Source organism: Ammospiza caudacuta, chromosome 3, assembly GCF_027887145.1.
Source record: "Ammospiza caudacuta isolate bAmmCau1 chromosome 3, bAmmCau1.pri, whole genome shotgun sequence".
Taxonomy (NCBI): domain Eukaryota; kingdom Metazoa; phylum Chordata; class Aves; order Passeriformes; family Passerellidae; genus Ammospiza; species Ammospiza caudacuta.
The window spans coordinates 62,765,545-62,909,723 of record NC_080595.1 but is presented as its reverse complement, the minus strand read 5'-3'; the positions used below and the strand labels follow the sequence as shown (position 1 = coordinate 62,909,723).

Below are 144,179 nucleotides of genomic sequence, written 5' to 3'. Positions count from 1 at the left end.
GCACTTTCTCCCCTACCTCCAGCTGTAAAGGGACCATTAACCTCAGCTGGCTCACAGATAATGAAATAACTGCTTTTGTCAAAGGAGACCTTAATACACATAAACAGGTATCAGTTAACAAAAGCTGAACATATAATTTTTTCTGGAGCTGGGAATCTTCACTGTTGACAAAATTACCAGGCTTGATGTTGTCTTGACCAGCACACATAGCCTATTTTTGACCCTCTATCATTGCTCTGTAGATCTTCTATAGACTGTGTCCAAGTTTTTCAGTGTTTTTCTCAATAATTCTACTATGATTGATTCTTTCATGATTTTTTCTTCCTTTCTTTACCATGCTTACTCTGTCCTTTTAATTTGCCATCTTTTCCTTCCTAATTTTCCTAATTCTCAAAGGAAGACAGTGCTACTAGGGCCACATTTCTCTCATCAGTTCTGACTATGGCAACTCTTGCTTTCATTCCAGGCTCTCCCATCAAACTGCTCAAACATTTCTGTTTCCTTCCCAGATTTTAGACATTGAATGAAACGAGTCCCACTGGTTATCATTCCACAGTTCACCCCTAACGTTTTTATTGATAAATATCCCAGATATCTCATGTTAATGTTTGCAGACTGGGTCCCACAGCCTTCATCTCCCACGTGGATGCAGTCAAGGGACCATGGAAAGGACATGGAGAAATGAGGAGCTACCCAAGGCACAGCTCTTTAGCAGCTTCCTAGCATCCTGACTTCCCTGGCTGACTTCCCATCTCAATTCCATTCTCCTTTTTTTCTGGAAAGTGGGATTCTGGCAAAGGCTGCAGTATGCTGGAATCTGTTGCAATATGGAGCCTGTGGACTGTTGTGATATGCTTTTTCCTATTTCTCTTACATTCCAGGCATGTACATGTCCTGGTAAAAGGAGAAGAGGAGCTCAAGTACTGCATGGGGCTCTGTCATCAAACAAGTGGCCTGCATGGGCTGTGAGTTCTCCTTAAATGTTTCCTCCAGCCCTGGCCTTGCTCTTGCAGTTAGGAAAGCAAAGGCTCAGACAGGAACACCTATTTTATCCAGTTACACCTTTTTATTATAAAGGATTGATAAGCATGTATCTTTCACAAGTTAGAGGAAAATAACTAAGAATTAAGCTGCAGACACAAAATGGCATTTATTTTGTATGTTCCACAAAATGATAAAAAACTCTATTGACTCACTGATGCTGCTTCACCTGCATGACCCACAGAAGAGCCTTAAGGAAAAAAAAAGAGCAGAAAGAAGGGAATAGTGGAAATGCATTTGATCAGATCTGTACTTTTTTTGGTAATTTTAGACATAGCTGCAAATAGGTACAAAGCAGCTTTTAGTGCTGTACCTCATGCTATCTGACCAAGACACTAATTTTACAGAATCCTAAAAAAATCAATAGTAAAACTTTCAGACTGTGCTAGACAGGATGGCTATCTGCCCACAAATCTCATTTTGCAGTTGTCCAGCTGCTGGGAATGAGAAGATCACCAAACAAAACAGTTTCTGTCAGGTTTAAATACTTCCCTTAGCTGTATTTGTGGAGCTAAAAGAATGGAACCAGTTAGCATAGTGGGAAAGGGAAGAACTTCTTTTTTCCAGGATGGCAAAAAAGGTAAGGTATCTTTCAGACACAACGGCCAGAGGAGTTGCTGCCTCTGGGAGCTAAACCCATCATTAGAAATCACACTCTTCATGCACATTTCACTGGAAACTGTGATTATGCCCTACATATCTAAACACAGCATTTTTCCTATGCTGAAAGGAAGCTGTGAATTACACTGAAAAAATTTTAAAAAAGAAAACTACTAATAAGAAATAGAATAAAGAACAGACAATAACCTGTAGTTTATTTTACTTCTTTCTTCTGTCACATGGAGAGCAAAAACAAGATTATTTTCTGAACACTGCAAATAATGCCAAAATATGCACTCCTAATGCAGTGACCTGTTTTTATTAAGAAATATGAGTGTTAGCTAGGGTGAAATAGGAAGAGTAAATGTCCTCTCACTCCCAGCTAAATCAGTCAGGCATTTAGGATCTTTTGGTGTACCTGAAAAGAGAAAAGCCAATGTTAGGGTAGGGTGAATTACTCAGAAAATGCCATTTCTGGAGGGAGGAAGGAAGGAAGGAAGGAAGGAAGGAAGGGAGGAAGCCCTGAGGAGACAAGCCCTAAGGACACTTAAACATAAAGGTGGAGGAAGGCTGTGAAACCTTGACTCCACTTACTTTAGGGAACTTGTTACACAAAATAAGCTATACACCCAGAAGAACAAAATGTTATTTGGACAAGGTCTGGGTATAAACAGATTATTTCTGAAGCTCAACAAGGAACATATTTGACTGAACTCTCCTTGCGAGGGCCCTTTGGCACTAAACTCAGTGTTATTAAAACTTAGGGGGAAATAACTTATAATAGCTTATTTAGAGATGCAGAAGATGGTTAGTAACAATCAAAAGGCTGTTTGAAGAGACTTGGAAATAATACAAGACTGAAGGCAAGGTCACTGAACCACAGATCTCAGCAATTGCATCAGGTGATCCTTTTCTTAAGTGCTTTGTTTCAAGCCTGGTTGGGTTCAGGACTAACACAAGTGTTGGTCATTCCCTATCAGGCGATTTAAATAAGGGACAACCATTTACACAGATTACATGTATTTGATTTCTATCTCTGTCACAGTTTGACATGTGTTTGGCATGCATTTTGAAGTATGTGTCATCAACATTATGATGTGTTGATAACACACGCTGAAATGCTGTGAGAGAAAGAAACTTCCTGGGGAGTAACTACCCACAAATAGTCCTTTGGCAATTTCTCAGGGGTATGAGGTGCAATAGAGGACACTGGACTAGTCTTGTATCAATTTTTTAGTTCACATCTGCTTTTCTAACAGAGAGAAATATCATTTTAGGCAGTAAAGATTAGTATCTCAGGTAAATATTTAATGATAAGAAAGTTGCTTTCCTCCAGTCTGTATCTCTGGATGTGTCTCGCAATAGCTCTGTAATACTTAGTTACACAAATGAGCAACTGATGAAACACCATGACTCAGAGGTGGACATATCCCACTGTATTTTGGGTTGCCTGACTTGCTTTTACTTTGAGGGGTTTTTCTTCAGCTTTCTGCAAACTCCAAATTTCTGTTCCCAGAAAGGACCTTGCAATCTGATAAGTACGAGCGATTTGTTCCAGCACTGATCAGGCTAAATGCATGCATGTTTTGTTGTTTATGTTTCAACAATGGAGGCTTTGTGGTAGGGCATGGCTCCCTGCCAGCCAGGAAAGAAAGGACAGAGCGAGCTCGGCGCAGCCGTGTGGGTGAATGCCGCGTCCAGCCGCGCTTCCCGGGCACTCCCTGTGCCAGGCATCCGTACCTTCTGCACCACTGCATCCATAAATGTCACCTACTGCTGCCCTGCAAGGGCAAGTCCTGGGGTTTTAACGAAGTGGGATAGGAGGAAACTGCATTGACTTCCTCATAGCAAAATTTTTGTTTAAGGAATTACAGGTGATGTCTGGGAAGTTGACTGACACTGCCATTGTCACCACTGCTTCCAGTTGCTCTGCACTCCTTCAGAGGTGGACAACAGGCTTCAAAACTGAGGGACTACATTTACAGACAAAGTTGGGGGAGATTAGTCCTGAAGACACTTCTGTGACCATTCTTCACAGATAATTTTTAGCAGGTGTTTGCAAGAGAAAAATACTTTCCTTCTTGGAGGAGAAGAATGGCTTCAGCCATGTAAACTCAGGGTGGGTTCTTTCTTTCTCTCCTTCTTTCTCTCCTTCTTTCTTTCGATTTACTGGGGGGAGATAGAAAAAGATAACTGATCCCAAAGTTCCTTTGTAACATTTTGAGACTGAAACATAAAAATATCAAAAGTCAAATCTTTTAGACTGAAACCCCAAAAAGCAATTGCACTGAGATACAGCCCATTAAGTCTGTTCTTCACCTCTCTATTTGGTGTCCATTTTCTAACTTGCCTCAACCCTGGTGTACTCTTGCCCTTCTCCAAGGTGCATAATTACATAAGGATCTTCCTGAGCCTTGGGGTGTAGGTCCTGCTGCTACTGTGCAGTGCCCACCTCAAAGTATTCAAGTGCCATCTCAACAGCAATTTGAGTTTTATCCCTCTCTACTGTGCTGGAATTCAGAGCAGCACTTCTCAGCTTGGATGCTTAGATGCTTTGACCTAGATTCAAGGTAATGATTATAAATGGCTGATTCCTACCTGTATATTCTTGATACAGCACCATCCTCCAGCTTTAATAACCCCTTTCATGGCTGTATCATGTTGGTATCTCATGGCCACGAGCAGCGAGTGCACCAAGGTCTTGGTTAATGTAACATGCAGTGAAAATGTATTGTCAGCTTTAAATGTCCATAGCTGCATACTAGGAGGGACATTTAGGTACTGAGGAATGACTGTTCTGTCAGTGCTTTGGGGGTGAGATATCTTAAAATAGACACAAGTATCTTAAAATACCATATGGTATCTTACAGTGTTATGCTCTACTGTATTAAGATTCCTTCACCTGAGAATGAGCATTTTTCTTTTCTTTATTTGCATTTCCTTTTCCAATCTGATGATTTCACCATTTCCCTTTCTTTTTTCCTCTTTGTATTTCCTCTATCCTTGTGTACCTGTGGTAAAAGACAATGAGGAGGTGCCCTTCCAAAATCTCCTTACCAGAACCAAGAGCAACAGCAAAGCTAAAGATTAACAAGCAGCAGATGCAGAGAAGAAGGCAGATGGAGAATGAATGTAGCAGAAAGCAAATCCAAAAGATCTCTTCAGAGATTGTTAACATACAGAAACCTATTAAACTTTCATGGAAAACCCCAAAAAGAAATAACAGCAACAAAACAAAAAAAAAAAAAAAAAAAAACAACCAAAAAACCCAAATGCACATTAAAAAAAAACCAACAACAACAAAAGAACACATAACATCAAAAAAAACCCAAAATAAAACAAAAAGCCCATTAATAAAATGTCTGTGCCAAGGAAATAAGGACTCTGGGTTAGCTATGCAAAAGCTGTGTGGTCCATTCAGGTTTCCAGTATTTCACTTAAGATATGGAATTAATTAGCAGTTGTACTCATTAGAAAATGCAAGTAGAACTTGTGCCTAAACCCCCATGCTGCTAATCATCAACAATTCGTAGTGAACTCCCCTATTTTCTGATGCGGAATTGTGCACTGAAGATCAAATCAAACACTGGTTGAGAATGTGAAACTTAAGTAGCTCCAACATGTACTAAAGAGGCTCTCTTGCCTCGCAACCCATCATCTTTGCTACAACGAGGCAGAAATTTAAAATTGTACTATGACATACGTTGCATCATCTGGGGGGGTGACAGGGGTGCTGCAATCTAGCACAAATGATGAGCAGGGGACTCCTTTGGCTTTGAAGTCTGTCAGTGGTGTCACACCTTTACTCCTGCTCCAATCCTTCTGGTTTAGTAATTTGTCATGAGAGATCAGAGTTAAAGACATCTTTGCATGAAAATCTGCATGGACTTCATCTGAGTGAGAAGTGTAAAACTGATTATCACTTCACAGTCTTTGAAGATGGGTGGGCTCTATTGTTTTGCTTTTTTTGTCCCTTTATGACCATTATGCGTGTGTCATAGATTTGAAAATACAGTCAGACTGAAGCTGACTGAGTAAAAAATAATTTTGACATAAATGGGAATGTTTTTTCCCTTGAATCAGTGCCACAGGATTGGCCTGACATCTGGATCTGTGGGATTCCAGATAGCACACTTATGTATCCTGCCTTCTTGACAGCTATTTATACCATTTTCTCTTTCTGAAGGATCAGTGGTTTTATTTAGTGGGGTATGGGACTGGATACTGCAAGATGAGCATAACTCAAAGGATATCAAAAAGAAACCAACCCAAACCACAAATGAAAGAACCTGGATTCAAAAGCAGTCTCCATATCATCCAAACCAGTCACAAGTCCAAAGCTTCTCTGGGATATTCTGAAACAATGTACCTTTCTGTGGAAAAATTTTATATCCTTCTTGACCAAAGCCTATCATTCCTAGGCTTCAAATTATAAACTCAGAGAGCTGAAAAGTTTTCTTACTCTGAATTCAAAGGGAATATAACATTACACAGATTTCAGCTTCTGTTCTGACAGTGCCTTAAGAAACATTTTTAGGATTAAATATTACATAAGAAAACAATCCCTGTACCTGTCAGTCTAACACCATCCATGAGTGACATGCAGCTGACTTCTTTCCCAGTGGGAAGCAAATAGCCTATTTATTTAGAGATCTGTTATATGACTCAGTCAATAACTCCTCTGTCTTGTTCCCTTGACTATTCATTACTTCTAATTAGAAATAAAAGGCTGGAAGATCAAACCGGCTCTGCTCAGTTTATTGATTACAAAATTTAAGATAATAATCAATAAAGACATAAATTCCTTTCATTTCTGGAGACCTAAGGCACTTCATTGCTCCTAAGGGCTGCTGCTCTTTATAGCTGTTCCATGCTCCAGAGTCAGAGAACTCTATTCCAAAATGCTAAATATCCTCCACTTCCTATTACTGGGAGTAATCAAAGGTTGGAGTAGCCCAAGTGATGGTAAAATCAGTGTGCCATGTGTAGCAAGGACAGCAAAGCAGCACCTGACAGCATCTCCTGACTCACTGTGGTGCAGAGAGGACTTTTCCCAGTGAGGACTGGGATCCCCTCCTGGTCCCTGCACACAGGCTGGCTGAGGGAGCAGCAGGGTCACATCTGTGTCCTCTCTGGGGCACTGGGATGTTTTGGGCAGCTCACTCCAGGGCTCAGATTTGTCATTGGCTGACATTTGAGTGGTGCTGGCAGAACATTCTCCACTTTTGCCTCCCAGCCAAGCTACTGGTCTCAGTTCAGTGAAAGTTTGACATAAATAAAAGAAGCAATCCAGGACCCTGACCCACACTGACAGTGTTTAGTCTAAGTGTGAGAGAATGGGTGTTCTTCTGAAAATATCCAGAGAATTCAGAGAAAGTAGGGCTGGATTATTGAAGGCCCCGATAAAGACTATGTGAAAGACAAGTGTGAAAAATACACAGCATGGGTATGTCAATCTCTTAATTCAAACAAAATGTTCAGCCAGATTCATGTAATACTGACAAGTCAGGAATTTAGGTGGGAAGAGGAAGTGCATCTATGAGTATGTCCCTTGTAAATAATTTATCCAGCTAAAAATAACATTAATGATGATGTTGTTTTGTCTTGAAAGCCTGACTATCAGGAGATTTCAACTTCAAGTAATCCAGAAATAGTATATTCAGAACCAGGAGTGATGGAAGAAGAGTTCTACACATGAAGCCTTATGTATTACTGGATTAGACTTTGTTTAAATCAGAGAAATGAAATTTTACACATTTTAAGTAAGTTGTCTTAGCTTTTGACGTTAGCCACCTGAAACATTAGAAAGGACATCAGTTGCGTGGTCCATGGAGGTGACCATAATCAACAAATGTCTATTGGTATTGTAATGGCTGTCTTTGGTGGCTGAAAACATATTTCTAAATAGTGTTTTATTAAAAACATGAAGCCCTTCTACTCTCAGTATAGACACTGCCCTTGACAGGAAATTATACCTTTTCAGACAGCAGGTCTGCTGTGCAAGAAGCACATATATATTCTGGTGAGTAACTATAACAGCAAGTAGGACAAAAAAAGCCTTAAGCCAGAAATAAATTGTCAGGGCAACAAATTAGTCTGCTTTGGGTTTGAGGCTTGAACACAGAGCAATGCAGATGGACATCCCCAGTTTTTTTTTTACCAGGACCACTTTAGCCGGAGTATGGAGTCTAAAACCAAGGAGCTGCAAGCTAGAAGATACAAATCATAGATTAACAAAAATGTAGGCTTTAACTACCAAGCCTTCTTCTTTCATCATAAATTCCTCCCTAGAGATAAAATTTTACAAATCTTGACAGAGCAAGCGATATTGAAATAGGGTAGTCTAGTTTGATGCATATTTGTTAAAAAGGAAACCCCACAGCGTTTTCCATATTGACTACTCCTTCGTTGTAAGAAACCGGAAAAGAAGGGACTAAACTACGTCTGCTTATATGAGCATGACTTTAATCACCTTATTCCTAGATCTATGCAAAATCTGAAGTATCTGCAGAAGCTCATATAATTTCAAGCAATCTTGTCCTGTTTGTCAGACAGCTTTCAATGATGTCATGAAAGCATGTATGGGAAAACACATTTGCCCGTTTTTATTCTTCTGCAAAATACATTCACTCGCAAGAGCAAGAGGTTTCAGGGGAAAAATATGCTGCTACTTCTGCCCTCTCTCCTCTGGCACAGACATGAGTTGGGCTACATGCACCTGTACTCCCTGTTTGGCACCTTTGCCAAATACACTTGCTGACCTACTGTTGTCATAATAGTGCAAGAGTTCTATTGTCATTACATCGCAAGGGTTCCATATTGCCAGAGTTTTGTACCTCCTTGATGTTTCTTGTAGGCATCCCCTCTAGGCACTGACTCTTCTTTGTCCTTGCCATAGCCAAGTGACTCCAGTTCCCACCAATCCACTCTTTTATAACACTCTTCTGATTGGCTACAGGCGTGACCTGTTAAAATCAGGCCTGCTCCCAATTGGCTCAGTTGCAACTCTAGGGGTTAAGGTTACATTCTATACTACCTTTATTTACTTATGTTCTATCCCCTACAACCTACTGCTGCAAGACTACCTGGATGGCATGACGGAAATGGTGACATCACCCCTCCCTGCTTTCTATTCAAACTGACCAGATGCCATAACACAGAGCATTTAGATAGCCACTGTGTATGGGGGCTGGCAAAGAGGGAACATGAAATAAAGAGTCCTTTAAAAAGCCACCAAACAGACCTGCTCTTTTCCTTCATCTCTCAAAGAGGAACCAGTGCCGTTCACCTGCCCAAACATTTTCTGGTGGTGGTGGGAGCTTGGCTGGTTGATTTTCTCTACACGGAGAGAAGAAGGATTCCTATGTATGTGCTGCCCAGGGTGGGTCTGTGGAGGCACTGGTAGCAGATCAGAACTAAAGGGGAGCACTCTCAGATGTCCCAGAACCTTCCTGTTGCCAAGGCCTTGAGGTCATCAATCCCTTCAGTGTGCACAGGACACATGCACACCTGTCACCCTGGTGATGGGACAGCTTGCTAGCCACCCTCACATCCCTCAGCTACATCAACCCTCCCTGTCTTGGGCAGGGAGGGAAAGAGGAGATGGAAGCCAGACACCTGTGGGTGAATGACCTTCAGGGACCATGTAGGTGGTCCTGCAGCCCTCAGCAAAGGCTCTGCCTGAGGGGCCACCCAGCTGGCAGAACATACACATTGTTGTTTCAAATGACCGGTTTTCTGAGACGGTTTATGGTGTCTGATTTTTGAACATTTACATGAAAAGACAAGGGAAGGGAAGAAAAACAAGGCAAAACATTTCAATGTCAAGGCTTTTTGATAACACAGATGACACAAGGCCTTGCTGAGCGTTAAGCTCAGGATAAAGAAAATTATTGGTTGCTTGAGTTTTCCTGCTAGAAGGACCAGAACCCTGCAGTGCACAGGGAGCCCTCCCCTACCTGCTGGCTTGGCAGGAGAGGGAACAACATACATACACTTCTCAAAAGGCTCTTAATTAAAAAAAAAAAAAATAAATGGATTGTATATTTCATCCACATGACACCAACACATTCGTATGTGTCATATTACATGACACATACTTGGAATATTTACATGACTGATGAGCATAATTATAAACCAGGCTTTGACAGGAAAATATATTTCAAGGGTTAGATTTTTTTGACATAGAGTTCTTCTGTGCTAGAGATAATTAGTGCTGCCTGCTTTCCCCTTGTTCACAGTAGAATTTTCCCCCATATACAGAGATTAGTCAGAGCTTATAAAAATCCTGTTCAGTTAAATCTATCCAGTAAAGAATGGTAGACCACATGTCAAATAGGAGGCGAAGAGAAAATCAAAATAAAAGCTGATTCTTTTAAATAATCACTTGAAAATCAAGTCTGCATTTTGTTCTCAGTATGAAATAGTACATAATGAATATTGATTTTGATGAATACTTTTACTATTTTTGCTAGACTAGGAGCTGTATTAAATGTTTACCTCTGAATAGGGATGAGCAAACCAGCTTGGTAAAAAATGTGTTTGCTGCTCCGAGCACTCTCTGAATCCCTTCTCATTTAGAGGATGAACCCTGACTGCATCCAGCCCTAGAGTCTGAACTACAGCATCCATGGGATCTTCTGGTTTAGTCCTCAGATAAACTTAGATCCATACCTCTTCTTGCATGGCGGCCTTTCCACTAGGAGCGCGCTATGCTACAAGAAAGCTACAGCCACTGTCTGTCATCTTCAGGGAGTGATAAGTGTGTAAATATCTTTTTAGAGATTGAGATGGGATAGTTCCAGCTTCAACTGCAGTAGTGATGGAGGCATCCCTCCTTCAGCATTATTTCTCTCTATTGCAGTGTTGTGCAGTGCCTCAAAGACAGAAGAGTTCAAATATCTCATCCCATCATTACTTTTTCAATCACTCCCAAATTATTGCAGTAGATTTTCTGGCTTGTTTCCTTCTGTGCAGACTAGAGGGGCCTGCTTGGGGTTGTTCTGCAAAACCCAAAGAAACTGTGACAGGAGACAGGTGTGTGTCAGGAACATTTCTGCCAGTCCAGCTGGGAGTAGTTGCTGCTAGCAGAAACTCTGGCAGAAATCAGCAGCAAGATGGGAAATCCAGTGGGAAGGAAAAAAATATGTTCTTTCTTAGTAATTTTAAATAAAGTTGACTTTATGTATATTTAACTTTTATGAGTATGAGCACCAGTTTAATTTGCCTGCAACACCATTAAAACACGTAGTTAATACTTATTAAACCATCCATCTCTCTTTATGGTGGTACATCATCGTGTGTCATGGAGCAGTACCCTTTACTCTGCCAAAACAGTTTATATTAATCTATATTATACTCACAGGAAGATATTTGGGAATATATTTGGGGTTTTTAAAATCAGACTTGATTCTTCATACTTTACAAACTTTACTTGTAATTTGAACATGAGGAATGCCTTCCTTATAACATGCTGAGGCCATTTTAATTTTTTTTAAATGAACACCCAGCAGTATTTGCTCACAGCAGAAGTGTCTCATTAACATTTTATATATTTATAGCTATTTTCAAAGTCTATGACAGGATCTTCTTCCAGCTACATGCTATGCAATGTCTCCTCAAAGGAAAAACCAAGGTCTACTACTGAAGTTGGCATCGGCCCAGACTGATCTTTCTCTTTTCCCTGATGCACAACAGTTCCAACTTTATGAAATTCACTGGTGGATCTCATTATATCTATGAGTAGGACAACCAAGTAAATGAAGCCAGGCCCAACCTGCAAACAAGCAAAGTAATTCAGGTTCACTCTTCTCCATGTAGGGCTCATCCCCAGCCCAAATGCAAGTCTCCAAGCTCTTCCTGCTTCAGAGGGGAGCAAATGAACACGTCACCATGTACACATTTCTCTAAGCACCTCCTGACTCTTCAAGGCAAACTGAAATAAAATCCTGCCTTGGGTCAACAATAACCACAGTAATTTTTAATCTTTCAGGATTGCTTCTGCTTTTAAAGCAAACTGTAACATAACAGGGAATTGTGCTATCACAGGACAATTGGGGTGGAAGGGGCCACAGGAGGTCTTTGGCCCATGCTCTGAGAAACCTGCCCCCCTGCGTGACTATCCTCATGGTGAAAGCTGTTTCCAGCATATGTCCATTTTCTCTCAAGCTTCTTAAACCTCATCACTCAGGTTATCTCCAGCTTAAGCAGAAGATTCATGCTCCTGTATGCCTTCAGCATTTCTACAAAATCCAAATCAAGGACATGGCAGGAATATTCTATTGTTATTTTTTCTTCTGATATGCACCAAGGTGCAGCATGGCAGGTGGAGGCTGGATCATGCCCAGTTCTTTCTCCAGCACAGATAAGGAATAAGGTTGATGAGGTTGGGTGCCTCAGTACATGTGCACTCACCCTTTGGACTCTTTGGAGTCCACCAGTGTAGATGTAGGTCCTGAAAAGCCAGAGAGCTGAGAAAAGTCTGTGTTGGTGCCTGAGTGGGAGAGATATTTCAGAACAATGCTGCATCCAAAAGGAAAGCCAGTAGGTCCACTTCTGGAAAGATACCAAGTCCATTCACCAGGCACATATTGTTTCTTTCCTGGGGACTGACAGTAAAATGTTGGTAGACACAAGCCTCATATATTGTCAACTTGTCCTTGTCAGGTGAGAAAATAAATTAAGTAAGCAGAGTAAATCTGACTTGGCCCAGGCACAGGGCTTAACAGTCTTGGCAAACATACAGCAAGCAGTGGTGGCATAAAGGATAGAAGAACTGTAGACCTAAATCACTTCTGAAGTAAGACACCTAATTCATCAGCAACGTGAGCCATTACTCCAGGAGAAGGGAAGAGCACCATCTGCTGAATGACAAAGGCAGTTATTGCTTTTCCAACTCCTTCATGGGATCATTGGAAAAGACTGCTGAGACCACTGAGATCCACCACTAACCCAGCACTGCCAAGCCCACCACTAAACCATGTCCCCAAATGCCACATCCATTCTTCTTTTAAATACCACCAGGAATGGTGACTCAACCTTCCTGGACAGCGTTTCCCAATGCCTGACAACACTTTCAAGACATCTTTCCTTATATCCAATCAAAACCTCCCCCAGTGCAATTTGACACCATTTCCTCTTGTCCTGTCACTTGTCACCTGGGAGAGGAGATTGACCCACACCACATTGCATCCTTATTTCAGGCATTTGTAGAGAATGAGAGGATCTCCCCTGAGGCTCCTTTTCTCCAAGCTAAACAACCCCAGCTCCCTCAGTGACTCCTCATCAGACTTGTCCTCCAGAATTTTTACCAGCCCCACTGCCCTTCTTTGGACTTGCTCCAGCACCTGTCTTGTATGGAGGGGCACAAAACTGGACACTTTCAGTAGAGGTTGCTCATTCACAGACAAACCAGCAGGCACTGGAGACTGTATGGGGAAGTTACTTAATCTGTAATAACAATTGGCTGTATTATATCAGAGAGAAGAAAGGATTATATCCCTCTCAAATCTTTAAGACATTCCTAGAACTCTGACACTCTCAGTAGCCATAATGTCTTCCCTCTGCTGTCTTTTACCAAAATCACAGACTATTCTGTGTTGGAAGTGACCCAGAAGGATTATCAAGTCTAACTCTTAAGTGGACTCCATACAGGGGTCCAACCTGGTGTTATTAACACCATGTTCTAACCAACTGGGCTAATCTCTAGCTAAGCTAACTCATGAAACTTTTAAAATATTTTAAAATAAGAAAAGGCCAAAAGGGGATTTAGTTAAAGATTAATCAATAATACTATTAATGTAATAGATTGTGAGTCAGCCAAGAAATCACTCATCTGGGTTGACCTTTCCTACTATTGTAGTAGTGTGTTCTTCCACCTATCATCAGTCCTTTGCTCTCCACTCAAAAATGCTCTTAGAATAAAATAAGCCTCAGATTTATATTTCTAGACTTTTTTTTTGATCATGAGTTTAAGTTATTTCATAGTTTGGCTTTTTAAAGCACTTGCTAAATTTGCTTGTAATATGAAGCTACAGTAATCCACCATCCTCCCACACTGCAGTCTGTTCTAGCCTACACCACATAAAGGCTCCTTTGCTGTCACGGGGTGGGAACTGTGCACTGAAGCACCTAAAATAGATTCAAGAGGAAAAGAAGAGCTACACAGAAAAATGGGAAGACACTCTGAGTGTTCTGTTCTGTACACAGCACAAACTACATGTTCACATCACCATGTCTTTTGAAAAAATCGTCTTTTTTCAAGGAAATTCAGGATAATCTCACCATTTTAATTCAATTTTTGAAAGACATAACCTTTTTAAAGATTAACTTCTAAACTCACGTCAGCTCAACAAGCATGGCATTACTAGCTCTGGAAAGAGGAATAACAAATTTTGAACCAGAGATGCAGCCATTGTATTTTAAAAAATTCTGGCCTGCATGTGTTAATTGCACAGTGGAAAGGATCTCCACAACACAACCATTGCTAAAGGCAGCATAATCACATTAAAAGCCCCACCTGCATGCTTCCTTAGCTTCTGGTACCTCACTAAACATTTTAGCAAAATTATATTGTGACATCTGATTCACTCGCACCATGATCCAAATGGAATCAATAGATGACAAGGTAACATAATTTTTCTTCTTTTACTTGGGAGCAATTTTTAAACTACACTAAAGACTTGCCAAGGAGATGGTTTTGTTAGACTTGCAAATATAAGACAGACCAGGAATGAACAGTAGGATTGTATCAGTGTTCTGCCTTTCAGAAATATAATTCATGCAATTTTGTAAGAAGTACAGAAGCTCTCAGTTTAAGCTTTATAGGCAAGTCAGGAACAAAGCCTGGTCAGCTGGTCAGTTCAATGATGTATTGTAAATTAATTTCCAGTTTTAAAAAGACTGACACAAGAAAAAAATCATTATTAAAAAAATCATAATAAAAATCATTAATTAAAAAAAACCATAAGGTTATCAGTGATTATGGTTTGTTTTCAACAAAGTATTCCAATTTTAATTTGTCTAACAAGTACACAATATTTTTAAAATTATACCAAAACCTCATTTTGAAAGGCGGAAAAATTTGGAGAATCATTTCTGTTCTTTCTGTTGAAATCAACGCAGTGCAACATTCTTCCAAGAAATGATTGACTTCTGATAGAGGAGCAACCTTCTTCAGAGGCATCTGACTGCTATTGCCTCTGATCTCCTTGCTCATGTCCTGCTGGCTAAGATGCGTTTCTCACACACAGCAATTCTACTGTCAATGCACTGAGTGTTAGGGACAGTCTTTGTGTGGACTCAACGCAGTGATACACACAATCCTTACCTGCAAACTGCTGCCAATGGCTCTGGTGTCACGTTTTTCTCTATATTGGACTGACACAATCTCTGCAGCATGGCACTTTGTCTGCAGGATCTCTGGACACAGCAAACGCCTGCAGCTGTGGCTGCCTCTGAGCACTTGTGCCATCTGGTGTAGCTGGCTCCCAGCTTAGCACACACCATTTTATTTTTCAAAGTCTGAAGTATCAAGTCAGGCTTCTGAATTCCTTGAAAGGAAATTGAGTGATTCTTATGGACTATGATCTGCAGAAGCCATGATGCAGATGTAGACACCTATTCTGACACCTTCTATAAAACTGATGAACTGCATTAGACCAGCAGTTCTCCAAGTATCTAATGTGACAGTTCAGTGTTTTTCAGTAATAACATGTGGAGGCAGAAGAATGCCTCCAAGTCACTTTGCATTTAACCATTTCCTTAACCACACTGAACTCTTGCTGGTGTTACTGGTGATATTTGTGGCTAGAAATGATGCCCAGCTCACAATGTGGGACTTGGCAAGTAGCTCAGTTCCATCTCAGAGAAAGTAATGGCCCATGGCCTTGATGGTTTCACTGAGAGGACAGGGACAAATGCTTGTGGTATTTTGGTTTCCCCAGCATGGATGGGAAAAGAGGGTGATAAACTTTGTCCTGTTGAAGCTGTCCTTTCTTGATAGGTATCTGCACCAATTTTCTTCACTAATGGAAAGCTAAGCAGACCTCTTCCCAGAAAACTCAGCTGCATGTGTATCTTCCAGATACCTGCAAGGTGCTCACGTGCTCTCCATCCTCACAGGAAACTTGAGGTGAGTAGAAATCCTGACTCTGTGGTTTGACAGAGGTAGCAATCCCAGCACAGGGAGAACTGAAACACCCTGGTCTACAAAGGGAGAATAGAAAAGAACTCAACAAATTTAAGATAATTTCTAGAAAAACAGAGCAAAGTGCAATTTAATAAGTGAAAAATTGTACACAAGAAAGCAATTGCCCAAGTACAGAGTAGGGGACAATAGTTAGCAGCTGCCCTGCAGAAAACACTTAATCACAGTGTGAGAGCAAGTTGAAAAATAAAAATCATCCTGAGGAAAAAAAAGAAACCTCATCCCAGAATGTAAAAAGGGAGTATCTGTTACCTATAGTAATACATAATTCCTTTGCTTTCCTCAGTACTGGTGAGACCTGACTGTAGAACCAATCCCAGTTTTGGTACTTAGGGGAAGCAACTGATCAGTGAAAGAAAGTCAGCCAAAAAGCACCATTCAGGAATTACCAACAGTCTAGAAAGCACAAGCAACAAAGAAAGTTGAAAGCCATGCAAATTGTTTGTCCTAGATAGTAAAAGAAGCAGAAATGATCTGACACAAGTCATGCTAAGAAAAATGCAGTAATTTGCTCACAACACACACTACAGAGAAGGCAAGTAGCAAACTGTCTCAAGGAGACAAAAGATCAACATCAAAACATCAAAGGAGAATGGTGAAGCTCTGAAATTTATATGTTAATATTTCTCACTCATATCTATGCTGTGTACCCTTATTTACAGGCACAGAAGGTCTCTGTTGAAATTTCTTCTGCAAGATTACTTCCCATCCATTCCACTGGCAGGTGCGCTGAAAGATTGATCATGAAGCTAAAGCGAATGGTCATCTATTTCTGAGGAGTTAGTGCTGCCCTTCACTATGTTACAGAGTGAAGCTTCATCACAGCAAAAAAAACCTTACAGGAAGATGTTTTTCTTACTGTGCACTGCCAGTGCAGATTTTATTAAATGTGCATCCAAAGACCAAGCAGACACAGACACATATGGCACCTAACTGCTAATGTTGCCACTCTTCTTAAAGGCGATTGCCAAAAATAAGTCAGTGAAGCGAATAAATTGGTTACTGAGTAAAGAAAATTAACACCTTTGGAGCCAAAGTCTGGAAAATGAGGGAATGCCTTCACTATTATATCTCTGTGGAAGAGACAGAAATTAATCCATGTGGGCAGAAGTGTATACTAGGTGAGAAAAGGCATACTAAGAGCATCTATTACCCTCCATTACCACTAAGAGGGTGGTAATTGATAGGTACAACAGATACTTTGCTTTAGCATCCTCCCCTTGTGACATGGCCAGTTTAAAATTAAAAAAAAATACAGAAATATGCATTTCAAAATGAGATTGTGTGCAACTGAAGTTGGTAGTTCAGTTATCCAGGAACTTGACATTAATCTGTTTCTAGTGCAGTATTGAGATCTATCTTTTATTGTTCATGAAACAATTCATTATGGGTGAGCTGGATGCTGGCATTCAGTGTAACAAGTATTCAGTGTAGAATACTTGCTCTAAAGTACTGATTTCTTCTTCTTGTGTTCCATCAAGTGTAAAACTCAAGCTGTTTTTTTAGAACAAAAGTCTTAAATTAACTAAATTGAAGGATTTGCTCCTTTAAATATCCATTGACATGAGTGAGTCTTTTGCACCTTCCATAGTATGGCCCTCAGCAGGTCTTCGCTTTCCTTCCTGCCAATCTCTCTAACTAAGGTGTTGAATCCTAAAATATGGATCCAAAAATCTATTGTAGAACAGATTTTGAACAGCAGCTCTTTCATACAAACCATTAACAGACAGGGGTGCTTGAATGGCAATCTTCACCCAGCAGCGGGAGCATCAAAGCTGCAACAGAACTTGTGACCTCTGAAGAAGTCATCACTGAATGATTAAACAAACATTTCCCCTCTCCTTCTATATTGGGAGCATTACCTCCTGATGGAATAATGATCCTAATTGTGATAGCAGCTGTGACAGTTACAGAAAATGGAGGTCACAATGCATCATTGCTAATTCTGCTGCAGTGTCTGTACTCTCAGTTGGAGGTTTCCCTTCATTTCAGAAGCTGAGCATCACCCATTGAATAATTACAGCTTTACTACTATTCCCTACACAGTGAAATGATTTAAACTGAAATCCCTGTGATCATTGTTTCATTTCAGGCTTCTGAACAAATGGCATCTGAAAGGACTAGGCAAAAATCCTGGTTACCAAAGGTAACATTTGAATGAAACAAAATGTCATTGCATATACAGAGGAGTTCATTCAGATTGTCTGCTAACTACATTTTAAATAATGTTCTCAGAGCACTTAGAGTCAAGCTGCTTTTTGAAAACTCCCTTTGCTATTCTATCAATTGAATTTTTCATCTTGGAAATGAGTCAGATTTCTACTTATCTGGAAATAATGTGGCAGAGGTCAACATACTTGAATTAATGTATAAAATTTCCACTTATTGCCTCTGACCTCTGAAGTCCTTTTCAGCTCCTTTTGGTGCACCTGCCCAATCAGATTATTTTCAGTCACTGAGTTTTTGTCCAAGTATCAGCCTGGCTGGATCTGGGCTGTCCCTGCAGGTGTCTCTGTGAGCTTCTGGGAAGGGTGAGGCTACTTGTTTTTTTCACAGATGCACAGACTAGTGCAGAACATGTTCCTTTGGCTCATGCAGTCTAGTGTAAGAGATTTTCGACCCCACTCTTCACTGCCAAGATTTCTGCTGAGAAATGCATGCTTCCTCTCTTTCATTCTCTGTGAGCATCACTATTTTTGGAAACACAGCTCTGGAGAAGAAGCTCAGATCTCCATGCTGTGTGCTGCAGCCCACATAAAATAGTGTCGTTGTTGGGGGAAGGAAATGTCTGCCTCCAGAGCACATCATTTTGACCTGTCATTTAATTTGATACATTCTCAGCCAAAGAGCACTGGGCCTGAAAAATCTGGGAAATCTTGAAGACTGTAGGATAATAAAATTAATTAGACACTTAGACATTAATGTGTACTTCAGCTAAATCTCTCTGTTCTTGACTCCTCTCTCTCTTGCCGCTACACTTGTTTGGTTGTCCATCAATACATAAGATCTGATTATGGGATCGTTGTTCACACACCCAGCAACACAGATTTACTTGTGTCACATATGGGGACTTTTCTCTTAAGCAGGACAAAAAATGCCCCAATGAACCCTCAGTAGACTGGAGCTCAAAAGTGCAGCTCACACTAATGTGACCCACACGTCCCTCTCCTTGCCTGCAAGATGCCTGTGAGTGGCATCCTTGCTACACTGAAAGTAGCCCCAAATCCTAACTGTACTTGAAGCAGATGATGCCAGGAAATTTTTTTGTATGTAGAAAATTACAATCCAAGAGTCAGAAAAGGTTTTGTAAAATGTGAGAAGGCTCATGGTGAGAAGGCATGGTGCAATCAGAAAGAGGGACAGGAGATATTTCAGCTGATGCCAAGGGATGAAAACATGGTTTGTTTGGGCAGAAAATATTGTCTGCAGAGTGGGGAAGACAGGCACCCTTGCTTGAAGAATCATCACAGCTGTGTGCCACGTAGATAGATATATCTGATGCTCTTCTTGGATCTGCCTCTAGGTTTTGGCCTTTTGGCAAGATGGAGCCCACTGGGAAAAGAAAGTAGCCAACAGCTGAGGAGGAGGGAAAGGGAGATGGGAATGAGGAGTGTTTTTTTCACTATTTCCCCACTGCTGGTTTTGAGCTGTGCAAATGAATTTATCATTAAGCTAGTGGTCCCCCACAGAAGTCTCTGGCCTTATCTATAGCAGAAATGTGTGTTGCAGATTTCAGGGGTCTCTGGCTGAGCAACAATTGTTTCACAGACATAAAGAGGAGAACAGGCTGAAATACCTAAAGCTAAATGCACTGACATTTCTGTGAAGTGTGGTCTTGGAGTTATTGGCCAGTCAAAATAAAAAGGCTTAAAAATGTCACTAAATCCATGCAGAAAAGCAAAACAGGATGTGTGTTGGGCATTTGCATTGCATAGAAAAGGCCTAGATTCTCTTATCACAAGACTGATTGTATCTCTAATTTAAATCAGAAAAACACTGAATCATAAAATAACTTAATTTGGAAGTAATTTGTTCCTAATTTCCACTCGGGGAAAGGCTATCTTTAAAGCTAGAGTAGATATCTCAGTGTTGCATCCATTTGAGTTTCAGTACCTCTGAGGATGCCCAGCTTCACTGGCATCTGTCCCAGGGACTGACCAAACTTGCTGTGAAACTTCTTTCTTCCTATGTTCAACCATAATTTTTCTTGTTGCAGCTTGTGTTGGTTGTCTCCTGTCTTTCCAGTGTGCACCTCTAAGAGGAGTATGGCTGTGGGGCTCCCAACACTGCCCATCAGGTGGCTGGTTGAAGGGCACAGCTCCCTCAAAGCCATCTCTTCTCCTGGCTGAACAAGCCCATCTCTCTCAGCCTCTCCTCCTATGTCTCCTGTTCATGTTTTCCTGACCCAAACCAAAACCATATATTCCTATTCCAAACCAAGAACATGTGCCAAGCTCATGTGAGAGAGCATCTCTCTGTGGTGTGAGCAATATCAAGAAGGTACTAAACATATGAACAAAGGCAGAACAGAAAGAGAAGAATGGCTTCAGTGTATTCATCCTTGTTAAGGACCCTGATCACTGCCACTACTCCCCTGCAGCAATAGAGAACCCTTCAGTAGGGTCAAGCCTGATTTTTAAATTGCTACTCACCTTATTTTATGCTATATGTTGGCAATTCATATGTGAACTTATACTTTTCCTCCACATTTTGGTTAAGTAAATTATAATTTTAATCCTAATTTAATTCTGAAATACCTTTACCAAGAGTAACACTCCATTTACCAAATAACAAACACAACCGTCTAAGAATAGTCCTTATTAAATGTACAGGTACTTCAAGCAGCTGCAGGACCACAGTCTGTAGGACAGTTTTGTCTCTGTGCAAAAAGGAAACTAATGGATTTGTTTCACATCAATACCTTACTAATGGCCATATCCACAGTCTACTGAAACCAAAAGCCTGAGGGTTGCTGGGTGTGGCAGTCTCTGTGGTGGATTGGGCCTCCAGCTGCTGAAGTCTAAGTAATCTGTTGGAAGAGAGAACATCTGAGCCCTCTGAAAGCTGCTTTGATCGAGTCTTTTAATAATCAAACCATCAATACCATCACTTCCTACTTTCTACTTGACATCTGCACTTCTCATCACCATGACAACATACCAATGTGACCTATCGAGGACCCTGCTAAAAATTTAGAGCAAAGGATTTTACCAGCTTGCTAGTGCTGATCTAAACCTTTCTAAACAAAGGGAACAGCAAGGCTTCTGTTTGCTAAACTAAAGTGCAAACACACAGGGTTTCCAGGGATCCTGGTAACCAGAAGTCTGCAACATTTTCAGAAAAAAATATTAATCAATATGAACTATTCTCCTGTTCAGTGTAGAACATCAGAGAGTGATGATGTTTCTTTTTCTTTCACTCTTTAAAATCACTGCTTTTAGTATTTGAGATTGAGGAGTTTGGTATAAAAAATATTATGAAACTACTGCATTTTGGAAAATATCCATAATTTTAAAAGACAAGCTTGAAGTAAAATTATTAATGTATTTTAAATATTATTTAAGTAAAATTATGCAATATATAAAGAATGTTAAGTAGATTCTTTTTTCCCCTGAATCCCTGTGTGCTATGTAGTATAATTTAAGAAAAATATTCTGTTTATTTATCTATTTATTTATATAATAAACAGGATCAATTCCAAACAAGGAGACTGATTTCATGGATGCATTAACTGCCTGCTGAAATGTATACGACCTTCAAAACTTTGATCACTACAACTTTCCAAGCATCAGCCATTCCTGGGTTTTGACACTCCCTCTAACAATCTCCTTGGATTCCTGCCTGGGGAATCAAAGCCCCACAAATCCCCTTTCCCTCCTTGCTCCTGCTGTGGCCCCTGCTGGGGTTTGTATAATCACTCTGTCACATCTGGTGAGCAAGAGCAATTGCACAGCTGGGATCCTGTCCTATTTTTTGCCTTAATCACTTATTAGAAGTCTCACCTGAGACAGGAAGAACAAGATTATTCTCTTTGTTGTTTACATCATGTTAGAGCCACATCTTCCATGTAGTTGCAGATAACAGTTGTGAGATACGCTGCAGTTTACCAGAGAGCTCCTCAAGCCTTCTGGCTTGAACTGCACCATTTTGCATGGAGAGAGGAATTGCAAATATCACTCACTAGTTATTTTACATCTTCCTTTCTGTATTATATTGAACTAGACTTTAGATATTCAATCACCCCACTGAATTCAATCAGGACTTTAATGGCCTAGAGAGAGACATGACTAAAAATTAGATATTGCAATGTCCTGTTGTCCAAGAATATTGTAGGTGCCAACTTCCACCTGAGTTCTTATATAGAGCTGCCCTTAAAAGCATGGTATTGCTGCTTTCCTAAAGGCCCCGTGAGGGCCATGTGAATCTGAATGTTGGATCAGACATGAAAGCCTCAAAAACTTCAGGGAAAGTTAGACCTAAAACATTCTTTCAACATCCTTGAATTATCAGCCTTTGCAATACCAAGTTATGGAAAACCTCAGAAGGATGGGAAAAGTCTTAACATTCAATCTGGCACTTCACAGAATCCCAGTAAAATTTAGGGTGGAGGTCTCCTAGTCCAGCCTCCTACACTAAGTTTATCTAGTTGTCATGCAACTGCAATACCTGCACTGAGAACAAGATCCTAAGGCAAAATTATCCCATGCAGTGAAGCCTGGAGGTTTCCCAGTGGCTTCCCTACTCACATGGACCAGATATCCTGTTCAGCTGTGTGGGCTCAGAGCTGAAGCATCAAACAGATGCTTGGATGGTCTGTCATCCTAGCATCAGCAATGCTGCTCAAAGGCCCCACCTGGGGAGTCTGCATGAATCCTATTTGCTATGTTACTCTACTGCCTTTGAAAACCAAGCCTACACAGGCCCTAAAAAGACCTCTGCCTGGACTCGCTTGCAAATCTCCTTGAAATCAGTCTTAAAGTATTAAACTTAGGTCAAAGGTTGGACTTGATGATCTTGCAGGTCTTTTCCAACCTTAGATGGACTTGATGATCTTGCAGGTCTTTTCCAACCTTAGACTCTATGGTTCTATAATAGTGAGTAAAAAAATGTATTTCTATTGAAGATAAATGGGGAAATAGTTGGGCTATCCAACCTTATATTTTCAGCTGCTGTTTAGTAAAGAAACACCAAAAATGAAGTTGCAAGTGTTCATCTACACTTTGTTGTGGTTCCTATTTTTCTCTCATTTTTATTTTGTATGGTATCCTCAAATAATATTGTAACATCAGTGCTGAGATTTCAACATGTCTGGATTCACATAGTATAGTAGTCAATATACAGAGATTTTTGGTTTCTTAAATCTGGACCTAGTGCTGGGCTCAAATCCCACTTCTGTTCAGATGGACCTTTCTGCAGACATTAACCCTGTGTGCACAGGAGTGGAACACCTTCTCACAGGTGGATGCAGGGTGAGAATGGCAGGCACAGCTTTTCCATGCCTGTCTCAGTGGCTGCCATGCTTTCCTGTGGGTAGAGCGAGGTATGCCAGCAACTAGATTTAAAGCCATGATTCCCTTAAAATGGCATTTTTGAGAGAGACAGGGTACCTGGTACAAACAGAGGAGAAAAGTGCGTAGAAATGAGTAATGTCACAGTCTGGCTGCAAACAGCAAGGAACTCTGCCTGATATTAGGAAGCAGCTCAGTTCTGTAGGAGTCAAGTGCACTGTACTTCTTTAAGAGCCTATGAAGAAGAGAAGATTCAAGGGAGGTACTCTGGCTGTCTGCCACTGTTTGATCTGAGAAGACAGAGTACATGAGAAATTCCTGCTACATATCAGTAAAACATTTTTTGGAATGAGGGTGGTCCAATACTAGAACAGGACCCAGGGACATTGGAGAACCTCCATCCTTGGATGACCTGACTGGACACAACCCTTGGAAAAGGTAATCTGACTAGACAAGTGGATGATCTAGACAAGGTCAGGCTTTATTTTCTTTGAATATGTTCAGTGGAATCAATTAGAAAAATTTTAATTTCTGAACTTCTATGCAGTACTCCTGCAGATAATAGTGAAATGTTGATCCAGACTTTTTGAAGGTTGAAACAATTAAATTAGATTCCAAGTCTGGATTTCCAAGATGAGATTTCGAGCCTCAATAATTCCAAAATATGAGTTTATCGTAGTTTTCAATGGCTTTTTGACTGAGGAATTTGTGGAGGTAATTTCCATACAGATACACTAAATTTGTTGTTGGAACATTAGTACATTATGGATGAACTCCTGGTTATACTCCAATGCCCATTGCCATTTACATGCAGAGGTGTAGGATTTTGCCTCTTTTGCATGCCACTTTTAAGTTCTTATTGGAAGCCTACAGAAAATAAATTATACTGAACATGACTAAACAGTCACACTTTTGAAGTCTGCCCATTGTTCATATGGGCATGATGCAAAAATCTGATACAGAAGTAGACATCAGTTCAGAGGAGGCTGATATTAATTTCTCCCACAGACTGTACCACGAAGGAACCTTTGCCCCTGAAAGCTTGTGGTTCCTGGTGGTCTCTCTTCAAGCTTATGAGCTGTGCCTGAGCTGATGCAGACACACAAAGCTTTATGTTCTCATCTGTTCCCATTCTAAATTAATGAAGCCTTAATTATACCAGCAGAGGAACTGAAACTATTTTTGAACAAATTAAAATACTCCATCATGTGCTTTGTGCTTTTTTCTAAGCAATTGGGGTTTTTTTCCCTCCTCATTAATGCTTTTCACTGACGATGCTAATGACTCACTCAGCAACAATGCCATTGCTTTTAGTTAATCAGTGAGTTAGCAGCCACTGCCGGTGTCAAAAGGAAACCAACCTCCCCGTCTCCCATTGAGAACAATTCACACTGTGAATGTTAAACAGTGGAAACATCCAAAAAAAGTGTGTTGTAAGGTAGCTTTTAACAGATACTTTTCTGTTGCAACCATCAAGCCAAACGCATCCCGAACTATTAATATTTGTTCTCAGTAAGAATAAATTCTTCTGCATTTTCTTCTCATCTGTGGAGGGAAACATTTATATAAATAGAAAGGAATCAACCCCTCTTTAAAATGGAAATAAAATGTTTTAAGTTGAATAATTTCTCTAAAAATTATTTAACACAAGCAAGGAAGCAGGCAACAGTATAAACTTTTGAAGTATTATTGATATTGTCAAACTTTGACAGCTGGAACTAGGGATAGAGAACTTCACAGAATCACAGAATCAAAGAATTACTATGTTGGAGGAGACCTTTAAGATCAAGTCTAACCCATGCCCTACCCAACTAAACCATGGTACCAAGTGTCACATCCAATCTTTTTTTAAACACATCCAGGGATAGTGACTCCACCACCTCTCCAGGCAGAACATTCCAGTATTTTGTCACTTTTTCCATAAAAAAATTTTTCCTAATATCCAACCTATATTTCCCTTGGCACAGCTTAAGGCTGTGTCTTCTCATTCTGTCAGTTGCTGCCTGGTGAAAGAGCCCAACCCCACCTGACCACAGCCGCCTTTCAGGAGGTTGTAGAGAGTGGTAAGGGCACCCCTGAGTCTCCTTTTCTCCAGGCTGAACATCCCCAGGTCCCTCAGTCGTTCCTCACAGGGCTTGTGTTCCCAGCCCCTCTCCAGCCTCGTTGCCTCCTCTGGACACACTCCAGTGTCTCAGCGTCCTTCCCAAACTGAGGGGCCAGACCTGGACACAGCACTCGAGGTGTGGCCTCACCAGTGCCGAGTACAGGGAAGAATGACCTCTCTGCTCCTGCTGGCCACACTGTTCCTGACATAGGCCAGGAGCCCTTGGCCTTCTTGGCCCCCAGGGCACACTGCTGGCTCATGTCCAGCTGCTGTCACCAGCACCCCCAGGTCCCTTTCTGCCTGGGCACTGTCCAGCCACACTGTCCCCAAACTATGACATTGCAGGGGGTGTTTGTGGCCAAAATGCAGGACTCAGCACTTGGATTTATTAAACTTTGTCTTATTGGACTCTGCCCATCCATCCAGCCATTCCAGGTCTCTCTGTACAGTCCTCCTACCCTCCAACAGATCAACACACGCTCCCAGCTTAGTGTCATCTGCAAATTTATTGATGAAAGACCCAGTCCCCTCATCAATGTCGTCAATAAAAATATTGAACAGAGCTGGCCCCAGCACAGACCCTGAGGACACCCCTGGTGACTGGCCCCAGCTGGATGCAGCACCATTCACCACCACCCTCTGGGCCTGGCCATGCAGCCAGTTCCTGACCCAACACAGAGTGCTCCTGTCCCAGCCGTGGGCTGCCAGCTTTTCCTGCAGTGTGCTGCGAGAGAAAGGGTCAAAGGCATTGCTGAAGTCCAGTTGCACAGCATCAACAGCCTTTCCTGCATCCACCATGCAGATCACCTGGTCATAAAAGGGGACCAGGTTGGTCAAACACAACCTACCCCTCCTAAACCCACGCTGGTTGGGTCTGATACCCTGGCCATCCTGTAAGTGCTGTGTGATGACACTCAATATAAACTGCTCCATAACCTTACCAGGTACTGAAGTGAAGCTAACAGGCCTGTAATTACCGGGATCCTCCTTCCCACCCTTTTTGTGAATGGGTGTCACACTGGCCAGCTTCCAGCCATCTGGAACCTCACCAGTGAGCCAGGACTGCTGGTAAATGATGGAGAGCGGCTTTACCAGCTCATCTGCCAGCTCCCTCATCATCCTGGGGTGAATCCCATCTGGTGCCATAAATTTTTGAACATCCAAGCAGCTCAGCAGCTCTGGCTGCCTCCTTCTGGATAACATTCTGCTCCCTGGCACAATCTACTTGATACTCTCAGGTTTTTATTATGGTTTTGGTACCATTTGTACAATAATTTATCATTAGATAAGATGAGAAGAATACTGGTTTCAGATTACAAAAATCATGTGTAACACTGGCAGAATATGGTGAGGACAATTGGCAGTACTGACCCCTTGTCTCACAATCAAGGCAGGCAGAAAATATGAAGAAAAACCATGAATCATGAAGTGGACTGAATTTTACCATTTGGTTCTTTTGTTATTGCTTTTACAGGTAGAATGGCAAGAAATCATTGATAACTCCCATTCAATGATGAGAACACAGAGACACCCTGCATCAGGGAGAAAATGAAATTAGGTGCTAGCCATAATGCTGCCCTTGTGTCCCCCAAGATGTGTGCTGTGCCCTTCAAGGGAAAGGATTAGATGGCGGGGAAGGAAGAGGGGTGTTTGGGATGTTCAGGGCAGGAATCATGGTCTTTGCAACCCCAGACCTCAGAGGTGCCTGAGGAAGGACTCCAAGTTGCTGTTCCTCTGGAAGGAGGGCATAAACACAGTCTGTGAAACGTGCCCATATGTAGTTACACTCACAATACACAAAAAGAGCTTTTGCTCTTCTAAGAAAGACAAGGACAAGAATTTCAGACAAGTGCATTTCCAGTGTGCTCACAAAGCTCACCAGGTATAAATGCTGACTGGTGGTGTTTTCCTTTTCTTGTGTTTTCTGAGTCATTTAAAATTGAATCCTAGAATTAGAAAAAGTGTTTATAGCTTGAAAAGTCAACCTTGCATCTTATATCAGGTTGGATTAATTTCAGTCTCTTCTACTTTGCCCCTATGAATTTGCCATTCTGAGTATCGAGTACTGCTCATTAGTGGTTGCCTATTTCAGATTTTATTTTAGATTTGACCCTACATTGCTGTAATTTGGACTCTTTGTGCTGGACTACTCACATGTGTCTTCTTCCATTAAAATCCCCTTCTCTGACCCCAGGCTGAGGCAGCTAGACAAATTGCCCATGAGTAAGGACTATACTGGAGGGTACAGAAACTTTTGAAGATGTTTTTAATTCCAATCATTGTCTCCTACCAGAGCCAGTGGAAAGACTCCCATGAACCAGAGATAACAGACAACTAATGTTCACCAGTAAAGAAGGCAATTTACAACTGATCTCAAGGGTACTGAGTAAACAAATATATTTGCAGTTATTGTTTGTAAGACAACCCTTTTTATTATTCAGTTCTGTCTGAACTTCCACAGAAAATCTTTTTCACAGCTAGCCTTTGTTCATACTGAAACTTGCAAAACAAAAAAATAAAGCAACCAAGTGGATTGTTGACAGAGCATTCACTTGAACAAGCAGAGCCTTTTGACTGGTCTTTAAAAATACATATATGCTCCTTGGGACAAAGAAAGTCTTATACATTATTGGGTACCTTTAGAATAGTCAAAAGTATCTATTTAGAAAGAAGAGCTATTACTAGGATTGTGTGGGACACATCTATCATCAATTCCTTTTTCTTTATTGAGATGCAGTATCTATGGGAGCATTTGGGCCAGAAAGCTTTTTCTCCTTAACATGTATCATGTTTCCACAGTCACACTTTCAAAGCTGCTTGCCTTTGCTGGACCTTATAAGCAAATAGGTGGAATTCCACCCCTCCGTAGCTTTGCATGAAATGATTGCATGCTCCAGCTCAAACAGGAACCATCAGAGCATTTGTCATCATCTCCCAAGCAGACATAAAAGCCTTATAGCTTTCCTCCACCATCAGACTGTGTTGCAGTTGGTCAGTCAGGCAACCTCTCCCTCTTTCTCACTCAAGGCACAAGCTGTGAGTATTAGAACAATAACATAAAAGGTTTCTTCTTGACTTTGGCTTCTGGAGATATGACTGCTGATGAATATGCTGATGAATTCGCTGCTAATTAACTCACTAGGTAGCGGCTTGTTACATAACTTGCTCTATTTGTGATCAAAATTATTTAAGGATAAAAATAAGGCTGTTCTTTTTTATAATTTTTTTAAAGCTGGATTGGCAGCAGTGCTGCTGTTGTTCTACTTCTCCATGTCAAAAGCCAAACAAAGGGCCCCGCTGAGAAAATGTTTAATCACAGAGCACGTTGTTTGGTGAAATGATCTTACCAGGCAGGTTTAGGAGGGGCTGATCTTGATGGGGGAAAATGCACAGAAACCACTACTAAAGAATGAGTCCTGTGCAAACAAATGTGTTCAAATAAACTATTCAATGTGCTCTCAAGCTCTCAATCTAGTAACCATTGATTAGTCCCAGGACACTTGATGTGTTTTTAATGGTCCATTAGTTAAGGGCTGGTGAGAGGAAGGGCTCATGGGGAAGCATGGCAAAGAGCAGGGAGGTACTGAGATCCAGAGGGCCAGGAGACCCAAACCAGGCTCTTTTGGAATTCTTCAGGAAGGACAAGGAATGAGGGTGGGTCAGGTGTATAAATGCAAGGGTTTAGGTCCACATGTGAACTGCAGAGAGTACTGTCCCTCTCCACTCTTTGTAACAAACATCTTTAATTACACCAAAACAAATATTTCCCTCTCAGATGAAAACAACCTAAACAAGTTGACAATTCATTCAAATAAAACAAAATATGTTGTGCACAATTAAACTCCTTTCAAGTTTGTTTTTAATTTTGGTTCCTTTCTATATCAAAAACTGTTGCTTTGAATGAAACAACAAACCACTGTAGTCCAACAGCATTAACATTAAACACTTTGACATTTTCGTACCCATATTTTGTTTTTGTTTTCATGTGCTCCTTTTTTATGTTGAGGGATTTTACATGTCTATGTTGTGAGGAGAGCAAGTACAGGCAGAACTGACCTATACATATATATATATATATATATATATATATATATACATTTATTTTCTGACGTACTAGTGTGCTATAGCACTGTGGACCATATAAAATTGTATATGTGTGATGTACAAATAGATTTAGAGGAATCACACAAAAATTCATTAATCATTACTGCACAGGACCCTATAAACCCCACTTTCAGCAGCAAATTCTTAAATTACAGATTATGTTTTATAGATTTATTATTACATGCATTTGGGTATTAAATAGTGCATATTAAATATGCAATTAATGAATTTTTAAAATACAAACATAAAATGATTAAACAGGATTTCAGTTCTATTAAGTTCATTATTTTTTTCCCCAGTCTGACAGAAGCCTACATTAAAAACCCTGACTTTGGCCCATCTGTTGGTAGAGGATAAAAAAGCCCATCCAGAAATGTCCAGAAATTTCTCTTGCCCTCCAATAACTTTTCCATAATCTGCCTTCCACAGCTTTTCTATTGACAAGGGAAGTGTTTACAGAAATGGGAAATGTGCAGTGGCAGTGTAGCAGAAAAGGTAAAGCCGCATGGCATTTGTCAGAGCAAAAGGCGAATGTTCCCTGTTTGTATGAGGAAGATGTAAGGTGTGCTGGGCAATGTGCCTGTGGTCTCAGACCAGTCTGAAGTGTGGCAGCTCACAGGGATGTGGCTAGACATGCCCACAATATTTGCTGAATTGCAGATTTGTCCCTCCCTGCTCTGCTACTTGTGACATGCTTGGGCTGCAAGGAACAGCAATGTGGGCCACCAGCACCAATCTTGGCTCTTCTTGGGCCTCTCATCCCAGTTCTCCTGGAGCCATCTCACCATGCTTGTCTTACCTGGGGAGACAGGTGGGCACTGCCTGTCCCTCACTGCCTGCGCCACTCAGAGACAAGGTCCTGCCCACTAACAGCCCGTTCAGCCCAAGAAACCCTTCAGGAGACCAGCCAGTGTTCAGGTGACAACAGACTATCCCAGAGAATCTCTCTGTTGGGTTTGCTCTACTCACCTTGCTCTCCTGACCCCCAGCCACCACAGGAAAACTCTCTGGTGAGCAAGAAAACACAGCAGTACATCTCATCTTCCTTTCTGTTTTGTTTTAAACCACACTGACAAAGAACTACCTTCTGCTTTCCTTTTCATTTCCTTGCAATTCTAAGTCCTAATCAAAGCACTCATGAATCCCCCACTGTGCTATCACAGTGCTTATGAGTTGGAAAAATTGTAATAGTCTTTCCCTAGCTGAGAAGTAATGAAGGAACATCTCTGATCTTTATTGCTAAAATAAACCCAAGAAAAGAAACTGATGAGTATAAAATCTTGCATGTCATATACTTCTTTACCTTAATGTGGGATTTGCATTTGTGTCACAATTTGACTGCTGTTCAACACATGTGTCTGACTTTTCTCCTTTCTGGAGGAAAGTGCTGTGAGAACTGTGCTGTTTGAATAAACTCCAGGTTTTCATTTGCAACTTTTGTGAGGTTTTAAAAAAATTTACTGTAATCCACAAATTTACGATTCTGCGTGTTACTGAATACTTGCAACATTTCTACTTTGCTAAAACCAATTTCACATGGTTTTGAAGCAGTATGACATCAAGATTCTTTTATGTCCCTAGCACTACTGGATATAAAGGCTAACACCCAAGACTGGATGAGTGATCTTGGGAATGTATAAAATGAAAACATGACTAAATTGACATCTATAATTTGCTGGGGGTTTATAGGACAAGGATATAACACCTTGAAAGAGCATGCTTTCTGAAATGGAGCATGTACCAAATTTCATTCTTCAAAAATATTCTTAGTGAGGCAAAATCCATTTCCCCTGAAAATCAGGCTTTTTATTGAAGTGCCAGAATTATCATTATGATGAAGGTTTCTATGCCAGCATAAATACCTGGATTTAGTTCCCCCTCTTCTGGAAGCTATAAAAGATCATTCTAAATTTCAATTCATTGACTTGGTTTCAAGACTCCTAGCTAAAAGCGTGAACAGCAGATGACTATTTCATAGCATTCTCAGTAAGACAAGCAAAGCTTTTGCAAGGTGCTGTGCAGACATCTCAAGGAAAGGGAAATGTCAGAATCTGCATATTTCTACATCTTTGAAGGTCTTGGGTTTTCAAGCACCTAATGCTACAGTATAGCTATGCCTAAAAGCCCTGCTGAGGGGAATTAAAGTTCTGCTTTGCAAGTTACAGAGAACAGATGCAATAAGAAAGAGAATTTCTGTCCCAGGGAACTATAGAACTCATACATGATGAGACACAATGGACAAATACACTAAATATGTAGGGAATTTGGCCAATGTAAAATGATCATTTAGTATGAGCATGAGTTGCAGTTGAAAGATAGTTTAATATCTCACTTGTAAACTGAGGGGAATACTAAAGCTGAGCATAATATTTCCATGTGACTACTGGGACTTCTAAAGCATCAGTCTGTTATCTGTCTTCCCTCATACACTCCTGAACCTTCACAAAATATTTGTATGACACCACTCAAAACTTTTTCCCCTCCACTACCTGCTGATATGAGCAGCTGCCATTTTGGAAGTTGCAACTTTGGCAAGACTCTACAGTACTCTGCAAATGAACTCTTCCTCTGAATGTTCAGAAAAGTAATGGAAATGTCTTTGTTATGAAAGGGAGAGGAGGAAAGGGGGAGGAGGAGAGCTGGTAGACTAGAAAGTTTCTCTGCACTAGAGTTTCTGACAACAAATTCATTTTGTAAACAAATGGTAACAGTGAGATGACAGAGTCTGGGGAAATCAAGTCTCAGCTCTTCATGTGATCACAAGTGATGCTCTTCAAGTCACTGTAGTCTTGCATATCTGCATGTGGGAAAACATGATGTCTACCTGTGAAAGGGGTAAGAGGAAGAAAAAGGGGGAAAAGAAGGGAAAAGGGGAAGTGTCTTAATCCCACCTTTCACTTGAAAGGGTAATTGTTAGGCTTTTTTTTTTTCCCCAGGGCTCAGCTAGGAAATACTTGCCCAGCAAAAATGCTGGTTTGAGAAACAGGGACAGTGCAATCTAAGGCATGATCCCTGCTACCTCTTAAGCTCAGGTGGAGAAATCCTCCCCTGAATTGCTTCTTCACCATGAGGAAACAAGACAGACCACTATTATCCATGAAAAAAATCCATGTTATTGTGTTGACAGAATAGTAGATATACATGTTGTCCAGTCACGACTTGCTTGGCAGCAGCCAGAGCCATCACACTGTCCCCTCAGCCTGACACTCTACAGAGGGATGTCAGTCACAGTCTGCTCACATTCCCAGTTCATATCTGCCTCCTTGTTCATCCTACTCACTGGACTCCTAGTAGTAACACAGAAGTGCTGTTCACAGAAAAAGCAGCTCAATACAGAGCCGAGAAAATTATGAGTGTCCAATTTTTGCTTATTTGTAGCTGTGCTGCTGCTTTACCAGTTTATAAACAATGAGATTAAAGAAGCTAAAAAGCACCTTGGCACAGCACGTGGAAGGACAAGGACAGTGGAAGGACAAGGACAACAACCTTGCTGCAAGGTGGAAGAGCCTAACAAGGGGCATTATATATCATCCACTACATGAGCTATGGAATTGCACCATTCTAACACACTGGCCTGGCTGAGCAAAACAAGCTCTGCTATAAACAAGCTCTCACTCGTGTTCTGGACAAATTCTTTCTGGAGGGGTTTGACTAAGTTAATGCAGGGATAAATTTAATTGTTCAGCTGTAGAGAGGTTGTCAACAGTCTTCCCATTAAATATTGTCATTAATTTTTTTGTGTTCTCTCTGTCACCTGGCTGCAGGATGAAAAGCTCAAGAATGAGGGAGCCATCATGCATCTCCTCTGGCTGAGTGGGGTTTCTTGTCATGGCCCGAGGCTGGAGAGGGTGGGACATGTCCTGGAGGTGATAAATAGGATTGTGGACAGTGATTTCACACAGAAATGTCACTCACTTTGATGAACAAGGGGTGTGTGAAAAATACATAAAGAAATATGATCCTGTCCTTTGAACGCTTAGGTCTCTATCTGAAACTTTTTCTACTCTTCTTCCTCAGAGGAAAACAAAACCCACCTCCATCTTAATGGTCATTTTAGATTTTGACCTACCTGAATTGTGGTAGATTCGGTGTGGGCACTGTTGGAATTTTGATGCCTAATATTCCAACAGGGCACTTAAGCATGATTTCAGAAACAACAGACAACAGAAAATTTTCTCTAGCAGGCAGAACCAGGGTGGCAGCTGACAGTGGCAGTGGGGACAGCACAGGAGCACAAGTTTGAGAGCCTCTGCAGAAGCTAAAGAGGACAGTATCAGGCTCAAGGGGAAGGATGCACTTAGCAGTTACTACATGATTTTTCCTGTTATTTTCCTATGGCCATCTCATGGCCTGAATTACTGCTATGTACATAAATATTTTACAGTCTCCATGATCCAATCAGGATGTGAGGAAGCATCATTTGCCAAGTTTTAATAGTGAATTCCAAAGCTTTGCTTAAGATCATTTGGGAAGACTGTGTCAGAGAAGGAGAACAAACCTGCAGCTCCTTCCCATACCTCAGCCATGAGCCTTGGTTGTCAGCATTTTATACTTTATTTTCTCAGATACTACCTCTCTGTAGTGTTTCATCCTAATGCTTTTTTAATGCTGTCCTACTTTTCTGTCTTTTAGTTTGTCTAATTTCAGGGAAAAATATAGACAACTGATGCCAAGGAAAACTATAAATCACTTTATATAATTCGTAACACTGCTGAAAAATGTTTGGGATTTATGTCACTGCGAATGAAATGTGCCATTTGCAAACTGCCTTTTATAATTTATTAAGCATGCTGAAATGCTTGCTAAAACAAGCTTTGTTAGCGTGGCATCTACTCGAGTAGAAGAAATATTTTGCTGACAGATCATAGAAATTGGATTTTTATTGTCCCCTATCGACTTCAAAGGGTTTTCTTTTCTCTGACAGGGTTGACACAGGATGCTACTTCAGAAGCATTGCATATGCTCTAGGGGACCATCTCTGTTTTTTATTCATACAACAACCCATCCTGCATTTTCCTTGAGTTAGCTGAATACAGTATGTTCCAACACCTTAATCTGGAAAAAATAGGTTTATATAGAAACACAGGTTAAGTGTTTAAGGCTGATGTAATGCACACTTGGAAAACTTTCAATCAATCATTTCTGCCACATAACCTACTTTGGACCCTCACTCAGTAGCTGCTGAGCAACCCCAGCAGGTAAACCTGGTGACTGAGCTGTGTGTGCCAGTCTGAGAAGGGCAAATCCCAGATCCAGATCCCAGTGAAGAGATGACAGGATTTCCCTGGGCTTCACTGAAGCTTGACAGAGGACCCAAAGGAACAGACATCTGATCAGTCTCTTCATTTCAAGACTTTCTTCCATGAGCCCAAACGTTGGGGAGGTGCCTGGAGCAAGGACTGTCCTAGGGGCTGTACTGGTATTTTGGGATACAACATTAGAAAAGCCTCCTATGCAGGACAGCTCGGACACTCTGCATACAGTTTCCAATGTAAGGCCCAGACCAAGAATGTTCATAAATAAATGTGTTTCACAGCTTGCAGTGCTGCAGCTTCTGCTTGCACACTGGCTGGAAATGTGCTCAAGCCAACATCTTCTCCAGTGTTAATTCCACACACTGGGAGAAAAAGAGTATAATTACAGCACTCTGTTATTTTCATTTTGGTGAAGAGCGCTCATTTTGAAAAGAAGAAAGAGGTGGCCCAAACTGCCTCTGAGAGAGGCGGGAGCACCATCAATGTACTCAATAAAACTCTTTGCAGGCTGGAGGTTGGACTGCTGCCACAGCTCATGTGATGGCGCATCTCTCAGAAAACTATGGAAAATAAGATTAAATAGTGACATTCCTTTCCAGGTGGCTAATATCCTGTTCGTAGCTACTCACATATTATAGTGACTGAGAGAGGAAAAAAACCAAAGAAAGAAATAATTTCTATTAAAGTTCCATGCCAAATATGGGTCATTGCATTTTTCCAGAATTCTCAAGGGATTTTTATATTTTTTCTGAAAATAATGAAGAGAAATTATAGCTAATGAATCTATTATTTTCTTGATTGTTACAATTTCTCTTGTCCTCTTCTAAAGACAGAAAGTGTCAAGTCTTCACCACAGGGTTACTACTATTTGCAATATGTGTACTCAGCTCTTGGCTGATTCCCATCCTCACAGGGGTGAGCAGCTCAGAGCTGGGGGAGGTTGAATCCTGGGGAAGATGTGGTTTCTGGCCACTGAGGTTCTGCAGAGGAAATCTGTGATGACAGCAATGAGAGTGGGAGCCTGGAAAAGTGAAAGAAATGGGATAATGCCAGCATGGAGGCTGCAGAGAACCACGAGACTGCATTGCAGTGGCTCATGCATGATAGGGCCACCCTCCATGGGCTGCTCTGGAATCTCTCCAGCTGCTCACTGGGTGAGAGAGGAGAAAGCTCAGGGGTGCAGGATCCGAATGCAGGGCAGCCTGGGGGACAGGCATGGAAAGGTTCCACATGTCCCTGCCCTGCAGAGCTCTCCCCAGATGTGCTTGCTCAGTTGTGCCGCACATCTGGGGCAGAGCTTCTCGCAAACACTGGAGCACAGGAATTCTTCTCTGATATGTAGCAATGCTGTGGGGAACCACGGAAGTCCTCTGGCCTTGATTTTGTGAATATTTTCCTACAGAAAGTGCCAAGTGAAAAAATAAAGATAGGAAAATCCCCAAGGAAATCTCAGAGGGAATCTGAAAGACTTGCTAGAGTGCAGGGGTGACAGACTTGTTATCTGTCAAGGGTTATCGTCTTATTAAAGCAAACGCCTAAATCCACTTTAAAATGGAGCTGTTGAGGGGGAAAAAGAATAAAGGAAGAGAGAGAAAAAAAAAAACTTGACCTAAATTATAAATAACAACATGAATCACAATCTGTGAATGCATTTTTCCTTCACAGATACTCAAGAGGTGCTGCCCAGCATTGTATGTCATGGAAACACATATTTCTTAAAATCTGCTAAAGTGGCATTTCAGTCATATGACAGACTGCAAAAAGACAATCTAAGAAAATAGTAGAACAATTGCTACCCAGCAAAAAAGCTCAAGGACAAGAAAGCAGTAACAGCTGCTGCTGGGTTGGTGATTTTGTTTTTCCTGTGGATAAGAAAAAACCCCATATTCCTTCTTAGAGCAACTTCACCTCTGTTGCAGGTGTCAAAATGAGTGTTAAGTTGAAGCAGTGAGCTGGAGTAATTGGAGCTCCTCTTTCCAAGGGACAGGCAAACAGCATCTCTGGCTTCTGTCAGACCAACATAGAAACACTTTTGCTCAGAGTGTGTAAGGCTGCAAATGATTGAATTGCCATTGGCTGTGACCTTTCTTCAAGGCTGTTCATTCCTTTTGCACAGAAACCCCCAGAGCTTCATGGAAAATATGGAAAACTCTCAGCCACATTTTTTATAGTGGGAGGAGAAGGAGTTTTTATAAATATTTCTTTCAGGATTGACATTTGTTGAACTTTCATAATTGTCTTTGCTTTGAACTTTGAACTTAACACAGAGGTTGATTGGGGAAATGGGGCCAGGGCAGGGAATGGGGAAAATGAGTAGTTTTGCCCAGGGTTCAGGACAATTGGACCCTTCCACAGTATCTCATCTCACTCCTTTCTTTTGGCTTGTTTCTCCAAACCTCAAACCTCAAAGAGGTCAAAAGCAGCTATTAAAATATATAAAACTGACGCTAAATATTAGAGAATGCATTTTTATTAAGAAAAAAGGGGAAGTTAAAATGAAATTACTATGGTGGCTGCTCTCTCCCATCTGTAGTGTGGGAATTTTACCTATCCTAGTGAAAAGAGAGTTTAACATTCTCCACCTGAAGAATGGAGATAGACAGCTGTGTGCCATAACATAATAAAATAATCTGATTTGAGGCTGCTTCTTCAGTTAGGTACAGCACATACAGTGCTTCTGACATATTAAATTTGAGGCCCACAGGACTCCAGACAGCATCTGGGTGCTGTTCAGGCTTCCCTCAGTTGCTCCTTTGATTATAGATGTGGAAGGCTCAGAAAGGCTTTGTAGTGCACTGTCAAAATTGAGCTTGACCTGCAACATGTGAGCCCCCGGCACCCTCTCCCCTGCACCTACAGCCATGTTCCTCTTTGGGACAAGCAGGGCATGGGCCAACAGCCAGGAGGTAGCAGGAGACGTGAAATCCATCCTGTCCTGTACTTGGGAAGGCTATGGTACTTCCAAGGCATCACAAATTTCAATCTGAGGTCATAGGTAGTAAAGAGACAGTAAAGACTTTACAGCTTCTCCTAGAATTTCTCTGGAAAAATCTGATTCACCAGGCAAGCTCTCATAAGGAAAACAGGCACAAAGCCATCAGAGAAGAGGAGGTGACATGGCTGATGTGTGACCTGCACTTCCAAAGCGTGGGTGCATGCAGGCTGAGGGACCCATTACCAGCGTCGGCTTGGTCCTCTGCAGTTCCACCAGCACCAGTCTGTGCTGTGGCTTGGTTAGATCAGCAATGCACCCACACTTCCTTTCCAGCCTCACAGGGCTTCCCCACACTGTCCCTGCAAAAGCTGCTGAGTAGCCCAAACATTCCTTGTCCACACTCAGGGTGTAGCCCTCCAGCAGCACCTCCATCACATGTTGCACCTCCTGCGGCATGGAGGCTGGGACATGCTCATGGGGCTGGGAGATGCTCATGAGGTTGGGACATGCCCATGATGCTGTTCTTCCTCCAGGCCCTGGTGCTCATGCAGCTTCTCCCCCACCGGATCCCAGACAGAATTTACTCCCAAAAGAGAAGAGCAATCTCAATTTTCACAGTGTAGTTCTGCAATTAGGGAGGAGAGGAGTCACTGGGGGCACAAATGAATAGAATAGGTGGGAAGGGAGAAGCAGAAGAGAGTGCTGCAGCTGAACTCTTTATCATGTAGTTTAACATGGTTTCACCTACAGAACAATGCAGTGGTAGAGAGGATACAACTCTGAATTTCCTCTTTCTATCTGTAGTCTGAGCACTGCTGCTGCTTAAGGCGCTCAGTGCCTGCTGAAGGCAGATGAGAATCTGCTCTGCTATCATGCATGGAGTCAAACTACACTCCTTTAATCATTTTATCTAACCTTTTAAAGAAAGACAGCAAAAAAAGAGAGTAATTACTCCTCTCAGGGCCCTTAAAGGCTGGTTCAGCTGGGGCTTGATAATATGAGCACAAAACAGAAAAGATACTAATTGTGATAAGCTTCAGCTTTTCTTCTAAATTACATCTTAGCAGAAACAGAATCAAGGAAGGAAAGAACCTATGAGAATTTTTCTTAGAGAATTTAACCTCACAACTCTTCAGAGAACATTAACAGTTTTCCATTCCCATGGTTATGTCATCCTCACCTTTTAAGGCCTTTCATCATTCACCAAACACCTCCATAAATTCATTCAAACATATCACACATAGATACTGCTTTTGTAGCACTCACAGGAAAATTTATATTCTAATAGGAAAACCCAACAAAGCTTTTCTTCCTCAAGTATATGATTTTTCTCTTTCTGCACACTGTCATTTATAGGTTGAAAGTTCCCCAGGGCAGAGACTGGCTCATTCAGGACCTTGTTTTATGCTCTTGACTTTGACATATTTACTAAATAATTGCATGCCTTGGGTTATAGATGCAGTGGGAATTGCCACTGAATTTTCAACTCCTCACAGATCATACAGATAATGCTATGCTGTCATTTCACACGGAACATGCTAATTTTATTTTATGCAACTTTCAGTAGAACTTTACTAATTTTAAGTATACCTGCTGGTGATGTCATGACAGATACAGGCTTCAAATCAGTGTGGAACAGGACACCTCAGTACAAAAGTTATGCAGGACTGTCAGACTGCTTTCTGTCTGCTCATTTTTCACTGTTGGTAGCCACCTGTCATCTGTTTATAATGATGTGAGACATAACTCATTGACACTCGCATGTCCTCTCCTTGCTTGTTTTGCAGTATTTAACATGCCCTAGAGCTCACTAGATATTATGTCCCATCAGTAGGACCATAAAAGGATAAAGTATATCAAAGTTGTTTTGTACATGTGAGGAAGGAATTGCACCTGAGAGACAGTAACTGTGACAATGGCTCTTCTGGATGTGCAGGCTGGTTTCATTGTAGGCCAAGCTGAGCTAAATCAGTAATGAAATCCTACCTTAAATCTGAAACATCAAAGTTTCAATTTCTTTTTGGAACAACAATATGATCAGAGCCTCACACAACATGTAAATTATATACCTAGGAACTATTTAATAATAGTTTATAATGCGGTTTTTTCCTTTGCCTGCATGGCCCCCCTCTGTCTCTCCTCCTTCATGCAGTATTTTGAAGCCTTTTGATTCAAAAGTACCTGGGTTGCTTAAGAACTTCCCATGTAGCACTGATGTGGGGGCAATCAGATGGAGGGACTTTTCAGCTTTTTAATTAAAAATTAAACTGTGAAGCAGCCTGGGCCTGCTTAAGGCTGAGGCAGGGTTGGGACAGAACTATAGATCCTCTGCCTTTGATGGCTGAGAGCAACCAACTGCCTTCCTCTCACCAGGACCCAGGATTCTCTCACATCTCAGGAGAAAAATATTGGAAGGTGCCCGTTTACCTTTGAAACAACTCACTGCTATTGAATCTGACATCAGATGCACACACCAAGTCATAGAGCAGTCTCTGTGTGAAACACCAACGAGGTGAAGGACCAGAGCTGAACACAGCTCCTGAGAGCTTATACAGAACAGATATACGGGGGAGGGAAAGGAAAAAAAAAGTAAGATAAACCAAGAAAAAAAAGATCAATCTCACCTCCTCTGACAAAGACATTTCTTTAAATTGAAATGATTAGAAGAATGATTACATGATAAGAATGATTACATCAATATAAGAAATTCTTCTTTCCAGGAAAATGAATGAAATCTTGAAATCAGAGGACAGAGTTGAAAAAACCCTCCAGAAAGGAGACATGGTCCATCAAAAATGAAATTGAAAAATCCTGAAAATTTGAAATGGAGTGACTGCAACCAATTGTACTGACATAAAATGTGTTGCAGGTAAAAGGACCAAAACTTGCCCAAGTTATTCTCTTTGAAATCCCTAAAATAAGGAAAGAAAGGGAAACAAAGAGACAGAAGAGAAACAGAAGAATTGAAATTTCAGAAGGAAAAATAAAGCCAAACCTACTACGAGGTGAAAACAAGAAAAGCCAATGGGATGACCTGAAGCGCAGGAATATGGCCCAAGGCTTGCCCAATTGATCCTCATTAAAATCCCAAGATCTCATTCCTTTTCCTGAAAAGAAATTCTTCCTTGTTTTGTATTTCAAATTGCAGGTAGCCACTATGGAAGAGACATAATACTCACAGAGTATTGATTAAGTAGGACTTGAAAGTATCAAAAATGTGACTGACTGAAAAAAAAATTAGGTCAGGAAAAATTTGAATTCCCTTTTTAGCCACCAGAGGGAGATTTCTCCAAAAAATATAATCTGGTCTTCAACTGTTTCTGAGTACAGTACCATATTCTGAACACTCAGATCTTCCTTGGATCTACCAACATTTTTATCTAAGATGTGAACATATAGGCCATATTACACTGCTGTCCTTGATGTTTGAAATATGTTTTATTTATATTCCTCAAAAGCTTGCTGGAGGACCCCAGAGAGGAATAGGATTTGCAAAAATCTTCCAAAAAAATTAAAAGATTTTTAGACTTTCAGAATTGTCTCAGATTTTTTTTTCATAAAAGCCAATCACTTGATTCATTCAACAGCTACCAGATTTCATAACCAAAAATAAAAAAAAGGAGCAGATAAGAACCATGTACTTGAGTTTGATTTTTAGCATGAAGGATTTTTAGGAAATAAATGGATATCTGTGGCTTGGCAGGCTGTACCTGAAATCATGCAGCCTTTTCTGAAGGTGAACCAAGCAGGGGTAATGTATCTGCAGTTCTAAAAGGTGGTGAATATTTTTGGCTTTCCCTGTGCCTTTGTTCCTTCAGCAAATACAAGCACAGTAGGGATTCTTTCTCTGGCTCAGGATCCAGAAAGCCAACATGGAGAGGTTCCCATCCAACCCCACTACTTATTCACTTGTGCACCTGCTGTTAGCCATAATCAGAGAGATACCACTGTGCTTCTCCATCCATTCTTAAAATCATTGTAAGATTTATCATTATAATCATAGCATCATTCTTAATCATGATTTCTTTATTGATTATAAAAGTCAAACCTCAAACCTCAGACTTGCATTACTCCTCACTACTCTCAACCACTTTGAGTTCAGCAGACTGACAAATTTTGCCTTACATAGTTTGAATTTTAAAATTCAGCCATATGACAGCCATAATCAATAACAAACATATGTCTGAAACTACACTAGAATTTTGTCCTGCTGTGCTATCACTTTAGGAATTGGTTACCTGGACTTTAAAGGGCAAGATGTTTAACTAAAATAGCAAGCGTCAATAAGAATTGATTTTTAGACCAGTACTGCTGCTGAAAATGCAAATGTAGATTATTGCAGAAGAGATACCTTATTCCAACTAGTGAGGGTTAACACCTTCAGAAACTTGGTGAGTTTTGCAGAGAAAAAGTGTGCATGCTGGGAAGAACTAATGGTCTTACTTTGCATTTTGCAACATATAGAACATGTAAATCCCTAATCCTACTAGGTAAGCAAGGTCCAGTTGAGAAAAATCCCACCCCCATAGTGCCAGACCAGTGTTCCAAAGTCAGCTTAACGTAACTGCACATGTGGCAAAGACACAGAGCACAATGAGGGAGATTTAATGAGTTCCAACAGCTTTCAGGATTTGCTGCTGATGAGTTATCCAACTTCCTCAGTACACTCTCTGAAATCCCTGTGACTGAAAACAGGTGCTAGTTTAAACATTAAGAGGGATACTCAGGGTGCCACATAAAGCACAAAAACTATTTCAATATGAAATAAGACAATTCAGGAAGATGCTCAGAAGAACAGTTAGAACACAGAATAGCAACATAACACTCTACAGGCTTTTTGATTCACGTGCTCGAAAAAGTGCTTACGGAAGAGAAGTCTCACCGCCAACAAAAGTCTGCAAACCCAGAACCAAAATGTTGCTTCTTGAGTCTGTCCAGAAAGCCTTTGGGAAGCCTGCACAGAACAGTTCACTGGATTTTTGGAGACCAACTATTTGACCAATTTGTTTTCTTGTTGTCAAAATGGAGCCCAATGGCATTAGAGTGACTTGAATCTGGAATGGAATAGAAGATGAATCAAAGAATACAACACTGAATCATAGAATTATTAAGGGTAAAAAAGACCTTTAAGATTTTGAAGTCCAACCTTTGACCAAGCACCTGTGTGCTCACCACTAAACCACATCCCCAAGTGCCATATCCATGAACTTATTAAAACACTTCCAGTGATGGTGATCCCACTTCAGTGGTGTATTTCAGTGCATGAACAACACTCCAGCGAAGGAATTTTTCCTAATATCAAATTTGAGACTTGAAACCTCTCCTGGCACAACTTGAGACCATTTCCTCTTGTCTTGTCACTTGTTACTTGGGAGAAGAGACCGACCCCCACCACACTACAGCCTCCTTTCCAGCACTCGTAGAGAGCCATGAGGTCTCCCCTGAGCCTCCCCTTGTCCAAGTTAACAACCTCAATGTCTGTGTGGCAGTGAGGGGCCCAGAATCAAACACAGGATCTGAGCTGTGGCCTCCCCAGTGCCAAGTACTGCTGATACTGTAGTATCCCCCAGTATCCTGCTGAGTCCTGGGAAGGATACACTACTCCTGATCCAGGCCAGGATGCTATTGGCCTCCTTGGCCACCTGGGCACAGTTGGCTCATGCTCAGCTGCTGTCACCAGCACCCCCAGGTCCTTTTCTTCAGAGCAGCTTTCCAGCCACTCTGCTCCAGCCTGTAGCAGCCATTGTTGTGACCCAAGTGCAGGATGGGGCACTGAACCTCACACAGTTGGCTTCAGACCATGGATCTAGCCTGTCCAGACCCCCCTGCAGAGCCATCCTGCCCTCCAGAAGGTCAACATTCCTCCCTAACTTGGTGTCACCTGTGACCTGACTCAGAGTGGCCTCAATCTCTTTGTCCTCATTACTGATACAGACACCAAGCAGGACTGGCCCCAACAATGAGCCCTGGAGAACATCACTTGTGACTGGCAAGCATCAGCATAAATGTGGTTTTCTGTCAGACTGCAAGTTCATTAAAGAGCACTCACAGTTCCGTTACTCAAATTATTCTTGGCAGAATTTAGGATCCAAGTACAAGAACAGCAAAAAAGCAGACTAAAGAACTCCCATCTACCGAGTCACCAACTTGTTTCCATAACTGGTAAATTTTTAGAGAGATATAAATCAGGTCAGACCTGAGTTTATTAATTTGGACTCTATTTGTAACATGTTAAAGCTGTCATTAACACGAAGCTGATAGAGAACCTGGGACATGGAAGTATCCTTGCTATGGTCAATTCTTATTTTTAAGGTCATGAGTATAGAGAAGAAATAAACTTAACAATACTAATATGGACTTTTAAACTCTGGTGTTTTTTTAATTACAAATTTGTCCAAAAAGATGAGTATTTACAAAACATTCAGCCTTTCAATTCTGTTATCAAAACCTGCTGAGCCCAGTACAGATAAACCCTAAAGCAGAATACTATACAAATCCAAAATGTAGTAAGATCAGTAAAATTGATGTGATTGATTTAATAAAAACTACACCATTTCCCAAACAGGAAAGATCAAATATGAACCAGCACAGCTTGAAGTGAATATGCAGACTTCCAATAGATTCATTGGAGACAGCCTCCAGGGTGTAATCCAACAGTCTGGTAACTGACACTACATCAAACTCACTGAGGTGTGTTTAATGAAATCTGTACACACAAAATTTACAAGTATTTTCAAAGGTTCATTCTTAGTCTTTGGAAAGATGTCGTCGTTAACTCAATAAAATTGATGCAATCTCTCTGTCTAGGAGTGTTTCTGGATAAGGGTTTAAACAGCCTTCCCAAAAGACAAAAAGGATTTAAATTCTTCTGTTGGATGAAAAAATATAAATTTTTAATAAGGCAGAACCCAAATTTTAAAAGGCTGTTTTACACACAATGAGTGTCTTTTCATATCACAGGCAGAAAAAAGGAAAAATCCAGATGACTCAACCCAGGATAGGGAGCAGAATATGGTAAACTCTTCATAAATCCATGTATTTGCTTGCAGAGTATCTTTAGTCAGTGCTTTCAGAGAAAGGCAACATATCCCTTATCTAGCGTCTAGCATAAATAGCTAAGAAGACTGGCATGCACAGAGCTAGGCAGCTTCATGATGCAAAAAAATCAAAGCAGAAGTCTGTGTGTGGTTCTCAGTCCTTTCATAAAGCATCCCAGATTTCAGATGAGATGCTGCTTCCCTTCAGTCAGTAAGAGCAGGGAGCCCTCACACTGAGGTCAGCCCAGCAGTTCATCTCACTGGGTCACTGGCAAGGCCACGTTGACGGGCACTTGGCTGGGCTGCTGTGCTGGGGACCCATTGCTGAGAGGCTGCTGGGAAACAGCTGCCTGCTCCATTTTGCTGATGTGCGTTATGAAGCGCAGCCGAAGTTTCAGAGCTGGTCTTAAGTTACAAATTATCTTCTCAACCTGTTTTAAAAAAAGAAAAAAACGCATTCACTAAAAACCAGGCACATTTTTACATGCCACTACTGTACACAAACATCACACTAGCACAACGAAAATGGGAAAGGTTACAGTAAATAGTAGTATTTACATAAATACTTAATTAAAATGCTAACTTTTGGACCTCTTTTGATAACCAATATTAAAAAAACCCTTCCTGCTGTAAGACTTGTGCACCAAAGCTTTGTAAAACACTTTTAAAAGTGCATAGTGTTATAAGCTAGAGATAAATTGAGTGAATGATTTTTTACTGAACACGAATGAAGTCTTCCTTTTGTCACATGTCAAGCTGCACTACTGAATAAGCAATTAAGTAAAACTTACAAGACATAGATTTAAATGAATAAAAGTTATGAAATATCCAATAGCTTTATTTCTAGCAATAGCTCTAATAATAGTATTTCAAGCACCCTGAAGCTGTATTTTAAATTTCAGACCATATAAATTAATCTTGCAATCTGAGATATCTAATCCACTCCATCTGAAGCTTTTCCCGCACCAACTTCCTACTTTGTATACAGACACTAATCAACTGTTAGCAATTTGTTGTACTGCTACCTGTACTGCTACTGCTACAAAAAGATTAAATTATTATATGGGAAGAAAGGTAACTAAAGTATCAATATCTACTGTTTACTTACTTGGTCTTTCACACTGTCACCTGTAAACATGTATTTCATATGATACAAGAAATCACAAATGGGATCCATGTAGTTCAGGTGGGAGCTGTACCGATCTGCATTCAGGAGCATTTCATAAAATGCCACTCCAATCTGTTTACACAGAAGGCAAATAAAAATGGGTCCAATAACGTTTTATATTAACAATATAAGAAATATGTGCTGCTTTTTAAGTAGCTGTGATTTCTAACAATTTACTTTCTTATATGGAAGAATGGACAGGTCTAAGCCATCCCATTATGCTTCAGCAAATGATTCTGAAGTTAAGCTCTTCTTTCTAGCAGGGTCTCTGATATCTGACATTTTTCAGCTAATCTGCCTACTGGTGAGCTCCATCTCTTTTTTCCTCCCTTAACCTTATCCACACTGAAATGAATGTAAGAAACAGTTCATGTTCCTCCATCCTCATAATTCACCTCTTACATGCTCCCAGGAAGTAAGCCTGAAGTATATTTTGCAAGTAGTTTGAGAGCCAAAGAAAGCATCTATTGCTTGATATTTCTGGGGGTTTATTTCTTTTTTGTTTAAAAAGAAATGTACTAGGTGTTTTATCTAACAGGATTTCAGTTAACAGGGTAAGGTGAATACCAACTCAGTAACTCAAATCCTTGCAATTACTGTTTAATCTGTATAGAACTTAATTCTGAATATCTATTACAGATTTCTATCCCATTCTGATTCATGAGTTAATTGCAAAAGTAAAAGAATCTACACAGTATACAGCAAACCATGAGCCAGACTTTACCTCTATCATGCACCGTGTCCTCTCCTGCTGGAACCGTTGCAGGAAAGGGCCAACAAGGTGGTAAACATAGAGCAACTGGAACTCTGTTTTCACAATGGGTATCAAAGCTTCTGTGAGGAACCTGCAGTATGTCAAGACATGTACTACATCAGCTGTTTGGTTATTTGGGGTTCTTTATTTCTTTCACCTGTACCAAATTGTAGTCAAAACATCACAGTCTCCCTCACAGATTTAGACCTTTATTTCAGGAAAAAAACCAGCGTGCGTCTGGAAATGAGCTATTCGAAATAGGGCAGCTCTAGAATTAGGAACAGTATTTACTGTTACAGTTGCAGATGCTTTAGGAACATTCTACAGTCCATGCTGTAGACATTTTTAAGAAAAAATTAAATTAACAAAAGCATAAAAGCTAATATAGATTTAAAAAGGCTTATTAAAGGCAGTCACACTACATGACAGCCCTAAAGCCTACAGACAACCAGAGTTATGTCAATGGAAGAGGGAGCTGGAAAAAACCTTATGATCCATCTGGCAAGTCTTAGAGCTCCCCTGTACATATTTATTCACTGGTATAAGTGCTATAGGTAGACCTTTGTTATCCACATTATGTGTGGAATTTAAAAGACAAATTGCATTATCAAATATCATTGCACCTACTTAGGAATGAGAGAAAGCTGTCCAATGCTGGAATGATGCCAGACTGCATGTGCCAAAGCCAAAGTGTAGCTACAACTCATCTCAGAGTAAGACTGGTGACACGCTGTGAAGTCAAACAGCTGGAATGGGTAACCAACCCACTCTGTCTCTGATGTCAAGCTGGGACTGTTGATGACATTCACAATGCAATCATGGAGAACAATCCAGTATGGTTCCTGGGGGAAAAAACCAAAACAACAGAACAAACCCAAAAATTCAGAATTGTTTATAAAAAGAACATCACCTAAGACACTGCTTCCTTAGCTTTTTCTGCTATTATGGCATTTCTAAAATGTGTATATATATAGATACATAAGCATATGTATATAGGAAACTGTTATAAATGTCACATGGTTTTGAAATGGTAGTTGATAACCACGAAGATGAAAATTTAAGATGCATGGTACAGAAAGCATCTATGTTAGTGGGTATGGCCACACTCAAGGGTGTGGCATTATAAAGACATATGTCACAGATTTAATTATTTGTCTGATATAAAGGTCTATAAAAGAAGCAAAGACAAAGCAAAAAGCCTTAGTGAAAGAGGTCTTAGAATTATCTAGTTTTCTGAGTGAAAGGACAAACAGACAAAAAATCGAGATGGAAACAGGAAATAAAAAAGGTACAAAAGACAAAGAATATAGATGAAGAAACAAGGAGATGAAACAGGAAGAGTAAGTAGCATTATAAAAGTAATAAGGATTAAATTCATGCTGGCTTCCCTCCAAGAAGAGGAACTATTTTTTGGGGAAGAGAGGTCACAAGCTGTGACACATATAAGCAACACATATGGCAAGATCAAAATTACTCAGGCAGTCTTTGTCAAGTACCAAGAGCCATGATATTCAGAATATCAAAGTTTCTACTGATACACAAACTGCAGTACTGCAGACATTTCCTTTTGCAATCTCAGCCACATCTCATTTACATGGTTAAGAACTACAGGATGTGAAAGGGAAAGCAATAATTGAAAAATAACTTTGCATTAGAACCTTTATAAATCTTCCTATTACATAGCTCCAGTTCTCAATACCATACATAAGGCATTTAACTAAATAGTTAAGCAAGAGTGATTTACTTCTTTTCATCCCAGCCTCAAAATATGATAGAAAAACAAAACACCTGATCAATTTTTCTATGCTAGAGGAGTAGATTTTTCTCAAACATGCATGCAGCCTTGTGAATAGCTTGCTGTGGAATCTACAGATGTTAGCCGTAGGTTTTTACAATGAATTCTAGAGAGATGATAAATGTTTCATGGAAGAGTAATTTATTTAAAAGTATAACATACTGACTCACTGGTAAGGCTGTGATAATCAGTCCAATTGCATTCATCCAAGCCGTGATGTTCTCTCTTGGCACCAGGGGCTGACTAGAGACAAAGAAAAAGAAAACTAAAGCTTCAAAGTACTCAACTGCAAGTTGTACTGCTCATGAATCTACAGACCAGATGTACTTACACCAAGAATGTTTGTCAATTTGAGAGAACTACAAGACACATACAGGTATTTACATAGCCAAAAGATGGTATAAATGCTATTGGGATGTTGTGTGCAAAACTTTATGCAGGTGTGTTTTGCATTAGCAGCAGGTTTCCTTCAAAGGCTTCAAACTTCCTTCCTTAAGCTTTAGTGCCTAAGGGCTGTTTGTCCCTTTATTGACTCCTTACCTTCATATGCCCCAAACAGAGCTAACAATAATATATTACTAAGCCAAATGAGGGTTTACCCAAGCAATTCCAGCTTGTCATTGCTCAGTAACATCAACTGAATGGCTACAAGAATATCAGGTCCTGCCTCTGACCACAGTTTTTTCAGTGGTTGCTTAAGAAGCAGCTACAGATCAAATTCAATGCATCATGACAAAAGGTCAGCTTTGGCACACCATTCTTTCAAAGTACCTCTGATCTACATCAGCATCAGGAAGGTTCAGAGTCCTGCCAGTGATTCCTGTCCCTTTCTTTGCACTCAAAGATGCTGTAGTATCAACTGTACTCCTCTCAGCACAGCTCAAAGAATAACAGACTTTGTCCAGGCCTTCCTGCTGAGCCCAATGGATAAGACCTTTGCCTGCATGATGTCTTCCCTCTAACTTTTATGTGCACTGTGCCATGTCAACTGTTTCTGAAGCACACAATCCACTACAACACAGGAATCTAACACATGATTTTTGTGCTTGATCCCTGTCACCTTGTTTGTCATCCAAAAATACTTTATATATAAAATGTTACCTATGTCCACTTTTTTTTTTAATAAGAAATTTAGTATCAGAGACTACCTTAGCAATCTCTAATTATCTATGATATATTGCAGAAAACCATTTCAGAAAGCCAACATACCTCTTCAGCACAACATTCAGCAGAGCATTGCCCACCTCCTTCCCTGGAACAGCCAGAGCCATGAGCTCAACACAGGTAACGTGCAGAGCATGGGCAGCTGGGTTAGGAAATTCATTGAATCTCCAGTCACAGTTTGGAAATGGACCAGGGGATTTGCCTGCCATAGGTGGCAATGGTTAAGGAAAAAAAAGCTGCCCCAACACAGACAAGCATAAGCAGCATAGTCATTAAAAACAGATGCATATACCTCATACTAAACTGAACTGAAAATTAGTGAAAACAAGTTGAACAATCACATTTCATTAAAAAGACAGACATACAGAAATATGTATATAAGATGCTGATAATCATTGGAGGACTGCATGAATATATAGCTATAAATATATTACACATACAAAGCCATGCAAAGGATAAACTTTCCTGATTAAGAGGTGGAAAAAACACCAACCATCTCGTTCACTGTGTGCTTCCAAGAGGAGAAAATATAAATAATAGCAATTTTATATGCTCATAATCAGAAACCATTAATTTGCCTCTCTGCAAGATCTTCTAGCAGACTTCTAGGGAAACAGTTTATGCAAAAGGAGCATCAGCTTAGTCTCTGGAAATATTCCACTTTCCCAAACAAGACTGATTTATCTGAAATACGTACAGAAATGTTCTCCAGAGTTAACACTTGCATAAAATCAGGGATTTATATAACTTTAGCTTTCTTGGGAGACACCAAATAGACTTCTTTCAAGTTACACAATTAAGAAAGGGAAGTTCAGGAGAAGGAATGAAAGAATTTGTAACACCCTGAAGATTGGTCAACTCTTGTAAAGCTGCTCCAGAAAGAAGCCAAAGTCCAAGAAGATTCCTATTCTCTAATTTTCCAGCTATTTCCACACCTTAAATATGGCACGGGTCTCAATATTTTATTCTCAGTAATAGTAATAAATGTCACTAGAAAACAGTAATAGCAATCTCATTTTTGGAAAATTCTTTAAAACTCACACTTTGCAAAAAGCTTATTTTTTTGACAATCAAAATTCAATTCAGAAAGCATAAACATCAGTAATTGCATTTCTAAGTGATGCCTAAACAGCGAAATATTTATACAGCTGTACGGTACTTCACTTTCACCATATCTTTTTAAGATGCCTACTAGGGCAGCACATCCCTGTTTGGAATCTTGGAAGAAATGGAAATTCTTACTTTGATGAAATGAAGCTGTCAGACATTGTCACAGCTTACTTAAAGTAAACTTTTAAAGGATATTGTCCACTAGTCTTCCAATAAGCTTGCAATAGTAAGCGTCATCAGGAACCCATGGGTTCTCTTCTCGAGGATTCATGGCACATTTGAGGTAAGTATCACTCAGACACCAGCCTGGTGGACGATTATCTTTGAGAGAGCCAATTATGGAATGAACAAGTTTTCTCTTGAGGTTTGTGCGCTCTCTCAAATGCCCCTCATAATAGTGAAGAGTGTTGTACAGGTAGGTCACTGGTCGGTCTGCCAAGGAGAAAGGGAAAACAATAAAAGCCAGAAATAACTTCCAGCATCACTATCTGTGGCAAGCAAAACTAAAATCAAGAGCTCTGCAAGACTAACTTGCATTTATTTTAAAACAGCACATATGGAATTGATTCACGTTCTTTATTACAACATACTCTACAAAACTAATTTTCTTTTGTCTTGTATATACTTTAGTGTTTGTGCAGAACAAAAGAAGTTGAACCAAGAGGGTCAGTATTACTAACAGTTCACAACTTAATGGTAACATTAATATAATTGTAAGTAAACTGATTAAATCATCTCTTCATATACAAGGTATTAGATAAGAAGAATCCAGGTACGAAGTCGTAGTAAAAAAAGACAATTGTAAATTGTCTGAGGGTAACATAGCAATGACACCTATAAAAGATATTAAAGCGCATTTCTAAAAGTATTCAAGTATCAGGTCAAGTTATTTGAATCTTAAGTAAGAACAGAGAGAGGAGCTGCTTTGCAATTGTTTCAGGTTTGATAAGAGAAAGTTTGTTAGGACACAGGTCTAACTATTTACTACTAGAAGGGAATGGAAGGGAAAGCTGTGAAGGAAGCATGAATTAGCAAGAGATACCTGAGTAAAAACAAGTTCACTGTTAGTAAGCTGAAATTCACTAAATAGGAAACGCATATCTCTGTGTAAATGCACACAGGGCTTAGAAAACAGGAAAGGAATAAGACACTGCTGTGCTAATACACAAACGTTATGAATGAAAGAGGTGAAGAGGACATAATGATCATAACAGGAATCTATCTGACTGTGTTCATGGATAACTTACCATGGAATTTGTATAAACCTCCCAGATGATCCAATAAAGTTTCTAGTGATTTGGACACTGGAAGCAATTCCAGAAATCGATGAATTACAATGTCAAACACTGGCAGAAAGCGCAGGCATACATTTCCAAAATAAATTGGCAAGTACTGGGGCTGGATCTGAACTGGGGGATTCACCTGCTCGGCCAAACCTTCAAAATACAGCTTTTCAGGGTATTTCTGGAAGAAAAGAAACCCAACAAAATCAAAATCTCCTCCTTCATAAGTAATGGATTAAACATTCAGCATTTACATTGCTTTAAAAAGACACTTCAGAACCCTCTTTATCACATTTGAATTCAGTGAAGCTTACTGTAAACTTACTGAAGAAAACTGAACTCTGACTTAAATGGATTATTAAAACATCCTCAAAAAAAATCCAGAACAAAGGGTCACCACCACTCAAAATGGACATAAGAGAACATTAGGAATCCCAAAGCAAAGCTGAAAGCAGCCAGTGGTGAAGTGTCCTTTGTCATGAATTTGAAGAGAAAACCCAGGGGAAATAAGCACTACTGGAACTTTCTGCATCATTTGCTGAATTAGAAGACTAGAAATAGGATGAATGTAATAATTCCCTTGGAAAGAACTGTAGTGTACTCAAATAATAGATGGGCACTGCTGAGGGCTGATCTTATGTTTTACCAGTGACTGAAATTTCTATATGCCAGGTTCGGTGTAGTGACTGTGCAGCCATGTCAGATCACTTCCCTGCTACCCTTACACTTTTAGTTAGGCACGGTCAAAACATTGTACAGCCAAGTCAGAGGGCTAATACAGACCAAACAGCTCCTGGATCAAACTAGATGGCATGTATTGAGCTACATGACAGCTTGTTTTATCTGTTCTATCTCACTGTTTATTTTTTGACAGAACAGCTCATTGGCACATCCTTTTCTAGTCAGCAGGAACCAGTATGTCTACAGGAGCATTAAAATCTCAGCAAGTCTCTTCCCTAACACATCAAGCTATCATGTTCTAGTCACAAAGAAGATGGAAGAAGCTTTAATAATTAGAAGAAAATGTAGGTTTAACATTTGGTTAAAGTAATAAAACATCAGAAAATAATATACTGTCATTTTATGACTGTAATATTGGTACAGTCATAAAATATCAGAAAAAAACTTCTCCCTGTACACAAAAACTGTTTTAAGTGAATTTCAGTATAAGCAAGATTATAAAATTGCTTGATTTAGATGAACAAGAATGAACATCCACCCAATTCTTAAGCTACTCCTGTTTTTTAATATTACTGCATTATATTTTCAAAATCATTACATACATGATTTATTATTTTCATACTAGCCCAAATGAATTACAGCTTATTAGGCAAGTCCAAAAATTGATAACGCTGCCCTGTAGATCATGGCTGATATCAATTCCACAGAAATTATTACAATAAAAGAATATTATTAGTTGTGATACCTTGTGGTAACTCATATGCTTTGTATGCCAGTCATTCTGCAGCCAGTGTTCCGGAGAATTCTCCTTCACAAAATCACTCACTCTGTTTCTGAAATCATTAGGCTTCAGTAAGAGCAATTGGATTATGAAGTAACAAACTTGAGCTTCATTTCCTTCATGACTACGCATAGCCTTAAGTGAAACAGATTAGACAACATGAAATTACAGTTGACACTGTGGTCTGCTCTACAGCCCCAAAACATGGCAGCCAAATTTGCTACATCTGCACACAAATTCACACTGCATACACAGTCTTTTTTCAAGTGAAGCCATAAAAGAGAGGCAGGTTCAATCCCTATCTCATTTTCTGTTCCATGGGCAGAAGGTCTTACAAACTTCCCAGCACTTTCTGAAGGAATTCTAGCTTACTCTTACCTGTAAGCTGTCTTACTGAAAATAACTAATTAAGTGACAATGAAGTTAAGATTGCTTTTAACCTCTGGCCACTCTGACATGATTTGACTTCAGTCTGAAAACCAAACTACAATTCAAACAACCAGCTTTACATTAAGATGAGATTTAAAATTAAATATAGAGGACAATCACTTAATGCAAATGTAGTTCTCTCTAGGTGAGTACAGCTTTATTTTATAGGATAACATGAAAAGCAAGAGAATGCCATTTCTGTCTTACTATGATGAAAGGAAGCACACTCAAATGGGTACAAGATTTTCCATATGCCTGTGAATGAATTAATAGCATGTCATATCCTATCTACTTTTTAAGGCTGCAGGAATCACACAACCATAAACCATTTAGGGTAGAAAAGACCTTTAAGATCATTGAGTACAACCATTAATTCAGCAGTGCCACTAAACCATATCCTGAAGTGCTGCACTTATACATTTTTTAAGTATCTCCAAGGACGGTGACTCAACCACATCCTTGGGCAGCCTGTCCCAACACTTTACAACTCTTTCAGTGGAGGTATTTTTCTTAATATCCAATCCAGCGTAACTTGATGCTGTTTCCTCTTGTCCTATTGCCTGTCACTTCTTATGGGAGAAGAGGCAGACACCCACCTGGCTACACCCTCCTTTCAGACAGCTGTATGAGCAATAAGGTCTCCTCTGAGCCTCCTTTTCTCCAGGTTAAACACCCCCAGCTCCCTCAGCTGCTCCTCATAGGACTGGTGCTCCAGACCCTCCACCAGCTCTGCTGCCCTTCTCTGGACATGCTCAATGTCTGCCTTGTGGTGAGAGGCCCAGAACTGCCCAGCCTGTAGCACGGCACGGGCTGTGACTCAAGTGCAGGACCCAGCACCTGGCCTTGCTGAACTTCAGATGACTGGCGTCAGCCATTGATGCAGCCTGTCCACATCCCTCTGCAGAGCCCAGATAACTGCATGGCTCTGAGGTCAGAGACTCAAACCACCAGTCACAACATTTAATAATATCAGTTCAATGGTTGCCATTGAATAACCAAGAAATGTTTCTCTGAAGACTCAGAGAACTGTAAGAGTGTTGCTTAAAGAAATAATTACTATTTTCTTGATTATTAACTTTGCAAATAGTCATTATTTAAGACCAATCGTTTTTTAAAAGATCGCTACTAAAAATGAATCAGAAAGCAGACTGCATGAGCTGTCATCTTATCTTCTGAAGTGATACTTACCAAACAGAGTATCAACCTATCCAGTGTTACAATATTGTATTTCCACACCATATCATTGAGAATCTCAATACATTTATTGAGCTGCTGTCCTCCTGCAGATGTAGAGAATTCATACACCAAAAAATCTGCAAATGTCCTGACATGTGCCACCAGAGCTCTGGCCCCAATTCTTTCTAACACTCTAGTAGGGAAGGAAAAAAAAGGCAACAAGAAATTGTTACAGTTCCTTACACATTCCTAACTGGTCTATTTATAGCTCTTATATGAATAAGCAGTTTTTAACACAATTGTCTTGAACAAAAAAAAAAGACAAAATTCCCTCCTTTTATTAAATTACTGAAGTAAATGCCAAAGCAAAGCAAAAAATACCGAGAACTCCCAAGTTGAAATACTATTTAGGAGAAATGCTTCAAGTTCACCAATTTACTCTGTGGTATTCTGCTCAGAACCCATGCTTTATTTATATAATTGTACTTATACATCTCTGAGGACAACCTTCTGCAACTCAACTTTATTTTCCTATGCTATGCACTTTAATATAGTCATAGCACTATAAACTATTTCCTCACTGCACGCTAGAGTAACAGATGCTATCAGAAATACTGTTTCAGCAGACCTAGGAAGGACTGAAAAGAAATAAAACTCTTTTTCACAGCTAAAACTGATGCTATTTCTATCAGGAACAAAGTTAAAAAATCAGACGATTACCACTTCTGTAATGAATTTTCATCTTAATCCAACATTTGTTTTCTGAAGATATATTTGTCCTTTATTCATGTATAAATGTTAAGTAAACTAATGCTTTTTATTTTCTATTTACTCTTTCAAATTGCTTGAAACACTGCAATTACAAGTAAATTGCTTAATTCAAAGCACCTCACATCCTTGTTTCTCACCAGGGAAAACATGCACTGCAGACCACTGCATGGTGGAAACAATCCTGACACTGCACAATTATTATGGCACACTGGCTACTACCTAGCTCCACTCTCTTTTACCATGCTACGCATGCTCCAAATTAATTAAAAGAACAAGCTGTTAATTATTAATTATGTCCTCAGAACTGAGGATGCTACTGTAGTAACTTTGAAATAACATGTTTTTAAGCTCACCTGTAACCAATTTGATTAATGTGATCAGTGTCTAACAACATCTTCCACAGGAGACAAAGGAAAAGCGGGGATGAACCTTGAGCAGAGAAGTGTGTGATTATTTCATTCTCACTGGTCATCGACTTCCACTTCCGGTATTCTTCTTCCACATTCTTCTTCAGATTAAAACGGCTTTCCTGAGGCACGTTGTTCTGCTTGAAGAACACCTGAAAAAAACAGGCTTTGCTGTGACTGAGAGCCTACAGTAAAACATTTGAACAGGAAAATTTTGCCTGATTTAGCACTGTATGGGTTCCTACTCACCTGTACCATACAGCCTATCAGGGAGGGTTGTTATTTCACTGTGATACCTCAGTGACTGTTTTGTCACTAACAAAGCTACACGACAAACTGCCACAAGAAAAAAATGGCTTTTCCAACTTCTTATTTAATTTTTTAGTTTTTAAACCATCTGATCTTGCATCAGAAGTTTGATCAGTATTCCCCTTAGAATACTCTAGGGGAATATACTTAACACATTTCTAAAGAAATAGCAACATTATAATCATGCTGTATTCTTTAGGGACTTGAGATTAACGCAGTCTAGAGAGGGGAAGACTCACCAACCCACAAAAGGCACAGGATCTTGTTAAGAGAATAAATGCACAGTTATTTACAATTGTAAAGTCTTCAGGTTTAAACTATTACCTGCAGAGGAGCTGGAAAACAGCTTAGTGTATGTGATGCCCAGTTATGAGGCGTGAAACTCATGATAGTTTGCAGTATGTCCTTGCACCAAGTTCCCTGAATTGAATCAGAGCCTGTGAAAAAGTCTAGAAAATGGATTTATGGTGTTAGAATTGCTCCTTTTGTCATCATATGCATCAAGGCTTTTCTAGTCTAACAGTTTCCTTTTTTTGTCCAACTTCTCCCAGCCCTTTTCTTTAACTTTATTCGGCTATAGAGGACATTGGATATTATCTTTCTTATGCTATTAACAATAAGAAAATTATTTATAAGGTTTGAGCTAGAAATAAAGCAATCATGATTTTAACATATTTTATTTAATTTCCTGTAATGTCAGTAAAACAAGCTTCTGCTGATTAACTGATTAGACTTCTAGAAAAAAATTCTGAGGAAGATAATGATGGTGAAATTGCCAGATGTCATTTTATACTGCTTCAAAAAGGATGCTCAGAAGTACCTGCCCCAATTAAGCTGTAGAAATGAAAGCCTTATTCCCCCAAACCTTGGGCTGATTTCATCAAAGGTTGAGAAATGGTTAAAAAATAAAAAAGAAATCAACATATAGAAGTTCTCTCCCTTTCAAATCACCTCCACCTCCAGTCTTTGTGAATCAGTTGCTCTAACTCTCCAGTGTGTCTGCAGACTAGAACCATAAAAAAGGAGAGAGAAAACATCTCCTTCAAATCTAACAAAAACCTGATCCATGTCACTGCACACTGTTAAAACTTCAAAAGACACAACGAAAGCTTCCTTTTGTCTCTTCCCCAAAAAAGAAACTCAACATTCAGACTACTTTTTCTTAAAGGCAAGCTATAGAGGGGGTGGCTCCTGCATGATCAGCACAGTTGCTGTATTTCATGCTATTTAAATAGCATGTATCATTCCGAGCATTTAGATTTAAAAAAATGAAACTCAAAATATGACACAAAATAACCTCTAGACCCTAGTGTCACAGTGTACCTCTGAATAAACTTTTTGAGAATATCTCATTGTCTCTTCAGTAATAGCTTTTTGCCTAAGAACAAGTAGTTAGAAATTAAAATTACACTTTTTTTTCAAAACCAGAAGTGCATGGGATATGTTTTATGATTAGGTCATTACTATGACACTCTTTTGAACTGTACTTTAGAGAAATGGTTTGACTACAGCTTTTACTGGGATGTACTGCTATTACCTGTCACATGTGTTGCCCTTGCCAGAGTTAAGATCAAAGCCCTGTTGAGTTCTTCTGATTCTGCTGAAAGAACTGTTTTGGGATCATTGAGGAAACGTGTGAACTGCGGTTGGACTTCTGAGCTGCCCAACGCTGTGATAAGTCTTAGAGCAGTACTCTCAACACTAAAAGAAGGAAACAGTCCAGTTAGCAAGGAATACTTATGCTGATGCTTCCAGGATTCCAAAAATAGCTACTTTTTTCCTCCATTTACTACTTCAAATAATACAGAAACATTTTGTTTTAGAAATTATGTTCTTAACCTTTTGAAAAAGTTCACTTTTTCTGCTGTTTAATACATTTATCAAAAATTTCAGCATCTTATTTTCAAATAAAGCACTCAAAAGTAGATTTAGCAAAAATTCCAAATGTAGAGACCCTGATAAAGAGCCTCAAGTATCTCCAATTTAGTGCCCCCTTATTATTTTTTGCACATCTTCATCTAAGGAAGATAATATAAATAAATATATGCAAAACCAAAATAAAACAGCATGAATAATACATAGGAAGCTTCAAAGCTAACTACTATCTTCAAGTATACAGCACTAAATTGTCCTTATTAAAGAAATTAGGAAGCTGAGGAAGTATAACTTTTGATTAAAAGCATTTTAATTTCCAGGGCTTTACCTGGAAGCACTTTTCACACCAGGTAGTTTGAAGTCATTGGAAGAATTTTTATAACATGGTCTTTGAAATGCCAAAGCCATAGTTTAGTTTATTCTAGTTGCAATGCAGTGCTCATTACAATTGACGAACATCTGTATTTTACAGATGAAGTGACAGAACAAGACTGAGGTCAATAAAGACATCAAGGCCTTGAATTTAAGGAGAAACTTGTGTTAATGGTTTCTTCATGCTTGGTAAAGGATAAGCAATTAGGCAATTTCAATTAAGACTATGAAACTGAGAAGCCTGATCCAGTGGAAGGTGTCCCTGCCCACAACAGAGTTGGAACTAAATCAACTTTAAGGTCCCTTCCAACCCAAACCATTCTATGAATCTATGAATTTACTGTATAATTAATTTTGTCTATATGAACTGGTAGCAATGAAGTTACTCTGTCTCAGTCAATGCACACTATTTTCCCCAACTTTTTGACAACAAGCCCCAGATTCTACATAGAAACTGAATCTCATGCTCTTCAACTTTGTTAACAGTAAGGTAAACTCAAAGCTTTTGCCTAGAATTACCTGCATAACCTCTCTAGACCTTCTCTAACCAGCTTTGTCACCTTTCTTGTATTCAAATTAGCCACTGTTTTAGTCTACACACACCATAGGAGGGACTCCACTCAGGTTCACGTACAGTCACCATTGCTTTGCAGAAACTCCTTCAGATGCAGAGTGAACCAGATTAATCCTCTGACCTGACTGAAAATCAAACTTACATAAAAATTAAGTTAAACCAACTTAACTCTTGTAATGGAATTAATCTTCCTCTACAGAAGGAAGTAAACACAGTCTCACTGTCAGACAAGCCAAGCACTGATTACAAGTAGCAGGCATTGCCCTTTATCTACAAGAAGCACTTCTTGGATATGACAGTTCTGTCCAAGAACTGTCCTGTGTGCTAACCCATGACACTGCTGCCACGTGTGTGCAAGACACTACCTCTTGCATCTCTGCAGAGCACTACTACTAACATCCAACTGTACTGCTGAAACACACCCTGCTGAGACACCCCAGAACAAGTCAGTCACAGAAGTAAGACTGGGAAGTGCCATTTAAACAGCTCTCATGAAGCTTTCTACAAGAAGAAGAAGGAATCTGTGTTTATGGACAAATATGGCAAACATCACTCACCAGAGATGGAGCTGGTTCTGATTAGTTTGTGGCACAGCAGCCAAGGAATGAAGATGGCTAAGGAGCTGGACTCTGTAATGAGGCTGGATGTGATGCATCCGATAGCTAAACATTTCCAGCAGAGTATGCAAAATTCCCCACGCGTGAGATTTGAACACTGTTGGCAGGAGCTGACCTTATGGAAAAAAAGTTTGAAAGGTAAGTTTTATAACTGACCACACCTTGAAATATAACTAGAGTACACTGGTTTTATTAGGCTATAAGTCACAGACATTTGTTTTCAAAACTGTATTACCTCCAAAGAGCATACGTGCAAGTGCTGTCTGAAGATGCTGTAAATGTATACAGCTTAATCTTTTGAATATACACATACAGCAGACATGCAAACTATATTTACAAGAGCAATTATGTATCCTCTGTGTCTCAAAGTAACTTTGCTTGTGCTTTTCCATTAAGCATTTTTTTACACAACACAGCACAACTGGAAAGGTCCCAGCAATACAAGTGATGGCATAAAGGGACAGCAGCACAACTAGTCTGGAATTTACTGCAGCACTAGGACAACTTTCAGTTTTTTTATATTAAACTAATTTATACATGCTGCATCATTATATTTTCAGTTTTACTACAGCCTCCAGTTTCCATTAAACAAATACTACTTAACAGAAAGAAAGGGGGGAAAAAGATTTTCTTTCTTACTGATAAAGCCTTTGATGCCCAAGGATTCTATTTCCATATAAACCAACAGGCGACTGTAGGTTTCCACAAGAGCAGGAGCCAAGGCCACACTAGATTTTGCATGAGCCAGCTTAATTACCCTTGTAGCTATGCTGTGAATCAGACTGAGGAAAGAGAGAAAGTATTTCTGAATCAAAAACAGAGACTTGAAATTTAACACATTTTTAAAGTAAATTAAGAGATCTATATATGACATGTCCAGCCACAGGAAGCCTTAATGATGATAATTAGCTACATACAGATTTATGAGTTAAAAAGGAAAAGCTAGCTGCATATACTGTACCTCATTTTGGCATGAACTGTGAGTGAGTCCAAGAGGTTCATTGGCAATGGAGTGATAGACCCTGATGCCATGCAATTAGTCCCTGGAAGAGGTGTCCTCATGTTGCCATTTCCATAAATAGTCTCTACTAGCACACCCATTGGCAAAGTGAAACACTCTGAATTGGTTGAGTAAGCATTGCACAACAAGGCAATTTTGTAGTCATTCATCTGTAAGCTTTTATTCCTTAAGCTCTGTTGCAAAAACCTGTGTGCCATAAAGATTAAATATTAAGCAGAAAGAAGAATACACATGCATTCCAGGAACACAACTACAACAATCTCAGTTATAAAACCCATTATAAAATAGTAGAAAAAAAATCAAAATAGTTATTAATTGCACTACATCAAAACAACTGCTTCTTATGCCACAGTTTCACTGTGTTACGATTTTTCTACATTGGAGAAAGAACTCAGGAAAAAATACAGTTAAAAATCACCTTTCCAGACATAAACTTAACCCAATGTACTGCTTACCCACACTTCCCAAACCACAGTGTAACAAAACAAAATTGTCCATTTAATTTCAGATTCTCTATCAGTAATAAAGACTGATTATTCTGAGATAAAATATATAATTTCTGCTAGCTGGATAACAACATTTCACTTTTTATGAAATATTTTGAGTTTGAGCTCTGTCCTTCTGAATGACTTTGAAGTCACTCTACTGATAACCTTTATACAGCATCCCATCACACCATACATTCTGAATACGGACTTGGAACTGCCAATTTCATTATGCCTAAATATAAATCAAAACATAACAAAACCCCCACACTCACTCATGGTGAAGCTTAAGAGAATGAGGAATGGGAATCTGCAACTTGGAGTTGTCACTGTGGGCCTTCCGGTTCAGATGAATCCAAATGCAGGTCATTGCAAAAGCATGAGTTGACTGAGGTTTGTTAATGTCAGGTACAGGAATATACTAAAGAAAGAACACATCAATGTGACATACCACATGGACTAATGTGCAGAAAACCAACTTAGATAGCCAGTATTCACAAGATCGGGTTTTCAGTCATTTTAAGAAATTGTCTAAGACCTTGGCAAAAGGAAATTCATGCTTAAGAGTATACAGTTTCCAGATATACATAGTTACAAAGCATATGCTTTTCCTCTCAGCCTCACACTTACACATTATCCAGAAACCAGTTATTGTATCTGCTTCCATAGTAAGTATTCAGTGGTTCAACAGTATTTCCTGAAAAATCTGAATTGTTCAGCATCACAACTAAACCTTAGACATTAATACACTTCTCATGAATACAGATACAACCCAAAATTAAAAAGTTTTGGATCCAGACTTAGCTACAATACTGCCCTTGGAAAATGAACTCCTGATCTCACCTTTTGCCAACATCCACATTTCTTTCTTTTTGATACAGTTACTGCTGCACAAAGACCAGTGACAGTGCAAGTGAGACAGCACCAATACATCATCAAAAGGATAACAAGGCAGATTCTTTTAAGAGCAACATCCAGAGATAGCATTTTAAGTGCTTGTGAAACTGAATCTTAAAAAATGCCTCCTAGGATTCAGTTTCACAAGCACTTAAAAAGCACTAGTCAAAGACTTTGAGTAAGTGTAACTTAGAGCCATCACTACAGCTGAAGTAAACAGTCCTATTCCTCTTCCCATATCTGATGCTGACAAAAGCAATTGAAATCTTCTGACACAAATTGTACTGAAGAATTTCAGTGGGTCAAAACTAATGTAGTGGGGGAAAAATTGTTACATATGAGCTTGATACATCACACACCTGTAGTTTTCTATCCATTCACCCAAAGTAAAAAGCACTACGATTAGAGTAAGCAATCAGGACTTCACACTGACAATGCTGACAATTAAAGTTTAAGAACTGTGTCTAAGTGTCCCTTCCTCAGGAACTTTAATTCTAGAGGAATGTACAAAGCATGGATATGATTCGATTTGCTCCTGCAAAATGAATTAAAAGTACTATTCTGTTTCAGCCCAGATGTAACAGAATTACATATTATTCCTTTACAGTCTCCTCAGTGCTTTAATAAACTACTCAAAACCTTAGTCAAACCAAAGCCAAGGAAGAGAGGAGTCAACAGAAGTCTTTCTTGCCCCTAAAAACAAACGTGGTTACATGGATCCTCCAAAAAATGTATGAAACAGCTCCTCCCAGCTATGTAGCACGCTGTTCTAACAGTGACTCAAGGATAGTAGTATTGACATATGAAGGCCCCAAGTTGAATTAAAAAAAAAACAACTTTTAATATCAGAGACTTACTTCTTTCTCAGGATACAGGAGGTCAAACAGCTTCATAACTGGGAGGAAGTCAGCCAGTGCATTCTTCTGGATGCTGCCAGAGATGAATTGGAGTAGCACCCACATGAGGTGGTCTCTCCCCTTAATGAGACCACGGCCTGCCAACTGTCAAGAACACTCAGTAACAGACAAATACTGCATGCAGAAGAAAAATCACTGCAAAGATTCTCATGAAACCAGAAGTGCAGACTAAAACAGTTTCAGCAGAGAATTTTATAGCTGACCTTAGGCAGAAACATACATCATTTTCAGAAAGAAGAGAAATAGGTACATTAGTTGTAACACATGAATGGACTCTGTGAGGACCACAACAATTAATGGTAAGACTTAAAATGCATTTAACTCCTGAGGATCACTGCTTTGAAAAACTAGCAACATTTAAATATTGGTTTTAAACTGTCACCTTGTAGCCCTGTAGTGAAGTACAGTATTGCCACTGCTAGCATCAGGCCACAGGTTTTATAAACTCCTACAAAGGAAGTCCCTGAGCCAGAACAACTTTGGTTTGCTTCATCTGGACTCACCTGTTTTTTGTTTTTGTTAATTAACTTCTTTATCTGTAACAGAAACTCTCTAATAACTAATATGCTACTCTTATCTTGCTTGCTGTAGTTTTATATAGATTTGTACAATTGTGTTGTACAATGCCTATTGTTTCAATGTTTTATTAACAGTAATTACAGGAATACAGCCCTGGTAAAACTAATTCAAGGGAAAACAAAGACAGCAGAGAACTACAATCCATCAGAAGTGGAACGCAACATGCATAGTAAATTTTTACATAACATGGAACTGTAGACAAATGAAGACGGAGCAACATGTTGTGCACGTTGGAAACTGCATCTAAATAGCCACAAGCTGATCCTACAGCAAGGAGAAAACATCCCCACCCTACCATCAACAGCATACAGCTCTCTCAGCAAAGAGCTCTGGAGGCCTGGCATCAGCACCCTTAGAACCATAACCTTGAGCACCAGAGAAAAGGACAAATACTAGTATCAGTTCAAACAGAATTATTACTAGGAAGTAATAATAACTTGGGACTGTGATTGCCAGTATCACCATAATTGGACTAATTACCTTTGATTGCTTGAGTAGATTGATTAGATAAACAGCAAGTTCCTACACAGCATATTTTTTTAGTCCACAAACAGAACAGGGCATTCACTTTGTTCAAAACTTGTTTGTAAACTGGGTGCATGCAACAGCACAGTACTTAGATCTTCTGAATTATGCCAGTTTATCTCTTTATTCTAGTTATTAGCACACTTTGAATCCAAATAAAATGCAACACCCTGTAACTGAATACACTAAAAGCTCACAGCACCATAGCTTGAGAATTTGACTTCTAGAGAGAATAGTGACTAAAAACTTAATTAATTCTTACACATAACATACTTCTTGCAGGGATGAGTGACACTTCTAAAAAAAATACTCGTTTTGCTTTTTAATCCCTCTTACCATGTGGGAGCGATACAAACAATTTACCTTTTGATGGAGTGACAGGACCATATGAGGAAAACTTGCAAACTGAAAGAGCACAAAGAAAATGAGCTGGCTGGAGAGATGCTGCCACAGAAGCTGACTGGTTCCACCATCATCAAACTTCTCTTCAGTTTCAGACCGTTCCATGGCATACACCACAAGATCCACCAGCTGGTCCTCCAGCACAGGGCAACGTTGCTTGTGCTGTAAGGCAGAGATCAGATACAGTATTCCAAAAGCCTTGCCATTAACTCTAGAACTTGCACAGTTGCAGTTACAGTACAGTACTTTGACAGAAGGCTGGGAAGCATGAGATGAAGTCTGAACTTAAGTTAAGGATAAGCCAGTATATTAAAGCTGCAGTATGTTACAGGTCACAATGATTTTTTACATTTTATCATAAATTCCACAATTTCCCTACTCAGTTCCAAAACACAGCTCATTAACACACAGATAATATCTGGGGTTTTTTGCTGTTTCATAGAATATTCAGGCCAAATTATTTCTCTGTTCACACACTCACAGAAAACAAAGTCCATTCTTTAAACACACATGTGGGGGTTCTTTTATTTGGTTTGGGGTTTTTTGCTGGGGTTTCTTTTTTTTTTTCATTCCTTCTTTTCTCCATTAAGTCCATTTCAAAAGTAGGGATCATCATAAAGAAAATGTATCAATTATACCATAAAATTCAGAGAAAGCATCCCAATACATGATGAAGGTATTTGATCATACCTTTTTCACTCTCATATTGGGTTCACCTACTGCCTGCAACTAGCAGCAGAATTAACACCTGGTTAATACCCCTATAACTAGATGCTGTCCTATTGACATAGCACCACAGGTTACACAGCAAAAAAGCTTGAGAATTAATCACTGCTGTGTTCTACATACTGTAAATAGAACAGAAATTACACATCAGAGGGAGGAACCCATTGGATGTTAGAATGCCACAGTTTTCACACTGAGTTATGCAAACCCAGGAATAATTTTAAGTACACACCATCTCTGGTGATTTTTAATAATGATCAAATAAGGAATGCATTATATATTCAGATACATACTTAGTACAGATGTATATAAAGTAGGTCCACTAGTGTGGTGGTTTGACCAGGAAGAAGTGGGAATTCTGGGATGTTGTGGTCAAACCAATGGGTGCTTGGATTTTGATACTGGCACCGGGTGTAGCCAGTGGGTTTTTGGACACACCTCCGAGAACACCCAGGGGTTAAAAGCTCGGCCCTGGGAGGCTCTCTTGGGACTTCGAGGGACGGAGGTCGGATCTCCCTTCCCCGTCCAGCCGCGGCAGCCATGCGGTAGGCCTGGGCCTGGACAGAGATGGGAGTGAGGAGGCCCTGGAGGATGGAAGGGTGGAGGAGCCCCAAGAGACATCGGGCAGCCATTTCCCCCCCGCCCCCCCCCCCAGAGACAGATAGAGAGAGAGAGAGTGCAGCCTGTGTCCTTATCTTGAAACTCAGTAAACATGTGCTGGCAGCAGGCAGCCCGGCTGAGGAGATGGGGGGGGTGCAGCCAGGAGTCCAGCAACCTGGAGGAGTTTTTAACCCTTTTTGGACAATGAAAACACCTTACAGAACATTAACCCTTCCTAGACGAGTGATAAGAGTGGAGGAGGATGAAGGAAATGAACCAGTGATGGGGGTCTGGAACAGAGAGAGAGAGAGAGTGAGAGATGTTGAAAGAATGGAGAAGATGGAGTGGCATTTTATGCTGGACTCTTTTGTGTAGCCATGGACAGAGCCATGTTTCCGTGTGATACAGAGACTGAGTCCAGGGGGAGAAATGTCCCAGTGCCAAAGAAGATTCAGTGTGGGTACCCCTCGGCCCCAGGGGGTATATAAAATATGGGGGGGACAGATGTCCCAAAGGTGAGAAGGTGAGATACTGTGCTTTTCTGGAACTGGACAAAGCATCCTTAAAAAGACAACCCTGGAAGCAGTCCTGATCCCTGTTCGGTGGTGAGAGCACCGGAACAAGGACAGAAAAGGCCACCACAACACATGGAAGGACTCCCTCTCCTCTTGAGGAACTGAAAGTTTGAGCAATCTAAAGGGCAGTGTTGGACCCAGAACTGGTGATTTTGGAGGATGTATTGTATTGGGAATTTAGGGGGGAGGAGGGGGAGAGTGTTTTTTGTGAGGTTTTCATTTTCCTCGTGTTTTCTTTTTTTTCCTTTTGTGTGTAGTTTAGTAATTGTTTGTGTGTAGTTTAGTTAATAAACTTTACTTTATGTTTAAGCTGGAGCCTGCTTTGCTTATTCCTGGTCACATCTCACAGCAGACACCAGGGAGACCCCCAGGTACTCATGGGGGCTCTGGCTTTGCCAGGCCAAAACCATAACTAGCAGTAATTTGGAACTCCGATTATAAATCTGCAGTTCAACACTACCAACTATAATGTCACATGTTACAAGATCTTCAGCGCAACAACTATTTGTATTATCCTGCATTTGTACTGTTACACTCATTTAACATACTATAAATAAGGAAAAAATCCCATGGAGAATTTAACTTATCTCAGAAAGTGTTAGCACCTTGGAAATAATCTAACCTGTTTGTTTCAATGCAATCTGTACTCAGGAATGGTCACATTTATTCATTTTTTAATTTGGCCTGATGCCTGTAACATAACGCAGCCTTAAAGAAAAAATTATTACTTTATGATACAAAAGAAAAGGAACTGAGCTGCTCAAACACTAATCATGAAAATGCATCATCCCTTTCTAGAGGCAAAAAGGTCTATGCAAAAAAGTTTTAAAATATCACCCCAATACTCATAAAACATTTCAGGGATGCCTTAGATGAATTCTTAGACTTACTAGCCAGGCAGCCTAACAGAAGGCTAATATAAAGATATAATAAAAGTAAAGAGAGATGCTGAAAGGAGATGCTTGTTCTACCTTCATTGATGGTACTCTTTAGCTATGAAAAAAAAGAGATTCTTTTCAATTAAAAATAGAATGCAAGAATTGGAAAAGTTGACAAAATACAGTGAACAGCATCCCCTTTTGCATGCTCTTTGCCAGCTCAAAACTGCAGAAAGCTACAATTCCAGCTGTGCTTTCTTGAAGCATGCTTAACACAAACCTCTAGCTAAGACAGAAAGCACCGATGATACCTTGTCTCCCAGTCCGCAATGTCATTACCACAGACCAACCGCGGTACAGATTACAGAGAGCAGTACTGGCACCATCCCTTCAGAACACCTTGGGGCTTTTGGGGCTCCTTTTTCTCCCCCTCCCAAAGCAACTAATTATGAAGCAGAGCAGGGTGCAACAGACAACACTACAGACTAGTTTATAATCCAGCATGCAAAACTACTATGTACAGGGCTTGAAATTTAATAGTTTGCTAAGCACTGGGTTAATGTCCAAAAACCTAACCATGTTAGGCTATATTAATTTGGAATAAAGTTATTCAAAGAATACAACAGGAAAAATATTACTGTTAAAGAGAGCCAGAATTTCCAGTAGGAATTTTTGCTATTCCGAATAATTCTAAGACTGGGAAAAGTTTAAGAGCCAGGAAATTAAAAAAATTAATTCAAGCTTCAATTCTGAAAACCACACTTTCATTGTGTTAAAAACAATCTTCCATCAGAAAAATAGCACTACATCATATTCTATCCTCATTAATTTAATTTTATGGCAGTTTTTCTTTTCTGTATTTTCAGTGAATATACATTTCTGCGAAGGTTTTATATCTGTAGTTTCAGAACTCTTGAAAATAAAGTACTGTGTTGCACACGAATTTGCAGAATTTGGCCCTTGTTTTATTAATTGCTCATAAGTGAAAGAAAAGCTCAGTATAAACTGAGATGAATAAAATTATAGGTGAGAGCTGATTACCCTCATAAATAAGTAGGAATTCCTGTTTTGGCACAGTTTAAGTAAAACAAAAACAAACAACAAAAAACCTCCAAATGCTGTTCTGGATTACGTATGAAAAAATGTAGCATTCAAGATCACTGTACTTTTTCTCCTAAAGTAAATACGACTCTAATTTTCACAATTTGGTCGTACAAACACATTCTCCGTTTTGTTATGAGAATAACATTTAAAGACCTGAAAACACATAATTTTATTGAAAACATTATTAAACCATGAAGAAATAGGAGGGAGAAAATGCGCTTCCATGACAACTTGACACTACAATTTCTCGAGGCCAGCCCTCTAATGGACTGGTGGTATTTCTTTAAGTGGATCAGAGCTTCAGTTGGATGGTCGCTTGTTGCTCTAATTTGAGTTTGAATTTTTAATTCCTTCTTGTTTAGGGATGTCAAGACAGGGTGGGTATCAAAGGGGCATGGCTAGCATTAAAAGTATTTCCATAAAGAAAAATATTTTAAGGAGTTAATAAGGCTGGCTGATGGCTATGATAGCTTTTCAGTATTTTAAACAAACAACATTTAGTAGATATCTACACTTAAGAAATGGACTCAGAAGACCAAATCACAGAGGCCAAGACTCCTACAAAAGTAAATGGTGTCTCCAAAAGTCCAATTCAAAATGCCTAAAGTAGTTAAAACATGACAGAACTACTTCCACACTTCCATTTTCAAAAACTGTGCGCTATGAGGACACAAAACCTTAAAGCTTATTGTTTATATTATACCTGATTCTATCATCTCTCCCAAGTTTGGCAGCCATTCTGAAGTTTCCCTTATTTAAAAAAGGAGTTTTATACTTCTACAAGGAATTTGAGCATTCTCAATGCACACCCTTACAATCAGAAACCTATAGAAAATAATCAGACCCTTAAACTAAATACTTTGCCACATTATCACCAGTTTAATCAGACAGTAAGACCCCAGCATCAACCAGAATTTTAAAAATAAAAGTGAAAGTCAAATATTGCATTATGTCATTCCTTTCACTTAACAGCTCTGCTTACAACAGCTTCCCCATGCTAATTATCCTGGTTTGTAGCTAGCAGAGAAGACAACTACACATGCACCTGCACAGAGTAAGGCATAGATAAGCTGCAGATCACCACTGCTGGTTTAAAAGGAGACCAGCCAAATACACTATTTAAAGAGCATATCATTAATTCAATAGCTGCTAATTAAACATTTTTACATTACAGAAACAAGACATCCAAAAATTACCTCCTCACTCAAATATTCCCCAAAATAACAGTTTTTGATTGATTAGAGGACTGCAACAAGACCCTACATTCTTCACACAAGTCTGTACATACAGAGAAGGTAAAGATATAAATCAAAACCTCCAAAGAGAGTTCATGTCCTTAAGACATTACTTTAGTTCTGTTTTAAGAAACAACCCTAACATCCCTAAACCAAATCTTAATGTGGTATCAGCGCACTATGACACTCTGAACTGTTAATCATTTTCCAAAAAAACCAAACTGTTATATGGTTCAAAAAATTATTTAAAAAAATAACTAAGAATTGAAATTGACACCTCAGCTAGCAGGAGAATATGAATTGACATAGAATTGTTGAGTCATTTAGGCTGCAAAAAGACCCTTAAGATAAGATTTCAACTGCTAACCATGATAATAATATACAGGATAAAATACAATTTAAATCTCTACTTCCTATAGACCAATTCAAACAGATAGACAAGAGTATGTACTGTCCCACACAGAAGTACACAGTAGCAAAACTCTGAGTCCCCAGACGCCAACAAAAGAAACATTTTGAAGTCTATATTATTATATTTGGACTTAAAACTATATACTTGATAAGGTTATTGGAAAACCTCATCCCACAAGAAAATTTAGAATCCTGAAAGGAACACATGAATCTTTAAACATACAATATTTTACCTTCATTTTTCTCCCTGTAAGGTTAACAGGAGAGCTGGATTTGTGTATTTTTACACAACTCAGAGATGGCTTGAGTGAATGGTTTTCTAACACAGATCTGCTTAGTTAACACTGAACCACAAAATTTCGTTGTTCATCTTCAAGAACTAGGACAAATCTGGCTGAACCATACCTAGATTGTGATGCCAAAAGATTCAAATGAAGGCTCCAATCCTGCAACTGGATCTGTGTAAATAGTTGACAGGGCATACAAGCAACTCCACATAAATAATTAATGATCATAATAAATAATGATCATTGCGTTGAGGTGTTTCTGTACTTAATCTGAAACAAACTTGGCACTATTTGCATTTCTAAGTGTCTTCTATTATAGTGACAGTTCAATTTCTGCAAGTAATTTCTTTAATAATAAAATGCAACATTATCAGCCATTTTACTGAAAGCATTGATATACTTACACAATTTCTGAAAAGCATGCTACTATTTTTGTCAGGTTGCTATATTAACAAATTGAAATGGAACACAAAGGTAATTTGTACCTAAAAACAAGTAAAATTTCAATGTTTTCCACAGTTTTTATGCAAGGTATAGTAACGTTTAAATGGAACATATTTCCTGTTCTATACCACTGTACCACCCACCTCTATATCTGTATTTTCAACTCACATATTTTCAACTCACAAATTTTCAACATCTTTATGCTGGTGTAACTGTAGTAGCACAGCTATAGTTCATGTTCTGTCAGCATTTCCTTTATAAGCTACATTCTTCACGTTTGTTGCTTGGCCATAAAAGTTCATGCCAGGATGAAACTTTGTGTAGGAATTCCTATACTAGCAAACAAATTTTAAAAGTATAATTTAATACATTTTATTTCTTCAATTACTTTTAGGGGACAGTGAAGTAGGAGTTAAAACCCAGCATTTTTAACATAAATGATATTTTTTACATGAAAGGACAGACCATCCGTAGTTAGGAGAATAAAATGGGTTCAACATAATTTTTGTCTGTATCTTGTATTATTTACCACCTACAAGATGGATAGAAGAATAATTTTCTTTATCAACTCAATGCAGACACAGAAAGACAAACAAATACTACTCATTTAAACAGTAAACCTAGCAGCTCAATTCCAGGTTGAGGATTTAACATTTCAGCTGCTTTAAGTCTCAGGTACAAAAGATTGTTATATACAACACAGAGTACTGTTAGCCAAGATGTAAGAATCTGTGCATTCAAAAACACTGTCCCAGTTCAGAAAGTGCACTGGTGTATTCCATTACATTGGGAAATGTACACAAGGTTTCAGGATCATGTAAATTTTATAGTCAAGTTACAAACCTGAAAAATGTTTCTTAAATGGAAACACTGACACAACCTTCACTATAGTATTGCAAACAGCAACGCTATTTTATAAATCTTAAAACACTGCTTTTTTTAAGTAGGTGTGGCTATTATTAGTGTAATGAGGGATAAACTATAACACCCATAATTAAAAATTTCAAGCAGAAGTCCACTTGGTTGACTTGCTCAGGTGTTTATTCGTTTAAACAAGTAGTCAAAATTTTAAGGAACTACTTTTTGTGCAGTATTCTGCACTACACTTCTTTCACCTAGATTGGAGAATATTATAATTGCCTGATGGGAAGTTCTTTACAGAAGCTTCCTAATGATAAGAAAATTCCACTAGTAAACCTTTCTTTTTTTAAATTATGTATTTACAGCCTTATATTTTTACAATTAAGTCCAGTGGATGTTTTTTTTCCACCGGATTAAGGAAAGAAATTTTGAACTAAAAATCTCTCCTCATCTGAAAATTCCAGCAAAGTTGAAGTTATGACTGATAAGGGAAATGATAGCAGTCCATTCCAAGAAAAAATGTTAGTATCAAAGGACCACTGACTGTCAGCTTTATGCTATATCCCTTGTATCTCTAGAGAATTGTAGTGAAAATTTGCCCTTGACTAATGGTCCTGCCAATTTCAAGCCCTGACTGTACATGTATTCTCTACCTGGAATCAGTGGCTACAAAGCGGCCAGCGTATCGTTAGTCACAATACAACAGTAAGGTTGTGAACATACCTGAGCAATGTTCAAGGTCTAGAGCATTGGAGGATGGGCAGGACAAGACAGGACAGAACAAAAATAAAGGAAGAAAAAAAGAAAAGACAAAACAGTGACTATGAGGCCAGCCTCAAGGATCCCCAAGTCAGACTAAGCCCCCCCATTCTAAAGTTTCAAAAAAAAGTAACAAAACAAACCCCAGCTTCCAACTATTCTAGTACTATAACATTCCAATACAACAGAGTACAACAATGCTTTAAAAACCAACGAACAACAACCAGTCTCCTACTGTCTGTCTAAGGTGTACTTGAGGCTGGCCTTATAGGAAAAAAAAGCAATGCAAAAAAAAATCATATTTTAAATCTCTACTTTTCAATTTAACATTCGTAAAGCAATATACAAATGATAGGAATAACAGTGTCCAATTAACCTAATACGATCTCATAACAAAATAATCACTCTTTGTACCTAAACTGTTTTGCTTAGTTAGCTATAGCAAAGAAAAGAGAAAAAGAATAGTGCAGATTCTATGCAGAATTAAATCACGTGTTACAGCACAGTACAGTACCTGCTTATTCAGACCTAGCATATTGCAGACCATATCCCTTGAATACGGTTGCTCCAGCACATATCTCAACAAAGCAGTCTGTGGCTCAAACAGATCCTTGAAAAAGAAACAAGGAATCACATACAAACATATATTGCCTCAACATTATGTTTAATACTGAGCTTACATTTAACTGAATAAACAATGTAAGAATGAATATTTAATTTATGCAGGTATGTATTATCTGGGAAATTGTTTTCCTCTCTGGTAACTAAAAGAAATGAGGAGATAATCATAGTTCTTAAGAAGTGGCAGATTTTATGAAGTCCAAGTAGAAGAACATTCTTCATCCAAGAGAAGGATGGTACACTTCTTGGAACAGTTTTGAACTCAAAGGAAACAAGGTAAGACAACTGAGGAAATGCACCAAAATGCATAAAAATCAGGACTGGTGTGAAGAAATCAGATATGAAACAACTGCTCATTGCATCTTCCCACAGCCTGAATCACTTTAAATAAAAATGTTATCTGGAGCTGGGTTCAAAACAAACAGAAGGAGCTGATTCCTCATGCAACATGAAGCTGAAATGTGATGCTACTTGTAAAAGGAATGTTGATGATACTAAAAGCTTACAGGGGCTCAAGAAGAGTCTGAACAAGCATTTGGGAGATGAAGGTTTACTAAACACAGAGAAACCACGTCTGTGTCAGGAAACACACAAAATTATAATGGCTGTAGATTGCGAGCACTATACATGGCACTAGACATACTGGATTTCCTTTCTTAGACATCTAGGGTATGGGGAATGGGATGCAGGACAACATGGAGTTTTGTCCTGATCCTTTAAATTCTTTCAATACATCACTACTTCACATTCAGAGTTTAAACTTTAAATATGCAAACTTTAAGTTTGAATTGTAAATTATCTTTCCTGTGGAATAAATGAAGAGCACAGAAAAGAAGATATTACTTTCCCATTCTCTTCCATCTACCCAATTTTCCAATCAATTCTCTGCTCTCACTTGCTCTCTCACATGCACACACCCACAAAGAACATTAAATTATGTCTCATGTTCTTCAACAACCTGGACAGCAGCTATACCTAACACTACTTTCCAAGTCCTCTGTATATAGCTTGATATCACTGAAATAATTAAACATCTACACCTTCAAAGTTAGCCTAAATTGGAACAAATTTCACAGTTGAAATTTTTCCCCACTTTAATGACATAGAAATTTTGTTTTACTGAATATAACAGTTTTAAGAAGTTTAATAAGGCGTACCTTATCATATGGTAAGAGACCTTTCAAAGGAAAACGGAGGGTTGTAGGATCCAGCTTCCATGAGTTACACATGGCACCAGAGTTATTTACCACAGGAAGAAGACTGCAGCGACCTATATGCAATGAAACATAAATTCTCAGCTGGAGAATTTAGTGAAACTGGCCCACTGCCTAATCATTTTGATGCAAAAACTGGCCTTGGCCACTTTTATGCTCTCCTTAAATTTCTACTGTTTAAAGGTTTTACCACAAGGATTGCTTCACATTGATTTTATTTTCCTAACCAACTTTCAGCTAGTAAAATATCTACACAGTAAAGTCCCCATTTATTCGCATTGGGTACCTCCAAATTAAAAGTTTTTGCAAATATCAATCTATAAGTAATACCTAATATCTTAGATTCCCTGAATATTGTTCCTCTGCCATTGCTTGACCCAGGGATTTGATTTTGGCAGACTGACCCTTTACACAAAGAAAACAGACTTATAAACCTAAGCACAATCTAGTCTTTCAATTTCCCTTCATTGACCCTGTGGGCAAGATTGCATTTAGTAAAGCAGTCAAACACAAGTGTGTGTATTCCAATTAAAGTCAGTGAAGATCCAGTCACTTCAGTCAGCCAAGCCCAGCGAGACCAGAACACATGAAGTGTGTTTGATATGATAAATTTACACTTGTTAGTCAGTGTAGATTAGACAACTAGCCTTTACTTTGGTTGCTTAAACATAAGAATCTGAACTGAGCCCCAAGCAAACCTGTATCTAAATTTAGGTGCCTCAATTTTGACCTCTCTCCAGCTGAAATTCCATGACTTCTATTATCCAAACTGGCCATATTTTTATCAGATAAAACAAGAAGTAAATAAATATTTATTTCTTCCCTTCAATTTTATCTATACAGGTCATTTACACATACAGCACTAGTAAAAAAAAAGTGATCCCTGTCTGCCATATGAATAAAAGCTATGCCACACTTTCAATACTTCTGATGCTTCTGAAACAAAATGCTTTGGGAGCATTACAGATGAACTTACATTTTTAATCTCTGCACTAAAGAAGCTCCATCACAATAAACCTTGCTCAGAACTAATGCAGCTCTTATTAAACTACTCAAAACAAACAGAAGACATTTTTATCTTTTGAAGAAAAATGTAGCAGGAATCATATTAAAACAAAGCCAAATTTTGATCACCAGATTTCTAACAATAAACAAAGATGAGCATTTCTTTCACAGAAAAGTAGAACGAGTACCCATCTGAACTAGGAATCGTTCACCCAGAAGCCAGCAACAATAGAGAAGAGGCTGAGCAGCTACAAAAGCTCCAATGGAAACTGAAGTAAAAACATTTCAAGACTAAAATCCCAGTGGATATGTATTAACTTGGGCACAGAAAACCTACAATTTCCTTTCTCTACTAGTGACCCATAGTTACAAACCATATGACATGTAACAACTAGCACACTTCCACTACCAGCAGGTAGAAAGAATTATTTTGATCTCATCAGTGAATTTTCCCTGTCAAAACAAAAACTGAAAGGAACCAAGTCTGAGAAGAAACTAACAAGGGCAGAGGTACTAGATGAAACATAAGATCTAAATTATTTTGCTTAGCTGATATAGGTCCCAAGAAGTTCTAAGAAAAAAAAGCTCAAAATAAATTAATTCATTTTAAAGTCATTCATTAAGTCGTTGTCTTACCACAAATAGAATTTATTCTTGCTGTAGGTCTGAAGGTATCCACAAAATCTGATACTAAATTACCTAGTAACTGGGTGAGAAGAGGAGAAAAAAATTAGAGTTTGAGTTCCAGACATTGATATGGAATACTTAAGATTTAAAAATATATACAGGTATGGATTTTAATAAAATATGCAGAAATTGACTAAAATAACTAGCTTCCTATTTCAAACAGTTGGAAAAATTATCTGGAACATAAAACTACAAAATGAAAACTGTGGCATTAGAAAGGAGGTGCATGAAGCACTCTTCCCTGTTTGCATTCAAGCAGGAGTTTATATAAAAAGTGTCTCCTATGCAAAATATGTTATTTGAATGCATAACACTTAGAAATAGATTTTTTTAAAAAATATATAATTTCTGTTCATAACAAATCTCTGCAGCTGAATAACAATTCCACATAGAAAAATGACCCAAATTAGTACAATCAACTTTAAATCTTCTCTCAAAAGACAGTAACAATTTTCCCAATAATACAGGGGAGTTGGGATTTTTTCCAAATGTATTCAACAACACCAACTCAGTGCTTCAAAAGTTTTGAACATCAGACCATAGGTCAAAATTATGTCATAAGTTTCATGCAAGAACACAAGGAGCTGCTGCTGCAATCACATCAAGCCTGTATCTTCATTTATGTGACTAAACACAGAGCTTACTGTAGAGCAGATTTTAAATTTTCACATGAACTTTGTTTTAAAATATAGGTGCTGTGTGCAACAAAATTCCAGGGTACATTATTTTATATCAAATCATTACCCAGTGGGGAAGTTTTCCTTCAGGATATAGTTTTCTGATTTCTGTGACTGCAAAGTAGGCAGGCAGCAAACAAGCATTTCTTTCCAAGATGTAGGCTACCACCTATAAATTAAAAAATACATCAGTGTAAAAGACCCTGGATAGGGTAAATGAACGTGTAAACCGTCTAACAGTTTGAGACAGCCCACTAAAACAGATACAAGAATTAAATATTTTTTCTTAAGTTGTATTCTGATAGCAATACTTCAATAATTCTCAAACCTGGTTTTAATTGTACAAGCATAAGTTAGACTGTTTGAGTCTTAAGACCATGCCTCTAAGTCTGCCCAATAAAGTACAGAAAAAAATTACTATTTTTATTCACTAAAACAACCAGAGCCATCTCAACCATCAGAAACTCACTAGTAACAAGAGAATGAGACCTATCTTCCTCTATAGCAGTATAAAATCCATATAGTTACCTCTCTTGCTGCTAAAAGTTGCTGTACAACAGCTGAGCTCACAGTGTTTGGAATTGTTAGGATTTTCTCTAGGATGACTTTCAGCAGATCACGCACACCCTAAAAGAAAGCACATGAAATTAATGTTCCTAGATATTCTTTATTTCTGGGAGAAAGATTACACAATCAATATGCTCAGACAATATTTTGACAGAAAAATTAGTTCTTGCTGCTAAGTGTCAGAAGACAAACTGCTACTGAGACTATTAATACTGAATACATTAAAATTTAACACTAAATTACATTAAATTCCTTATGGAATGTCTCAGTCTTAGGATGCTCCAGAAGAGAAAGGAACTGTTGGTATTTTGATGTGCATCCAGAGACATCCAACCTACAAAGCCTTTTGCAGCCTGACCAGAGCACAATGTTGTATTTTGTGTTTTCTGCTCTAACATCATCAACAATGCAGTGAGGTGATTCTCTTCAAGACATGCATGGTCTCCTACTCCTTCTGTGGGAGCTGTACCATGCCAAGGACTCAGCTTTCAGCAGCTTTTCTGCTGTGTAGCAACAGAGGTAAAGCAGATGACAGAATTCTAGCCTTAATGCTTGATAGTTTGTATTTTCCAGTGTTTGTCACTTCTGCAACTGCATTAGTGTTTTTTAGCTTGCAACTGAAAATGGAGGAAAGGGACTGTAACAGAAAAGTGTCTGAAGAGTTACACTGTAAACACAAAATTATCTCTTAGGGTAAAGTTCAAAAAGCATTAAAAGCACTCACTGAATTTTCTTTTGTAAGAGAAGCAGACCTCAAAAAAATTGGATGTCTCTTAGATAAAATCATAAAAACAAAGGTAGCAAATAACATGTCTTTACAAAGAGAAAGGAATGAGTGGAAGATACCTTGTAGTCTACACCTCCAATAATCTTCCGAACCAACTTGAATGTTAATGCCCACAGCTGAGTCCTTTCCCACTCCAGTGTATCAGAGTTTATCAGAGATTCACACACCATCCTAGCAGAAGACAATGCAAGAATGAAGGGCAGATACTAAGAGCATGTTTTCCAGCAGTAACAGTACAATGTCATTGCAAAGATACCTCCAATATAACATCTTCCATGTAGCTAATAAATTACTCCAACGTGGCTCACCTGGGAGGCAAAAGTCCAGTTTCTACTGCCATTGCTAGGCAGTCATAAAGAAAAGAAATTCTTTTAGGACTATGTTGGCTATGTATGAATCTTACAATCCACTGGACACACTGTTCATGGGACTCCTGAAAAAACAACAGAGGGTAGAAGGAATGTATTTACTGGTAGTGAAACAAACTATAAAATTCATACAGTATCCTCCCAAGAAAAAACGAAACTAACACAAGAACAGGACTATAAATCAGTAGAAGTGATCCAGTTGCCCAACCTATAGTTTTTCCTACAAGTCTTTCAATCTTATTTTGACGAAGCTCACTTGTCCAGTAGAAGCTGAGGTCAGTTGTCTAGTAGAGGAAACATTTCCTAGCTTAACCACTGATTTCTACAGTCAACTTTTAGTTTCACAAGTTAGCACAGACTAAAGTAAAATAGAACTGTTCTACATTATTTTTCCCTTTCACAGTTATAATCAAATTCAGTGAAAATAAAGATGAATAGGCCTCCAATTATGGAGCAGTGTCTGAAGGAATCTAGCTTTTGAAAGGTAATTCTTTTAACTTCTTAACCATCTTCTTTTATTTTGTTCCTCTTTTACCTACTTATTCACTTCTATCAAAAATTCTGTAACAAACTACCTTTTATTCTTTACTTCTTTACTATTACACTTCTATTTTTCTATATTTACTAATTTTTATTTGCACTGCACACCAACCTGTGCTGAACAACTATTTAACCTTACAAATCTCAAAATTACCTTTTTTTTCTTGCAAAGTCTTCCTATATTCTTTACTATGCCATGTCTGAAACCAGATTCTGAATGACTGGACACAGACCTTACAGTTTCAGTGTTTGTCTACTAGAAAAGGTATCTTTATATTAAAAAAAGTATATAGAGTACAAAGACATAAGCAACAAATCAAATGCTAACCTGGGAAAGACTGCTCCAGAACTGTCTAAAAGCTCCCAGGCAGCTGATCAGTTTGGTTCTCTCATCTTCAGGAGTGTCCATAAACATCCTAATGCAAACAAGAACATTAGTTATTAGCAGTACCCAATGAAACAAGTAGAAAAACACATTTACAAGCAAAACCTTCCACAAATAAAGCAGTAGTACACTTACCCAGGAAAAGCTTCTTCAATTACTTCTGTTTTCTGTAAGAGAAAAACCCCAAGTGAGCTACTGTTAGAAGGTTTTCTATGACTATCATGGCCCCAGGATAAAGCACAAAAGACAAAGTCACATTGTTATGGGACTGTCCCAGAGAATGATAGGTGTCCTCTGCTAAATCACACTACTCCAAAGATGAGACTGCTTTGTTTTCAAACAGACATATAAGAGTTGTGGATCCAGATTAAGGCTTCGTTTCTTTGCTATGGGGTTTTTTTGTTTGTTTGTTTTGTCTTCTAAACACCTAGAGATTAATTCACTTCTCACTTGTTTGATTGTATTATTACAGCTCTCTTCTCATCATTTGAAAAATTAGTATTTTTGAATTCCATTAAGTTTTTGCCCCTTTTATGTTCCGTGGCATTCCGTTACACAAATCAACTAAATACAATTACTTTCTCATCCAAATTTAGATCCGTTTCTTTTTAAATTTTATTGAAAAATGTAATGGTCTTGTACTAGGTAAAAAAACTAAACATGAATATTCAATTTATCTCCTGTAAGACCTTGCTTTATCCCCTCCCCCCCACCTTTTTCAACTTCATTTTGCTCAAAGGTTTCTACATCATTATTCTAAAACTTCAGCAAATAGGTTCTGGAAAATATTATCCTAAAGCCTTTCCTACCTTTTGTAAGAATTTCATATTATACTCAGGTGTGATCTATCACTGACCATTATGTATTTTCATTGTCACATAACCAACATAAAAGCATGTAACAAAATCAGCTTGTTGGTGTTCCTTTTCCATCATTTGGCTCAGAATTGTCTGTCACTGCTACTCAAGAAGCAAAGCAGAAGCTGACACTCATCTGATCTGCACAGAAAGCAAGGTAAGGTTTGCTGCTGTCCACCAAGTCTAGACCAGCAGCAGGGAAAGCAGTAAGTTGCTATTTTATCAGTTATGGCTCCAAAAATACAGAGAAATTTTCTCAGGAAAAATTTTGTTGATGTTCCTTATGAATTTTAGGCAAATAACAGTGCATAAAAACAGGTAGTGTGACAACACAGGCAAATGACAATGTTAAAAATGCAAAAACAATCTGAATGGCAATGCCAAAATGAGAAATCAGTCACATGTAGACAATTAATATGCTACAAGCAACTAAACACCACACAAAGAAAAGTACATCATGCATTTTATAATGCCAACTTAAAACAGAAAGGTTGAAATTCATCACATGGAAATAATTTTCAATTGCTCTGAGACTTACAGATTCTTTCCACTTCAGACATTTCAATCAGCTTATTTTGTCTGAAATGTCAGTCAGACTCCCATTAAGGATCAGCTCCTGTCAGCCCAGTGTTTCCAACTGTGAATGTCTCATATCTACCAAGAAGCTCATTCATTTGTATGAGCTTTAATTTAACTTAATTAACATTTGTTAATAATTTAACAAGTGTGATTAATGACCCACTGACTTGGCTTCAAAAAGGGAAAGTCCTGTTTAAGTAAATTAATATCTTTCTATCATAAGGTCACCCACCTAGAGAGGACAAAGAGAAAGCAGTGGAAGTACTTCTGGACAATGCTTTTAATACTACCCCTCACAGCATCCTTCTGGACAAGCTGTTGAACTCTGGGATAAGCAGGTTCACAGTGTGCTGGGTGAAGAAGTGGCTGGAGGGCAGAGCTCAAATGGGTATAGTCATTGGGGCTGCATCTGGCTGGTGATGGGTCACCAGTGGTGTTCCTCTGGGCTCAGTTCTAGAGTTCAATGTATTTATATAATGGTGCAAGAGATAAATGCACCATTAGCAAACCTCCTGATGTTACTAAACTGACAGGTGCTGTTGACTCTCTTGAAGGATGAGAGGCCTTGCAATAGGATGTCGATAGACTGGAGCACTGAGCAGTCAGTGGCAGGACATTTAGCAAATGCCACATTCTGTACCTGGGACAGAGTAATGCTGGGCACAGGTACAAACTGGGAGAGGAGGGGCTGCAGACCAGCCCTGCAGAGATGGATCTGGGAGTGCTGGTCAGCAGCAGCTCAGTGTGAGCCAGCAGGGAGAGCCCGGGCAGCCAGGAGGGCAAATCCCATCCTGGGATGCATCAAACCCTGTGTTCAACCATCCAGACAAAAGAGGGGATTATCCTGCTGCACTCAGCCTTGGTACAGCCACACCTGGAGTAGTGTGAGCAGTTCTGGGGTCTTGAATGCATCCATGGATAGGCAGCAAAGCTGGGTAAAGTGCTGTAAGGAATGTCGTAGAGAAAATGGAGGAGGCCTTTGGGCTAACAGTGCTTCGTTTTGCAGGCAGCATAGTGCGTGAGTATTCCCACAACCTGATCATGCCATTATGCTGGTTTGTCTGCTCGGGACATCCATCTTCTCCTAGCCTCCTTCAAAACTCCTTAAACTGCTTATTTCACAGCAAACTCAGCGCTCTGCAATTCGGTATTGGGCAAGCAAACTGTTTCACGCCCACTCCTACTCTGTCCCAGCTTTCCTAAGAAGCCCAGCGGGGGCAGACAGCAGCCCTGAAGGGCCCTTCCCTCCCGGCTCCCCTGCCGCCGGGAACAGCGCCAAGCACGGCCGGGAACGGCGGCGGGGCTCCATCGCCATGAAAACCAAAAGCCCGTCTCCCACCTGCTTCTCATCTCCGTCAGGACGGCCCCACCCCCGAGCGAGCACTGCGGGCCGCAGGCACCCGGACGCGGCCCCGGCGGCGCTCCGGGATCGGACTCACCACCACCTCCTCGAAGATGCTCTGCAGCTGCGTCTCCATGGGCACCATGGGGATCGCCATGGGGCCGGCCGGGCCCCGCCGGGCCCTTTGTCAGGCGCAGGCGGCGGCGCCCACGCCTCCCTCGGCCGCCCCGCCGGAAGCTCCGCGCCGGATCCCCCTCCCCGGGAAGCGCCTGCTCGGCGCGACCGTTCCGGGGCAAGATAACAGCCTCTTAAAACTTGAGGTTTCTTCCACTTAGTTTTGTTTTTCTTTTCACAAAAATATTCGCCTAGGCTTCTTTGTTTTTTGAATAATCCATTTTTGAATAATCTTTTCTTAGAATATTTTGGCGAAATGCTGGTTCTGGTTCTTCCGGAAGGACCCCTTAGGTTATGATGAGATCCCTCTCTGCAGGGCTGGTCTCCAGCCACCACTCTATTTCTAGTTGTCCCCAGTTTGGTGTAATTACCGTGGAGTTATTAATTCCTGTAATAAGTCACAGAACAATCTGAAAATGCGTTTATCTAACGACATCCAGGAATACAGAATCACAGAACAGCAGAATGGGTCGGGTTGGGAAGAATCACAGTGGATTGTGAAAAATGCGTATTTTATGATTGGCTTTTCGCAAATATTAAATGAATATTATATGTATTGTGTTAGAAAGTAATGCTGTATTAATTCTCTTAAGTAGTGTGTTAAATATAGTTTTAGGCTATAAAAAATGTTAAAGTAGAAACTCTGCTATGTAAGATACACTTTTTTAAAGAAAGGACTTGCAGCGAGATAGCAGCCACACCTAAATCTTTCAGAAAAAAGAATTTATTGCCCTCTTAGCAGAAGAAACAAACTTCTTCCCGCCTCAAAGGTGCCGGCGCCGTTGGGATTCAGAGGAAGAAGCTGATGATAACCAGACAGAATCCTGTATTTGAATGGAATTTATGCATCATCTATGAGGTGTATGAATATGCAACACGTTATTGTTTTTAAGAGTTAATCCTTTGTTAACGGGTGTCCTTTTGGGGGGCTTATGCTGCCCAGAAAAAGGTACATCTGTAACTCTTTGTTTCTATTGTCTCATATTGTCCTAATTCAATTGTTCAAATTATTATTACTCTAATTGTGTTACTATTTTATAACCATTTTATTATTATTAAACTTTTAAAATTTTCAAAAACAAGTGATTGGCATCTGCTCAGTCTCACAGGCTCATCTGCTCCAGCCCCCTGTTCAAGCAGAGTCCTCCCAGAGCACACAGCACAAGATTGTATCCAGACAGTTCTTGAGCATCTCCAGTGAGGGAGACTCCACAACCTTCCTGGACAATCTGTTCTGGTGCTTGGTCACCCACACAGTAAAGAAGTTCTTCCTCATGTTCAGCTGGAACTTCCCATGCATCAGTTTCTGCCCGTTGCCTCTTGTCCTATTGCTTGGCACCACTGAGAAGAGCCTGGCTCCATCTTCGTGGCACCCTCCCTTCGGACACGGATAGACATTGATGAGGTCCCCTCTTAGTCATCTCTTCTTGAAGCTGAAAAGGCTCCCTCAGCCTTTCCTTGTAAGATTGGTGCTCCAGTCCCCCAGTCATCCTCTTAGGCCTCCACTGGACCCACTCCATCCTCTTAGGCCTCCACTGTACCCCCTCCAGGCGCTCCATGTCACTCTTGCCAGAACTGGGCACAGTAAAATGCAATAGTGTTACATTTAAAAAAGGATACAATAGTATTATATTAGAATCATGGAATCATCAAGGTGGGAAAAGACCTCTAAGAACATCTAATCCAACTGCCAAGCCCATCACCAAACCATGTCCCCAAGATCTACATCTATACATTTTTTGAATACTTCCAGGGGTGCTGATTCCACTGCTTCTCTGAGCAGTCTGTTTCAATGCCTAAATACCCCTTCAGTGACAATTTTTTTCCCAATATCCAATCTAAACCTCCTCTGGTGCTACTTGGGGCCATTTCTTTTTGTCCTGTAGCTTGCTACCTGCGAGATGTGGCTGATCTCTACCTCCCCACAGCCTCCTATCTTGCAGAGAGCATTATATATATGTATATGCAGAGGTTTTCATACTACAAAGAAGTGTAAAAAGCTGAATCGAGACAGTTCTAAAATTGTGTGTGTGTTTGATGCTGACACTGCATTTTCTGAACCGTCTGTGCATATTTGGCTGCAAACATCCAGCTAGTGCTGGTAAACAGCTACAAACTTGTGTCTTCAACAGAAAAATAAAGCTGATCAACTCCCTGTCTGATCAACTATCAAGCTGATAAATAGAAGCCTCAGAGCAGTGACAAATTAACATTTTTGGCCTTGAGTGGAAAATAGTAGAGTGTACTCATGGGGGAAATGCTTACCTGGAGCTGGGTAAACAATTACTTGTTTTAAATGTAAACAGCTTTTGTGTAAATAGGCCTGGAAGAATACCTAACATAAACAATAAGCAATGTTATATGTAAATTTATAAAGTACAACAGAAGGCAGTGATACATGAGGCATCAGTGCTTGCACAGCTAGTAGAGATGTATGTTATAGCCAACAGGCACAGCATGCTGTGAAGTCAGTGCTTGCTTTTCAGCAATGGGAAATACCTGGTTAGGAAACAAATAATGCTTACATGTGCATTATTTACCTAAATATACATGTAACAGATGATCATTGAAAATGGAGGGGATGCAATTGAAGGCTGCTTGTCTTCCTCGTAGAATTGGGTTGCCCTCAGTCTGAACATGAAGTCAAGAACAATTCTGGAAGAATTGTTCTTTATACTCTTTGTTGTATGTTTATTTAAAGAGTGTTGCACAACAATCTGACATGCCCATGTGTGTCCTGTCAAGACCCAGTACTTGTCCATCCTGGACAGACCACCTCATATTTTATTAAAATGACAATGCAAAGGGTGTCTACTCAAATTCCATGCCAAACTCTAAATCCATTCCCACAGTGACCCATAAGAGGACTGGTAACTGAGCCAAAAAGGAGTTGTTCTACTCATCATAATGTCTTATTATTATATTGAGGACCAGTCTACTAGTCTTACTTTTTTTCTGCCGTACTGCTCTGTCACACTCCTGGGCTAACAGCCATTCCTATCCAACCCTAATACCAAAATACATACCTGTACCAACATACAATCTGTCCACTACTTTATGCCTAATACAACTTTACCTTCATTTTAAGTCATTAGCCAACATATATTCTAAACAGCACTTAGCATGCAAGCCTAAATCTAGCTGGTCATATTAATAGACAGACTTGGTCTAATCCTAGTTAGGGTCCTGGTTCACAACTTGTCCCAAATACTGTAGCAAATTTCAAGTTTTAAAGAATCATTCAACCATGTAATAGCCTTGAACCCCCATAGAGGTTCAAATGGTGATTTCTGTCCTGACTGAACATCTTGTCTAACCAGATCTCATTTTAACAAAACTGAACTACCTATGATCCTACTTTTGTGTAGAAGAGTTGTAGAAAGAAGGCTCTTGGTCAGGCACCAGAAGTATGACACATTATGTAGATGATTATGATTAGATTTATTGCTAATACAGTATCTAAATATTGCCAAAGCAGTATACAATATAAGCATGTGATAACATATAAGCATGCTATAACCAGCATATATTATAACCAGCTAGAAATGTACAGGCTTACAGTCTTTGGCCGTACAGAATGCATAATGGCAAAGCATCAAAGCACCTGTGGAACTGCTTTAGGATTTTATCTCTTTATCTGACTGGATTTTGGTGCTTTTACTCACCTGCCCAAAAGTGAGTGTTCCTCCTCTTTGGGCTCGATGTACCCTGGAGGCATCCCTTCCAGGAGAGAGGGATCTGCCTGGAAGCTGCCTGAAGCCTGGGAGACCAGTTTGCCCAGTTGGCCCAGTCTCCAGCAGTATTTTAAACACTTTTGCAGGCTGATGTGTGCCAGAGTCAGTTGAAATCATTGCACCTCCCTGTTTCTGAAATTCATCATCATGGGAACATCCAGACAGCTCCTCCTGGAATGCTCACTGGGTGTTCTTATCTTAGCACCATTCTCACTTGGTATTCTTATCTTAGGACAAATCATGTTTCCCATCGGACACATTGTAAAGGGGAGGGGTGTGTATGGGGAAGGGCACACTTGAGGACTTGACTAACTTATCTCAGTCACACTTTGGCAAAGAATCTTGTTATTGGGATGGAGCTGGGAGCAAGGGGTGCTGGGGCAAGTCAGGCCTAAGCAAGGCTCATACTGCTTTGCCTAAGGGAGCCAAGTGTCCAGGAGGAGAAACTGTATAGCTAATTAACCCTAACTGCACCCAAGTGTGTCTGCCAAGGCATGAACCACTATGAGACTCTGTACTGAGTAACAGAGCCACACACCTCACCAAACAAGGCAGAAGAGCAGCATTTGGGTGAGAATGAAATAACCACCTTCACCCAGACACAGAAAAAAAATTCACTTCAAAATTATTGTTAACATCATATTAATCTAGCAAAACCACCTTCATCAAATAATCATTTTATGCTTGTGGGTGACAAGAAACATTTATGAGAAAAATGCTTAAATTTTAAAATGTTTTTTCCTGAGTGAGTGCCGTTCATTTTGGAAGATAGATGACAAATTAGTGTCATGGTGTGTAGAGACTGTCTAGTTCTTCATGGCCTTGGAAGACTTGTGGCTTCTTAGCAATGAAAATTGAAAGTGCCTACAACACAGTACTATTCAGAAATGACTCTCCCCATTTTCCTGACATGCTTGTTATCGTGTATATGGTGGAGATGTCCTGCCTGTGTTCTTTGAAAACACCTTCTTTGTTCTGAGAGTGTCAGATGAACAGAGGACTGCAGTGTAACTGTGGGGGAATGGGTTTTTTCATACCCTCACTCTGCATTGGTGTATTGTCAGTCTGTCTGCAGAACAGTCACTCAAAGTTATGATTTAGTAACTGAGAGCAGAAACAATAATAATTTCCTTCTTCCTTGTTGTTTTTTTTAGTCTTATGTATTGATCATATGGATTGTTTGGATTTTTTAATGCAAATTTTCTTTTGGTAGGGATGAAAATAAATATTTTTAACGTATGAGACCCTTGATCTTGAAACAGAAAAGCTTGGGTTCTTGGTTAATATTTATTAAGTTCCATAACCAGATTTTATTGGTGAGAAATATTCTAGAATGTTGTAATTCATCATGAGAACAATAACATATGTCAACTTAGCGCAAGGATTGGGTAAAAGTAGCAAAATCGGGTACATGAGATCACATCCTGTTCATTGTAGCTGTTACTGAGCAGTGTTTAAACAGACTGAGAGCCTTCTCTCTGAGTAGCATGGGGTGCACAAGAGGCTGGGAGGGGATACAGACCCCAGCTGACCAAAGGGACGCCCCACACCATATAATGCTGTGCTCAGCAATAAAACTTTGGGGGAAAAAAAGGAAGGCATAGGGAATGGTCAGAGCGATGGTGTCTTCCTTCCCAAGTAATCATGACATGTGGTGGAACTCTGCCTTCCTGAAAGTGGCTGAACAACTGCCTGCTGATGTGAAGTAGCCATGAAGTGATTTTATTTGTTTATTTGAATGGCTTTGCTTTGCCTATTAAACTGTCTTTGTCTCAACTCACAAATTTTCTCATACCCTTCCTGTTCTTCCCTGCTTCCTGCAGCAGGGAACAGTGTGAATGGCTGTGTGTGGGGCTGTGCTGCCTGCTCAGATTAACCCACAAGTGTGTTTTTTGGCACCCAGTGTGGGGCCAGAGGGGTTGCAGATAATGAGAAATTTGATAGGAATGCACTCCACTGGATTTACAGCTGTTACAGCTGTTTGACCTATTTATTGGCAGGCTGCTGCTCTCACCAGAGGACTTGCTTGCTTTGCACTATATTAGAATGGAGTGATTGTGGTTGCCATATACTGTAGTGCTTATCATCTCTTTCCTGCGCCTAGGAACATTTTGATAACACCGCTGGCCACGTGCCTGGGCTGACAGATGGCCTGGTCATTACTGCCGTTCCTGTACTGCTGTAGGCATGTTGTAACTATAGTCTGAACTCAGGTTCAGGTGAGCCCTGAATAACACCAGGCTGGAGCAGGTAAACTCCAAAGTGTCTGGGGCTGTGGATATGTCCATAGTAGAGCAGTTAAACCCTTGAATAATAGAACCATAGAATCATTTAGGTTGGAAAAGACTGCTAAGTCCACCATTAAATCATGTTCCTAAAAACCACATGTACATGTCTTAAATACCTGCAAGGATGGTGACTCAGCCATGCCCCAGTTCTTGACAATACTTTTGAGGAAGAAATTTTTCCTAAGAGTAACCTGGGGCCTTTTCCTCTTGTCCTGTTACTTGGTACCTGGAAGAAGAGGCCCCCTGGCTACAACCTCCTTTCAGTAGTTGCAGAGAGTGATAAATTTCCTTCTTAAGCCTCCTTTTCTCCAGGTTAAACACCTCCAGCTCCCTCAACCATTTCTCCTAAGACTTGTGCTCCAGACCCTTCCCCAGCTCCACTGCCCTTCTCTGGACATGCTCCAGCACCTCGATGCCTTTCTTACAGTGAGGGGCCTAGAACTGGACACAGCACGGGAAGTGTGGCCTCAGCAGTGCTGAGTACAGGAGGATGATCCCTGCCCCAGTCCTGCTGGCCATTCTATTGCTGATCCCAGCCAGGATGACATCAGCCTTCTTGGCTACCTGGGCACACGCCGGCTCATGTCCAGCTGCTGTTGACCAACACCCTAAGGTTCTATTCTGCAGAGCAGCTTTCCAACCAAGGGAAAGTCTGCAGCCTGGGAGTAAGTCCATACCAGTAAGGTAAGAGGAGGAGTTAGCTAAGGAACCTTATAGCTTCCTTCAAGGGCCCCAGGTGTGAAAATTGAAGTGGAAACAATGTTTAAGTGTTGTAACTCCTTATTTCAGTTGCGTGTTGTATGGGAAGCACTATAGCAGAAGCCACATGAGCAGAGGGCAAGCCTCACAACCTACAGGTTTTACCCAACATGGATAGGTTTTGGCAACCAGTAACTCCTCACAACACACCTCCTGTCCTGAGAAATCACCACAAGAGATGGAACCTTGGTCATGGAAGAAGGGAACTCAATGGGCATTTAACAGAGGTAAAACGTCTCGTAGAGTAAGAGAGTGATATCTGTAAATTAAAGGATGATGATGATGATGATGATGATGTGTGTGTGTGTGTGATTAATGGGGAAGTACTGTATAATGCTGGACTTAAGCATAATACAAATTGTATAGAATAAAATTACAAATTTGGGTTGCAGTGGAGTTAATTTTCTTCATACCTGCTTGTACAGATTCACGCTTTGGTTTTCTTTATATAATTATAAACATTCTAAATTTGATTATTATAAGTTGCAGCTCATGTGATGCTCAAATTTGGAATCAGATCAACATCTGAATAGTTACATATTCATCATAGTCCTAGTAGGCTTTGAAGGTACATTTTCATAACAGCCAATCCTTTCAGTAACCACCAAGATGACAAAGAAATAGATTTTAAATTGTACTTAAACAAAACCTTTTTTTTAAATTGAATTTTATTTGGCTGTATATATTTTGTTTTTAATTAACACAGTTTTAAGTGCTGGAGAAAAACGGTATAAGAAGGGGAAAGAAGTTGAGACATAGATGGATTGAAACTAACCGGGAGAAATCCTCTAATGCTAAATAAGGAAAGGGATCTGAATACATAGGCGTGACACAGAACACGAAATAAGAAACCCTCTCCTTTCATACTGGTTTCGTATATTTAACACTTTCTTTGAGGATAAATTCTCTGGATGACAAGCTTTTAACCAAATAGTTGAGTACTTGAGTATTTTAGCATTTTATTGCTTAGCAACACTTAGTTCTAATCTTCACTTAAGTGTTTGCCTAATGCCGTTCTTATCTTGAACAGTCAGGTTCCCTAAACACAGATAAGTGTTTTTCAGCCTTTGACCTTTCAGAGTAGTTTTCCTGCTTGCTTTGGCTTCCTGCAAGCCTAACACGGATGTAAGAGCTGAGATCTCATAAAAAGACCTATGAGCAAAGTACTAGAACTCTTGAAGAAGGAGTAGCCTCTCACTTGCAGCTAACACAGCTGGGGGGGTGAGAAAAGCAGGAGACGCAGACGAGTGGCAGAGCTCGACAAAATGGAACTTGAGGATCACAGAGGATATTCAGAGGGGATGTCTTTAAAATCAGAAGAGTATGTGAAGAAAAAAAACGTCGTGAAATACAAAGTCATCTGTGCTGTAAGTAGGTGCTGCTCTTCAGGGCTGCCACTTTAACCATTCTCAAATCTGCAGGATTTTTTGAAGTTTCACTGTATCAGTATAATCATTTGGGGTAGCTTAGTAATTGGTAGTTAAAATTTTACTGCAGGAGTGTGACACTGAAACTCCACTAGCTTCACTGGCACATTCCTAAAGTTCTTCTAGTACCTATGAAGCAATTTTTTTTACTGGCAGTTTTTGTTGTACTTCATTAACCTGACCGTTCTTTTGCATAGTGAAGATATTGCTTTGATACTTTGTTTAAGATATTGTCTCAAAACAGATGTGCTTGTGGCCAAAGCAACCACACTTTCTTTTTGCTTACTTTTCTATCTTTATATTTGTCATTAACAAAACAGAACCTGTAGTCAAGTCATTGGCAAAAAACACTCAGGAAGCAAGGCATGGGAAAAGCCTAATGAAATGTTTTGTGCAGTATTGTCAGTCCCACATCTCAAATATCGTGTCAACTCTTCACCTCTTCCCTGAGGCTTTAAGAGCTATGCACCTGCCTTGTAAACAATAAAGTATAGGCTTTTTGTTAAGTTTTTAAAATATTTTCATGTATCTTCTGCTTGTGACCACAATAGAAACAAGGATTAAATATGTATATATGTTTGCACAAGCTCTAGCATTTGTAAATTGAAATTTAGAGAAAACTACAAATACTGATTTTAGAAAAACTTGCAACTTAATTTGGAAAACAGCCCTATAAAAAAGAGAGTCAAGCTACTATGCTTTTCAGCTCTATGTCATCAGAAAAATTTCACATAGTACTATGTGAAATTTAAGGCTGCATTGTGCAAGGATTGCATAAAATATGAGGGAAATACTGGAAACTGTGAAAAAAAGAAGATGAAATATCAGACATATTTTTCCTAAAGTCATCAGTTAAAAATGAGTCATGAGAAAGAATGTGGGAAAACTGGATAACTATAAAGGAAAGTAAATTATACCTTCAAGAGGTACTTGGAAAACTAAAGTGAGAAATTTAAGTATCCTGAAACATATTCATTCTTTCAGATGTGCTAGCTTTCAAATGCCTGCTTATGCAAAACTCACAAGCTACATATTGGAGGTGTAAAATGTTAATATTCCACACAATTTACGTCTTTGCTAAATCTAATGTATGAAATACTTTCTTGGCACTTTCTTGGCAACTTCTTCCTGAAACTTTAGGCAGAGGAGTCACAGTGTAAGTTCTCCAGCAAACAGATCATATGCCCTAGGAACAACTTTTCTAAGAATAAGTAGTTGTAATTCTGAATTTGGTCATAGAAGTTAGCTGTGGAAAGCCTGAGGATTTGAATAGGTGCTCCCAAAATTATTTCACTCTAAGAATGAATGTCCCAAAATCAAGGGTGTTTATGTAAATATTATAATAAATGCATCATCTTATCTGTATACCCGATAGGAATTTTTGGGTTTTACTTCAGCTGTCTTATTACTTGAAGAAGTGGAAATGTTTGTTGCTGTAGTAGCTATACTTTAATTTGTACTTCAATTTAGTAGGATCTATTTATTTCAATTACAAATGTGAATTTTAGTCAAATGAAGGGTAAAACCACAGTGTCTTTGAGGTGAAAAGTACATGCCTTGGTGATTAGTCTTATCTGTGCTCAGTGAAACACTTGGCAGCGTTAGCCTCCCTGCCCAGAAAGAGTGCCTGCTGGTCTAGCCCAAAGGAACACCCTAACACCCTTATTCTCAGAGCCTGCTGACTGCTTGTAGGATTAAACTGCTGCCTTCACACCTGAGGTCTCTCTTCAGGGGACTTCAGCATTTCGGCTAGTTTGGGTAATCTTCCACACATCCTTACTCCATCTGTCTCCCTCATCCAGTTCTCTCACCAGTCCCATTTCCACTCCTTTTGAGGTACATCTGTACAAAACCCTGTGAGTAAGTAGCAGGAAGAAGGTAAAGTTGAGAAGGAGAAAGTATGAAGGAAGTAACTATGGCATTGCTAGTGTTTGGTGCTGCCAGAGAAATAAATCAGTTGTACACCCACACCTGAGAACCGAGCAGCCCTCCCTGCTGCCACACTTTGGCCCAGCACCTGCAAGGCAGGACAGGCAGCAGCAAAGATAAGGGATGCATGGGCAGTTGTTCTCAATTCCCTAAAATTGCTGTAGTCTCGGATAAGAGGCTCCATTACAATTGTACCGAGCTTGAGAGTAATCTTCTCTCATTTCTACTTTATTTTTAACCTTAGTACTTCCAGGAATCAGCAGTTTGATTCCTGGAAATGGCAGAAGACAAAAGCTCTGAGGCTAAAATGGGACATAAACTGGGCTGTTTCATGGTGATTTTTTCTGTGATATGCATTTTCTTTCCCATGATTATCTTAGCGAAGAGGAAAGTGCGCATATCACAAAATACTCTGAGAAGGTTGCCACTTTTCTCTGCACCTTTCAGCCAGCATGAATTGCCATTTGTCTTTGGTCTATTGAGCTTTGTGTCTATTGATGAATAGAGGCTTTCTCAGCTCTCCCCCAGTCTCCCAAAAGTTATGCTGCTTTCTGTTATGGAGTTTCCTTGGGCTGTTGGTCTCCTTCCAATTTACTCTAACCTTATGAACAAGGTGACTTATTATAAGAAACTGGCATGTGGGTGAAAATTTTACACTTGCAGCCTCAATCCAGCTAAATTTCTTAAGAAATCCTTGTGATCATATCAGGTGAATACAGAAGATAAATAAAAGTGATTGCCTTTATTTGTACAAGCAAAGCCCATGCAAAACAGATAAATACACTGATTACTTCCTACTTTCTTTTCTCCAGCAAAGTTTTCCTCAATTACAACATCGCAACTGGCCACAGGTTAAAAGTGCAGCATTAGGACCTCAGACTCGAAGGTTATAACTATTGTGCCTCTCCTATCTTCAGGCTCAATTTTTTGATGAAGAACTTCAGAGAAATGATTAGTTCTTAAATCATGCATTCATAGAAATATTAGTAAGAGTTTATTTCTAATAAACAAAACAATTTATCACAGTTGTAACATTGGTTTCCCTGTGTCTGTGTGACAGGTTCTGCTGTGTGTTTTGGTGGTTGTATCCCTGGGACTAGGTTTAGGACTAGGACTCAAACGTGGAAACCAGGAGCAAGGTATGTTTATGATACTTTCAGCAAAATTACCAACCATCTGGATCTGGCAAAGGCTTTCAGCAAAGGCTCTTTTGTATAGTGTAATGTAAATGATCTGTGAAAAATCACCACCTGTGAAAATAAAGTTCTTGTGAAGTTCTTTTGAGTTCAATTGTATAAAAACTGAGCACTCACAATCTATACTTGAAAAACCTATCCTAAACCACCAAGTGCCTTGCTGAATCTTTCCAAATGTGTGAAGCCTAGTTCATGGCACATTGGAAGCTTTATTAAGTTATCATTTCCAGAAAATTTGGGATATGTTATCCTATTATATATAATTATATATATATAATTATTGCAATTATCCTATTATATATAATTATTACTTAAAATATTTTGTGAAAGAAATATAGGATCATCTTCAGTATATTTGTCATAGTTCAGGAGGCTGATGCTAAAACAGATTATGAATATTCTTTGAGAACTTGAGTTTCTGTAAAGCTACAGTATAAGGGGGGTAGTGGCTTGATTCAGTGGAATGGTATTTTTAGTTAGGAAAAAAAAATAATGTTTGATATCAGGGGGTCAGTCTAGGTGAGAACAAACAAATGGAGCACACTGTCAATTAAATAAAACACTTCCTTTAGAATTGAAACAATAGTAATCCCTTCTGGAGGAGTTCAAGGAAGCACATTCTCATTGCAAATTTCTCATTGCTAATCAACATATATTGTACTTGTTTTCCTAGTAGCTCATCAAGTGTTAGACCCTTCTGAAGACTTTCAATAGCAAATAAGATAAAATGGAACCATAATTGGGTTTTGATAATTTGAAAGTTATTTTAGCTCTGCATTGGCTCTACAAAGTGGAGTACAGAGAATGTGGATGCACCCTGCCCTGAGGGAGCTTCTGTCCCATGTAGGTCTATTACAGAACATCCAAAGTGGGAATCAGTCCTCCTCTCTTATTTCAGACCTAGAAATGAGCAGGGGAGATGCCACTCTCCCCTTCCTCATGCTGGCAGAGTGGTGTGGGGATCCATAAAATCAGAGGGGTTTGGGAAAACTGCAAAAGGCAGGCCTCAGAGGCAGCAGAGCTGTGATTAGAGCTAAGCAGTAGCCATGAGATAAGTCAGTAGAAAAATTATGTAAAAAGTAGAAAAGTAAGGACAAATAGAACAATGGTCTGTGTATTAATGCTTGTTTAGAATAACTCCCTAAGCTGCAGAAAAGTATATCTAGCGAGATATTAGGAAGTTTTAAGCTTAATAATGGAGCTCTGTGCATTGTGTTTTAAGGCTTACGAGCAGGTAAGGTATTTTAAATAAGCAAGCATTTCTTTAACCGAAGGTACATGTGCTTATAGCGGTTAGATAGAACTACTGCCAATATGCTTTTACTTTATGTGACTATTAAAAAGCTTTTAAAGTAAGTTGTACATTAAGTTCTTTGTCTGCTGCCTGAGATGTGAGCTGATAGCATCTTCTTCCCATTGTCGTAACCATGTAATGAGAATGATGCTAGGAAATAAAACAGCTCAAGGCACGTTCCTGGCAGTCCCGTCCCTTTGGGATTTGTACATAGCCCCAGCCAGCGATAAGTGGAACAAGCTGGCATTGCTCCTGTGCCAGTGGTCCTGCAGAGACCTGTTGCAGAAACAGCCCTGCCCCAGGCTTTGGGCCAGCATGGTCCCAACAGCTGCCAGACCTTCAGCTCCCAGAGGGATTCCTACAGCCTTGCTTCCACCCTGTTGGCCCGTGTGCTGATGACCATATTGGAAAATGGCTAGGGAATCAGATTTGGGAAATTATTCAGCACATCTCTCCCTGCAGCCCATATCCATGATCAGTTTAACTGACCTACATGGGACAGGGTTATCTGAGCACTCAGCCTTGCTGCCTTCTCCCTCCAGTCAGCTGCAGACACAAGTGCAGCGAGCCACACAGGAAAGATGTGCTCGGCTGCCAGTGCGACAGCGGCTGCAAGGAGCGTCAGGACTGCTGCTGGGACTATGAGGACACCTGTGTGGAGCCAAGTAAGTTCCCCTCCAGGCAGTGCTCACTGCTGTCCATTTGATTTTGAATTTTTTTCATTTTCTTCTGGAATAGAAAATGGGTAATTGCCATGTTTATGCAGATACATAGAGGTCATCTCACATTTCCTAGGGAGGGAAATGTGACAAAAATCACAAAATCACAGAATAGTTAAGGTTGCAATGGACCACTGGAGGCAATCTAGTTGAACCTCCCTGCTCAAGCAAGATCCTAGAGCACACTCCTAAGGCTTGTGTCCAGGTGGCTTTTGAATGTCTCCAGGAAGGAAGATTCCACAACCTCTCTGAGCAACCTTTCCAGTGCTCTGTCATCCTCATGGTAAAGTTATACTTCCTGTTCAGGTGGATGTGGTAGAGTCAAGCTGCCTCTGTAATCAGGTGGCTAGAGAGCTGTAACTTGGTGACCTGGCAGGACACAAAATCTTCCTGCATATTTCTCAAATCAGACCCCTGTATTTTTGCCCCTTACGGATAACCAGAGCATTTGCCATGTATATTTCATGGCACATACAAAGCTGAAGATGAGCATGAGCAGAAATAATGGGTTATCTTTAAACGGGGACCTTGAAGCAGCCCTGTTGTGCCAGTACCTCTTGCACATTTGAAAATAAGGGGGTGTTTCACAGTCAGTTGTGCTCTCCAGCCTCATGCAGACCTCAGTGGGTGCCTGGGACTGGAGGAGTCCACTTGTCTTCCAGGGGAATAGCCTGGTTCTGCATTGAGGCCAGGCTCCTCTCCAGTTACTGTTCTGCTTTCCCCGCAGCTGCTCAGATATTTCTTCATCCTTATTGCTTTTTCTGCCCACTTCAGCCCTCATTTCTCTATTTTTTTTTCCTCTCTACTGTAACTCATGTGCAAGAGCATGAAAAAGATCAGTTTGCTTCTCTTTCTCCTCTGTAAACAAAATAGGGAGTGGTGGTTTTTTTGTTTTGTTTTGTTTGGTTTGGTTTTTTCCCTAGATCTTTTTGGAAAGATGGAAGGCTTTGAGGAAGATGACTTTGGGGATACTTTTGTAAAATAAATTATTTTATGACTCTGTGTTATTGTTCAATGACCAAAGAAATTGACTTTTTGCATTGAATGAAATTCTGAGTTTTCTTTCCAGAGCAAACTTCTAAAGCAACTCAAACAGTATACATAAATAACAATTTGTTTTCCTTTACCTGTTTGAAAGGTTTCCATGCAAAGAAGTTCACATGAGGTGAACTGAATCATAGTTTTTTTTTCTTCCAATTTTAAGTCCGATCTTGGACGTGCACTAACTTCCGTTGCGGTGAGACAAGAATACCTGGAAGTTATTGTTCTTGTTCGGATGACTGCTTGCAGAAAAAAGACTGCTGTGTAAATTACTACAGCATTTGCAAAGGTAAATCAAAATCTAAAAGTTTTATATATAGATTTTTGTATGAAATAGATGGGCAAACATTGAAAATATAAAGGTAGATGAATTTGTTTCTCAAGACCAGAGTCTGACTCGCATTTTGAAAAATTAATATTTTGAGATGAAACTTTTGGTATTTTTCACTGTGAAAAATGCTGTTTCTGAAGAACACTGTGAATTATGTCATTCATGAGATAGATAGAATGATTTGGATATTGCAGAAGTATACCATGTGGGGGCTTTGGATTGTTTCCTTTTATTCTTTTTTTTTTCATCCTTTTTTCCCTCCAAAATGTAGATGGAGACAATCTGAAGTATATATTGTAGTAGTCATCTCTAATTTAAAATTTCCCATCCTTTTTATTACAAATCTGGTTTTAGACTGGATTTCTTATGTTTTACTTATTTTTGAATATCTTTGTTCATGGATAATTGTTTCATACTGGCTCCAGCTAAACACATAAAGAATAGTGCAGGTATAATTCAGTTACAGGAATGACACTTGAGGTGACATGGTGTCTGTTACCAGAATTCCTTTGCATTGTGGAAGGGGATAAATCTAAGGCAATTCCTGCAAAATTATAGTTGTTAACTAAATGTAGATTAAAGCTAAAAAAAGTTAAACCACAACATACAGAAAGAAAAGAAGTACTAAAGGGAGCCCTGGGCTTGTCTCTAGTGTGTCAGTGGTACCCAGAAAAGGAAAAAGGAATAAGTAGCCCAGAGTGGACAGGATGCAGTTTGAATATTTTTAATTTAAAACTCAATAAAAGGCTAAGCTTTCATAGTGTTCTCTTCTTCATTTTGTTTCTTTGCTTTTCTGTGTAGCATATGTTCTTTGTTTTTGACTTACAGTTGTGAGCACTAGTCCTTTCAGGGTTTGAGGGCCTGATAGGTTGCACCAAATTGTTTCTAAAGTAAAGGTGTCTTTAGATATAGATTTCTGTTGAAGCAGAAAATGTTACAGGAAGAGCTTTAAAAAGATCATCCAGGCAGCTGCTTCTTTTGGTGGTGGTGGTGGGGTTCAGTGCTAACTCAGTATTTTTTTTTCCTTTTAGGTGAAACATCTTGGGTAGAAGAACCATGTGTGTCAGTTGAAACTCCTCAGTGTCCAGACGGGTAGGATAAAGGAATTTGTCTTCTTAGCAAACAAAATCTTTGCAATGGTCAGAAATACTCCAGTGTTCTGAAACAGGTTTTCATATTTATGGAGAGTAAAGTCCCTGCCCTGAGGAATATTCTGTAGAAATGGTTTGTGACTAGGAATGTTTGTTCTTTTTAAAACCTTCGTCATTCATTGATCATTTACAGTTTAGGGCAGAGTACAGAAGTTCAAATTCAGATTGAAATTCAGCAAAGACCTGGAAAAATTGTTAGAGTTATCTCAATGTTCATTTATCACAAATTGTTCATAGTCCATTTTATGTTACCATGTTGTATCTTTGACAACTCAGATAAGTCACCTTATGCAGTCTGTAATAACAGATAGATAGAATCTGTGATTGCAATTCTTTAGGCAACAGAGTTATTCAGGGGATTTTTGCTCTAATTATTTGCAGGAAAAAAGGTAGCTATGGAGATAAGACAGCTATGAAGTAGCTGTATATCTACAAACACCGAAAAAATATTGCTATTTGTGCAAGATTTCAGGATAGTGGGTAGAGGCTACACAGAAACAACATTTAAAAGTTGTCCTTGAAGAAAGATTAATTAATTTTTGGCTCAGTTATGGTATTTGTGACATTATCCATTATTTTATTTGATTTTACTATCAACTTAGTTTAATTATGACAGTAAGACCACTAGCATTGTGACTTCTTTGTAGTTCCTGCATGCACTTCCCAAAACAGGTATCAAAGTACACATTTTAGGTCAACAAATAACTTATTGAGTTAACAGAGTTTTGTAGGCTAAAGCTTGGAAAGTAGTGGAGAGGAGCTTCTTTAAGTGGAATACATCACATTGCAGTATAAAGATCCATTTAATTTCAGTTTCAAATCAGTGAGTTGTTCTATGCAGACTGTTTTGGTACAAACTATGGATGCTAGTGTGCTTCTGTGTTTTGGAAAGACCACTGTTAATAAGAACAAACTGGGATAGTGATTGCAATATGTAACTTTTAAAAAGTATTATGACTGAAATGATTACTTGCATTTTATTCCTCCTCTGGTTTCTTACCAGAAGAATTATTATTTGCTCTCAATATTGAACTATTTCTTTATCCCACACTGTGTCATTCATTCTGGGATGCAGATCAATACACTAGATCCTGCTTATAAAAGCTGAATTTATATTGTTAGAAATCTTAATAAGTCACCAACTCTCTGAACTTCTTTATGATGATAAATTTATATTTTCTTGTAGATTTACTCTCCCACCACTTATCCTTTTTTCAATGGATGGGTTTAGAGCAGAATATTTGGACACTTGGAGTTCTTTGCTGCCAAATATGGAAAAACTCAGTAAGTTACCAAGGGTCTTTTGACTGTTTTCTTTCAAAGTCTGAATGCAACCTCTCTGGTCCCTTTTGCTACTGTCAATGCATATGGGTTGCTCAGCAGTAAAAAAATCATAAACCAGGCCTCTCTCATCAGTTGTATCTTTTCATTATTATATATATTCTGCATTGCTTCTTGTATTTGCACAGCAAACATGACTTTGATTTTTTTTAACAAGGCCTCTAATATTGGTCAGCAGCTTTTATTAAATACACGGTTTGAAATATACTTTAAAATACTGTTTTAAAACTGAGAAAAAGTTCCAGATAAGCATTTCCTGCACCCTCAGTACTGCATTAAAGAGTAGCTGGATAGCTGATAAGGAGTGGAACATTGAAGTATAATGTATTGAGTTATGGGGAATTTTTTTTTCAAGTCAGATATTTTAAGTATGTTGACATTATTGCAGTAAGGCTCAAGTAATCATTTTCCAGCATTTCTGAATATTGTGAGGAAGAGTAAGTTGAAGATCTTTAGCTTGTGCTTTGAAGTGCTTTAAAAAGTGAGACTGTTTGTGCATATTTGGTTAAAATTCCTGAATATTTCAGAACTCAGATCTCGAGACACCTGGACAAAATGTCTCCATATTTAGTAATTTCTTCTCAGCAGCAATAGTCTAAGTTGACAGTATTTATATCAGTCCTGAGTATGTTACATTATGTTTCTATTGTGCTCCTTTGAAAGTTTCACATGTATGTTATGAAGTACTGCATTTTATGGAATAGTTAACAATCTTGTTTGAGGATAATGAGAGTATCCAGAAACCTGAGCTTGAACTAATGTGCAAACCTGACTTTTCTGGCTAATTGTTTATTCTGTGACATCATTCTGACTGGAAGGAACTTGAATCAGTGAAGGAGTCACGAGTGCTGAAGTCAGTATTCAGTTCCAGTCTTTTGAAACAAGGTGAAAAGGGAATGCCAAACTGGCAAAAGGAGCGAATACCATTCTATGTCTGTGTTCCCAAGAAATCCTTTGAAACAAGAACCAATCTAATTCAGCATTGCACATATTTGTGGTCAACTTGAGCAATTTTTTATGCACACTCATGCTTATATTTCTCAGAAATCTACAGGAAAGAGAAATTTCTTTCTTTACAAAAGAAAAAATGAAATGTTGATTGGTAGCATAAAATCTTTACTCTCTATTAACTCCTTTAACCTAGAACTTTCAATAAAGGTAATCAAGCTTATAGAATATGTACACTATGAATATAGATCCTTTATTGTGCAAGAGAAATCCATAGAAAATTTTGCCAATTTTCTCATACCTTTCAATTATTCAATTATTCAGCCATTCTTCAAACACTCTTTATTAAACCTTTTTTTTTCTTTTTCTGTATCACACTGGAATAGTTTTGTTGAAAAAATTCACATTTTCATTTTTTTGGTTGCTTAGTTAAAATCAGCTTCTGTTCTTTGGCTGAAATGCTCTACATCAATGAAAAAATTGTGTTTTAGCATGAATTAAATAATCATCTGGTTAAAGCTTAATATAGAACTTTGTCTATGTGAGTTAGATGTAAAAACATCATTAAGGCATCTTCCAGTCTTCATGTATTTGTTCTGTGGGTAAATAAATTGAATCTTAGAGTGGATTTAGACATTACAGATGTTTGTGTGCTAAGAACCTGTGATTGATGAAAAAATAATGCAATGTTTGGAGATACAGGTAGGACACCTGGGGTGGGATTCTCTCCAGGGCAGAACATTTGCATTTAGACATATTCTTGGAGATGTCTGCATGTGAGATTATTATATGTTCACTGAAATCAGTGTGTTTATGTTTAATATAGTCTGCACAGCACAGTGCAAGAGCCTAGAGGATATGTTAGATCAGTCAACAGACAGAGGGTGCCACGGGACAAGTTGCTGCTGCCCTAATCTGTGTTTTTGGTATACTTCAGAGTGCCATGGCCTTCAGCAGCTGTGTCAGGAGAACACAGATCTCAAAGTGATTTGCATCAAAACTGTCAACTTTCATGCAGATGTCTTGGACATCAGAGGGTTTCCCAGTCTGTTTCCAGTGCTTCAGCAAATGAGCCCTTCCCTGCTTGTCACCAATCAGCTCTGCAGGGTATCTTGTTTGGTCTGATCTCAGGCTTCAGTCTCATTGCATAACATTGATAGAAGTCTTAGGCCATTTTAGATCTCAGAAGTATCTGAGAAATTTATTTGGATTGTCAGACCAATCCAAATAAATGGAAGATGGAGGAGGAGCATCTGAAGGCCAGACAGGATCATAAAGATTTCTTAAAGGACCACAGGCCTCTAGGATTTAGGCAGCTAAATTGGGCATCCAGGTCCACTGACTGCAATGGGACAGTAGGCTTAGCTCACAAGGAGACACCAGGATTGTATGAGTCTTGTTTTGGAGTGATATTTCTCCATCTAAAACTGCAGCAACTGATAGTAGTGATTTTTGTTTGTTTTTAAGACTGTTAGTTTTCAATTTAAAAAAATATAAGAAAATGTATATTAATACCCTGATCTGTTGCAGAAACATGTGGCACACATTCAAAATACATGAGAGCTGTTTACCCAACAAAAACCTTTCCAAACCACTATACTATTGTCACAGTAAGTGAGAATTTTTGGTTTTCCTTTCCGTTATCTGGATTACACACAAAGGATTTTGTGGTGGCTGTCTTTTTTGTGGGACATGGGAACTCATGCTAAGACATCAGAGAGAGATAGAGATACTGAGATGGTACATACAGGCGTGATCTGTGTGGCTCTACATCTTGCCCTGGCCTGTGGGCTGCTTATTCCTGATCCTTGTCAGTTTAATTGGATATGGGTGAGCATGGGTGAGGACACAGCCTTTTGATGATAGCGTTTGTTAGGGTGGGTTTGGCAGCTGACATGCAGCCACATGACACACAGGGTTCTTAATCTACAGCACATCTGGTTTTGCTTGGGCTGGGAAGGAAATATGGAAAAGGGAATTTGATGGGCACTCTGAATTCACTGGCAGGAAGACGATCTGTGTGAATTAGGAAAGCGTTCTGCTTCTAAGAGAAAAATTTCTTTAGAAATTGCAGCACTGTAGCAGTGTGCATTGAAACATAGTTTAGGGTCCACTTGATTTCAGGACTCAGCATTTTATTTTGTGTATTCTTGTTTTACAGGGATTGTATCCAGAATCTCATGGTATCATTGACAACAACATGTATGATGTAGACTTGAATGCGCATTTCTCACTTTCAGGGGAGGAAAAATTCAAACCTGCATGGTGGAAAGGGCAACCAGTAGGTTTTTTTGTCATACAGTATTTATGTCCAGAGTGGTTTGTGTCATATCATAAAACAAAACAAAAAGGGAATAAAATTAAAAACTATGCAATATATTTGCAGAAAGTACTAGATAACCTGTAGGCTTCATATCATAGGCTGCCTACAAAATAATTTGCTTGTTATGAAAAGTAAAAGGACTCTTAAAATATTAATTCTGAGACTTAAAACTTTCACTCAATGTGGCAGTTAGTAAAAAAAACCCTGAAATATTTTATCTAGTACTGGAATGGTCTTCTTGCCACAAGCAGCCACAGTAAATTTTCAGTATGATTTGATTTTGGAGTTGGTTTTTTTTTGCTGTCTCTTGATGACTTGCTACAAAATGAAATTGGTTTCTAAATTACATATATTTATACATATCTTTTTGCAAATGTCCAGGCATTTAAAAGCAAGGAAGAGAGTAGCAAAGAGCTTAATTTTGGAAAAAAATGTCAATTATATATGACATATGACACATTTCATAACAACCCTGAATTGTACCTGTGGTTTTGATTAATATTATTAATTTCCTAGTAATATCAAACTCTAATAATAATGCTGAAAAGTACCCTAAATATATGCAATATGTAGTATATTTACTTAATATGCCTTTGTATATGTGTGTCTGTGTCTATGTGTCTGTGTAGTAATGTTTATAATATACCCAAGTATCCAGATTCTGGTGCTGTTTCTTTTCCTGAAGGATTCTGTCAGGTTTGTAACACAACCAGAGCTGCACTTTTTAGGATTAATATAAATATGCCCTCTTAGAATAAAGCCATACAATTAGTATCTATATCTGAAATAGATACAAAACAAAATGAAACTAGTATAACAGAATATTTTATTTGGAATGGACTAACAGTTATCATCTAGCCCAGCTGCCTGACCAACTCTGGGCTGCCCAAACATTTGATCACATTTTTAAGGGTATTGTCCAAATGCCTCATAAACACTGACAGACATAGGCAGCAACAACCTCTTTAGGAAGCCTGTTCCTGTGTTGTATGTGTCATAAAATGTTTCCTAATGACAAGTCTGAATATCCCTAAGGCAGCTTCTTCCATCTTCATGATCCTGGGGTTTGCCACAGGAAAAGGGATTGCTGCCCTTTGGCATTTATGGAAATACCTATGTGATTTTCTATGCTGAGACTATCCAGGAAATTACAACATCATGGTTTCCATGCTACTATTTTTTCTTCAGAATGTAGGAAACAAAACTTCATATCAGATATGGTCATTAGGTAACTGAAAGGAGAAGGAAAAATGCATGCTTGCAGCACATAGTTCTACTTTTGTGATCTGAAGTCCTCCAGTGGTGACAAAAAATCATTTGTTTGTATCTTTACCCAAAGGTCTGGCTGACAGCAATGTCCCAAAATTTGAAAGCAGGCACCTTCTTTTGGCCAGGCTCTGATGTTCCAATTGGGGGAAAATACCCCACCCTGTACACCAAATACAACGGGTAAGATCTGGTACAGCTTGTACTAAATTCCTGCAGATTACTCCAAAAATCTAAACTGCTATTTGACAGTCGAAAGAAATGAAATACAAGATTTTTAAACAAGTCTGACAGATAAGCGCCATGTCACATTATCCTGGTTATGCCATGGAATTACCAAAAATACTTGAAAATTTCAAAGCCATTCAGGGGATTCACAATGAGAAAGTCACAGGGCACTGTATATTCTGCTCTCCTAGACAGTTTAGAAGTCTTAGCCAAATGCAAAACACTAGGAGAGCATCCTGGAAATGATTAGTGGCCACTGCTAAGGTGCACCAATGACTGCGATATTTCCATGTGTAAAATCAACATATATTATATAGCACTCTAAAAATACTTGCACTTGAGAATAAGCTTACAGATAACCTATACCTTAAGACAACAAACACAAACTAGGAAGTCAAGGCAAAAGGCTATGGGGGACAGAAATTATTGGAGAGAGACTGCTGGATAGGGAAGAAACTGAAAGAAGAGGGGCTCTGAATTTCCTCTGGTCTTGCTTGCATGTTTAATAATGTGCACACACCTGTTGAATCATAGTTCTTGTATGTTTTTTTTCTAGCTCATTCAAAGGTTGCACATGTGAAGTACCAATTGCCTTCATAGTTTTTGTGGCATTATTTTTGTTGGGTTTTTTTTTTTGTCATTTGTGTTTCATGCAATTTGTTTGTTTTGCTATGGAAGGCATTGGCATTAGTAAATTATTTCTAGATTTTGATGATTGTGATGATTGCAGTATGCTTCCCATGATTCTTTAGAAAGATAATCTAAAGCAAGCATAGAACCACAAGTCTCTGTAGATAACAGAATTTGCAGTGATGTGTAGGCTTGGTACTCAGAAAACATCTAAGTACTGTGAGTAACTAACATACAGCTTGTGCATGACTTTGAGGGAAAGCAGAGATATTTAATGGGTGAATTCTCTTACAGGAAACAAAGCATGATCTCACAAAGGACTGGATGGCATTATTACTTACTTTTAAAATGTGAAAGTCCAAGGCTTATACTTGCTGGAAAGAATAAAAATTATTCTACCTTGTATTTCAGGTTTATTTCCTCAATTTAAAATATCTTTTTTTGCATGTATTTTAAAATATATGAGTAGTCCCACCAACACAGGCTTGTGTTTGCAAAATCAGGGTCTGTCTAATTTACCACTTAAAGTGACTTATATTCCATTAAAAATGAGAGTAATAAAATTAATTGCTATACCTTGTTAAAATGCATCATTCTTTGTTCCAGATCTGTGACTTTGATATATGACTAGAGTATGGACACTTTCTCTGTATCTGGGAAATAGAAGTGCTAGTCAGAAAGTTCTGTTAACATCATATCTTTTTTATGTATTTTTTTTCTTTTCAGTTCTGTTCCATATGAAGAGAGAATTTCAGGAATACTCAAGTGGCTTGATAATGCCCAGTCTGAGAGGTAACACCTTGTAATATCTACCTGCTTTGTTAGACTATAGCTTAGAAAGGTGTTAATGCTTAGCATTTGAAATTTATGTTCATGTTTGTGAAACATGGAATCTTCCTCACCATTTTAAATTATTATTTGCTGAACTTAAGCCTGTTCTGTATCTTATCATAGCTATGATAAGGCTGTAGGTACAAAAGATTAAAAAGTGAGCATATATCTGAACAGGATGTACTGTTGTATGAGTTTTATTTGATTGTTCTGTCTTTTTTCTTGGTGTATGTCCTGTAGGAAACATTGATTCAGTTTCTAGTTTAAGTGTGTGGATGAAAGATTTTATGTGAAGGCTAATGCACAAGAAAGGTTAAATACATGAAAGTAATTGTAGTAAGTAATTCAGGATGAAAAGTAACTGTCAGTGCCGATCGCGGTGTTAACTTTGTGACGTGTAAAGAAATGAAATATTTTATATGGCAATTTGCTAATAAAATCCTAATGTATTTGCAGTTAGAATATGCTCTCTAGAGTCTCACTGCTTAGTCAGGAAGAGTTCTTTCAGATGGTAGTTCCATTTACATCTCAAAAAGGATTGTTTGCTCTGATGTCTGAGATCTTGAATTTTTCCAGGGTGATTTCTGGTTACCTGTTAAGACACTGGATATTGTTTCTGAAACTGTAATTATGAAGAGCCCATGTTGATTAATTACAAAACTCAGAGGAAGTTGGATGATTATATTTACTGTATGGACTGTTATCAAGGTTTAAAGAGGTTACTGATAATTCCTTTTAAAATGTCATTTAATATTGCTTTTTTTTCAAATCAAAGCATTCTCTTTAGGTGCTGCCTCTAAATTTTCATAATGTTCCATTCTTATTTATTTCTAATTCAAGGCCTGATATATACACTTTATATATTGAACAACCAGATTCTTCTGGACATTCATTTGGACCAGTTAGTGCTGGTGTAAGTAGTTCCTATATTTTTCTTATACTTAATTGCACTAAAAATGGTGTTGTAGTATGAACTTAACCAATTTATAGACCTGAAAAGGATAGTAGATGAAAAATTGCCATGACTGTTTATGACTTTTTGTTAAAAACTTTTGCTTGTGGTTGAGCCTAATGGTATCATTCCCATACTGTGTGTGAATCAAAAGAACCATTAACCAAACAGACTGGCAGAAAATAATTTCAGATCATACTAATACAAAAAATATTAATTTTTATATTTAGACTGAACTTTAATTATATTACTATGTGATATTTAGAAGCAGATGGCCTGGCAAATCCTCAGAGCTGTCTTTTACACTGTATTTCAATGTTTCCTAATTTGTAACCCAAAAATATAACATTTTTACTTGCATGAAGGCATAAAGTTCAACCTTTAAGGATCTCAGATGTAACTGATTTATCTCACAGGTAATCAAAGCCTTACAGTTAGCAGATAAAGCAGTGGGGATGCTCATGGATGGACTTAAACAAAGAAACCTGCACAAATGTGTAAACCTCATTGTTTTAGCTGATCATGGTAATGTATATACTTCTTTTTTCAAGTTAACTTTACTGAGTCACTGTTTTCTTCCTGTGTGAAATATGTGGGCTTAGTAGTGTTGCTCCATTTTATAAATCACTTTATCTTCCTTGCCATATGAAAAAGAACTGTTTCTATGTTGCCCTTTAGGGATGGAGAAGACCTACTGCAAGAAGTTGGAATATATGACTAATTACTTCAAAGAGGTGGATTTCTACCTGTATGCTGGGCCTGCAGCTCGCATTCGAGCAAAGAATGTTCCAAAAGACTATTTTACCTGTAAGTCTGGACCAATCCTGGGATTGAGCAGTCAATGTAGCAGGAAATAAATCAATCAAACAAACAAATGAACAAATAAATAAGGAAGTGGATAATCAGTAGTAATCAGCAGTGGGAGCAGCTTTCTGTTTCCCTTAACTTGGCTTCGAAATCCATGGAAGTTGTTTGGGATTTTTTATTTTTGAAGAATGACCACTTTAGATGAATTAGAAGGTTAGAAAAGATTGTTTCAGACTCTAATTTGTATTTTCTTGACATGGAAAGATGAAGTAAAGGTAGTTTGGGTTTTTTTTAAACTGGAATTCAGGTCTTTCATAAGCTCTTCACAGATTTCTTGTGCAACATTTGGCAGAGTCAGTCTTTTTGAAGTAATGAATATTTCTGTGTGTACAAAGTTAGAGAGTGAACCTTAGCACAGTGGAGTCTAAGTCTTGGTTAAGACATTATAGCTAGTGTCTCAAAAGAACAGAAAATTGAAACCATTTGAGCTAACTCTGACTTGAAATTGATACCATGCTATCAGAATGGAAAAAAAATCCCGGAACTTTCTCTATCAGGGAAAACAACGGAGATAAAATCATGGAAATTCTCTATGTATTGACTTCAAAGAATTTGTAAAGTATTGTAAAAGGGATAGTTATTGCAGATTGCAAATAAGAGCTAGGATCCCATTGCACTTTTTATTCATATTTTATAATTGTACTTATATTTGAAGGCAGAATATTTATATGACATAAAGCAAACTTTCATTGGTTTAAGTCATACAAAAGCAGCTGAGGAAAGAATACTCATGTTTTTTCTGTGTCTCAATCTCAATAAAATTGTTGACTTATTTCCTCTAATACTCTTAGATTTTCTGTAAGAATTTTTCTTCCACGAAGTGCTCATTTTTACTTTTTAGAAAGTTAATCTCAAATGGTTAAACTAGTCTTTCAAAATGTGCAATGTGAAAATACCAAGATAGACTGAAATTTCCTGTGTGACTGTTGCTGGAAGCAAAATACAAGACAAGTTCTCCAGGTCCTGTTCAATGTAAAAAAGGTTATACTTCAAACAAGGGTTAGATAAGAGAAAAAAACCTTGGGTCTGATGATCTGTCAGCTTTAGGTGTAGGCAGTCATCAGCATGGCATACAGTCTGTCCTGATGTACCCAAAGTTCTAGTGTTCTAGTTACATCCACAGGCACACTTAAAGGTAATTACCATTGGAAACATAACATTCCTACCTGTGGAAGGTGATAGTTGCCACTATCTTCACAAGCTAATAAAGATAAGCAACTTTAGGGACAAAAAGCATGTGTAAGTTTTAGTTATGAAGCTTTGTCCTTCAGCCATTCATAGGTATATTAATTCATCTTTTCTTTTTAACAGTTGACTCAGAAGGAATCGTTAAAAACCTCACAGTGAGTAAATATTCGTATAACTTTTACTCATAGCTACTCTTAATAGGAATCTGAGGAAAAAACACAGTTTGTAAAAAAATGAGACTATGGTGCCAGTTTCAATAGTGTACTGACTCCACTATACCTTGGGAGGCAGTTCCGGAAGTTGTTAAAAAATTATGCACAAAGGTTTGCCTTAGGGGAAAATTGTTCTGTACTTCACTTAGAGAAGAGGCTGAGTTCAGGGACAGAAACTTGGGTATATCTTCATGACAGAAGAGAATACAGCACAGAGATGCTTTAGACAATAGGCATCTGTTAGCACTGGAACACAAGTGCTGCACTCAGGCTAGGCTAAAGTAACTTCCACGCAAGAGATTGTAGAGTACATTGGCACAAAGTGTTGCAGAGGCTGGAAATATAAGTAGGAGGGGGGGATTTTAGACACATTAATGCAGGACAGCACTGTAAGGGCTTTTAGATCTGATCCACAAGGAACATCTGATTAAAAAAGTCCCTGAAGCCTAGAAGAAACTAAGCAGGTATGAGAAAGAAACTTCATTCAATACTTGGCTGGTTCTTTCACACTTTCTCTAAGTGTCTGATTCTAGGAATTTTGGAGGTGTGATTTTAAACAGAGTACTAGGCAAGATAGGCCTTTGGCACCAGGCAGTATGACTGTCTTAGGACCTTTTGACATATCACTGAAATAGTTGCAGTGCTTTTACATGTGCTGCACCATGACAGGGTCCTGTACTGGTAGTTCTGCTTGGAACTGAGCCATGCTGAATGGATCTAGCACTTGAGGGCAGGTCAAAGCTTGCCTGTCTCCCATGTGGGCACACTTTGACAGCTGAGTTCTGAAGGATACAAATAAAGAAGTGCAGAACAGAGTGCAAACCAAAGGAAGACCAAACCTATTTCTTTTACTAAAGGGTGATGTGACAGTGCATGGTGCTTTCCTCTTTCCTTATACTTTTTTAGACAGATAATTCAGTCTCTGTCGCTTTTTTGTAGTGGTGAAGATATACATTAGTACATATGGGATGAATGTGCTGGCCAAACTAAAAAATTGTAGGACAGTTGTCTTTCTGTCCTACAATTTCTTTCCTTTTACAATTTACACTGAGTTAAACATTTAAACTGCTTACTCTCAGTGTGCTGTCATAAATTCCCCTTGTTTTCTTCATTGCCAGTTTGTTTTCTATTCTGTGGCTTGTCCTGTGCCAAGCAGTAGACAGGTGTTGTGGTACATTTATAAAAATGCTCTCAGTTTGTCAAAATCCCGGGCTCCCAAATGGGTATGTTTCCGACAAATCTCCACTAGAGGTCTCCCGTTAACCTGTTGTACTTGCGGGAGTAGGATCAGCGGCTGGGAATAGCTGAAGGAGCTTTCTCAGTGCTACATCCCCTCCCTCGCTGTGTGATGCAGTCTGTCATATCAAAGAGCATTGGTATGAGGGGAATATTACAATCTGCATGCTCTCAACTTCAGTTGAAACTGCTGCTGCTAATAGTTACAGAGATGTGACATCTTGTGCCTTATGGGAATAGGCTGGTACCAGGATGTGTCCTCTTTTCTTTCCTCTTCATAAATGGTTGGTGTATTTTGTCCTTGTCAAGTTATTAGAATGAGAGGTTTTTGCAGATAAGGTAGTTGTGTGTTTTATATTTATTGCTAATGAATAGACATAAGTCATATGTTGATTTCCTCTATTTTTCCTTTAAATTAGACCTCTTCTTCCGAGATAGTAAACACATTGAATCCTTATTTTTCGTGTTCCTGGATTCCTCTGTTCTTCTTTGATGACTGCAGAGGCACAGTTACTCCCATATCACATGTTAAAGTCTGTATCCTATGCAGAGTGTACAGTTTTAGTATTTAGAAGTGAAGATGTCAGAACAGGCTCCAAGCATGGTATAGTTTGCACAGCCTGTGTGGTAAAACAGGTCCACTTCTGTGGCCTATGCAGCTTCCCAGCAGCTCTTCCTTTAGCATTTTAGATATTCTGGGTTATCCCAGTGCTGGATTCCTGATCTGGAGCAACACTTCTGAAACTTTGCCATGATGCTTGCAGCCAGCTGGAATGGTTTCTAATGGCCATATATAGTTAAGTCTTTGCAGTATGTCATATGGTTATCATTAGGCTCACAATTCCAAGCTCTTCCATGGCATGCCTGCTAATGCAGCAGTTGTATGAACACACTAAATGTGGGTGTAAAAGTTAAGATCTTTAGCTAACAGCTGAGCAATGGACATTTACGTGTTCAGGCTTGCAGCTAAAACCCTAGACTGTGCTAAACTGTGTATGCTTGGCTTGCTTTGTTATTTATTGAATGGTAAAGTGACAGAATGTGGCAGAAATAAACTGCCAGGGATCTTTCTCTTATGAAGTGTAATCTTACCAGTCAGATGCCAATTAGTACAGAAATATAGACTAAGCAGTTCTACTGAGTGTCTTTAAGCCTTAGATGTACTTTTACCACAGTATTTGTGGGCTTGATATACAAATTGTATGTAGTCTATTTCCAAAGAGATCAAAAGTGTCGCGTTTCCTTGCATTGCTTCTGGGGCCAAAAATGACATCTGCGAGTCATGCAAGAAGCTATCTATGACTAATGGGCTTTGTGCTTGCATTCCTATCACTAAGGATAATTTTGAATGATGGGTGGTTGTTCGAAACTGAGTGAAACTCGTGACTGGACTCCTTTCTCTTGCACAGTGCAGAAGATCCCCTCAGCACTTCAAGCCCTACCTGACCCGTGACTTGCCCAAACGATTCCACTATGCCAACAACATTCGTATTGATAAAGTTCATCTTTTGGTGGATCGACAGTGGCTGGCTGTGAGGTAACATGATTTGTGTGATTGTTATGCTGGATTTTCATCCCACTTTCATCCCTTTAATTTCCTTCACAGCTGCTTCATTTCCTGTTTTGCTTTAGACTTGTTACATTTCCATGTTTCTTACAGTTAAAATCATTCTATACATAAAAAGGATTGTTTTGGTGAAACTAAATCGCTGTCCAGGACATACAAAAAGAAATGTGCACTGAAAAAAAAATCTTATAATCACCCTATTTTAAACTATGTTCAAATGTTCTTGGGCCTCTGACAACAGGATACCTGCACCTGACAACTGTGCATTAATTTTTCCATGTGTCTTAGCAATGGGTCGAGGAAAATAAGTGTTAGTCACCATGTCAGAGTATTCTGTTGTGTTGCTAATTCTATAACCCATCCCCACATTATCCACGTCTCTTCACCCTTCAGAATCTATGATGAAAATGCATTGTCTTGTAAGGCAAAATCCCTTGCAGTCTTATTTATATTATTCCACAGAAGCTGACAGCAGTTCTCCCATTGTAAGCTTTCTGTTAAAATGCCAAAGAATATAACTAGGAATTCTTCCAAAATAGATTACACCTCTTCTGCAACCTGTAGGTAGGTAAAGGACTCAGTTCAAAAATGGCCATTTTGTCAACTGGCTTTGAAAATATTGTTTCACTGTACACTCATAGCCAGTTAGGATAATTTATTACTGTCCATAGCAATTTCTGTTAGAGGAGAAAGAGGTCTACATAGAAATGAATGCTATGATGAGCCATAAATGCTACAATATGATGGCAGAGTCAGTTCTCAAGGAATGATGGAGTCTGTGAGCCACAATGACTGTTACTAAGTGCTTCTATTTGTGTCATTTTTATTTACACTGTGTGATGGTTTCTCCTAAGGGATAAAAGTTACACATCTTGTGATGGAGGTAACCATGGCTATAACAACGAATTCAAAAGTATGGAGGTAAGATGATTTCTATTCTATTCTATTCTTGCACTTTCTTATGTACAAAATCATCATGTGCCAGGTAAATCACCAGAATACAGAACAATGACAGTTTTTGCAGTGCGCTTTTTCTTTTCTGGCCACAAGATATGTAAATTGTAAACACATACTAGGTCCAAATATTTGTATTGAGCTTCATTGATGTGTATAAGGCCTGTTTCTTTGGAGTCCTGTAGTAAAAACAGTCTGGTCTTACCTTAGCTGCTTGGAGACAGGTAGACTGCAGTAAACCAAGTCTACCATGTTTAGCTATTGAATTCTTTTTTTCTTTCATTCTTCCACTGAGGCAATGACCAAAAAGTCTCCATAGGCTCTGGGAGTTCATCTGAGCATCTGGAAGCCTGTATGCTCAAATAAACTAAATCTAATTGTCTCTCCTTATCTTACAAGAGTTAATCATATCACCAGAACAAAAAACTAATTAGATATACTGTGTGTTAGTATAGCCTATGTTACAGTTTCATCTAATTTTCACTTCTGGTTACACTGAAAATATTTTGAGGTCTTAAGCTTTTGGTGTTTCATGTACTTTCTGTGATGTGAACCTTTAGCTAAGGTCAAGCATGCCACTGTAAATCCCATATTCTGTGCCTAAGAATCAGATCCTTCCGGATCTTTACAACTATGTTAAAACCAAATGTCAGTGATCAGAATTATGCTGAATGTTTGTATGGAAAGAAAAGGTAAATTCTGGTTACCATGGAAACCGTAATAATAGATAGCCTTGCACAGGTGCCACAACAGATGACTTTTTTTTTTAAGAAAGGAGGAATATTTCATTTTTCTATAATAACTTGAAAATTCCTTTTCTGTTATGGACACATAATATTATTTTAGAACAGATCATTGTCCTGTTAGTCCTGTTTCCCATATCTCCTGGCAGGCACCTCAGGAGGCTCACAAAGCACTAGAAAATCCCAAGAGTCTGTACATAGCATCATTATCAGCATTCTGCCACAAGGCTTGCAGGCTCCAGAAGGGCTGCCCAGCGCTGCCTTGCACCATTGGTGGTACAGATGCAGGTCTTTGCTGAGTTTGGAATGGGTCTCTGCAGTTCCCTGCTCCTTGGTTTAATCATGGCCATAGACTCTTAAGTGACCCAAAGACTTCAGAGTGCAACAGGTATTAAAAAAACACCCCAAAACCAAATGAGATTCATTATATAGTTTGAAATGGGAATTTTTGCTTTGCATTTTTCTTTAAATTATGTGCAATGGCAGAAAATTGCCTTCCTTACCAGAATAATCCTGTACTTTTAACTTCTGTGACTGTGAAAAGACTGTATTTTTTCCATTGTCCCAGTTTTCATAAAGTGCAACTGAATTGGTTTTGACTTTGCTCCTTTAGGTAACATTTTTTTTTGTTATTACTATTACACTCTAGGCTATATTCTTAGCATATGGCCCAAGCTTTAAAGAGAAAACAGAAGTGGATGCTTTTGAAAACATTGAGGTTTACAACCTTATGTGTGGTGAGTAGAAACAATCCAGTACTTAAGACTATAAAGTTCTAGTATTTTCAAATACCAGTGTTATAAGAGCTAAAAGAAGCATAGCTAAAAATTGAGTGAATTCATTCAAAACAAAACACTGAAGCCATGCTCTTAGGCCTTCTTTGCACTGATAAGAAATTGACTTCCAGAAGTTGCACTGGTTTGAAGGTTTTTCTGATTGCAGAAGAATTCCACTAAAGAATCAGAGGGAACCACACCTGCCAAAGGGGTTTGCTGTCAAAGTAATGCCTGTGGAACTGTGGATAAGAATCTTGCAGAGAATATCTGCTCTTGCTCATAACTTAGGGTGAACCATTGTAGTCCCAGCAGTGCACAATTAGGAAGCATGAGCCTCAGAAAATATGGATTAAAGCATCACACAAAAATGCAATAGTTTACTAGGTTTCACAATGTGATGCACTTGCAATAACATTTATACTTTGCATTAAACTGTCTAATCTTTTCAATGTTGTGACAATGTATAAAACTGTACCAACAGTACTCAAATTTATAGTTACTAAATCTTGATGCCGTGGAAGATAGCAAAGAACCTTCAGACCTAGAAAACTGCAAGTTGGTGGGAGTAGTTACTGTAATAGTTTAAATAATGGAATAAGCTATTTCTTCTACTTTTAAAAATCACTAGGAGATTAGTAGATTTGGACAGATAATAACTTCTTAAAATACTGTTTTAGTCTTAAAATATGTTTACAAATTTCAAATGTTTCAACAGATTTGCTGCGTATAGCACCAGCAGAAAACAATGGAACACATGGCAGCTTGAATCACCTCTTAAAGAAACCCTTTTACAATCCTTCACATCCAGAGGAAGCCTCATCTCCCTTTTCATGTCCAGTTTACAATCTGGCTCCTACAGATGAGCTGGGATGCAACTGCACACAAGTAAATAGGGGTTTTCTGGCATCTTTTAATCATCTTTGTCAAGTGTGTTCTACTTTCTTCATTTTTTTTCTAAAAAAATTGATTCATTTTGAACAATTCTCTGACTTTTTACAGATACCCGTTGAGTCAATAGAAGAGCTAAATGAGAGGTTAAATCTCACCACAGAAGAAAGTGAGTAGCAGAAAATGAAAAGAGCAGCAGTATTTTAAAATCCACACTTGGTGTATATTTCATGTCACTGGTTTCAGTGGGAATTTTTGCAACATTAATTACAATTGAAAGTGTAGTAGGAAAATCAGGTCAGAAGCATCTTTTTTTTTTTAATTTTTCCTTTTCGTGTCTTAAAAAAATGATAAGGGACTCTGTTATAGCAACATGTATGTATAGGAATAGGATCTGAACATCATTAAAATTTTGGAGAAAATCATAAAGATTTCAATGGTCTTGAAGAAAATGTGAGCACTGTCAGGCTATGTGACACAACTCTTATCCCTTACCCTGTATCCATAACTTTACCTTTCTCTGATCAAAAATTCCCATAGATACTTCTTTCCACCTTTTTTATGGGGTTTCTGGAAATTTTGGGAAGCATTGTATTGCCTCCTAGTCAAACAAGATGTAAATTTTACTGCACTGGCAAGATAAATTCAAAATACTTGCATCGGTATGAAATTTCAAAGAAACAAGAGTTTTCAAGTCTGATATACTTTATTGACTTTTGTACATTAAACACAATATAAAAACTATTTTCTACATTTTTATTTTACTTATAAGCCTAAAGAACCATGACTAGGTTTACTGTTGGATCTATTTGCATTTGCCAAAGTTTTAGTTAACAATTTTTGTCTGTTCTCTTAACCCCTTGTGCCATCCAAAATGTTATAGAAGAATAAATCAATAATTATTATTTAAATTTTAGTAAAGAGGGCAAACTCATCTCATTTGCCATATGGGAGACCCAGAGTTCTTCAGAAGGAAAAGGTCTACTGCCTCCTTTCCCATCATCAGTATGTGAGTGGATACAGCTACGATCTCCGGATGCCACTGTGGACTGCCTACACTGTGAATAAGCCTGTAGGTTATCAAATACCTCTACTACTCTTAAATATGGGATCTAATGGGTTAAAAATGTGGTCCATTTGTCAGGAACCCAGTTTAATGGCTGATGGATGTCATGTGACTAAGGCACTTGTGTCAGAAAAAATGTCTTTGATATTATTTAACTTTTAGCTATCTTAAAATAAAGTTTTGAGAAATGGGAATGACCGTTTGTTAGGGACACAAAAGATACAGGAGCTGCTGATGACCTGGTTCTATTAAGCCTGTCCTGTAAAAGGGATATGCTGTCAAGACAATTCTCCATCTCTTCTGTCAGTTCCTGTGAAAAAGCAGGATTGGCTGTGATTTCCCAAATCAGAAGTTTTAAGCTTTCCGATGAGTACCATGACCTTTTTCCTATTAAATACACTCTATGCAACTCTACAAGACAGTTTGCAGTAGTGCATATGAGTTCTTTGCTCTCTGTTACGTGATATGATTTCTGAAAAATGTAATTATAGTTGAACGAACCTCTGGGTGTTCAAGGGTATGCGGATCAAGAATAAATTGTTTGAGTTTTCAGGGTCGGTAAACTAATGGACATTCATGGGCTTACTTGCCCTCATAATTTGACCCTTTTTCTAAGTTGCCTTGAGGAAGTAGTTTCTATATTGAATCTTCTGTCTGAAGAGGACTGTTATTGATGTCTATGTGATTTCTTATTTCAGCAGTACAAATATGAAGAAATTATTTTAATCAAATGTATGCTGCTAAAATGATAGTATTTCAGAAAGTGTCACTACATGCTTTTTACTGATTCTTCTGTCTTGGGTGAAGTATCATGAATCCAGTCCTAAGAAGGCTAAAAGTCATTTAAACAAAGGTCCATTTCAACAAGAACTGTTTACACTTCATATTTGAAGATCTGCCCTTAAACCTTTCAATGAAAGTGCATTACCCAATTGAAAACTAGTAAATTGTCGGCATATTTTTTGTCTGATTTTGCTTTAAAAAGACTAAAAAGTTCCATCAGAGCTGCAGTCTTCTTAATATTGAGCTTTAAAAAAGCTCAAAAACCCAAATAACTTTCCAGATGTTTTCCTTTGTTGAAAAACAATTTCTCAGTTAGCAAAGAATCATAGAAGTTTAAAGGGTTGAAATGGCCCTTAATCTAATTCCAATCCAGCCCTGCCATGGACAGGGATATCTCCCACTAGACCAGATTGCTCAAGGCCTTATCCAATCTGGCTTTGAACAGTGCCAGGGTTGGGACATCCACAACCTCCCCTGGCAACTTGTTCCAGTGTCTCACAACCCTTATGTGAAAAAAATTCTTCCCAATATCTAACCTAAATTTCCCCTCTTTCAATTTGTACCCATTGCTCCTTGTCTTATCAGTACAGTTCTTGACCAAGGGTCCCTCTCTGGCTTTCCTGTAGGTCCCCTTCAGACACTGGAAGTGTATAAAGAAAGTTCCTGCTCAACTTAACATCTAAATTAAGAGAAATACATATTTTGCAGGAGGATGTTATAGCAGTTTATGCAACATTGTGGGAAGCAGTGAATGAGACTGAAGTATTGGAGGATATAGGTCACAGCAGAATCCAGTGCAGTGATGTATGTTTTCTGTAGAAAGAATAGGAAATCATAAATTCCATCTGTAATAGTGTCAGAGGCACAACAGTGAAAGGCTCTGAGTGTAAGAGCTCATACACTGACTTACCTTGCACAGTAAGCTGACATTATGATTTTTTATTACATGTGCTAATCAAGAGGAATAGGCTTTGTAATTTATAACAACTGTGGAAGGACAGAGGGATAGAGCTAATGCCTTTGACGGTAAGGTTTGGCTGCAATACCTGGGAATGACAGAAAGTTGCCCTTTCTACAGAATTTTTATTGCACCCTGGGTTAATTATGTTTGGATGCAGGCTGTACAATGCTTTACACAATTTGTAGGTTGGGGTATAGCTCATTATTAGGTAGCTATAAAGAAGTGCTTAAATATTAAACTAGATAATGCAGGCTGGGCTTTTGTGTGATTTGGGAGTTTTGAAACTGGTTGAATAACATACACTTGCAGATCTTAAATAAAAGATGTTAGCATTTTGATTACTTATTATTCTCAGGAATAAGGAAATTTAAGATTGAAGGGCATTAGTTTTCTCGAGGCTTTATACTCATCTTCCAGGGAGAAAGGCACATTTTCTTGCAAAAAGACAAACACACCTGAAGGGAGCTGCATTTTACATAGGAGACCACAGCAGATGCTCAAATTCTGTTATGTAATGCAAATAACTCTTGCTTCTTGACATTAATTACTGGCTCATCAAAAAGTAATAAATAGCATCAAAAAGGGATAATTCATGATGTGGTAGCCACAGCCAATTTTTAGTTTTAACTGCTTTCTTCAGGAGACATTATGGTTCTTTGACCTGAAATAGAAAGAGCCAAATTGGTAATGAATGATTTTTGTTTTTTGCTTGTTTGGTTAGGTTTTTTTGATGCATGATCTCCTCAGGAGTCAAAGGAAGACTTTTGTCTTTTATATTTCATTCCATGTGGTATATATGTTTTCCATTAATATGCAACCTGACCGTAACATGGCATCTACTTGAATTCTGATAGAAGTAACTAAAGAAATTAAATCAAGGAGTAAAAAGAGGCACAAGAAGAAGAACATTACAGATTTTTTTTTTGCTTAGTTTTAATTGATCAAAACAAACAATGTACTGAAAATTAAATTAGACATTCATCTTCTATTTATAAAGGTACAATGCAAAATATATTCCAGTCTTACCAAAATGAAACTAAGTTACAGGTAATGGAGCATGAAAAAAGAGTTAAATGCAAAAAACAATATCCAGATGATCTAATGTTAGTGTAAAATTATGAAAAAGTGTGTAGAAAAGGTTATAGGAAAAAAAAAGTGAAGGTTATAGAAAGAATTATAGTCATCAGAATTACTTTTGGCCAGATCTTAGCATGTTAGCATATTCTGGTGAGTTACTAAAGCCAGTAAAATGTTCCAAATTTACTGTGGATTTCTTTATCTATAACTCTTCAGCTGCACAAATTCTTATGGAGACTGCATGCTCAGATGCCAAGATGAGGTGATAGTGTCATTTTTATCTACTAGCTGCTTTCCAGGAGGATGTGACATCCAGTTTGTGTTTCCAGAAATATGTAAAAGTGACGAATGAGTCAAATGTGAAATCTGTTTTTGCCTAAGGTGTAACCTTATTTTGGTCCTACAGTTTTACACGGTGCATACGGATTTCCCTGAATTACCTAAAAACAGGAGTAGAAGAAAAACACTACCCAGAAAACATTAGTGTCCATTACTTGCATTGACCTGATTCACTATGAAAATAGGAGAAGATTCAATGAAGTCCATTCTAGAAAGTAAAACCATACAAAGCATTGGCTTAGCCACAGCCGTGGGTGTAAGATTTTTTTTTCCTTTTCACAGGAAAACACATCTCCTCTTCCTCCCACTGTTTCAGACTGTCTGCGGCCTGATGTTAGAATCCCTGCTGCCTGGAGCCAAAATTGTTCTGACTACCCAGAAGGGCTGACCTTGACCCACAGTTTCCTCTATCCTCCCAGTGAGCATGGTTCTTTTTATAGAGACCTTAGAAAGTCTTAATCAGCTGGATGTGGGTTTATGTTTAAACATATACCCAAACACCAAAACAAACTTCTTTGGATCAGCATGTTGGGCAGAAAAAGGTTTCCAGTGTTTGCAGACTGACCAAAAGTAGGGCAGCTGCTACTTGTATCTAAATATTTTTGGTTTAGAATATTTACTTTTTTTTTTTAAACATGGAACAACTTGAATGTGATGAAAACCGGTTGGAATGATGTAAAGGGTTGGAAGGAAAGGCTGTCCCTCTTCCTCTGCATAAATATTCTTTTCCTACTTTCAAATTTGGTAATTATTATTTATTGAGTAGATTTCTTGAACAAATTTGGAGATATGTTTGCAATAGAATCATACACTCATGCTCAAATGTAACATGTAATTGAACTACATGTACCTACAATTTATAGTGACATATGAATCAATTGGTCTTTGTATAGTATTCCATTCACTTATATTTTGATCTTTTCATATAGACTACAATTCATCTGATCTTGAACAGTATGATGCCTTACTCACCAGCAATATTGTTCCCATGTATAAAGCTTTCAAAGGTAGGTTGCAAAATTTTGATTAATTATGATTAATTTTCTTTAATTATTGTTCTTGATTTGATAAAGCTATCACAAAATTTTAAAACATTAATGTATGGTCTGCTGTATATCCAGATGTTGTGAAAATATCCTTAAAACATTTTAAGAGTAGATGTTTTAAAATTTATAGCACAATTATATGGGAGTTTTTTTTCTTTGTGTAGTCTTATCTGATTTCTGCTTATTTCTGCTTACCTGTTTGCTTATGAGTTTGCTCTTCGTCTCCTCTGTGCTATTCTAACAGGAAATGTTAGCTATGAAACTCTCATAAAAATATCCCTTGGGAAAATGCTCAAGGTGAATGCAAATGGCAATTCTTTTTTTCAAAATCTGAAGAGAAAACCCCAACAATATTAATCTTGCAACACTATTTCTATAATAGATGTTTTTATTATGCAATAATAAGACGTCTTCACATCCAGCCTGACTCACATTTGTTTGTAATCATTGATAAGAAATTTTCTATAACTGCTTATGATCCTGTTTTATTCTTAGGCCTAGGCTAATTTTCTTAGAAAATGCATAAAAAGAGGAATTGTGTAAGGAAAAAGTTGGAAAAAACCCGATTATGTAAATACCTTTCTAATACATTCAGACCTCAATTATTCGTTCACTCATTAAAAACCAGAGATCCAGAAGACCTAAGTGTTTTTAATCTTCCAAATAAATCACAGACTGTGAAAAATCTAATTTTTCAAGGAAAACAACAAGAAGGTTCTATAGACCATAAGCAACAGCTAAATCAATAGGAGATTCCCTCAATGCCCCAAACCTGACAGGTTTTTTTTTGCCATGCCAGTTGTAAATATTTGAATAATGTCACTATTTTATATCCTATGAATTGCATTTTCTTGATTGGTGTCTGTGAAATAAGCCAAATTGTCTAGTCATGAGTTCTAGACAGTTAAACTAACAGGTCAGGTGGTGAGTATTCCTCTCACAAAATCATTATGTCAGTTCCTACTATTTGTAACACTGATCAGGCACATCAGCCAGAAATTAGTGACCTCTCAGCTGTAGGTTTGTAGCTTCAGCTTTAGATCAAATCAAAGATAGATACACTTTAGATACACTCCAGTAGTGCAATTTACCTTGCTATTGACTATAGCAACATTTACAGCACCTCTTTCAATGGCAAGTGGGAGTATGTCCCTTCTGATTAAATCCTAATTTTGTGTAACAAAGAGTTTAGTTCTGAACTTTTAAAAATTAATCTTCAGTGAAAACACAAATACACTATTTTTCTTCAGTGGTGAAATTACTTTAAATTGATATTAATTTTGCTTTTATTTTTTTTTATGACAGACATATGGGACTATTTCCATAATGTGCTTCTTCAGAAATATGCTAGAGAAAGAAATGGGGTAAACGTTATCAGTGGACCAGCGTTTGATTACAATTATGATGGCCATTTTGATAGCCCTGATGAAATTAAGCAGTAAGTACATGGAAAAGCCAGAAGTCAAGCTCTATATGATTTCAACTGTGTTTCCACACAAAAACCACCTATTATTTAAAAAGACTAAGAAACAAGTATCATGGAGAATGCAGTATTCTCTTTATAATGCTACATCCATATTACTCAAACAAGAGGAAGTGCTCATGCAAACAAATACAGTCCCATGGAAGTTGAAGTAAAGAGTAAAAAGCTGTGCAGTTACATCTCTATATACATGCACAGGTACAGAGTAGTAATTAGTCTGCAGTAATTGGTTTCCCAAGATGATGCCTAGATTTTAGATTTTGGGCCTCTGCATCAGAAATGCTGGGAGAATATGACTTTTAAACAGGCAGAAGACATGCTTAAGCATGATTATCTCACTTTGATGTTGTGCTCACTGACCTGTTTGTTGTTTCTTCCTATTGTCTCAAACTGATGTATTTCATCAAAGGTCAGATTTGTGTGTTTGCCTTCACTGAATCACATAACTGGAAATGCAAAATGTAACATTCCTGAGAGGTAACTTTGCATAACTATGGCTTACACAGCTTACTGTAACATCTGATATGTTTACACATAAATTATAAAGACCAATTATTAATGTCAGTGAATAAGGATACAAGGAAATAAAAACAGAATTATGAAAACCTAGATTAGGGAAAATACCTTCTGAGACTAAGAGCATTTATGGAGTAGAAAGGTGCTGGGAAGTCAGTACAGCTGAATCTATCACTGGAGATGTTTTACTCCGGCTAGACTTGACCACATCTGATATGAATGGTTTGAGAATGGGAAAATCAGCCTGCCACGTAGTAGGAGGGTGGAAGGGAGGAGGGACTACAACTTCCTTCCAAGCATAATGCTGTAATACCCAGCTGACCACATAATGCTGCCTCCAGTTTGGAATAAGCATGCTTTAGTCAGCATGGTTAGGCTGTCATACAAAGAAGTATAATAATTTCAGTGATAGGATTTTGTTCAACAAAAAAGCCTGGGAAACATTCAGCTCTTTATACACAAGAGTGACCATGTTTGCAGAATAGTCACAAAAGAGCAGCAAAGGCATGTTCAACCGAGTATCCTAAGCTGACTTCTACAGCACATAGCCACAAATCACTGTTCTGGCATTTCTCAATGGCAAGGAGTCAGAAGTTGATTTTCTCATCGCTCTCCTCTGATTCACATGGTTGAAATTCTTCATATAATATGATGCTCTATTGTGACTCTTCCAGATGTAGAGATCTCTGGCTCTGGCAAAATAGAGTATTGACCACATTAAACAGTCCTAGTTCAGTGGGACTGCTTGTAGCACACAAAGTAATCCATGTATGTTTGGATGTTCATAAAATAAATGGCGAGGTTGTGTATCCCATCAGGTATCTTTTTCAATTACAAAAAAAATTTAAGTCATATAGTATTGAAAGATATATATTGAGACAAATTCTATAAATTTCTAATTGTATCAGTGGTGTTAACACTTGATATCTCAAGAAATGCCTTACCTAATGTTTGTTTTGTAGGTATGTAAACAATACAAAAATCCCCGTCCCAACCCATTACTATGTGATTCTGACAAGCTGCAACAACACATCCTATACTCCACTGAACTGTTCAGGGTCCTTGGATGCTTTGTCTTTTATCATTCCTCATCGACCTGACAACTCTGAAAGCTGTGCTGTAAGTACAGTTCTATGTTCCTGTGTGCCGACAAACTTTGGGAACTGATTCCCATTGGAATTTAGTCATCCAGAGAACCTTTATCAGTCTGTGGAATTAACTCATTCCTCATGAGCTGGGAGTGAGCTGACAGTTAAAGCAATCACCAGAAGAGCAAGGAGCTCCAGGAGAGGTAGCTGGAAATGAATGAGCTGATAGGAAGCAAGGAAGAAGAAAGGGAGGTAAGATAAGAGGACTGGGAAATGCTGTCACCTGAGAAGGGCTGAGAACAGCAGCACAGGCAACAGGGAGATGAGATATCTTTATGGAAGACTGCAGGATAAACTTACTTTAGCGGTGTCAGAAGACTTTCAGTGTTATTCCCTTCAGTTAATAGAAAATTCCTTTAGTTGCTTATTCCACCTCTATGAGAAATCCAGGCATTTGGATGAATGGTTCTGCAGTTAAAATTCATACTTGAATTAAATGAAATCTCTGCTTACCGCTAACAGTGTGAATCTTGTGCCTTGTAGGAAACAAAATACATTATCTGAGTGTAATATGTATTGCTGAGGCCTATTCCACAAACTCTGGGTTGCAGAAGGTTCCTAAACTCAGTGTTTGTATATAATATATAATATCTATTTCTATTTCTATTTCTATTTCTATTTCTATTTCTATTTCTATTTCTATAAATATAAATATAAATATAAATATAAATATAAATATAAATATAAATATAAATATAAATTGCACAAGTACAGCTGCACAGACTTGAACTGATCTTCACACAAAGTTTTTAGTTGATTTATAACTTTGAACTCAAAACTCCAGACAGATGCAAGCTTGCTGTACTCGGAAACAACTTCTGCGTCTCCCCATTTGTAGTGTGGATAATCCACAACTTCCCAGTGAGATCTTTTTAGAAGTTGAGGGTTGAGTAATTATTAGAATGAATTAGTCATCATAATTTAAAGATTGACTATAATTTCTAAAGTTTCTAAAACCCCAAATCTCATTTTATATTCATCATGTTTGGTAGTAACATAAATTTAATGAATCATTTGCCTCAGAAGCAGATATTGTTAATGAAAAAGCAAATTACCAGCTCTTTGTGAAACAATCCTTGCAGTGAAAGAACAGAAAAGAACATTTTGGATTGATTACTGGTTGCATTTCCATTGTATTCCCCATCTAACTAGCAACAATTCTTGCTGTCCAGCAATCAAGACTGAGCTGCTGTAAGGACTTTTTGTGAGTTGTCAGGTGCCTGTTGCTTGACTGGCCTGAGCGGTGCAGCTAATTTGTGCTGTAACTAAAACTGTCCTTAGGTGTGTGTTTGAAATGTGGCTCGTGCATTTTGTACTTTAAAGTCACAATTGCCATGTCAGCATAATTCTTCTTGTCTGTCACTGTGGAAGTGGAGAGGTGGGTAGAAGAGACATCTGCTCGATTCTGTTTAAATGAGATCCCTAAAAGCAAGGCTGTAAAGATGCCTTGGAAAGCCTGAAAGAAGTTTTACCAAGTGGAGGCTTTTAGTCTGTCAGACCAGGTCAAACACTGGCCATTGCCTAACACTGCCACCAAACAACAGAGGGCCTTTTATGTGTCTGAACATTGTTCTTGCTTGTTTTGACAGGAAAATAAGACACTTTCCGAATGGGTTGAAGAAAGAGTTCAGGCTCATTCTGCACGTGTTCGGGATGTGGAGTTGCTATCTGGGCTTGACTTTTACCAGGAAAGAAATGAATCTGTCTCTGAGATCTTGAGGCTAAAGACATTTTTGCCAATATTTGAGACTGAAAGTATCTGATGATCTTTGGAAAAGGTGTCAGTGCTTGGAAAAAAGAAAATTTCAGTGATTTCACTTATTTCCTTGTTTAAGTATGTGGGAGTATTTTTCAAATTTGTGTTTTCCAGTCAAGTGTTCTGTGCCAATGAAATTTGAATAAAAATGATACATAAAATTTTCTAAAGTGAATTAAATCATCATTGTTGAACCAGGCTTTCAATACACAGTATATATTTTTATTATGTAAAAACTAATATATTATATTACTCTAAAATACATGAAATATTATATGTGATATTATATATATAATAGTAGTAATGATTGAAAAAAATGCAAAAGGAACATATTTTATACTACAGAGACATCAGAACTGTAAATTGTATATAAAATATTTCTACAATGGAGTTGAAAAATAAAACATTTTGAGAGAAGTGTCTATGTTTTTCCCTTGTGTTTATCAAAGGTCATGGTTCTCCAACACAAGCACATCCTGAAATATTCTGAATTTCTCTTTCTCACCTATTAATTCCTATGGAAACATATTCTGACTCACAAAAAGTTTGTACACAGTGCAAGTGATCATCACCGTGTTTTCCACTTGTGTTAATTAATTATGCTAGTAACAAGTGAAGTGAATGAGGTATATTCTTGTACCCTTCAGAAATCTTAAAACATTCTGAACATGAAGAGGTAAAAGAAATGCTCTACACAGAAGAATTTTGTCTTGATATTTACCTGTATTTGCAATGGTTTCCAAATGCCTGGTGATAACAAAATGTTTGTGTCTATTTTTAAATAGTTAAACTTGAGATTAGAGCGTAAAATTAGCAATAACATCCAAAACAGATAGAGACATTGTAGACAGATACTTTGTAACACTGTGCTGTACAAAAATAATTGCTGAGGACAGGTAAGTAGGACAAGACAATGGAAATTTCCAGATTATGCTAATAAAAAAATGTCACCTATAATAGAGTGTGAGTGAACTACTCCACTACAAATATTGCTAAGCGCATTTATGAAAAACAGCAGAAAATGGATCATTTGATTTATAGGCACAGCAGGGGCATTTTAAAGAAACATGTTAAAGTGTGTTTCAATCTATAAAACTAACTGTGGACTGAAGGAGCTATGTCTGCTTAAAGAATCAAACTTTAAACTCCCAAACTTTTCAGCACAAAGAATCCAAACCCACCACAGGACACTACATTTTCCAAAGTCGTCAAGATGATCAGTGTATGCCCACACACCAGACAGAGTTTAGCAATATTGATCTTAAAATCTTGATGTGGGACCAAGCTGAACATAAAGATTTTTATCTCAGTGAAATCATTACACCATCATGGAGTTGCAGTTCATCACTCTACAATGTTTTGACATCTTAAGTCTGCTCACCTAAATCAGAGACTTCTGCTAAACTGCCCCAATTAAGAACATGACTGTTTTTTTACTTTGTGGTAAATCAGACCCTAACTCAAGTAAAAAAATCTACACTCACAGTAGAAGAGTGGGACAAAAGAATAGTGACTAAATGTATAAAATAAATATGGGTTATTTTACTCTGAAATGCTGAGAAATTCAAAAGTTAAAGTAACAACAAATAGTAACCACAAAATAAACACATAATATTTAATTTAAAAACATAATCCTCCTTTGTTAATCATTCTGCTTTGTCCTGAGATTTAGGAAATTATGCTGTTTCTGGATATTTCAGATGTCTGTTTCCTAGGGGATGTGAGTATTGCTTTCCCAAATTGGTAAACCTTTGTTTCTGTGTTTTTCAGCCAGTTCTGAAACTCCCAAAGCTGCAGTGGAATAACCACAAATTAATCTGCTGACTGCAAAAGCAGATGTGGCCAAGTCTCAGCTCTTTGAGCCACCTTCCATGTGACGATTAAAAATGTAAATTCTGTAAAACATTATTTTCCATAGACCATTATTTAAGCTAAGAAAACTGAGTGCTCCTGTAGACATTGAAGATCTGAACTCTGAAGGACCTTGCTGCTTCCTTCTCTTATGCTTGGGTCCTTTTAAGTTTTAGAGTATTAGAACCAAATCTCTAAGCAAATATAGAAACTTGGCACTACCTAAATCTAGTCTTTTCTCTGTAGCAAGGCCGAGTTATAATGAAAGAAACTAGGCAAGGGAAACAGCCTACCCTGCCCCAGAAAAGGCAGAGCAAGGAAAAGCTTAATTGATGGGTTTTTTTCGTAAGTGCTACTATTTCCCTGACACCACACCCTGGCTCTGTGGGACTGTCACCATATAAAACAAACCTTTTTTTTCACTTAATATTTATTATAGAGACCACTGGCATTTTGTCAGTACCTCCCTGAAGTAGTTTCAAAGCTGAGTGCAGACATTGAAGTGGCACAGAATACCCTTTACCTTGGACATCCTCCCTTAAGTGTCAATGGATATATATTGAAAGGGCTATTTTAAAAAATTACCTCCTACAATGTTTGTCCACAGGATGATGGGATTTTTCATTTGCAATTGTTTGTAAGCACAGATTTTTTTCTGTCCTTACTGTGCAGTGAGGGAATTGCTACCTCTGGGTGAAAAGCTGTCAATAGGAAGGCAAGCAAATTGATCATGCCTCTGGATCCAAAGTCTTGAGAAAAGTGGAGGCTCAGTAGTGTCCTCTTAGAGCAGCACTTGCCTGTCCCACCACAATTTCCCTGGGGAGGGAGAAGTGAACACTACTGGCATGACTTTCATTACCATAGTCTGAAAGCGTCAGGAAATACAAATCCATCCCAGACCCTGAAGCATGAAACAAAGAATGGGAGTGCCTCTGAAGGATGAAAAGTGCTGGGTGGAATTCAAGTTGGTATGGTCAGGGTCCAGGACTTTGGACAGCTTTGGGTTTGACATAAATCAGACTTAAAGCAGAAGTGCCAAGGACATCAATTGCTTTATTGTACATTAAGGAGACTTGGCAACTGATGTGTCCCATAAACCACCCTGCCCACTGTCCAGGAAGATCAGCCACAGCCTTCTTTGCCTGTAATGGTTGGGAGTTGGAAGGAGAGTGAGTGGTTCCTGAGACTGTCTGCAAAGAAGTGCATTTCTCCTGGTCTTACCCTATGTGAGAGAAGCACGGGTGGGAGGAACAGTACTTTGTCTTTCCAGAGGCTTTCCAAGGAAAGATGAAATTGCAGAGCTTTGTTTGGTGTCTAGCTTGCCTCTTATCAGTGAGTCAGATTGCTGCCTGACAGATGGAACAGGTCCCTAAAGGGATGTGTAGTTTTGCACAAGATGAAGGACTTTACAGAGTGGTGTTACAAGCCAAGAGGCAGGGCACTAGTGGAGGCAGTATAGACCTCTAGTGCCTGCGCAGCAATGGCAACGCCTCAAAGGTCCAATGCTAAGGTTTGTGCTTTTTCAGAATGCTGTTTGAAGCATTTTATATATTGCTCTGATTTTTTTTGTTAGTGGCAGAATACAAACCTGTTATTCTGTAGGCAGGATTAAAGTTTTCTTGTAGTCCTGCAGTTCAGATTTGTCAGATTTTTTGTATGAGCCGCTTAACACTCATCAGCACAGATGAAAACTGTGTCTGTCAACTGTAAGCATAAAGACTCAATTTGATCAACCAAAGAAAATTCTGTAACAAGTATGGGAACTAACAATCTTTCTGTCCTTCTCTTCATATCACATACAGGTCATAACACAGAATTCTCTCTCAAATCTCAGAAGTAACCAGCTCTCCCAGGTAAGAAGAAGGATTTACAGGGAATTGCTGAGAAAAAGTATTTTGAAAAAGAAAGCTCTGTTTGATTTTTAGTCAATCTAGTCAATGTAATTTCCTTCTATTCAGCTGTGCTGGTTTGGATTTTTTCCTCATTTCGATTTGTTGTCAGGGGAAAAGCTGATGGAATTGTGTCTAGCTACCAAAACTACATCTGTGCATACCATTTCTATAATCTCTAGAATATCCAAAAGATATCCCCATCAGCCAAGAATGCAAAATATGATTTGGAAATGATGGTAAGTTTTAATTTCTCATTATTAATTTCTCCTTCATTTTAGGCAGAAGGATGCCTTTTCTGCATCTGTGAACACATTTTTATGAAGTAGAACATTCCAAGAGTTTGTTACCCTCCTTTCCACTCTTCCCCGAGGGGCATTGTCTGCTTCTTTTCATCTCACTAGTTAATATTCTTTTTAATTTTTTGTTCAGGTTACAGATGCTGGATATCTCCCTAGCATCATTAAGCATTACAAATGAATCTTCAGTTACAAAGAGGAGAAAGTTCAGGGAAAAAAAAGCACTGTCTGAATGCAGGAAAAATCAGAATATTGAAATTTTTGTTCCTTTGTGTTTTTAAAAGCTTAACTGCAGACCCATGGGAAAGGTGAGTTCAAGCTGTTGCTTACTCTAATTCTTTCCACAGAATGAGAAATCTTGTCTCATTTCCTTTACTCAGTTATGAGTTAGATCACATTTTATGTGGTATGCAATTCAATCTTATGAGTAGTACAAGGTTTTGGAAACAGTTTAGCTACATAGGCTGAGGAAAAACATGATATAAGTTCATATTTGTTCCACTAAATTTTTATTGTTTCCGAAAATTTTATTCTGTGAACATTTCCAGCAATTTTCAGGTGCTGTTCAGTGTATCAAACTTGTTCTTGATGGTGGTTTGGCAGCAAATAATTCCCTGCAATCTTGACTCCTAAGGGTAGTGTCAGACAGACTGACAGCAAACAGGATGCTGTCTGATGGGAAGGGCGATGGCAGGGAGGCAAGTTTCTAAAAGGACCAGTAATGTTTCCTTAGGAAAATATGGGCTGTGGTGGGCACAAGGACTGGTCAGTAACTTCACTTTATAGTTGACCTACAATATCGGGTAGAAGAAGAAACCACCCCTCCTGAGGTTTTTTGTGTGGCGAGTTACTGCCTGTGTCTAATGTCTGACATCTTTCCCATGGTTCCTGCTCACCATTTTTCTTGCTCTAATGTGTGTCTTTATTGTACATTAAGGAGTCTCATCCCAGCCCCAGTTGTGTTTCTCCCCATCACCTGTGTCTCAGTGTGATCTTTGTCTCATCCAGCTGTTGGCACTTGCAAGGAAAGAGTCTCAGCTCCTTTCTCCAACTTGGCCCACAGCATATGGCTCATGCGCCAACCATGCAAACCAACTTCCTAAACCAATAATTTGGAATAAAGCCAGTATGAGAACTAATTTCATGCTCAGTCTTTGGGACTGTGACCACTGCCACCCATGCTTTCTTGGACCAGAAATCATACTCTTTCTGCAACTCAGGATTTTCAGAAAGCTAAGTGTAGAAGTGATGAAATTAGTCATTAAAATCACAGTTTTTGACAAAGGAGTAGAGTGAGCTATGGGAAACCCATAAATAAGCATTTTTCCATCGCAAAAAGCTTTAACATTTTAGGATAACTTGCATAACATCATAACTGTTCTCTGAGGTACAGATTTAATTTAATGTGCTTGTATAAACACCCTTAGATAGAAAATTTCTGTTGGTCTGAATGACTTGTGTTTGAGAACTTCTAAGTAAACACAATTGCATAAGAAATGCTGCAAAGCTGTATGTTACAGAAGTTTATTTATTTTTATTTTAATGTCTTCCTCACAAGCAAATGCTTAAGAGAAATAATCCAGCAGAAATGTTGTCAGTGGCACTGCCAACAGTTCTACCCATTATTAAAAGCTACCAAAAATTACCAAAAAATGCATAAAAGCAATGTGAAATCTTTATATAGGAAAAAATACAATAAAATATTTTTGTGTCTCGCATAATAAGCAGCATATATTTCAAAGCAGCAGGGAGAAATTGCTACCTGCTGTTAGTGCAATTAGGAAAAGTTCCCTATTTCCCAGCTATGAATAACCTAACACTACCATGGGCATAATGCTGCAATATTACTTGACAAATTTTCTAATTGATTGTTGCAAAAAATGGCACCTTTTGAAACACAATTGATACATGACATAAAATCAAGAGGAAGTCTGAATAATTCAGGAATTTTATGAAACCCATGGTTAGAGAGATTATATTTTTTCATAGGAATTGATTTTGTATTTTCTCTTACATGTTTCTCTACTGTGAATAATGCAGAATAACTTCACTGTAAAATAGAACTGAACAAAGTTTGTTCTGGATGAAGCCTCTGCTTATGAATCACTGAATCCACAGTCTATTTCTTGTCCAACCAAGCTGCACAGCTATTCTGGACAGCTATAGCATGGGATAATGACATATGGGACATGACACATCAGTGTCCTGTTTATGCTCAAGGTTTTTCCTGTGTGGCATCTTGGTTTGTGTACTGAGGTTTGAGGTTAAACTGAAGAAAACTGTGATTTCCTCCTCGTCTCTGATAATCCATATGCTTTTTAACTGCTCAGTGTCCTTTTTGAACTACTGTCAGCTTGTACATATTACTTTGAATGTAAATGAGGTGTAAATGTGTATTGGTGTTTATATGGCCACGGGGGCTTGGCTGCACTGAGGAGCTGTGGTGATGCCCTAATGGCCAAGTAGGGGGGAGGAAATAAAGAATGGCATATTTGTTTATCAGATATTAATTCTGAATGGTTTCACATGCAGCTACTTATGGGTTTGGCCAACTCAGACCAGGGGGCACAAAGATTGTGTGTAGGCCTGGGATGACCATCACTGGCAGTGAAAACTTCCAGTAACATGGTCTCAGTCATCCTGAAGCCTGTACAGAGTACACACATGGCTTCAGGAAGCTCTTATGTAACAGAAAACTTGCTTCAGATTGAAAAAGGGCGTGATTGCCATTGGTGAAACCTCCTGTCCCGGATTGCCAGTAGCTAAACAGCTTGACAAACAGTGATCCACATGGCTTTCAGTGGTGGTTGTTGGAGGTAGAAACAGAGTAGAGCGCATGCAAGGCTGGAAAATACATGCTGATTATACATTTTTGTTGTTTTTTAGTACAAGAAAAAAACTCCAAAATGTAAGGAAGCCCTGTAATTCCATATAGGTGTGAGGTGATTTCATTTTGGAGCAAAAGCAAAGGAAGGCTCTGATATAATATGGAAAATTAAATCCCTATATGCTTACCTGCTTTAATCTCTTCACAAACAACAAGAGATTTTAAAACTTTTTCTTGCTTAGCAAAGCAAACCCAGAACCTGAGAGGAGGTTAACTACTCTTTCTAGTACTGATGGGAGTGATAATAGTGATGAACAGCAGAGAAAGCAAGAAAAGAAAAAGAGTAGTTTATAATATAGAAAAATGTTAGCACCAAATAATAATAACGATACATAAATTTGCTAGCTGTAGATTCCAGCTGGAAATCAGAAGACAGATTCTCACCAGTAGGCTTCTGGAGCAGCTATTCTATGAACATTGCAAGGGATGAAGAAAAACACTTTAAAGTAAAGAGCTCGGTCAGCCTCTGAATCAGCCTGAATTACACAGTCACCCACGATAGGAAGCAACTGCCTCAATGACTCACTTGGGCCTGTGCTCTTTGCCTCAGTGAATAATGATTAAGTGAAAGAAAAAAAGGCATTTTTACTTTAGGAAGATAATGCAAGACCTGTTTGATTGAGACAGTGATTAACAACGTTTAACAGATTAATTAACACCTCAAGTCCTTGCCAACCAGTAACTTGAGAAACTTGCCTGGGTTTACCGCAATTTAAATAAAAAGCATCTGTGTGGCCAGGATTTGTATGAGCACTGCTGGTGCTGCCATTTCATCAGTCCTAGCTCATGCTCTGCTTTGGTTGCTTGTGAATCATATTCCTGAACATGTGGATAGGAAAACCGTATTCCCTACCTGCTTTACTTCCAGCTGTGTTTGTGAGGTTGGGAAGAATGACAGGAGATGTCATGCTGGGCCAGAAAATGTCTGTACAAAGTGCTTTTGACTAGCTAGGAGGAAAAGGGCATGGATGGAGTTGGTCAGAAAAAGCTTAAAGAAACTTATTGGGATTTGGTGGTTTTTTTGGTGTTGGCTTTTTTCTTTTCTTTTTTTTTTCTTTTTTTCTTTTTTTTTTTTTTATGAATTAGTCAGATCCATGCAATTAAACAATTTTGCAGAGTCTGAATTTGCTTTCAGTGGTGTCCCAATACAGCAGTGTCAGCCAGACAATTTTCAGAACAAGGTTAGATGCCAACACATCATCTCCATGACTTTTTCTTTCAGGCTTCTCCAGAGCTGAAAAACAACCCGAAGTTACTGAATCCCGGCTGAGAGCCATATTGCTCCACGGCCTGGTGAGGTGACAAAATCCAGAGCTGGAGCAGCTTGCAGGCATGAACTTGATGCCAGATTTTGTACAGCTTGAGTCTTAATAACCAACTTGCTACTTTTTTTGTTTTTCTGTCTGATGGGTCCCCACACCTGAAAGACAGCTCTGACCTGGTGCAGGATGTGAGAGGTTTTGAAGTCCTAAAAATTCCCTGAGGGCAGGAAATTTTTTCCAGTGCAGCATTTCTGCCATGACTCTCCTCTTCAGCACATCCAAAACTCATGCTGTTGTCCTTGCCAAACTCCTATTCCAACTCCTCATATGAAAACGATCTATGAATTTTCGTTGGAACATATACAGAGACTGGGCAAGGCCGCCTGGCTAAAAGGACAGCAGGCACATGATGGAGGATGTGGTCTGCTCAGAAACTTTCATGTCAGAGAAGCTGCCTTGCAGGTCATTTCTATTTATATCTACTGAGAGCACTCAGAAGATAGAGAACAACTTCAGGAGCCCATAGGCAATTGTACATATTAAACATCTGAGATGTGAGATATGATGACTGAGTGACTATTAGGTGACTATCCTAATAGCTTGGTCCCTATACCTATTGTTATTTTGGATGCAGGATGCAGCAGTTCATCAATGTTCATCAGTATCATTATTTGATTAGTGACAGAAAACTACTTTACTCTTATCCTAGAATGCTTGACCTGCCTATTTTATCATTTGCAGAGTTCTAGAGTAGTTGAAAAAAATATTCTACCTTTCTGTCCACCTTTCATTTATCTAGGGGATATCCAATGCATAAGATAAACACCAATTGCTGATATAGAACCTCAGAAAAAAGATCAGAGGCAAATTATTTTATATGCTTGAGCTGATGCATAAGGTAAACTGCTAGGATGGGGCCTTGGATTTTTATACCATAAAGGGGAAGAATGACCAGATTTACTGCCTTGTAGCTTTTAACATTAAAAATGCTGGTCCAAATTATTTTCATGTAAACCACACAAGGATTCAGTATTTATGTAGTTCATAGGCCACAATAAATGCTCACTTGTCTCTGTTCCACATATAAAACTTGTAAAAAGATTGATGTGTGGCATGTACTTTGAGGCTTTAAGCTGACATACAGAAGGAAGTATAGTAATATCTTCCTTGCTTCCTCAAAATTCATTCCATTAATATCTGTCTTCCAATAATTAGTGGGAAATATGAAAAATAAAAATACTTGCTACCATGTAGGCTTTTGTAAACAAAGTACAGGTTAGATGGAGCACAAGGGCAACAGCACTGCTGGAACTGATCATTATTGTTTGGGATTCATCCCACCTTATTACCTGGTGCCACCTGCTTAGCTCTTTTTTGAAACTTTTTTGGTGGTTGTGATAAGACAACAGGTCACAGTGGGAACTCCAGGTGCTGGTCTTGTGTGAGTCAGTCTCCTTATCAGGTCGGTCTTCCTGATTGATCTCAGGTTGTTGAGTTGGATTTCCTCCTGAGAGACATGGAAAGTGAGAGGTGTTGGGCTCCTGTACTATATACTGTGCTAGTAAAGAGGGCTGCAACAAAAGCCAGAGGAAATGTCTCTGTGAGACATCATGCAAAGAAACTATGACTTTTCGTCTGCATGGAGAAATTGTCTGTGTTGCTTCTGTGAAAAAGTCTGCATTTACTGAATCCTCTTAGACACTCCCATTGCTCTCTAAGAATGCCAGGAAGAACATGGAGCTGTGCCCACAGTTTTTCTTGGTTCATAATTCTTTGTACATGAGCTGAAAGCCCATGGGGCATGGTGGATTGCTAAACCAGAAGAATACGGGCAATGACTTCTGACTCTCAATTAAAGTACATTGTTACTTCACCTTAAGGAACTGGTTGACCTATCCCTCTTCTCCATGGAGAGCAATGAAAAATATACTCTTGACCTCTTTCTAAATAGGCTAAATTAAAACCAGATTTTGAAGTTCAAAATATAAATTCTTGTCTAGCTCTTTGTTGAGCAGTTCTAACTGTGTGTTACAGGGCACCTTACATGAGCCAACTTGCTGCCAGTGAGCGCTACTGCGATTATCAACACTAAACATTTCTAATGGGATAACTAACAGGGGAATGCCTTAGCACAAGTGATGTGCCATGTTCAAAATGCCAGCAGTCACCACTGTTGGTATGCTTTCTCTGCAAATTATTCTGCAGTTCAGAAAATAAGAGTAACTTTCAGGGTAACTATGCTCAATAACCCCACAGTTAGTTAACACCCTGAAAGAGTTACAGAAAGATGCCTTCCAAAGACGAGCAACTCTTCTGAGGCAAACTGATTTACCAGAATTTGTAAACTATGTTTTTAACATATCTGGTATGTAGAGCTCTTGGAACTTTCCATGAAAAAGGAACCCCAGATAAAAATAAACATTAACTAAAAACACACCATGTTTCTGGGGTGAGGATAAAATGACTTTTAGACACCACTAACATCCTGGTTGAGTCAATTCAACCTCCCTAAAGTCAAATACATAGTTTGGTTTGGTTGAACATGTTAGTTTTTAAACACTGACAGTCTCAAGAAACCCTACAAAAGCTGATGATAAAATCAGTTTGGTTTTTTTACTTCATATTTCCACACAAAAACATGAAGAGAAAACTTAATGTAAAAATTGGCTTTTAAGGTTTGCTCTGGAGGAGTTGTTTGTCAGGTAAATTTCATACATCTGCCTTTTGAGATATTTTTCCTTTCTTCCAGCTTCTAAGTCCTAGCAGGAAGAACTCATATGAGAAGGCAACACTATGTCTGCATTACCTACAGTGCATATCCTAGAGTGAGTGATGCTTAGCTGAGATTTGCTCTCTCATAAGTCATGGACTACTGAGAAACTGGGAACAAACAAGTTTCACCAAGGGAAGTAAATACAACATGAGCAAATCTTTCTCTGACATCTCAAGATAATCTGGCTGTGGCATGTCACACGGGGGAATTACTGATTTAGTTTAATGTAGACATCTGCAAAAAAAGTTGTTAACACACTTCACATAAATGATTTAGGAGTTTCATAAGGGATGCTTAACTCTAGTCCTCAGAATATTAATTTGCAAATTAAGCTGAAACAAAGAGTGAATTGAGTAGTGAATGGGCTCAAGAGCCTCTCCCTGAAATAGCTACTGCTGTCTTCAGGTCAGCAGAGGATTGGCTGCTGTGTTTATTAATGACCTGGTTTTCTGCATCCTGAATAGATGCAGGAGTATTGCCTTCCATTTCACCTATGGGCTACAGGAAGGTATGAAAGGAGAATAGTAGAGACTGGAAGGTTTATGTTTTTAGTATTCCTTTATACCAAATTAAATTTAGTATTCCTTTATACTAATTGTGCTGTCAGTATTGACTATGTGTCCCTTCAGGACTGGTTTAGCACAGGTTCCCTAGATGAGGTCTGTCAGCATCACCTGCAGAGTTCAGTTATCTTTGTGAATCTTAAAAGCAGACCCAAATTCTGCTCTGAAAGCAGAGCAATGGGTTGAGTTTCAATGGCAAGAAGAATACGGGCAATGACTTCTGACTCTCAGTTAAAGCACATTTTTACTTCATCTTAAGGAATGCCCTACCCCTTGGGAACTTCTCGCCTTCTGAAGGTCATGTCTGGGATACTTTGCATAGACCTTATAGCAGACTTGGAAGAATGCACTTCTGGTATTCCCCAGAGTTGGAAATAGCTGTACTTCCTGACACCTAGCTTCAGTGAATCTCTAGACAGTCTTTTAATGATGCATGGGTCAGGCATAATATGCCCAGGCCATAAGGTGGCAGGGATTCAGCAGCAGGCACCCTGCTGAGACTTCATGCAGATTGTCCAAAAATATTTATTTAAGCATGTGTTGTTCCCCTTGGTGGGGCTTATGCCTGGGACATGTCCCAGAAAATGGTTTCACTTTATAACTCTGGAGCAGCTTTGCCAGAAACAATTTTTCATCCTTTTGTACTTTTATAAATATTTCCAGTATCTGCTTTTGTAAACACAGAAGGAGCAAATAACGGAACCCAAAAGAATAATACTAAAATATTCTCCCAGAATTTCCCTGGGTATTTTTTTTGTCATGAGATCCCAAGAGGAAGCAGCTGGGTGACAAAGCAGAGTTAAAGACTGCAGGTTTGAGGGAATACTGTGAGCTTGGGTGATGGTTACACCCACTCACACTGTTTGAAGATGGGATTGTGAACATTTGCTGTCACAAGACCATGTTCACTGGCTTGGTGGATTTTTCTGCATGTGCATCATGTCAGAAGTAGCACAGAAGCAGAAGGGGTGAGCAAGAGGTGTGTGCGAGTGAGCATTTCAGGCATAGAGTGACTTGGAAGTCCAAGGATAAGCATTTATTTCTGACAGTTAACAACATGTAAGACTTGGATGTTAGATAATTCCATTGGAAAAATTAGTCTCCCTTAGAAAACATTATTTGAATCAGCTTTCTCAGAGATTATTAGCTCTAAAATTCATGTTTTGTTTAAAATTTATCTACAGATGTTATTCTTAAACAGTGTTTAAGCTTTCAAAAGTGTTTGCGCAGAGGATTGCTCAGGATTGCAAAACCAGCTGTCCAGTGATGGTCAAATCTTCAGAAACATGGAGTATTTATTGCTGTCACAGTTCTGAAGAACAGAAACACCACAACTATTCAAATTACTTGGAAGCTTTATGGATGTCCTTTTTATGGAGAAGTTTTATGAAATTTGATCAAAACAACATTTTTTCATTAGGTGTTTTGTTCTATTCAATTAGATCATCTGTTAAAATGCTTGCACACAACGCACTAAAATTCAGATGGATGAGAAATATAACATTCACACCACTAAAAAACAAAGATAAAACTTCCCCCTTTCTTTCCATCCAGGTACTCCCCTCTGTCCATCCAATCCATCCAACTCCTCTCTCCCTCTTCAAGATCTTGGAGCTTTATCTCTTGAGTTTTCCAGCTGGCCTTAACATTATACTTTTCATTATTAACATTAATGTTAATAATGTTAATATTGATGTTAATAATGTTAAATTCCCATCTTGTACCTTCTTTTTTTCCTTAAGAACACATGTTTTTTCTCTTATTATCCCTGCATGTAGTATTTTGTGTATTGAGTAATACCATATTTGAAAATTCCAGATGTTTCCTTAAATGTGCAACAAGTTCCTGGATCATTTGTTGTTTATTGAAACACCGGAAGAAACAACTTGCATTGTGAAAATCACTTTTTTTTTCCTATGCTAATTCAGTTCAGCCTGACTTAAAGCATCATTCCAGGTATTTTTTAGAATTAAAGATTTCTTTCAGAATCTTGTTTTGATGACATTTTAGTAGGATCATATGAAATAGGTTGTGTTCCAGCAGTGAAATACAAACTTGGCATTCCATGCACTTGTTTCCAGTAAAAAGGTAGTGAATGCCAATGCCTGTAAGCTGTTGAAAAGGAGACATGCAGCATCTGAATGGTAAAGCTACTATGCAGGACATAGAACTTCCTCAAATTACATTGACCTACATACTTTACATGGTGACAACAATATACTAAAATTTAAGGAGGTATTTCTTCACCAAAAGTTAGCATGCAAAATTTTATGCTACAGGATGGGGTTGATCCTGAAATATGCATGTGTTCAAGAAGTGGTTAGACATGACGAAAAATTATCTCGAACAGTATTTAGCAGGAGTCCTTCCCTCTGGCTCAAAAACCTTCTCAGCTGTAGGTCTTTGACCACTGTCTAGACTAATTAAACAGAGCAGTTGTTGTACTACTAGGGATGAAATAAAAGTGGATTTCAAAATTGTTTATATGACTTAGAGTATAAGTTTGTATGGAGCTGCTGGATGCCCATTGCTAAAATCCTTATGCATTTTTCTCAAATCTCTGCCCTCAACTGCCTACCTGCTGTAAAAGCCTTTTTTCTTCCCATTGTGGTTTGTGCTGAATCTTGTTCATTTAAACATGTCAAAAATCAAGGAGAGGTAAGGGGATATCTAGCTTAAATTGTAAGACAACATTTAACTTGTGAAAGAACATTCAATCTTTAAATCACCCTCTAGCTGCAGTGGATGTTGCTCCTACACTATTGCTTTGCTCTGGACTCCTCCCAGATTTATAAGCACTGCTTTTAATATTCCTACAAGCACCATTGCATTAAACTTTCAGGTCTTCAAGAAACCACTCAGGTGTTTAATACTGTATTCTTCCTCCCCCCTCCTCCCCCTTTTGGTTTTTTTTTTTGTGAACATTCTACAATTTTTCCACCACAGGTACTAAAGTATTCTTCCTGATAATAGGCTTGATTGTTCAAACCACTTAGATATGGTTGGCAGATTAGGTATTGAAATTGTGTTTGCTAGAGAGATTATGCTGAGAAGAGCATAAAGAATGTCTGCTTGGTTAGCATTAAAGTATTCAAGCATCTTATGGTCTGCTTCCCAACAAATCCTGCCAACATGTTGTCATCATATCAGGATTTTATAGTTTAAAGGAATATAGGCGCAATTTTTCTAAAATCAAATAGAGGCATTTTTATATAGCTTAGAGAGACAGGAAATCACTGTCAAGCAATTATTTCCTATTGCTAAAGGACTTTTCATAATTTTCTTCTACTGTTGCCAGCTATCTAACAACTGTTGTCTTAACAGTTATTAAATTTCCAGTAATATATGCCAAACTAAGACTGAAAGGAGGAACAATTATGCCATTTTTTAATTATACAGGAAATATTAAGTTATCAGCTTGTAATCTAGAGATTTTTTTTTTTGGAGACCAGCAAAACAACCAAAGAATGAGTAATTATTTGCAAAAATTATTTTCTTTCTGCACTTATTAAAAGGGGCGTGCTGGGGAGTAAAATTAACAGATTTAGAAGCAAGTAGTTATAAAGAATGAATTAATTTTTCCTGACAAAGAGGCATCTTGATGCTAAGCTCAGAATCTGAGACTTGCAACATGTGCCTTGAAACTCTACCTTGTCCTTGTGTCTTGGATCTCTGCTTGGTTATGTGCCACCCCTAGATGCAAACTGTTCAGTCCACACAGTGTGATATGCCCATAAATGCTATGGGATTTCTGACTTCATCTTAGGCATTACTCCCAGAAGTAATAAAAGAGTTTGGAGATATAACTCCAGTTTAATTTGTTCCTTTCACTGAGGACTTCTTCCATTTTTATAAAGTTTTAGACACATTTCAAATGCTAAATAAAACTACCCATAAGGATATTTCAGAAACTACCATAACTGCCTATTTTTCAATGATTTCCAGACTAGTTCACAAGAGAAGTCCTCAGAGCAGGGGCTGAGAAACAGCTTCAATTAGCTCCTATAAGGTAGAGTCCAGTGTAAGACTGAGCAGCAATGGTCATTTACAAGCAGCTTCAGACTTTCCTAGGGCTCCTGGGCTTCTTCATGGCTACAGGAATTTTGCTGCGGATTAGAGGCGATGCAACAGGAAATACTTGCCACAACCACCAACCACTGGTTCCTATTGCAATGCAAGGGTCAAGACTCAGCCAGCCAGGAGCTGATTATCACTGGCAACCTCACAAGATGATTCTCAAGCCTGCAAAGCTCAGTCTGTGCCCTGCTGTGAGAGCAGCAAGGGCCTCCCAACTCTGGATGGTGCAAATGGATAGTCCAATCAGGCAACATGGTGCAATTTACAACCCCTGTCACTAACCATAGCCCTCCTTAAATGGGCCACAGCCACCTCACACACAGGGGCTAGATGAGAGAACTTGGTGTTTGCTCAGGTCTTTCCAAAACCAGATGTTTGGTGGAGATTTTGTCGAGGTGAAAAATGCACAGAGAAAACATCACAAGCTGTGACATGCAGCATCATGGAAAACTTCCCGTGTTTACCTTTTTCTCCTAGTATATAATTTATGTTTATCTTTGCTGCAGCCACTAAAAGCTGAACAGCAAATTAAAATTGATGATCTCTGATGACTCCCTTCACAGATAAGGCCCGCAAACATGAAGCTGGTGTTACTGCTATTCTCCCTTGACATTTGGTTGGGCAGCTTGATTCAGTTACTGCTGAAGCTGGCAGATGCCCTCACTTCCTCAAAGCTTCCTCAGTCTCTGTTGAAATGGCAGCAGAAAATTTTTGGAATTTAGATTTGCAACCTCAGTAACCTCTGCTATTAATTTGTTGCACAATGATGTCTTTTGTCACAGATTTATTAAAATGGTATTGACTGCTATTTAACAACTTCACCCCAAAGAGACGAAGCAGATGTGGATTTTTGAAGGTTTAGTATTGGGAATATTTTACCTCTTCCCCCAGTATTCAATAGATTTTTTCAGATATATTTGAAATATTCAGTGCCAGAACTTAGTCCTTTTTGGTTTTCCAGACTTGCTTGTCTAGAGCACTTTGACATCCTGTCAGTCAGCTGAAACAAGCTTACTTCTCACAGTTAGGTTAATTATTTTCCATGCTGGTTAATTATTTTCCATGCCTAGCCTGAAGTACCTTGACTATTTGTACTGTCACAGAAAGAAATTACAAAATTTATGCTGTTTTATGAATATTTGTACACAGAAGAGTAAGTGTTAAAGAATAGTTAATGGTTAATGAATGAACAACTCAGAAGTTAGCTCCAGCTGCAGAATATCCTTTCTTTCTATGGAAAAGGAAGATACCTTTTTGTCTGCAATGTAGTTATACATAATTGTCATTGAATCATCATTATACAGTATGCATTGTTCAAATTTTTGAGTGGGTGACACTTTGGACAGGAAAGCTTTCTATTTGAATTAAAATTAATAACAATCTCTTTCTACATGCAAAAACAAGGAAATAAATAATGAAACTTAATTTGTAAAAAAAAATGGAAGTTTTAATTTATCTTTTTTTTTTGTTGTTTGTCAAAAAAAGCATTTACTTTCTTGCCGTTGTTACTGGAAATGGAAAAAGAAAAGATTTGAACTTGATTGCAACACACACATGATTGCAATATCTTTTCATATTTATTAAAAAAAAGTGAGGGTCCTACTGCCACTTGAGCTATTATTAAAGCTACATTCACTGAAAAAACCCAAAACCTAAACAATTTGACTATGTCAGTTTTTATGAGAGTTTTAAAATTATTGCACAACCAGTATTCAATTTGCCAATTTCACATGCCAAAAGCCTTGACCGTATAATAAAGTCATCTCCTCAGCTGGACAGCTGTTTGAAATGCCCCATTAATGTAATAAATGAGATTTTTAATGTAGGCTCAAGGGCTTACTTATCACAGTTTGTGTTGCCTTTCTCTTTCCTATGTGACCAAGTGAAAGATTAGGGTAGAAATTCTCAAGACGGCACCTATGGCACCTCATCAGATGACAGCAGGGACGTGGGAGCAGCCCTCAGTGACCCTCAGCATGCTGTGAGCTGCAGCAGCACTACAGACCTGCAGTAATGTACATGCTGCATCCTGGCAATTATTCTTAATGGGAAGTTGTACTGACAGCTTGTTCTTGTGACTCAACTGAAATAGAAAGCAGAGCAACAACACTTCAACAGGGATCAAGATCACTTCCAAAGGAAATTTTCATTTCACTGTAGCTATTTTTTAGAAAATATGGATTTTTGTCGGAAACTATGCAAGGGCCACTCCTTTCTGGTTACACTGACAGTTAAAATAAATCCGATATAAACTCCTGAAGCCCTAGGAAATCAAACCCACCCCCCATTAGAACTGAAAGACTAAGCCCAATGTCAACATACATAAATGTATAAAGTAAAAAGACTTAAAAATTATGGAGAATGAGATACTTTTATTGATTTTAAGCTTAGTCATACTCTGCAAGTCTTGATGGTACTCAACCTTCACAGATCTATTACAGAAAGGAGGAATGACCCACATCTGGAAACAGCCCTGCAGTTGGGGTTGTACCTACATACGTGGGGTGAACTGCCTTACCCCATGAACAGTCAGGGTGTGTACAAACACCTCTCTTGCCAAACAAGCAGGGCTGAATTTAGTGGGAATGATTGGGAAGTGGCATCTTGGAGCCAGATGGTGCCAGTCCCAATAAAAGGCCCTGAAGGGCATCAAACATGGATTTCACCCCAATACCACCAGCCCCCTGAGCAGGGCCTGGCTTAGGGGCAATGAGTCCAAAGCCACAGAATCAGAAAATATGCTGAGCCGGAAGGAACCCACAAGGATTATCAAGTTCAACTCCTGACCCTGCACAGGACTATCCTCAACAGTCACACCATGTGCTTGAGAGCACTGTCCAAATGCTTCTCGAGCTCTGTCAGGTTTGGTGCTGTGACCACTTCCCTGGGGAGCCTGTTCACCCTCTGCATGAAGAACCTTTTCCTGATATCCAACCTAAACCTCTCCTGATACAACTTCAGGCCATTTCCTCGAGTCCTGTCGCCGGTCACCTCAGAGATCAGTGCCTGCCTCTCCTCT

General features: G+C 38.7%; 2 protein-coding genes across 4 annotated transcripts; one reads left to right on the top strand and one right to left on the bottom strand.

Annotated features, from left to right (window-relative positions):
• Window positions 1–44,112: 44,112 nt before the first annotated feature.
• Window positions 44,113–82,628, bottom strand: MED23 (mediator complex subunit 23). Of its 3 annotated transcripts, XM_058802613.1 has the most exons (30): window positions 82,489–82,628; window positions 79,749–79,780; window positions 79,557–79,644; window positions 78,629–78,753; window positions 78,380–78,491; window positions 77,495–77,593; window positions 77,034–77,135; window positions 76,239–76,308; window positions 74,541–74,653; window positions 73,277–73,372; window positions 72,727–72,744; window positions 64,844–65,044; window positions 63,317–63,460; window positions 61,838–61,983; window positions 61,018–61,263; window positions 60,696–60,838; window positions 59,997–60,171; window positions 58,156–58,319; window positions 56,943–57,067; window positions 56,256–56,461; window positions 55,144–55,324; window positions 53,491–53,661; window positions 52,029–52,245; window positions 50,977–51,213; window positions 49,717–49,882; window positions 48,678–48,750; window positions 47,340–47,554; window positions 46,683–46,803; window positions 45,899–46,030; window positions 44,113–45,221 (listed from the first exon to the last, which is right to left on the bottom strand). In XM_058802613.1, the coding sequence occupies exons 1-30, from the start codon at window positions 82,546–82,548 to the stop codon at window positions 45,048–45,050; spliced, it is 4,152 nt and encodes a 1,383-aa protein (XP_058658596.1). In that variant the 5' UTR covers window positions 82,549–82,628; the 3' UTR covers window positions 44,113–45,047. The 3 variants fall into 3 exon arrangements, 2 of the variants coding, with proteins under 2 accessions (XP_058658596.1, XP_058658597.1); XM_058802614.1 differs by lacking the exon at window positions 72,727–72,744; XR_009274578.1 differs by lacking the exons at window positions 44,113–45,221; window positions 45,899–46,030 and having other exon boundaries at window positions 48,674–48,750.
• A 7,869-nt stretch (window positions 82,629–90,497) lies between these two features.
• Window positions 90,498–125,944, top strand: ENPP3 (ectonucleotide pyrophosphatase/phosphodiesterase 3). The gene is made up of 25 exons (XM_058802430.1): window positions 90,498–90,713; window positions 93,763–93,841; window positions 95,735–95,857; window positions 97,116–97,241; window positions 98,315–98,375; window positions 99,621–99,718; window positions 102,254–102,333; window positions 102,885–103,004; window positions 104,386–104,495; window positions 105,897–105,962; window positions 106,842–106,914; window positions 107,370–107,478; window positions 107,632–107,760; window positions 109,132–109,163; window positions 111,866–111,993; window positions 112,878–112,944; window positions 114,370–114,457; window positions 115,212–115,381; window positions 115,496–115,553; window positions 116,302–116,456; window positions 119,893–120,028; window positions 120,540–120,617; window positions 121,962–122,094; window positions 123,618–123,774; window positions 125,393–125,944. Exons 1-25 carry the CDS (start codon window positions 90,612–90,614, stop codon window positions 125,564–125,566), a joined length of 2,652 nt encoding a protein of 883 aa, XP_058658413.1. The 5' UTR covers window positions 90,498–90,611; the 3' UTR covers window positions 125,567–125,944.
• Window positions 125,945–144,179: the final 18,235 nt, after the last annotated feature.

Excerpts from the sequence above, each read along its gene's own strand:
- MED23 (XM_058802613.1), bottom strand. The coding sequence starts at position 82,548 with ATGGCGATCCCCATGGTGCCCATGGAGACGCAGCTGCAGAGCATCTTC. Across the intron at positions 73,373-74,540 it reads GTCTCTTACCATATGATAAG|GATCTGTTTGAGCCACAGAC; the intron begins GTACGCCTTATT and ends TTCTTTTTCAAG. Across the intron at positions 55,325-56,255 it reads ATTAATCAAATTGGTTACAG|AGTGTTAGAAAGAATTGGGG; the intron begins GTGAGCTTAAAA and ends CTTCCCTACTAG.
- ENPP3 (XM_058802430.1), top strand. The coding sequence starts at position 90,612 with ATGGAACTTGAGGATCACAGAGGATATTCAGAGGGGATGTCTTTAAAA. Across the intron at positions 107,479-107,631 it reads CATTGTTTTAGCTGATCATG|GGATGGAGAAGACCTACTGC; the intron begins GTAATGTATATA and ends GTTGCCCTTTAG. Across the intron at positions 114,458-115,211 it reads GGTTTACAACCTTATGTGTG|ATTTGCTGCGTATAGCACCA; the intron begins GTGAGTAGAAAC and ends ATGTTTCAACAG.